We start from the raw sequence: 126,824 nt of genomic DNA on the forward strand, positions 1-126,824 counted from the left end.
CTACAAAAAAACAAACAACCCAATCAAAAAGTGGGTAGAGGAAATGAACAGACATTTTTTCCAAGAAAGATACACAAATGGCAAACAGACACATGAAAAGATGCTCAACATCACTAATTATTAGGGAAATGCAAATCAAAACTACAATGAGATGTCACCTTACACTGGTCAGAATGGCTATAATTACCAAGAAAAAAACAATAAATGTTGGAAAGGATGTGGAGAAAAGGGAACGCTCATACACTGCTTATGGGAATGCAAAGTGGTGCAGCCGCTATGGACAACAGTAATGAAATTTCTGAAAAAATTAAAAATAGAAATAGCATATGATCCAGCTATCCCACTACTCAGTATTTATCCAGGGAACTTGAAATCAATGATCCAAAGAGATTTATGCACCTCTGTGTTCATTGCAGCATTATTCACAATAGCCATGATGTGGAAACAACCCAGGTGCCCTTCTACAGATGAATTGATAAAGAAGGTGTTATATATATATATATATATATATATATATATATATATATGCCATGGAATACTACTCAGCCATAAAAAAGGACAAAATTATCCCATTTGCAAAAACATGGATGGAACTCGAGGGTGTAATGTTAAGAGAAATAAGCCAGGGAGAGAAAGACAAATACTGCGTGATTTCATTCATATGTGGAAGATAACAAACACATGGATAAAGAGAACGGATTAGGAGTTACCAGAGGGGAAGTGGGTTGGGGGTGGTTGAAAGTGATGAAGGGGCACATATATATGATGATGGATGAAAATTAGACTACTGAGGGTGAGCACAGTGAAGCGTATTCAGGATTGATAAACAATGATGTACACCTGAAATTACACAATGTTATAAACCATTATAATCCCAACAAAATTACTTTAAAAAAAGATATCCTGCATTCACTTACTTTCATTTTGAATTTCCAGACCGTGTTTGTTTTGATCAAGATTTGTTTGTTTTATACAATAATGTCACCAGTTTTCAGGTTATATATTGTATTTCTAATTTTAGGTTATTCTCATTGTTAGTATAGATATTTACATTTATAATTTTGAACATTTTCTAAATTCTTCCTCTCCTTTAAATAAGAAAAAGACATTTCACAATAGCTAAACTTTTTTCTTTTTAATATTCAGCTTAAACTCCACCTTCTTTTCTTTTTTTAAAAAAGATTGACACCTGAGCTAACATCTGTTGCCAATTTTTCTTTTTCCTTTCTTCTTCTTCTTCTTCCCCAAATCCCCCAGTACATAGTTGCATATTCTAGTTGTGAGTGCCTCTGGTTGTGCTATGTGGGATGCTGCCTCAGCGTGGCCTGATGAGTGGTGCTATGTCCTCACCCTGGACCCGAACTGGTAAAACCCTGGGCTGCCGAAGTGGAGTGCACGGACTTAACCACTCAGCCACGGAGCCAGCTCCTAGCTAAACAATTAGTACTTATTTTCTTGCAGGATCTCTCCCTCTCTGTCTCTCTCTCTCTCTCTCTCACACACACACACCCTACAAATATTTTGTTTCAGCTTCCTTAAATTAAAATGTATATGTGCATGTATATCCAAATATAGTTTTCCAAACGTTTATTTGTTTGGCCATATTTTTTTCTCACTTTTGCCTCTCACTTTCTCTATTTCATGTCTCTAGTTCTTTTGGCTTAATTACATACATTAGTTTTGCTTTAGTGAGCATGTAAACAATAAAATGTCTAAAACCTTGTATATCTTTAAATGGCTTATTTTCATTCTTTATTTTTCTAAAGATCCTGGAAAACATTATCTTAAGTAAAGGAGATGATCGAACTGTGAGGAGGGAAAAATATATCTGATGGTTAAGGATCATCTATCGCAAACACCCTCCTCATCCCTCATAAAGTTGAAGCCTGACTTGATGGGTTTAACGTGTGAGACATGAGTCCAAGCAGCCAGACATGCCCCACGTCTCCTTGTACTTAGGTATTTTTCCCCAGCTGACCCTTTAGCCCCTTAATAGTAATTTGGGTGAGTAGAATTATTCATTTTCAATTAATTCCTTGAATGTATTTTTCCCACATCTTTTGCTATTTTTTGAAATGTCTTCTTCCATTAAAATTCCTTCAATTTGCCATGATATATCAAAACTCAAATGTCATTGATATATTCGTGCACCCCAGCACTTACATGTTCTTCCTGCATCTCTGTAAAATGCCCACCATTTGCCTCTAGGACTGCTGCAGACGTCATTCTCACTGCTTTCCCCTGAAACTCACAGCATACGTGTCCTTCTCTTTCTAGTCCCCATGCATTTTAATTTTATAATTCCAGTTTCTCTGTATTGCATCCTACAAAATTTCCCTCAATATTGTACTCTAGTCTCATAAGCGGATCTTCAGTTGTACTGTCTCCTTGATGGAAAGAATATTTTGAGTGTGATAAATGAAAGTATTAATTTTTACCTCTAAGTATTTGCCAAATTCATTTCTAAAATCTATATTATTCTATAACACACCTTCTGTTGTTTTTCAAGAATTCAATTTCCTACTTTATTTTTTCAGATAATTAAACACAGTTATATAAAATGAGTTTCCTATATTGCAGTATTCTATTTCTTTGGATAAGATAGCCACCATTACTGACTCTGTATATTGTCTTTCATAGCATTAATCGTTATTAGGATTTGTCTTTGATGTCCATTCTTGTTGGATGCTCACCTCTCATACACCTGATTTCCCACAAAGAGTTTCTCCCAGGACTATCCTGACTTTCCTGGCTGAAAGGGGTAGACTGGTGCAGCTACCCTGCCCCATGGCAGCCTCTCTCCTAAACTTGGCATCTGACTAGGGATGTGCCCAGCGGGGATGGTTCCACCATGAGCCCCACACTCACACATGGTCATATATCCATGTGAAACTATAGTGAATTAAATCTGTTTCACACACATGGGACATACCTCAGTTCTGACCATGGTCCTGGGTCAGTGGTCAGAGATAACACAGCACCTGCCTTCAAATATGTGGGAGTAGCATTCAGCTTCCAACTTTTACCTTGAGCTCTGCTCCCCTTTCTGCCTGTGAGGACCTGAAGTGCTTCTCCTGTCGACACAGAAGTGGAACCTTCACTCTAATGGCCGCTTGCTGGTCTCAGGCACCTGTGGAGCCTCAGCTTTGGCCTCTTTGTTTGTCGCAGTCCCCTCTCTATTTTGGAGCAGTCATATCTCTTTTTCTACAGTTCACTGTGGCTACATATTTCAGAAATTATGTGAACAGCGTTTCTCAGTGTTAGGAGCAGATGGAGGCTCTTCATTTGGCATATCAATCATCCACCCTGACTGTGGAGTCCAACACCTTGTTTGTCTCACGTCTCAAACTCCACATGTCTTTTGTTTTTATTGCAGTAACATTGGATTATAACATTACATAGCTTTCAGATGTACATCATAATCTATTTCGAATTCTGTGTATATTACATCATGTTCACCATCCAAAAACTAATTATCGTCCATCACCACACATGTGCCTAATCACCTCTTTTGCCCTGCCCCCTCTCTCCTTCCCCTATGGTAACCACCAATCCAGTCGCTGTTGCTATGTGTGTGTTCATCGTTGTTTTTATCTTCTACTTGTGACTGAGATCATATGGTATGTGGTTTTCTCCCTCTGACTTATTTCACTCAGCATAATACCCTCAAGGTCCATCCACGTTGTCACGAATGGCCAGATTTCCTCATTTCTTACTGCTGAGTAGTATTCCATTATGTATATATACCACATCTTCTTTATCCATTTGTTACTTGATGGGCACCTAGGTTGCTTCCAAGTCTCATCTATTGTGAATAATGCTGCAGTGATCATAGGGGTGCCTGTATCTTTATGCATTAGTGTTTTCAAGTTTTTTGGATAAATACCCATCAATGGAATAGCTGGATCATATGGTAGATCTATCCCTAATCAAGTCACATACATCTTAATCAGGTCCAGAAGTTAACAATGATTAATCCCTCCCATGTCCCAGATCAGTGACCCCACAGCAACTCTGAGGAGTGGAATGCATGACTAAATGCTGCAGACAAGGAAACTGAGGGTCAGAGATTGGATGTTAATGATCAAGGTCACATGGGCAATGGATGTTGAAGGAATATTTAAATAAGAATCATCTTGTCCTCCAAATCAGAACACTTTCCACTTATTGAACCCTAAAGCTAAAGACAGAACCCCCAGATGAGGAGAAGACCTCTGCCCAAGGGAGCAAATGGCACTGAGGAGGCAAGAATGACTCAGAGATTTGTTCCCTGAGAGATGGGGAGGGGGGATGCCCTTGCAATAATAAAGAGAAGCCCAAGAAAGGGGTGGGATAGAAAGAAAGCCCACACTCCGGGTCCAGGAGAGGAGTGATGTTTCCTTCCCTATTTCACTTCATTTCTCCTTTGTGCTTAGTGTCACAATGACCTAGACCTGAACTGTACAGTTAGATGTTGAGCGTGTGTCTCTGCTGATCTGAGCTCTGCAGGCAGCAGGAAACTGTGTCTTCCCTGAAGCATCTCCAGGGCCTGCATGACCACTGTCCATGGTGAGGGCCCCACAGGGATGTGTTGATGGATGTGCTGAGGATGAAGGAGACCTCATGGGGGAGGCTCTGAGATAGAAGGACATACCCTGGGTCACCCTCACCTGGAAGAGGTGTCTTTGCCTCTGTTTGCTGCTCCAAACTGTAAATGAAAGCCAGGCTTCTGGGAAGGGCAGTTCCCCTTCTTGTGGGGCTGCTGACATGACAACCCGGTGCTGGGGAGGACCAGCCTTCTAGTGACCACACCTTGTGCCTCTGTCTGTCTGTGGTCTCCTTGATCTACACAGCTGGGGCCACAGGGAAGAGAGGCCATGACTCCCACCCTCACAGCCCTGCTCTACCTCGGTGAGATTGAGGAGTGTGAGGGGAAGCCATAGTCTGGGAGGGGCCCCACCCCACAGCCAGGCCCTGGTCTGTCAGGAGACCCCAGGACTCAGGAGGCTCATGGGGAGGAGGGTCCTGTTCAGCTTCAGGGGCAAATCTCTTACAGGGAACTCTCTTCCAGGGCTGAGCATGGGCCCAAGGATCCCAGTTCAGGCAGGTGAGTCTGTCCCTAGGTGTCCCACATCCAAACTCCTCAATGGGGACAAGGAGCCACCTCAGAGAGCTGGGGATGGAGGACAGCAGTTCTGGGCTGAGGGATGAGGGTGTCTGGGAGGGTCCTGGTCCCGATACCTGTGGAAATTGGGGTGGGGAATGTCTTGAGACACAGCCTCTGATTCCCTTCCAGGGACCCTCCTCAAACCCACCATCTGGGCTGAGCCAGGCTCTGTGGTCCCCTTCGGGATGCCTGTGACCATGTGGTGTCAGGGGACCCTGGAGGCCCTGGAGTACCGTCTGGATAAAGAGGGAAGCCCGGAGCCCTGGGACCGAGTGAGCCCTCTGGGCCCCAGGGACAAGGCCAAGTTCTCCATCTTATACATGACAGATCAATATGCAGGGCGATATTGCTGTTACTATCTCAGCCCCATTGGCTGGTCAGAGCACAGTGACCCCCTGGAGCTGGTGGTGACAGGTGAGAGCACACTCTTGGGTCCCAGCCTCAGGCTCTAGCTTTAGGAAGGGCATCTGCTCTCAGGGGTGTGGCCCCTCTCACAGACTAGCCCTGGAGAATATGAGGGAGATGTGACCCCATTTAACACACTGCCTCCTCCTCTCCTAGGAATCTACAGCAAACCTACCCTCTCAGCCCTGCCGAGCCCTGTGGTGACCTCAGGAGGGAACATGACCCTCCAGTGTGACTCATGGCAGGGATTTGATGGGTTCATTCTGACTAAGGAAGGAGAACACAAGCCCTCCTGGATCCTGGACTCACAGAGACACCCCAATGGAAAGTTCCAGGCCTTGTTCCCTGTGGGTCCCATGATCCCCTTCCACAGGTGGACATTCAGATGCAATGGCTATTACAGGAAATACCCCCAGGTGTGGTCACACCCCAGTGACCCCCTGGAGCTCCTGGTCTCAGGTGAAGCTCCTCATCCCTGTGCCCTCTGTTCCTATGATCTATTTGGGGTCCTATCCTCAAGATGTGTGTGGGCTGGGATGGATGTGACGGGTCTCTGAGGGAAGGTCACCCAGAGGGGATCTGCCCCTCAGAGGACCTCCAACCCCTGCCCACCCCGTTCCCTCTCACCTGGGGTCTAAAAGGTGCCAGGTTGGCAGAAGAGGGCTCTTGGTGTTGGCACAGGACAGATATAGGAGAAGAGTAAGAGTCAGGTAGGGACTCCAGGGTCAGCCCCAGCCCTTCACTCCCTTCCTGTCTCATTCTAGGACCCAATGTGGAACCCAGACGCCCACCGACAGGTCCCATCTCCACAACCGGTGAGTCACTGAATCCCCTTTTCTCAGAGGGAGCACAGACCACCCAGGGCAGTTCTGAGAGTCTCTCTGAGGATCTAATGCCCCTCAGATATTCATGGACAGGTTTGTGTCCCAGGGGAGCTGGGGCATCTTTTGTACATCTCTTGAATTTTTTCTCTTTAATTTTAACCATGGTGAGATACATGTGAAAGACTTCTTAGTGTCAACATTTGGATATTAACTCCACTGAATCACATCTATTATTAATTCACACTTTCTGACTTGTATAAGCCTATTTAGAAATTTTACATTTGTATGTATAATTAGAATTGATCTATATTTTTTCTTTTTTTATGTTAAAACTGGTTAAAATAGATTTGCAGGGTTACTTATTTTTGTGCTCACTCCATTTTGTAATATCACTGATTTTCATGTTCCCTTAGGCTTTGAAGACCACAAATGTGGACTTTCTTGGTTTTGGACATTTGAAATGGGCAGGGTAGAAGTTATATTTTCTTTTTCTTTCGTTTAGTGTTTATTGAGTGCCATTAAATATTACATGATTTTAATATCAAAGAAGCTGAGAAATTCACACATTCTTACAACTCACTTACCCAGCATTGTAGCATGAAAAAGTTCAAATATAAAATTGAATGACTAGTCTTCTCTCCTTGAAAAATGTCCAAGTCTGATAAGTTTCCAGAGTTCTTTCAAACAGGGAGAGAAAGAGAGAGAGATGATGATGGTGGTGGTGGTGATGATGATGGTTATGGAAACTCGCTCATCTCTCCTGTCATTTCCAGCCTGTCTTGAATGTACCAAGCCCCCAAATCTCAGCTTTCCTTTCTCCTTTGGACCCTCCCTATTTCCTACAGACATGACTGTATTCCTTATTGAAGAACAGACTGAGATCTTTCTAGGGACCTGATCTTTCTGTGGCCTGTGATGAACCTAGTCTGGGTCTTCACATGGCTCTTCTCAGGCTCCTTCTATTCAGGAATCAGCTTCAAAGTCATCTCCATGTGTGACCCTCACTGAGATACTGTGTATAAAAGACCTGCGTCCTTATTAAATAATTTACTTCTTGTAATTAACCCAACCTACTCTGTATGGGTTGAATTTTCTCTCTTCTCTCATATGTATATGACCAACCTCTCAACCATGGATCCTGGGTCCTCAGTTGATGAATAAATGGAAGCTCTCATATCTGGAAAAGTTAGCTTACATTGTCCATATCCCAGAATGAACAGAGAGCATACAAGAAGTCCATTATTTCTGTATTGGGAGACCACTTTTCTCAACAATCCTGAGCAATTTGGACACATTCAAACTCTGTTACAAAGTGCCTCAGAAGCAAAATCTAAATTCAAAACACAAAGGGAGACTGAAAGAATCCAATGAGAACAGAGGGAATCCTTTTACAGCAGAGGAGGGGTTCATTAAGGGACTACTCAACAGTTGTCATGAGAAACAGAGGGAATTATAAGATCTCAGAGCTCATGGGAAAGCCTTGAGTTGCATCAACTCTTCATCCATGCCCACTTTTTTTTTTTTGGTTCTCAGAAATGCCTGACACCATCAGCCTATCACAAAACAAGTCAGACTCCAAGAGTGGTGAGTAGGAGAAATTCTCAGTTATGGGGCTGCTGCAGTGGGTAATGTACTGTCAAGGGGTGGCAGGTGCCTGGGTGGACATCCAGGGATCCTCAGGTGATTTTGGTCTGCCCTGATCTCTGCGGCCTCTCTGCACACAACTCCTAGATTCATATCCCAGAGACTACACAGTGGAGAATCTCATCCGGATGGGCACGGCTGGCTTGATCCTTGTGGTCCTCGGGATTCTGATATTTCAGGCTCAACACAGCCCAAGAAGACCCCAAGACGCAGCCAAGAGATAACCATAAGAGAGAACAATGTGCTGTTTAGAGTGGTAGAGACTTGGAAAGAAATCTTGTATTCCCAGGAGGATCTGGAAGAACATTTGGGGCATATGTTGTGTAAAATGTCTGCAGGCCATTGGTAGGTGGAGGAATTCATGTACAGGGACATGTCTGGTCTCTTCTTCCATTAAACTATGGAACATTCCTTCCCAACCACTGTTGAGTTATCTTGATGAGTTCATGACTTTCCTCCTTTCTGTGAAATTAGCATATGTTCCACATGGCAGATTTGAGTCCACACTTCCTTACCCTCTCATGCAGTGGTACATTTTCATGTAACACATATTTTTTAAATTTCTAATTGCCACATACCTTGATGTGTATTAAGGAGTCTCCACCTCTTCATTCAGAGTATGCAATATGTTTTGATAAATCAATAAATGTCTTTAACAAGGATTCAGCCTGAAAGAGAGAAATAAAAATTATGTCCTAACATCCACTCTGGATGCCACATGCCCTTCAAATTTCATCAGATTCTACCTGTGTAGTTTCTTCATAAATATCATTGGGAATCAAGACATTACTATCTGAAATGACAGCAGGGTTCTTACTGCTCTTAAAAAAACAGGGTTAAAAACACTAATTCAAGGCTTTCTTCAGTTTCTCTTCTGTATGTAGTCCCTTCATGGCCAACTTTAGTGTGCCAAAGTGAGGTCTCAGATGCAGAGTGATGCACAGAATTGATTTTACAAAACAGTCCAAGCCAGTATGACACCTTGAATTCCACCTTGCTGACCCCAAAGTGCACCTGTGTTTCCTTGCATTTTATGTATAATGATCATTCCTACTTCAATGTTGTGGCACAGTCTCAGAGAAATCACAAGGCCAAAATGTCAGCACATTCAGGAGAGGTACAAAGAGAAAAATGGTAAATATCTGTTGTGGGAGACAATGGTGAGCATATGGTATCCTGATTCTTTACTTGTAGGAGTGCGAAGTACATCCATCAATTTGGAGAGTAGATGATATTTATCTAGTTAAATTAAGAGACACACAGCTATGATCTTTAAGTATATACCTTAGAGAAAATGTGTACATATGCACCAGGATCCATTCACAAGGACACTGAAAAGAGAGTTATTCACATCAGTCAAAATCATTTTAAGACTGCATGCACCAGAAAAGAGAGAATTTGGGGTCCTACATAGAAAAATCAAATATCACATGTCAGTGAGAATGAATAAACTAAAATTCAAGTGGTCCTTTGTATCCATCTTCAAACACAATAGTGAATAAATGTAAGAAGATTACAAAAACCACGTCTTTAGGATTATCCCATTTACCTAATGTTAAGAGGGAAACCTCATGTATTAATTAGGGCTGTATACTTAAGGTAAACTCTATGAATAAAGGAGAGAAAAGAATTCCATCAAATCCATGATGGTGGTTACAAATAAAGTGAGATTACATCGTCTTGTTCAAGACTGAAACCATAGAATTTTCTGGAATACTGGCAATGTTCTTTTTGACTTTTGTTTGATGACTGGGAAGTCTACTTGTCATTACTGGTAGACAGTGCGTTTCTTTTTTTCTTTTTTTTTAAAAGATTGGCACCTGGGCTAACAACTGTTGTCAATCTCTTTTTTTTCTGCTTTATCTCCCCCAACCCCCCCGTACACAGTTGTGTATCTTAGTTGCATGTCCTTCTAGTTGTGGGATACAGCGCGTTTCTATTCTATAAACTCTCTTTACTTTCCATACAATTTATTAAGTTGGGTTGAAATAGGATGGTGAAAGCCGCGTCCTACACTAGTGACTAATTCCTAACAAAGTGGCCGTTGGTTTGTTATAGCACATACTTCCCACGTTAACATTGAGTTTTCCTCAAAACATGACCTCCACCTGTCTGATCACCCTCACCTGAATCTAGTCAGACAATGAGCTGCTTTTCAGGTGAGAAACTGGGTCTCTGAAAAACCAGTCTGGCAAATCCTAGACCATATACAATTAAGAATTTAAAGAGGGTTCATGAGAATTCCAGAACCCATAATGGCCCAAGTACCTAAACTGGTATGAATATACCCAGTATGGACTTGGGGGTGATTTCAGAGATGTGGTTTAATCCAGTCAGGTAGTGGTTTTGGATCATATCCCTGGGCTTGGTTCCAGACTGAACTACACTCAGAATGTACGCTTTTTTATTAGACTTCAATGAGGGGGAATCATATAGAGCTCCTGGGAGGGAAGCTCTTCCCATTTCCTACAGAAAACCTATGTCAGAGATTCTCATGTGCTGTGTTCCATGAATCTGTTCTGTGTGATTCTGTCCAGTCCCTTCATCTGCACTGAACCAGACAATATGGACTGGGGCAATGCCTGGGTCCTCACGTGCCCACTCTGTGTTTCCTGGAATGGAAGAGGTGTGAACTGCAGGGAAATCAGCCCATCCCAGATTCTAGGGCAAAATTGTCGCCATGGAGCTCAGTAGCCATGACCCCACTCAAATGGGGACCTGTATCTTCCTTCTTTTTCAAGGAATTTTCAACTTCCCTGGCCAGTTTACCTAAGACTCCTCCACATCTCAGAGCTCTTTCCTCTCATTTCACCTCCTCAAGGTTGACCATCCATGATGCTCAGACTAGTTAGGATCCTCTACTATCCAATCTCCAATCTCCAATGATTTATTCCACATAATACGTGTCATACTTCATGGTTACATATATTTTGTAATTAATTACTTGAAGTCCATCACATCCCCAAGAATAGTAGGGATAAGGAACTGGATCCATGTCAGTTAAGCACATATTTTAGTTTTCATGCTTGGTACGTTGTGTGAAGATAGTTGATATTTGTAGATAAACTCTGTCTGATTGGATAGGTGAATGGGTTTACTGAAAATGGAAAAAAATAAGTAAAAGAGTTCATTTCACACACACACTGCGATCTGAAATAATCAAGCCTGCATCCTCCCCTGCTGCCTTCCTCTTTAATTTGTGTAAATTTGGTCCCTCTTTCATCACCCAGACCCAAGGATTCCTCATTTTCCACTCCACTTAGCTGAGAATAAGGAAAAGCTGACAAACCCAAATGAGCCAATCAATACAAAAAGAAAATGATGGAAGTGATAATGGTTACATAACTTGTGGCGCCCAGTGTAAAATGAAGATGCAGGGCCTCATGCACAAATTTCAAGAGGGTGACAGAAAAACGTCAACCCGGTTTCAAGACCTGTCTGATTCACTGCTCACCACCCGTGAAAGCTGCCCTGCCTAGAGCAATGGGTAATCCAATTATTGCACACTGTGGTATGGACCAACATTTTCTGAGTGCTTCCTGGGTGGCAGGACCTGGGCTGGGTACTGCACACGGCCCATAGCTAAGTCTTCACCACACAGCTATTAGGTGGAGCGCATCTCCTCCTTCCTAAAGGTGATTTCAGGATATGAATTAGTTATCCTAAAACACACTGGTTTAGGACTACTGTTGATTTACAAATAGGTTTTCTCCTATCTCCTGTCCATTCCAGCTCACTGCCTTCCAACTCAGTCCTACCCACGCATTGTCCTGAGGACCTGGCTGGACCCTCACTCCCATCTTCCTTGTCCTGGTCTCTGTCTCACACTCAGTCTCTGTAACTTCAAGGAAGTCACTGTGTGCAGGGAGTGCCAAACTCTGGGGTCACAGTGATCTGGATTCCTTTCCCAGATGGAAACTTACTGGAGATTTGACCTTGAAGAACAGACACAATATCCCTTAGCCTTCGTGTTGCTGTCTTTAAAGTGCGGATGATATTTAAGTGTTAGAAAGGATCTCAACAGAAGAAAACCTCCACTGACAGGCCTGAAATAACTGATTCCCCACAAATAGTAGTTCTTTCTCTTACATTTGCCTTCTGGAAAAGACAAAAAATGGGATCCCTTGAAGAGAGGTTCCCATTTCCTCCAGGGCTCTCCCTGCACCAAGATCCCAGATTTTCCAGGCTTGTTTCCACAACAATGAGCATGTGACCATCTATGCCTAGAGAAAAGGGATGCTCTGAGCACCAGGATAACCAGGCACAATGAGATCCCAGAACAAGACAGCAGTCCCCAGTCACTGCATGTGTACAATCACTGCAGGCTTTTTAAAAGCCCCCAACAGATAGTGCCCCTGGAGGTTGTGGTGACAGGTCAGGGGCCTCCGTAGCCTGCCCCTCCACCCTCTGCTTCTGTCCTCATGCTGGACATGGTTGTGCATCCCCATATGGATCCCATCTCTACCTGGCTCCCTCACAGTACTGTAGGCACAGACATGAATCATGGTGCTGCAGAGTCTCATGGTGTGCCCAGAGAAATATCTCTATAATGATGGTCAGTAGCCTTCAAATAACAAGGTGGCATGTAGTTTTGTGAAGTTTTCAATGTAATAAATAATTTGGTCTTCACATAAACCTCACAAGGAAATTAATAATCTTGTTTACATTTACATGATGAGAAAGTCAAGGTTCAGAGATCCTGCAGCATGTTCAGAGTCACAGAGCCAAAGAGTGGAAGACCCAGGAATATGCCAGGCTGCCAGATACCAGAGCTCAGTTTTGCAAACACTACGCATTTGCACCTTTTATTAGTTTCCTAGGGCTATCATAACATTACCACAAACGAGTTGGATTAAAACAAATTAACTCTCTTACAATCCTGGAGACTATAATCTCACAATGAAGATATCAGCAAGTCCATGCTCACTATGCAAGCTTTAGGGGAAAATCCTTCCTTGCCTCTTCTCAGCTCTTGTTGATCACAGGCACTCCTAGACTTGTGGTAGCATGACTCCAATCTCTACCTCCATCTTCACATGGCTGCCATCTCCTCATGTGTCCTGTCTTCACATGACTTATTCCTTTTGTGCCTATTCTCTGCTTCTTATAATGACAACAGAAATCCTGGGTTAGGGCCCATCCTAATTCCTTAGGGTCTTACCTTAACTTGATCACATCTGAAAAGGCCCTATTTCCAAAAAGGTCACATTTACACGTATTACCATAGGGGCTTCAATGTATCATTTTAGGTAACACGATTCAATTCATATGAGTATCCAAAATAAAACATACATAGGAATTAATTTATCAAAGGAAGAGCAACACTTATACACTGTAGATTTGTTTTCTTTTGTTTTGATCTGCTGAATGAAATCTGAAAAGACCTAAATCAATGCAAAGACACTCCAGGATCATGGCTTGGAGGATTTAACGTTGTAAAGGGGACAATACTCTCCAAGGCAACCTACCAAATCAATTCAATCCCTTTCAAAATCACAAAGCCCATTTCAGCAGAAATGACAAAGCCGTTGCTCTAATTCAAGGTTGTTCCAAAAGACCCACAATAGCCAAAAAATCTTAAAAAAGAAGAACAAAGTTGGAGAACACACACTTCCTGGTTTCAAACTTAATACAAATCCCCAGTAATCAAAATAGTGTGGTGTTGGCATCAGTACAGACATATAACTGCATGGAATAACATTGAAGGACGGGCTATAAACCTGTACATATGTGCTGTTGACTTTTGAGAAATGTTCCAAGACCAGCTAATGGGGAAAGAATGGTCTTTTCAATAAATTGTGTGGGGAAAACTGGATATACACTGGCAAAAGAAAAAAGCTGGACACATCTCAAATCATCTCAAAATGGATTAATATAAGGATTAAAATTATAAAACTCTTAGAGAAAAACAGAGAGTCAATCTTCATAACCTTGGACTTGACAATAGTTTTTTAGTTATGACAATGAAGGACAAGTAGCAAAGAAAAAATAGACTATACCAACGTCAACAAATTTTAAAATATATATCAAGAGTATAATAGACAACCTAAAAAATTGCAAAAGACATTTTCAAATCATATATATAATAAAGGTCTAGTATGCACAGTATATAAAGAATACCTTTGACACAACAACCCAAAAAATGACTCAATTAAAAAACGGCCCAAAGGCATTGAAAGAATAAACATAGTTAATTTGTCCATACTACCTAAAGCAATCTACAGATTCACTGCAATCCCAATCAGAATCCTAATGATGGTCTTCACAGGAATAGAACAAAGAATCTTAAAATTCATATGGGGCAAGAAAAGACCCTGAATAGCCAAAGCAATCCTGAGAAACAAGAACAAAGCTGGTGACATTGCAATCCCTGACGTCAAAATATATTACAAAGCCATAGTAATCAAAATAGCATGGTACTGGTACAAACACAGGCACAAAGATCAATGGAACAGAACTGAAAGCCCAGAAATAAAACCACACATCTACGGACAACTGATCTTCAGCAAAGGAGCCAAGAACATACGCTGGAGAAAGGAAAGCCCCTTCAATAAATGGTGCTGAGAAAACTGGACAGCCACATGCAAAAGAATGAAAGTAGACCATTATCTTACTCTACACACAAAAAGATACTCAAAATGGACCAAAGACTTGAAGGTAAGGCCTGAGACCATAAAACTTCTGGAAGAAAATACAGGCAGTATACTCTTTGACATCAGACTGAAAAGGATCTTGTTGAATACCATGGCTACTCAGACAAGGGAAACAAAAAAATAAATAAACAAGTGGGACTTCATCAGACTAAAGAGCTGCTGGAAGGCAAAGGAAACCAAGATCAAAATGAAAAAACAACCCAACAAGTGGGAGAAAATATTTGCAAATTTTATATTCAGTAAGAGGTTAATCTCCATAATATATAAAGAACTCACACAACAGAACTACAAAAGAACAAACAACCCAACCAAAAAGTGGGAAGAGAATATGAAGAGACATTTTTCCAAAAAATATATACAGATAGCCAATAGGCACATGAAAAGATGCTCAACATTACTAATCATCAGGGAAATGCAAATCAAAATTACACTTAGATATCACCTCATGTGCATTAGACTGGCTATAATCACCAAGACGAAAAACAACAAATGTTGGAGAGGTTGTGGTGAAAAGGGAACCCTCATCCACTGCTGATGGGAATGCAAACTGGTGCAGACACTATGGAAAACAGTATGGAGATTTCTCAAAAAATTAAAAATAGAAATACTATATGATCCAGCTATCCCACTACTGAGTATTTATCCAAAGAACTCAAAATCAACAATACAAAGAAATTTATGCACCCCATGTTCATTTCAGCATTATTCACAATAACCAAGACGTGGAAGCAACCCAAGTGCCCCTCAGTTGATGACTGAATACAGAAGATATGGTATACATATACAATGGAATATTACTCAGCCATAAAAAAGACAAAACCGTCCCATTCATAACCATATGGATGGATCTTCAGGGTATTATGTTAAGTGAAATAAGCCAGACAAAAAAAGACAAACACCATATGATTCTACTCGTATGTGGAATATAAACAAACTTATGGAGAGAGAGAACATTTTGGTGGTTAGCAGGGGGAAGCAGAGTGGAGGGTGTGCACAAGGGGTGAAGGGGAAAATTTATATGGTGTCTGACAAATATTAACGTACAACTTAAATTTCACAATGTTATAAACTATTATGACCACAATAAAAAAATAAAAATAAAAAAATGGTCCAGTGGCTTGAATACACATTACTATAGGGAACATGTACAAATGCACAGCAAGCATGTGAAAGATGGTCAACTCATTAGCAATTAGAGTAATGCAAATAAAACCACTATGAGGTGTCACTTCACACCCACTAGATTGAACATAATTTGAAAAAAAATAAATGTTGGTGAGAATGTAGAAAAATCTGAATCCACATACATTGTTGATGGGAATGTGAAATGATTCAGCCACTATGGAAAGTAGTTTGTGAGTTCCTAAAAAGTTAATCCAGAATTGCCATATGACCCAGAAACTCCCCTTGTAGGTGTAAGTTTCAGTAATGCAAGGTTAATAAGCTCTAGAGATCTGACATACAACTGCTTGTCTATAGTTAACAATACTGTACTGTGCATAAAAATTGTAAGGAAGGTAGAGATCATGTTAAATTCTCTTACAACAATAAAGAAAAGAAAAAAGAATTTCAAACAGGTATTTGAACAAACACTTTTGCAGGTGTGTTCATAGAAAAACTATTCACAATAGACAAAAAGTGACAACAGCCCAAATGTCCATCAACGAATGAAAAAACAACCAAAAAAGCCTGTGAATTGCCTCCAACCAGTGCTTTTGCTGAAAGCATGAAAATGGAATTCACAATATCAGATGAAGAGTTATTGTCTGGGGGACAAGAGGTGTGAGCAGGCAGAAATGACTCAGAGGTTCTGATGGAGACTGATGAAGAGAAGGTGCTGCTGTTTACAGAAACAAGGAAGTCAGAGAGAGGAAGTGTTTACAAGACACAAAACCACAGACCCAGACCCAGGAAAGAGGCAGTGGTTCCCTCTGTGAGTCAGCTGACAGTATTATAAACATCTCCCCAGGCCTCCTTATCCTCTTGGGGTCATCCATCCTGTGATAGCGCCATTGTCTTCTCTAATGAAGCAAGGCAGAGAGTGGAAAAGCCCTCAATTCTTCACTCTATTCCATCTCACGTACATTTAACAAATCCACTCACCTTGTTAGAGTGGAAAACATTTGAGATTTTAGCGATTTGTCCACTAATGCCCTCTTATTCCTCATAGACATGCAGCTGGACATGGTGGGTTTAACATGTGAGACACAAGTCCCAAAATGTCCGATATTCCTCCAGTTTCTTTGTGTTTACGGATGGATCTGCTGATGAGAGTTCAGCTTTGCCCAGTAATAACAATTATGCTCAGTATAGAACGCTTTGCTCACAATTAATACCATAAAGGTATTTCTCCAGTATTTTCTGTCGCCTGTTTTTGCTCTTCATAAGTCCAGTCCCAATGAACTTCTCATTCGTTTGAGGGTCACTGGAAATTTCTCCAGTAGTTTTAGGATTATTTTTTAATTTATTCTCAATGTTCTTTAGCAAAGTCAAGATATGATTTCATTTTTGAATTCGTGAACTTTAAACCCATGCTGTTTCTTCATTTCTGTAAAAATTTCAACCATTCTCTCCTCAAGTTTGCTGAACATCATTCTCACTTCTTTCATCCTGAAACTGTGATAGATGTTTATTTACTCTTCTCATTCTTTTTCCTCTGTATATTCAGTATTTTTTTCTGTTTCTCCATTTTTGATCTGACTGTGATGCATTCTAGAAAGTCTAATCAATATTTTTTTCTGGTGACATCAGCAAAATGACAGAATGGGAAGTTGCAGCCCTCCTTCCCCCACAGAAACACTGATAAAACAATGATATTTGGGCCAAAATACCTTTATGTGAACTCCAGAATCCACTTAATAATTTGCAACACCTAAGACAAGCATAAAACCAAGACAAAATGCTTTGAACTGGATCAAAAGAGCAGTTCCACTTTTCCCATGTCCCTCCTCCCCCAAGCCACTGAGAGACCAGGTTAGCCCAGGATTTCTCCCTTGGATAAAAGAGTGGGTGAAGCTACATCTGAGGGTGCTGTCCCAGAGACCTACTGGTGTCTCACATCACTCAGAGTGTGAGGTGGCAGGTGCACCTGGGGCAGCCAAGGACAGAGGAAAGGGGCTCCGAGCACTGACACAGCCCTGGGACTGCTCCCCCAGGATGGAAGGAGAGGAGTGGAGCTTGCACCCAATGTCCTGGCATTTCAGAGCACTGCCCTATAGAAAAGGGGTAGGGAAGTTATGGTGGCCCACACAGTTCTGCAAGAGAAGAACTTCTCTTGGGAGAAGGTGCCCAGCCCTGAGACATCTCCCCCAGGAGGGAGTGAGAGAAGTGGAGCTTGCACATCCACAGAAAACATATGAGAGATTCCCAGAAGCTCCAACTGGGCTGATTGGTGATCTTTCCCTGCCAGAACAAGACCATAAGGCCTGGAAGAGATGCCTGCTTCTTCCAGTGGGCAGACAAAAAGCAAAGCCATGAGAAACATGATGAGTCAGGGAAATATGATATGATCAAAAGAAAAAAATAAATCTCCATTAACTGACTATTAAAAATAAAGATCGAAGAGTTGCCTGACAAATTTTTAAAAATAATTATCTTAATTACTTTAAGTGAACTAATCTTCAACGAGGATGCCAAGAACACACAATTAGGAAAGCATAGTCTCTTCAATAAATGGTGTTGGGAAAACTAAAAAACCACATGCAGAGGAATGAAATTGGACCCTAAGCACACAGCATATACAAAAATCAACACAAAATGAATTAAAGATTTAAATCTAAGATCCAAAACCATAAAACTGCTAGAGGAAAACATAGGTGAAAAGGTTCATACGTCAGTTTGGGCAATGAGTTATTTTTGGTTATCACACCAGAAGTGAGGGCAACAAAAGCCAAAATAGACAAGTAGATTGCATCAAACTAAAAAGCTTCTGCACAGCACAGGAAACAATCAAAAGAGTGAAAAGTCAACTTAAAGAGTGGGATAAAATATTTGCAAATCATATATCTGATAAGGAGTTAATTTTCAGAATATATAAGGAACTCATACAAGTCAATACAAAAATAATAATAACCCAATTAAAAACGGCAAAGGACCTGAATAGGTATTTCTCAAAGGAAGACATCCAAATGGCCATTAAGTATATGTGAGGGTGCTCAACCTCACTAATCAGCAGGAAAATGCAAATCAAAACCACAATGAGATACCACCTCACGTCTATTAGAATAGCTACTATAGAAAAAGCAAAATGTAAAGAGTGTAGGTGAAGACGTGGAGAAAAGAGAACCCTTGTGCATTGTTGACGAGAATGTAAATTGGTGCAGTCATTTTGGAAAACAGGTGGAGGTTCTTCAAAAAAATTAAAAATAGAACTACCATGTGATCCAGCAATTCCACTTCTAGGTATACATGCAGAGGAGACAAAATCAGGATCTCAGACAGATATCTGCATTCCTATGCTCATTTCAGCATTATTCATAGTAGCCAAGATATGGAAACAACTTAAATATCCATCAACAGATGAATACATAGAGAAAATGTGGTGCATACATATACAAAGGAATATTATTCATACTTTAAAAATAAAGTAATTCTGCCATTTGTGACAACATGGATGACGCTGGAGGACACTATGCTAAGTGAAATAAGCAAGGCAAAGACGAATACAACATAATTTCACTTACATGTGAAGTGTAAAATAGTAAACTCATAGAAACAGAGTAGAAAGGGGTTTCCAGGAGCTGGAGAGAGAGGGAAGTTGGGAGATGTTGGTCAAGGGATACAAAGATACAGTAATGCAGAAGAAGTTCTGGAGAACTAACATACAGTCATGTGACTATGGTTAAGAAAACTCCATTGTAGATCAAAACAGCAATCAAAAACCTCCCAAAAAATAAAAGTCCAGGACCTGATGGCTTCCCTGGTGAATTCTACCAAACATTCAAAGAAGACTTAATACCTATTCTTCTCAAACTCTTCCAAAAATTGAAGAGGAAGGGAGGCTTCCTAACTCATTCTATGAAGCCAACAATATCCTGATACCAAAACCAGACAAGGACAACACAAAAAAAGAAAATTACAGGCCAATATCACTGATGAACATTGATGCAAAAATCTTCAACAAAATATTAGCAAATCCAATGCAATTATACATTAAAAAGATCGTACATCACGATCAAGTGGGTTTCATTCCGGGGATGCAGGGATAGTTCAACATCCACAAATCTATCAACGTGATACACCACATTAACCAAATGAAGAATAAAAATCACATGATCATCTCAATAGATGCACAGAAAGCATTTGATAAGATAAAGCATCTATTTATGATAAAAACTCTAAATTAAATGGGTATCGAAGGAAAACACCTCAACATAATAAAGGTCATATATGACAAACCCACAGCAAATATCATTCTCAATGGAGAAAAACTGAAAGCTATCCCTCTAAGAACAGGAACCAGACAAGGATGCCCACTGTCACCACTCTTATTTAACATAGTATTGGAAGTGCTAGCCAGAACAATCAGTCAAGAAAAAGAAATAAAAGGGAGCTATATTGGAAAAGAAGAAGTGAAACTGTCACTCTTTGCAAATGGCATGATCATATATATATAGAAAACCCTAAAGAATCCACTAAAAAACTTTGAAAAACAATAAATGAATACAGTCAAGTCACGGGATACAAAATCAACGTACAAAAATCGGTTGTGTTTCTATACACTAACAATGAAGTAGCAGAAAGAGAAATTAAAAATACAATCCCATTTACAATGGCAACAAAAAGAATAAAAGACCTATGAATAAACTTAACCAAAGAGGTGAAAGATCTGTACACTGAAAACTATAAAACATTGTTGAAAGAAATAGAAGAAGACACAAAGAAATGGAAAGATATTCTGTGCTCTTGGATTGGAAGAATTAACACCATTAAAATGTCCATACTTCCTAAAGCAATCTATAGATTCAACGCAATCCTTATTAAAGTTCCAACAGCATTTTTCCCAGAAATAGAAAAAAAGAATCTTAAAATCTATATGGAACAACAAAAGACCCCGAATAGCCAAAGGATTCCTGATAAAAAAAAAAAGAACAAAGCTGGAGGTATCACACTCCCTTATCTCAAAATATACTACAAAGCCACAGTAACCAAAACAGCATGGTACTGGCATAAAAACAAACACAGAGATCAATGGAACAGAATCGAGAGCCCAGAAGTAAACCCACACGTTTATGGACAGCTAATATTCTACAAGGGAGCCAAGAGCATACAATGGAGAAAGGAGAGTCTCTTCAACAAATGTTGCTGGGAAAACTGGACAGCCACATGCAAAAGAATGAAAGTAGACCATTACCTAACACCATGCACAAAAATCCACTAAAGATGGATTAAAGACTAATGTAAGTCCCTAAACCATGAAACTTCTAAAAGAAAACATAGGCAGTACGCTCTTTAACATTGATCTTAGCAGCATATTTTCAAGTACCATGTCTGACCGGGCAAAGGAAACAAAAGAAAAAATAAACAAATGGGACTACATAAAACTAAACGGCTTCTGTACAGCAAAGGAAACCATCAACAAAATGAAATACAAACTAACATTTGGGAGAAGTCATTTGCAAACCGTATATCAGATAAGGGGTTAATATGCAAAATATACAAAGAACTCATATTTTTCAACAACAAAACCAACAACCCAATTAAAAAATGGGCAAAAGATCTGAACAGACATTTCTCAAAAGAAGATATATAGATGGCCAACAGGTACATGAAAACATGTTCCACATCATTAACTATCAGGGAAATGCAAATCATAATTACAATGAGGTATCATCTCACTCCAATCAGAATGTCTATAATTAACAAGACAGGAAACGAGTGTTGGAGAGGATGTCTAAGGAAGGGAACCTTGAACACTGCTGGTGGGAGTGCAAGCTGGTGAAGCCACTATGGAAAACAGCATGGAGTTTCTTCAGGAAATTAAGAATAGATTTACTATATGATCTAGCTATTCCACTACAAAGAACTTGAGAACAAAAATTCATAAAGAGACATGCACCCTTACGTTCATTGCAGCATTCCTCACAATAGGCAAGACTTGGAAGAAACCTAGGCGCCCATCAAGTAACAAATGCATAAAGAAGATGTGGTATATATACACAGTGGAATACTACTCAGCCATAAGAAATGATGAAATCTTGCCATTTGTGACAAATGGATGGACCTTGAGGATATTATGATAAGTGAAATAAGTCAGAGGGAGAAAGTCAAATACCGTATGATCTCATTCACAAGTAGAAGATAAAAACAACTACAAACAAACACATAGCCACAGAATTGGACTGGTGGTTACCAGAGGAGAAAGGGGAAGGGAGGAGGGTGAAAGGAGTGATTAGGTACATGTGTGTGGTGATGGACTGTAATTAGGCTTCGGGTGGTGAACATAATGTAATATACACAGAATTCGAAATATATTATGATGTACACCTGAAAATTAGATGTTATAATCCAATGTTACTGAAAAAAAGCATAAAAACAATAGTGTATCTCTGTGTAAACCATTTAAATACATCAGTAGCATTGTTTTGACCAACATTTTTAGTATATAATTACTATTTTTTAATTCAGCACATTTTTATGCTAATATTTTTCTAATTGTTTAATTTTATCTTGGTTTCTATAACATGTTTTGGGTCTGAATAACTATCCCCTTCATTTAATTTTTTCCCTTGGAGATGTACAAGTTTGTAACACCTTGTAAATCTCTTTTTAAATTGATAAAATGAAAAATAAACAAATTAACATTTGTTTAAAAAATTTCTTTTTGATGTCCATTTTTGTTTGATCCTCACTTCCCACGCACCTGATTTTCTGAACACAGATTCTCCCAGGACCATCCTGACCTTCAGGGCTGAAAGGGGTGGACTGTTGCAGCTGCCCTGCCCCTTTGCATTCACTTTTCCAGCATCACATCTCATTAAGGATGTGCCCAGCAGGGATGTCTCCACCATGAGCCTCACACTCACACATGGACAGATGACCTTGCAGGGATGTACTTGATTTAATCTATTTCAGCACCACATGGGAGGTGGCTCATTGCTGACCATGGTTCTGGGTCAGTGGACAGAAATATCCCGGTGACAGTCTTCAAATATGAGGGAGAGGAAACAGGCTTCCATATTTCACTTTGAGCCCTGCTCCCCTCCCTGCCTGTGAGGACCTGGCATCCCTCTCCTGTCCATACAGAGGTGGAAACCTCCACTCTCATGATCCCTTGATTGTTCCAGACACCTGTGGCCACTCCACCTTGTCCTCTTTTGTCTGTTGTGGTTCCCTCTCAGTTTCAGAAATTTTTGTTTCTCTTTTCCTGCAATCGACTGTGGCTACATATTTCAGAAATATTATAACTAGAATTTCTCATTACGGAGCAGATGGGGTCTCTTAAGTGGGTACATCAATCATCCACTCGGGCTGTGGAGTCCGATACCTTGATCATCTCATGTCTCAAACCCCATATGTCTTAATCAGCTCTGGAAATCAACAATAATTGATTTCTTCCGTGTCCCTGGCACCACTGACCCCAAAACCACTCTGAGTAGGTTCTTTACAACATGCGGCAGAGGAGGAACACAAGGCTCAGAGATTGGACGTTGATGCTAGAGGTCACATGAGTAGCGGATGATGGAGGAATATTTCAATAAGAATAAGTTTTGTCCTGCAAATCAGAGCACTAACCCACTCACTGACCCCTAAAGCTCAAGACAGCTCCAGGATGAGGAGAGCTCCACCTGAGAACAAGAGGCACTGAGGAGGCAGGAAGGACTCAGAAGTTTGTTCCCTGAGAGATGGAGGTGGATGCTGTTGCAAGAAAAAAGAGAAGTTGGTGAAGGGGGCTTATATAAAGAAAGCCCACACTCCAGGGCCAGGAGAGGAGAGGTATTTCTTTCCCTTATTTCACTATATTTCTCCATAGTACTCATTACCACAATAACCTCAACCTAAACTGTACAGTCAGATGTTGAGCGTGTGTCTCTGCTGATCTGAGCTCTGCAGTACAGCAGGAACCTACATCTTCCCTGACGCATCTCCAGGGCCTGTATGACCACTGTCCATGGTGAGGGCCCTACAAGGATGCTCTGGTGGATGGGCTGAGGATGAAGGATGATGGAGGCTCTGTGAGGGAAGGGCATACCCTGAATATCCCACACCTGGAAGGGGCATCTCTAGGTCTCTTTGCTCCTCTATCCTGAGAACAAGAGCCAGGCTCTTGAGAAGAGGCAGTTCCCCTTCCTGTGGGGTTGCTGATGTGACAGTCCCATGATGAGGAGGACCAGTCTCTGAGTGTCTACACTTAGTGCATCTGTCTCTCCTGCTGGGAACTGTGGTTTCCTCCATCTGCACAACTTGGTCCAGAAAGAGGAGATGCCATGACTCCCACCCTCACAGCCCTGCTCTACCTCGGTGAGATTTGAGGAGGGGGAGGGGAAGCCCTAGTCTGGGAGGGACCCCACCCCACAGCCAGGCTCTGGTCTGTCAGGAGACCCCAGACTCAGGAGGCTCATGAGGAGGAGGGGTTCTGTTCAGGCTTCAGGGGCAAATCTCTCACAGGGAACTCTCTTCCAGGGCTGAATATGGGCCTGAGGGCACCAGTGCAGGCAGGCGAGTCTGTCCCCAGGTGTCCCAGTTCCTTCCTCCTCACTGGGAACAAGGGAACCCTCTCTCCGAGAGAGCTGGGGATGGGCAACAGCAGTTCTGGGCTGAGGGATGAGGCATCTAGGAGGGTCCTGGGGCTGAGAGCTGAGGAAATTGGGATGGGGAATGTCTTGTGACTCAGCCTCTGATTTCCTGCCAGGGACTCTCTCCAAACCCACCATATGGGCTGAGCCAGGTTCTGTGATCCCCAGGGATAGGCCCATGATCATCTAGTGTCAGGGGACCCTGGAGGCCCAGGAGTACCATCTGGATAAAGAGGGAAACCCAAAGCCGTGGAGCAGACACAGCCCACTGAAGCCCGAGGACAAGGCCAAGTTCTCCATCTTACACATGGCAGAGCAATATGCAGGGAGATATCACTGTTACTATCTCAGCCCCACTGGCTGGTCAGAGCACAGCAAGCCCCTAGAGCCAGTGGTGACAGGTGAGAGCACACTCTAGGGTCCAAGCCTCAGGCTCTGCCCTCAGGATGGGGATCGAGTCTCAGGAGGTTCTCCCCTCTCACAGCCCAGACCTGGAGGATATGAGGGAGCTGTGACCCCATTTAACACAGTGCCTCCTCCTCTCCTAGGAATCTACAGCAAACCCTCCTTCTCAGCCCTGCCGAGCCCTGTGGTGACCTCAGGAGGGAATGTGACCCTCCAGTGTGGTTCACAACTGGGATTTGACAGGTTTGTTATAACTAAGGAAGGAGAACACAAGCCGTCCTGGACCCTGGACTCACAGCGACACTCCAATGGGCAGTTCCAGGCCCTGTTCCCTGTGGGTCCTGTGAATCATAGCCACAGATGGACGTTCGGATGCTATAGCTGTTACAGGAACGCCACCCAGCTGTGGTCACACGCCAGTGACACCCTGGAGCTTCTGGTCACAGGTAAGGAATGCCCATCCTGGCCCCATTCCTGTTGTGGGGCACAAGACAAGTTATTGGATTTTTTGCTCCCAGGGGAGCCCCTCATGAGAGGGTGGGGTGAGGGGATTAGGGGGATCCTGGTCCAGAGACAGAGGGTGAGAGACAGTGAGACGTGGGGGCCAAGATGGAGAAGGGGATTTATGGGAGGACTTAGTCCCTGCAATCCACAGGTGGTCTTTTTCCCAGGTCTGTCTAGGAAGCCCTCCCTCCTGACCCAATAGGGCCCTGTCCTGGCCTCCAGACAGATCCTGACCCTCCAGTGTCTCTCTGATTTTGGCTACAAAAGATTCCCTCTGCCCAAGGAAGAGGATGTGATCTCATTCAGTGCCTTGGCCAGGAGCCCCAGGCTGGACTTTCTCAGGCCAACTTCCTCCTGGACCCTGAAAACAGGTCCCACAGAGGCCAGTACAGATGCTGTGGTAGACACAATCTCTCCTCCAAGCTGTCAGCCCACAGTGACCCCCTGGAAATCCTAGTGGCTGCTGAGGAGCCAGTGGGTCAGAAAGGGACCCAGACTCTGCACAGGCCCTGCTGGAGGAGCCTCAGGTAGTAATGCCAAGATGAGATGTGTGGGGTTCTCAGGGAGGGAGAGAGACAGGGAGACAGGCGATGGGTAGGGAGACCTCAGAAGAAACAGGAGAGACAGAGACGAGGGTCTTCAGAGAGAGGCCTGGGGACTCTCCGTTCAGAAAAAAAGTGGGTGAGCAGCCCCTCACCCACTCCTCCTCTCTCTAGGACAGCTCCCTCACACACCCTACCTCTCGGTGCAACTGGGCCCCAAGTTGACCCCAGCAGAGAAGTTGAGGCTGCTGTGTCAGTCATGGGGCTCAAGGGGCACCTTGCTTCTATCCAAGAAGTGGGCAGGTGATCCCCCTCTGAGTCTTAGATCAAAGTACCAAGCTCAGGAGAAGCAGGCCTAATTCTCCATGAGTTCTGTGAAAGCCCACAGGGGCACCTACTGGTGCTACAGCTCAGACAGGACCACTCCTTACCTGCTGTCACATCCCAGTGACACCCTAGAGCTTGTGGTCTCAGGTAAGGGGCCCCTGACTCTGCCCTTTCTGAATCAGTCAGCTCAGGGCTCTGTCCTCAGGAAATCAGAGAGTGTAATAAATGAAGGGGCACAGGGTGAGGGCCCACAGAGCAGGGTTCATCTCATGAGAGGGTGGAAAAATGACACAGTCCTCCTGCCCCTGGGGCACCCCAACCTTGAAGTCTCAGCAGAAATATAGAGTATGGAGGGCTGAACGAGACATGGGTGAACCCAGGAGGAAGTGACTAGACTGAGGGTGGAAGACAAGCCCCCACCACTCACGTCCTGATGTCTCCATCTCAGAATCTGAGCCTCTGGTGTCCCAGGTCCCCCTGGACACTCTCCTATAGAAAGAAGCTTCTCCGCCCACAGGTACCGCTCTGCATGGCCCTCCTGTTCTCGCCTGGAGGCCTCATGCCACTCAGCGCACACCTGAGACTGAGAAAGGACTGTGCATCGCTCGCTGGGGTCAGTTAGGGGATTACTGCACAGCACGTCTGTGTGTAGCTCACGTCTACTTTGCATCTTCTGTGCACACTTCTCTATTATGCTCTTTTTCTGAGAACTATTTAAGCCATATTTTGATGTATAAACTTATGTATTTAAATAACATAATACCGATTTACGATTCAAAAATAAGTAATTCTACTATTGTTATTTGGATTAGATTAAATTCATATATTCATTATGGAGAACAACTTTTTGCTAATATCAAGTCTTCTTATCACACAAATTTTCAAAAGAAGTTTATTAATGAACTTCAGAAGCATTTTCAATTTTATTCACAAAAATTGTACCACTTCATAGCTTATTTTAAGAATAGCTCCACTGCTTTTCTAATTTATAAGTAAGGTGTTTGTTTCCTTTATATTTTCTAAGTAACAGCTAAGTACACATGAAGAAGCCCTTGGTTGGGGCATATGTCCTATTCACTTACTAAAGATTCTTTCCCTTCAATTATTTTTCAATTGATCTCTTCTGATATACCACTAAAAATTTCAGTGTCCACAAGTAAAAGGAAATTTCACTTCTTTATCATACCTATTTTTATTGCTCCAAATCCTCTACGATGACACAGTAAAATGTTCTTGAGCTTCACATCTGGAAAACAGCTTAACTTAGGCCCAACATTAGTTTAAGGCAAACTCATTAAAAATCTATGTTTTCTGTCTATAGTAGTATGTGCGTGTTCCATCCAATTCATTTTCCTGTTTCACTGGGGTTTTATTAAAAACGCTTTCTTTTCCAGACAGTTGTACATCTCCTGCACAATTATCTTTTCTCTCAGATTGATCACCATGTGAGACACATTACAAAGGCTTCAAACTTGGTGAGAGATTAACATGTTTTTCTTTTTTTATCCTCAGTCAATGCTATAATTCCACTGGTTTTTCCCTGTTCCTTGAGATTCAAAAACCAGAACTGTGGACTTCTTTGGTTCTAGACTTTTAACAAAGAAAGGTAGAGGTTGTCTTTTCTTTTTAATTAAATTATTTATTTATTTTCGGGTTACATCATATTTTGAATTCTGTGTAGATTACGTCATGTTCACCACCCGAAAACTAATTATAGTCCATTCCCTCACATGTGAGCCTAATCACCCCTTTTCCTCCCCCCTCTCCCCTTCCACTAAGTGCCCAGAAGAGGGAAGCTCCATCTTCGTGTCTCTCTTTTTGGGCAAACTCTAGATAGTCTGATGAATTATCAAGTAGAATTGGCTAATCAATTGATTTTTGTCAACCTCTAAGAGGTTGTGTCAGTGTTTACACTTTGATTCACTCTCCAAGTAAGGAAAAATAGTGTTTTATAACTCAATGACTAAACATTACCTTTAGAAAATACATACGTGCTTGTTGTGTGTATGTATCTATATATCTACCATTGTAGATATTACTAACTATGAAGAACGAATTAATGAAAGAATAAATGGATGGAAGACTCCAGGTGACGGTTAAAATGCACATCCCAGAGGGGAGGGAACTGGACGAGGTGGGGTGAAAGGGCCTCAGCCTCAGATTTTCACTCCTTTGTGCTCCTGACATTCAGGAGTCCCTGACACCAGCCCCTCATCCCTGAAACCTGGAGCCCCAGCTGTTGAATAAGAGGAAACTCTCAGCTGTAGGGAACAAGCTTATGGCATCTTGAGTCCCAGACTGAACACAGAACATACAAGGACTCAACTGTCTCTGTACTGGGACACCATTTTTCTCTCCCAACCTGAGCTCTTGGGGCACATCCAACCTCTGTTCCACTGTGACTAACAGGTTCTGAATTCAAAGAAAAAAAGGAGCCCAAGTGAATCCAATGAGGAGACCAGAGAGAATCCTGCTATAGCAGAGAAAAGGTTAATTAGGAAACTATAAATTATGTCATGATAAATGGGGTAATATAAAACACAGTCCCCAGAGGAAAGGCTTCAGTTGTATCTCTTCAATCCCTCACCCATCTACTATTTTGTTTTCCTCAGGAGCAGCTGATATCCTCAAGCCATCACAAAACAAGTCAGACTCCAACAGTGGTGAGCAGGAGAAAGTCCCAGTTCTGAGGCTGGGCTCAGAGGGTCATGTCTAACCAAGGGGAAGCAGGTGCCCTGGGTGGACATCTAGGGATCCTGGAGTGATTTTTGTCTGTCGTGACCTCTGTGATCTCTTTGTCCAAAATTCCTAGACTCACACCCCCAAGACTACACAGTGGAGAATCTCATCCGGATGGGAATGTCTGGGTTGATGCTGGTAGCCCTTGGGGCACTGCTGATTCAGGCTCAACACAGCCAGAGAAAGACCCAAGATGCAGCCAGGAGATAAACACAAGAGGGATCGCTACATCTTCGGAGTAGTGGAGCATTAGAACAAATCTGATGATCCCAGAAGGTTGAAAGAAAATCTGGACCATAAGTTTGGGGATCTGTCTGCTGAGAATGTTGAGGAAAGTAAATCTGGTTTAGAGTCAGGAAAATGTCTTGAGTGCTCCCTGTACAGGACTCTTCAGCCATTAAATGTGTATTTTCTCTCTCTACCATTGTCGACTTTCTTTGACTGTTTCCCCCTTTTTCTTGCCCCTATGACATGAGGTTACATCCCAAGTGTCTGGTTTGGGTCCATATGTAAATCCTCATGTTCTCACCCACTTTTATGTACTGCAATTTTCTTTACTGGTAAGAACCACATTACCGGATGTACATTGTTGAGTCTCCCTCTCTTCAGTTCACAGGACTTCACCTGGTTTCAATAGCTGAATAAATGGGAAAATATCAGATTATAGTCTGGAAAAGATAAATCCAAATTTATACCTATTACCCTCTCTGGACCCCACAATCCTTTCTCTCTTCATCAGATGCCATCCATGTCATTTTTCCAGAAATGTCATCACTTGGAATCAACACATTTGCATTTGAAGGGACAGTCTATTGTTGTGCTGCCTCTGTAAAATTTATTTTTTAAATCTCTGATTTGTGCATTTGCCAATTTCTGTGGTGTAAATCCTCTCTTCAAGGCCAACACCAAGGCACAAATGTGACTTCCCTGAATGCGGAGTTGAGAGGAGATGAACCAAGTCATCAACACGAATGTGTAGGAGCCATCTGCAGCACCCCTCCCTATCAGCTCCATGCAGACCTGCTTTTCATTATTTTTAGAGATTACTATAATTTCTACTGCTGTTGTCACCCAGTTTCAATGGAATTATGACACCATAATCTTAGCACATCCACATGAGAGGCAAAAGAAAAAAAATCCAATGTGGGAGATAATATGGGTCACTTAGAATTCCAATGTATTAGCTATGGGAGTAAAGATTACTTCAACCAATTTGGGAAACATATTGGAATTATCTAGTTAAAAGGAACAGACACAGAACAAGGACCATAAAGTATACAGCCTAGAGGGAAATGTGTATGTAAGCACAAGGTACACTCACAAGAACATTGGTAGGAGAGTCTCTTAGTATATAGAAAACAGCCATAAAGTACAAAAGAAATCCATAAGTTAAAAAAACAAAGATGGATGGTATATGTCCACCATCGAACATCATATGGCACTGCAAACGCACAGATTAAATCTACAAAGAGCAATGTATGTCAACCTTCAAACATGATGATGAGTAAATGAAAGATTGTCTTAGGAGGCATGCAGGGCCATTTCATTACATAAAGTTCAGAAAGAGACATCATTTGTCATTTAGGTAAGCATACCTAGACAAATCCAATATATAAGAGAAGAGAAAGAACCTCATGTAATCCATTTAGTGGTTAAAGAGTCGAAAGTTCAAAATGGAAAACACAGGCACTGCTGGAAAGCAGACGATGTTCTTTGTGACCCTCATCTGGTGACTCATAAGACTGGTTGTCATCCTGGTAAACAGTGCATTTCTATTATGTAACGTATCTTTATTTTCCGTACAATGTAGTGAGCTGGAATTGAAATAGGTGAAATCCACAGCCTGAACTATGTATTGAACTTCCAACAAAGTGGCTGTTGATGTATTAGATGGCAAATAGGTCACATCTTGGCATTGCAGTTGCCTCAAAACATGATCACCACCTGGCTGATTATCCTCACAAAGTCCAGTCAAACAATGGGTCCCTGCCTAGGGAGAAACTGGGCCTCAGAGGAGAAAACACCTTGCCCAGGATTGCTTTACATGCAAGAGAAAACATTTAAATTGCTATTAGAATTTCTGATTCCATTTTGTTCAATCAATCTGAATTGGTATGGAGGACACCAATATGGACTTGGGAGTTATTTCAGAGATGGGAACAACCATGTCATGTCATTGTTTAGGGATCACAGAGAGATTGGTTCCAGATTGAACAATACTCAGGCAGCCTGATCTCTTCTTGAACCCCAGTGAGAAGGGATCAGGGAAAGGCAGCTGGGTGCAGAGGGTGCCAGATTTTTGGGTCAGGCTTGTTTTGATTCCATTCCCAGATGGAGACTCACCGGATGCTTGACCTTGGAAAACAGACACAGTATCACTAAGATTTTGTGTGTCTTACAAATGGTGTTGGATAACCAAATGCAAAAAGAAAGCATGCAGAAGAATGAAGTTGACCCTCACCACACACCACACACTGAAATGACCTCAAAATGGATCAGTATAACAGCTAATATTATAAAACTCAGAAGAAAATATAGGGACAAATCTCCATAACCTACATCAAAAGCACAATAAAACAAAAAAAGAAAAAAAAGAAATAGATACATAGGACTTCATCAAACTTAAAAATGTGTGTGAATCAAAGGACACTATTAATAAAGTGGAAACACAACCTGCAGAATTTGCATTTTATATATCTGATAATGGTCTGGTCCAGAATATATAAAGAAAACATACAACTCAACTACCAAAAAAAAAAAGTCCAATTTAAAAAATTGGTCAAAGGACTTGAGTAGCAATTTCTACAGAAAAAAATATTCTTCAAAGAAGACTTATTTCTGGAAATAGACCACGAGCACAGGAAGGTACTCATCATCATTAGTCATTAGAAAAATGCAAAATAAAATAACAATGATGGACATCATCAAGACGGTGTGATAGAAAGACTCGGTACTCATTGCCCACAGAAACAACAATTTAACCACCATCCACAGACATAAATATCTTTATGAATGCTCTGGAGTGCAGGTGTGAGGTCTCAGCACACCAGTGGAGCTCAATATCTGAGAACAACCACATTGAAAAGGATAGAGAGAACAGGTTCACTTCCCCTGAATCACCTTCCCATGAGCTGGCTCAGCTCAGCACAGAGAGAGACCCCTCCACCTGCGATTACTCCCAGTGGGAAGAGAGCAATGTGATTGTCTCTTTTGCAGCCTTTCCAGGTGCTGCATGAAAGCTCCCTTCTATCTTGCTGAGGGAATCAGCATGGCTGGATCCTCTAGAGGCAGCAAAGAGCAAAGAAATGTGGAGGAGTTCACAGTAGACAATGCGAGATCTCAAGGAACCCACAGAATCTGCCAGCAGCCCACCCATGGACCCTGCAGCTGGTATGGAGATTCCTCAGAAAACTGAAAATATAGCTACCACATGATCCAGCAATGCCACTCTGGGGATATAGCCAGAGGAAATCAAATCAGGCTCTTAAAGTGATATCTGCACCCCATGTTCATTGCAGCATTATTCACAGTAGCCAAAATATGAGAGCAACCTGAGTGCCCATCAATGGATGTGTGGATTAGAAACCTTGCTGTATATATTTGCAGTGGGATATTATTCAGCCTTGAGGATGTAATGCTAAGTGGAATAAGCCAGACATAGGAAGACACAGATTGCATGATTTCACGTATATATAGAAGAAAAAGAGGGGGGAAAAGCTGAATTCATAGTAACACAGAGTAGAATGGCGGTTACCAGAGGTTTGGGAAAAAGAAGACATATTGATCAAACATTACAAACCATCAGTTACAAGATGAATAAGTTCTGGAGACCTAATGTACAGTGTTGTGACTATAGTTAATAATAATATATTATATACTTGAAATTTGCTGAGAGAATTCAAGTGTTCTCACCACATACACACACACACACACACGTACATGGTAACTGTGTGAGGGGATGGATGTGTTACTTAGCTTGAGCACGATGATCCTTTCAAAATGTACCTATATATCACAACATCAAGATGTACACCTAAAATATATACAATTTCTATTTGTCAGTTGTACCTTAATAAAGCTGGGAGGGTGGAAGAAACAAAGTTTCTAGTTAACTGCTTGTTGTTTTACAGAAGTAAGGAATTTGCAGCTAGTACAAGGCCTAAAAAATATTAGTGGGAGACACATTGACTATTCCATCTGCAGAGTTTTATAACGTTAATATTTATATATCATCTTGAGAAGAGAAGATTCCTTGTTATAAGTTGAATAATAATTATGACTTACAAAATGCAGGAATGGCTGCTAAAATCTTTACATGATTGTAGATTTTAGGAAAACTAAATGTGTTGTTTAGACACGAGGTTTGTTCAGTGACATGGCTCAGTTCAGACCCTCAGGACATGTCACCCTTAGGGTGAGAAAATCTGGTCATCTTCCATGTGGACTATACAACATATGATGTGGGGACGCTGCCCACCACATCCTGTGAATTTGTCAGCTTTGCTCAGCTCCTGCCTCCTGTCTAACAGAAGCAGCACCATGTTGCCCAAATTATTTAGCTTCCTGGGTGTTGGTGAGTCCTGTAAGGGAAAGGAGAAGAGGGTCATGGTGGAAATCTGGCCTTCTTCATGGCATATGACCAAGTTCCATGGATGGAGCTGCATCAAGCCTGGGATCCATTGGAGATGAATCCTCTCTGGTGTGGTTTCCTTCCAGGATCTGTCTGAGCCAGAGGATCTGGACTCACGTGGGTGAGTCCTCCACATTCCCTCATTACTGTGTGGATCAAAAACAGCAGGTTTTACCCATACCTGTTGGAGGAGCAGAGGAGTTGATACTGATGAGGACGACACTGGGGGACCCATGCTGAGACTTCTAGAAATACAAGGAGAGCAGCATGCCCTGTGGATCCTAGGGTCTTATTTTGTCCTGGAAACTCTACCTACTCATAAGAGGATAAATCAGCTCAGTATTCACCTGAAGGAGGGTGTGAATTTCTGAAACTTGGGTCGGGGTAGATGACTGTCATCTCCATAATGAGAGAGGGACAAAATACTGGACCCACAGAGCCCTCCTAGAACCAGGACTCTACACTCCTTCCAACCTGTCCTTGAAATTAGGATCTGCGGGGCCTCCCACTAGACCTACTTCGGGGGAAGGGAGTGGTCAGCAGGCAGGGCCACCTGGACCTAGAGGCACACTCTAATATAGGAGAACTTAACAGAATATCAGAGTTCATATTTCACCTCATTTTCATCAAGTAGAACTTGCTCCTTTCTCCCACGTATAAGTGTTATTATTTAAGATTGTGTTTTCAGAGAAACTTTGTTCAAGATTTTATTAACACTCTTGCACAAGCAACAAAATCAAGAATACACCAGTGGAGGATGTCAGCAACATGGTGGAGTCAGCTGCTCCCTTCGCCTCTCCCCGTTTTGAACCACAACTAAATGGACATTCACTGACCAATGGAGGAAGCCCACACTGCACAACAGGATGCCTGAGAGACACACGCATCTATACAGCTGAGAGTGGATGGACTGGCTCCCTGGGAAGCTGCAGAGATAGATGAGCATGCCCTGATCTCCCCAGTAACCCTGTGCACACATGAATGCTTTCCAACCTGGTGCAAGCACACAGAAAGTGGGAACACATACAGGAGTGACCTTAGGAAGAGGCAGCAGTAACCCTTCGACCACACTGGTGTTCACTTTCCTGGCATGGAGGGAGGGTCCACCACATCCCTGTGCTGTCAAGAAGAAGTTGTAACTCATCCCAGAGAGGAAGCCCCACTCACCAAGCACAGTGGCCCTGCAGACCACCATCCACTATAAACACAGAGCTTGGCAGATCTATGCACTGAGCCAAATGCTTCCCAGGCAGATGTGTGAGCACTTCCAGAGAAGCTGAGCCTCCAGAGAGGGAACGTATCCCAGAAGGCTGAGAGAATAGGTGCAGTAGATCTGAGCCCACTGATGATCACATTCTTGTGGGGCAGGGGAGCTCAGAGTGCCCCTGAGGTGCCAAAGAGTGGTGCTAGCCCAATGAGGAAGCCCTGCCTGACAAGGACAATCCACACAAGTTTCTGAACTGAGACAAGCACGCATAATACCCCCAGAGCTTATAGCAGACCGGGTGGGGCCAGAAACGCTGCTCTTGCTTCCCTCTAGTGGTTACAGGGGGAATCTGTGTCCTAAGAATACCACAAATGACCTGACAAAATGTTAGTTCATCAAGCACCATGAGAAACTGCAGCAACAATTCAGACCAAAAAGAAAATGACAATTCTCAAGAAACCAACACTGAAGACACAGAAATATGCAACCTAAATGATAGAGAATTCAAAATACCCATCAATAAAGGAGCTCAATGACTTACAAGAAAACGTGGAAAGAAAATTCAAGGAGCTCAACAATAAAATGATTCTCTTCACCAAAGAGATTGAAACTATAAAAAAAATCAAACAGAAATTCTGGATATGAAAAACACAATTAATGAAATAAAAAGTGATCTAGAATCATTGAGAAATAGAACTGATCTTATGGAGGAAGAAAATAGTCTTCTTGAGGATAAAAATGTAGAAATTTTACAGGTGGAGGAGGAGACAGAACTAAGATTTTTTTTTAAATGAAAGAATTCTTCAAGAAATACTCTACTCAATTTGGAAAAGCAACATAAGGATTATAGGTATTCCAGAGGGAGAAGAGAGGCAGAAAGGAGCAGAGAGCTTGTTCAAAGAAATAATTTCTGAGAACTTTCCAAAGTTCTCATCCCCAAAAGGGGATGATTTCAGATCTACAGATAAGTGAAACTAATCAAACACCCAACTTCAGCAATGCTAAAAGACCCTCTCCAAGGTGTATAATAGTAAAAATGGCAGAAGTTTGTGATAAAGAAAAAATATTAGGAGCAGCATGGCAGAAGACAGTAATGTACAAGGGAAATCCTATCAGGTTTTCAGTGGATTTCTTAGCAGAAACCCTACAGGCTAGGAGAGAATGGAATGGTATATTCAAAATACTGAAAGACAAAATCTTTCAGCAAAGAATACTCTATCCAGAGAAACTTTCCTTCAGATATGATGAAGAAGTAAAAGCTTTCTCAGATAAACAAAAGCTGAAGGAGTTCATTGCCACTAGACCTCCCCTACAAGAAATAACTAAAGATGACCTCACAGCGGCAACAAAAAGGCAAAGGTCTGCAAAGGTGTGAGCAAGGAGATAAACAGACAGACATGATCAGATACCTATAGCTCTCTACCAGAACAGGGAGACAAAGACTCAATTACAACTTAAAAGAAAAAGGGAAAGAAAGCATCAAAATTAATGATAAAGCTATTTTGGGAGGCGGGACCAAGATGGCAGAGTGAGTGATCTTCTTTGTCTCTCCCCCATCGAATCTACAACTAATTGGACATCCACCAATTAACAAAGGATATCCAGATAGCATCTCAAGACGCCTAAGAGACTCGCACTGCTATACATCGGAAGGCAGAAGGACTTCTTCCTGGGAGGAGGTGGAAAACTCTCCTACCCCCAATACCCGACCCCTGGACAGACTAGTTCCTGCAAGAGGCTCTCTTCCAGCAGACTCCCCCATAGCATCGCCACGCACCAAGAGCGGGAGTGTGCACTCACCAGCGGAGCAACTGTGGAAACAGGTGACAACAGCCCTACCTAAGCCCCCTGCAACTACACCTAAGCCCGGGGGAATCACCAGGGTCCTGCACCCACCGACAGGGAAGGCCTCTGCTCGCCATTAGCAGGGAGGCGCCGCCCAGAAACCAGAACAAAGGAAAGCTCCCGGCAGGAGGATTCCCCAGCACGGCAACAGACCACCAGCTGCTGCTGGGCCCACAGTCTCTGGCACACAGGTCGGTGCAGAGGGCACCTGGACTTCCCATGGACATGCTTGGGGACAGGGTTGGAGCTCCAGCACCTGGTTCTGCGGCCCAGGGGGAAGCTCCAGGTTCCCGCACCCCTCCCCCCCCCACAGGGAAAGCCTCTGCTCGCCATTAGCAGGGAGGCCCCACCCAGAAACCAGAACAAAGGGAAGCTCCCAGCAGGCAGATTCCCTGGCATGGCACCAGACCACCAGCTGCTGCTCGGCCCACGGTCTCCGACCCTGCACGGGTTGGTGCAGGGGGTGCCTGGACTTCCCGTGGATGTGCTTAGGGAATGGGTGGGGCTCCAGTGCCCAGCTCTGTGGCCCAGGGCGAGGCTCCAGGGTCCTGCACCCCCCTGGCAGGGAGAGCCCCTGCTTGCCATTGGCAGGGAGGCCCCACCCAGCATTTGGAACACCAGGAAGCACCCTAGAGTAGAATTCCCTGCAAGGCAGCAGCTTACCAGCCACCGCCAGGCCCACAGACTCTGACCATGTCCCAGATGAAGCAAGGGGCTCCCAGAGATCCCGTGGACTGGTGTGGAGCAGAGTGGAGCTCCAGTGAAATGGCTACATGGCCCAGGGGGGAACTCCAGGTTCCTACAGAAGCCTCGGCAAAAGCCTCTGCACAGCACTAGTGGAGAGGTCCTGACCGGCAATCGCAAGGTGGGAAGGCCCTGGGGCAAAAGTAGCACAGCTAGGTGAGCTAACAACAGACTGCAGAAGATACCCATAGCTCTGCTGGGACCTATAGTGGACAAGTGTGATCTTGTGGGCTCTGTCAGTGACAAAGCTGCGATTATAGGTGATCCTGCTCCCGGCTGCTGGGAAAGCCCATAACACCACTGCAGACCACGAGGAGGGAGTGTGTCTAAGTGGGCTGCAACAGTAGGCACCAGCAGCCTGAGGCCCCCTTGAGATTGCCCCCACAACCAACGAGGGACCCCACAGGACCACTGTGACTATGAGGAGGGGTCCAGCTCCAGTCAGTAACAGCTGACAGGGTTCCTGGTTGGTGCAGTCTAAACAGCTTCCCCCCCCGCCATAACATTCGCAACAAGTGGAAGCAGCAACTAAACTCTATCTCTATGCGGAGGCACAAATCCACGCCATCAAGCAGTATGAAAAAATATATTAAATCTCCAGAACAGAAGGAAAATGATAAGCACCCAGAAAACAATCCCAAAGACATTGAAATCTATAACCTAAATGATGATGATTTCAAAACTGCCATTATTAAAAAACTCAATGAGTTAAAAGAGAATTCAGATAGACAACTCAATGAGTTCAGGAGCTATGTCACAAAAGAGCTGAACACTATAAAGAAGAACCAATTAGAAATACTGGAGATGAAGAACACAATGGAGGAGATCAAGAAAAATCTGGACTCTCTGAACAGTAGGGTCAATAATATGGAGGACAGAATTAGCAATTTGGAGGATAGGAATATAGAAATGCTGCAGACAGAGGAGGAGAGAGAACTAAGACTAAAAAGAAATGAAGAAACTCTCCGAGAATTATCTGACTCAATTAGGAGATGCAACATAAGGATTATAGGTATACCAGAGGGAGAAGAGAAGGAGAAGGGGGCAGAAGGCCTGTTCAAAGAAATAATAGCTGAGAACTTTCCAAACTTTGGAAGAGAGATGGAACTTCTTGTGACAGAAGCCAATAGATCTCCAAACTTTACTAAGGCAAGAAGACCAACCCCAAGGCATACAGTAGTGAAACTAGCAAAAGTCAACAACAAAGAGAAAATACTAAGGGCAGCCAGGCAGAAGAAAATAAATTACAAAGGAAACCCCATAAGGCTATCAGCAGATTTCTCAGGAGATACCTTACAGGCTAGAAGAGATTGGAATGAAATATTCAAAACTCTGAAGGACAAAAACCTGCAGCCAAGAATACTCTACCCAGCGAAAAGATCCTTCAAATACGATGGAGAAATAAAAACTTTCCCAGATAAACAAAAGTTACAGGAGTTCATTGCCACAAAACCTCCTCTTCAAGAAATGCTCAGGAAGAACCTCATTCCTGAAAAATCAAAACAAGGAAAGGGGTTACAAAATCCAGAACAAAGGAGATAAGCAGAAGGACAATAATACAAAGTAACAGGTCTCCATCAGGACAAAATGCAAAAGAACCAGAAAACAAGTGATAAAATGGCAACAGTATGCCCCCACGTTTCAATAATCACTCTAAATGTGAATGGATTGAACTCTCCAATCAAAAGGCACAGAGTGGCAGGATGGATCAAAGAACAAGATCCAATAATATTCTGCCTCCAGGAAACGCACCTCAGCCCCAAAGACAAACACAGACTCAAAGTGAAGGGATGGAAGACAATACTCCAAGCTAATAATGAACAAAAGAAAGCAGGTCTTGCCATACTTATATCAGACAAAGTAGACTTCAAAGCAAAACAGATAAAGAAAGACAAAGAGGGGCAGTATATAATGATAAAAGGGACGCTCCACCAAGATGACATAACACTTATAAATATATACGCACCTAACACAGGAGCACCAAAATTCATAAAGAAACTATTAACAAAACTAAAAGGAGACATCAACAGCAATACAATAATAGTAGGGGGCCTCAACACCCCATTAACACCAACGGACAGATCATCCAGACAGAAAATCAACAAGGAAATTATAGAATTAAATGAAAAATTAGATCAGATGGACCTAATAGATATATATAGGACACTTCATCCAAAAACAGCAGGTTACACATTCTTCTCAAGTGCGCATGGAACATTCTCAAGGATAGACCATATTTTGGGAAACAAAGCAAGCATCAATAAGTTCAAGAGGGTTGAAATAATATCAAGCATCTTTTCTGATCATAATGCTATGAAACTAGAAATCAACTACAAGAATAAAGCTGGGAAAGAGCCAAAAATGTGGAGACTAAACAACATGCTACTGAGCAAACAATGGATTATTGAAGAAATTAAAGAAGAAATCAAATATTATCTCGAGACAAATGAAAATGAAAACACACTGTACCAAATTATTTGGGACGCAGCAAAGGCAGTCCTAAGAGGGAAATTCATTGCAATAGAGGCTCACCTCAATAAACAAGAAAAATCTTACATAAACAACCTCAAAGGACACCTAGCGGAATTAGAAAAAGAAGAACAAACAAAGCCCAAAGTCAGTAGAAGGAGGGAAATAATAAAAATTAGAGCAGAAATAAATGATATTGAAACAAAAAAGACAATAGAAAGGATCAATGAAACAAAGAGTTGGTTCTTCAAAAAAATTAACAAAATCGACAGACCCTTAGCCAGATTCACTAAAAAAAAAAGAGAGAGAGGTCTCAAATAAATAAAATTAGAAACGAGGGAGGAGAAATCACAACAGATACTGAAGAAATACAAAGGATCATAAGAGAATACTATGACAAACTATATGCCAACAAATTGAACAGCCTAGAAGAAATGGATAAATTCCTAAACTCATACAACCTCCCCAAACTGAATCAAGAAGTAGAGAATCTGAATAGACCAATCACAAGTAAAGAAATAGAAACAGTAATCAAAAACCTCCCCAAAAATAAGAGTCCAGGACCAGACGGCTTCTCTGGAGAATTCTACCAAACATTCAAAGAAGATTTAATACCTATCCTTCTCAAACTATTCCAGAAAATTGAGGAAGATGGAACACTCCCTAATACATTCTATGAAGCCAACATCACCCTGATCCCCAAACCTGACAAGGACAACGCAAAGAAGGAAAACTACAGGCCAATATCACTGATGAACATAGATGCAAAAATCCTCAACAAAATTTTGGCAAACCGAATACAGCAATACATCAAAAAGATTATACACCATGACCAAGTGGGATTTATACCAGGGACACAAGGATGGTTCAACATCCGCAAGTCAATCAACGTAATTCACTACATTAACAAAGTGAGAAACAAAAGCCACATGATCATCTCAATAGATGCAGAGAAAGCATTCGACAAGATGCAACACCCATTTATGATAAAAACCCTCAATAAAATAGGTATGGAAGGAAAGTACCTCAACATAATAAAGACCATATATGACAAACCTACAGCCAACATCATACTCAACGGACAAAAACTGAAACCCATCCCTCTCAGAACAGGAACAAGACAAGGGTGCCCACTTTCACCACTCTTATTCAACATAGTACTGGAGGTTTTCGCCAGAGCAATTCGGCAGGAAAAGGAAATAAAAGGAATCCAAATAGTCAAGAAAGAAGTAAAACTCTCTCTGTTTGCAGACGACATGATCTTATATATAGAAAACCCCAAAGAATCCATAGAAAAACTATTAGAAACAATCAACAGCTACAGCAAAGTTGCAGGGTATAAAGTCAACATACATAAATCAGTAGCATTTCTATATGCTAACAATGAACTAACAGAAAAAGATCTCAAGAACTTAATCCCATTCACGATCGCAACAAAAAGAATAAAATACCTTGGGATAAATTTAACCAAGGAAGTGAAAGATCTATACAAGGAAAACTACAAGACCTTCTTGAAAGAAATCGACGACGACATAAAGAGATGGAAAGACATTCCATGCACTTGGATTGGAAGAATAAACATAGTTAAAATGTCCATACTACCTAAAGCAATCTACAGATTCAACACTATCCCAATCAGAATTCCAATGTCATTCTTTACAGAAATTGAACAAAGAATCCTAAAATTTATATGGGACAACAAAAGATCCCAAATTGCTAAAGCAATCCTGAGAAAGAAGAACAAAGCTGGAGGCATCACAATCCCTGACTTCAAAACATACTACAAAGCTACAGTAATCAAAACAGCATGGTACTGGTACAAAAACAGGTGCACAGATCAATGGAACAGAATTGAAAGCCCAGAAATAAAACCACACATCTATGGACAGCTAATCTTTGACAAAGGAGCTGAGGGCCTACAATGGAGGAAAGAAAGTCTCTTCACCAAATGGTGCTGGGAAAACTGGACAGCCACATGTAAAAGAATGAAAATCAACCATTCTTTTTCACCGTTTGCTAAAATAAACTCAAAATGGATCAAAGACCTAAAGGTTAGGCCTGAAACAATAAGTCTTCTAGAAGAGAATATCGGCAGTACACTCTTTGACATCAGCTTCAAAAGAATCTTTTCGTACACCATAACCCCTCACATGAGGGAAACGATAGAAAGAATAAACAAATGGGACTTCATCAGACTAAAGAGCTTTTTCAAGGCAAGGGAAAACAGGATTGAAACAAAAAAAAAGCCCACTAATTGGGAAAAAATATTTACAAGTTATTTATCCAACAAAGGGTTAATCTCCATAATATACGAAGAACTCACGCAACTCAACAATAAAAAATCAAACAACCCAATTACAAAAAGGGCAGGGGACATGAACAGACATTTCTCCAAAGAAGATATACGGATGGCCAATAGACACATGAAAAGATGCTCATTATCACTAATCATCAGGGAAATGCAAATCAAAACTACACTAAGATATCACCTTAGACCTGTTAGAATGGCAAAAATATCCAAAACCAAGAGTGACAAATGTTGGAGAGGCTGTGGAGAAAAAGGAACCCTCATACACTGTTGGTGGGAATGCAAACTGGTGCAGCCACTGTGGAAAACAGTATAGAGATTCCTCAAAAAGTTAAGAATAGAAATACCTTATGACCCAGCCATCTCACTACTGGGTATCTATCCTAAGAACCTGAAATCAGGTTCCAAATTCCAAAAGTCCCATGCACCCCTATGTTCATCACAGCATTATTCACCATAGCCAAGTCATGGAACCAACCTAAGTGCCCAGCAACTGATGACTGGATAAAGAAGCTGTGGTATATATATATATATACAATGGAATACTACTCAGCCATAAAAAAGGACAAAGTCGTCCCATTCACAACAACATGGATAGACCTTGAGGGTATTATGTTGAGTGAAATAAGTCAAACAGAGAAAGATGAACTCGATATGACACTACTCATAGGTGGTAGTTAACATATGGACAAAGAGAACTGATTGGTGGTTACCAGGGGAAAGGGGGGTGGAGGGAGGGCACTAGGGGTGAAGTGGTGTACCTACAACATGACTAATAATGATGTACAACTGTAATTTCACAAGGTTGTTAACTATCATAACCTTAATAAAAAAAAATTCTTTCCAAAAAAACAATTAATGATAAATACTCCAACTTAGCCACAAACTCACAAATTTAAAAACAGAACAATTTGTAACAGCAATTACTCAGAAGGAAAAGGAAGGAACTTCCTTAGGTTAATGGAGATAAAAGGCTACAAGAAAATGGACTATTTCTTCTCCAATATCTTTCATACAATACTCACAGTAACCACTAAAAAAAATCAAAGCAGAGCCACAGTTCACAAAAAGAGAGAAAACTGGGAAATCCCCCTCAGAAAACCAACAAAATGAAATGGCAGACAGAAATACAAAGGAAGAGAAACAGTGGATGACTGTCTTTTGCAAGTGAATATGATGCCACTGCAGCACACCTCACTAATGGCCCTGATGTGCACATATGTTTCCTTCTACATTAAAGGTCATGACAATTTCCACCTCAATGTTATGCTACATTTTCAGTGATATTATTCTGACCAAACCCTAGTGCATCCACAAGAGAGGCAAAAGAGAAAACAATGGCAAAGTGAAATGTGGGAGAAAAATAATGGTTAACACAATAGAAATATGTTTCTTGTAAGAGTACGAATTGCTTCAGCTAATTGAGAAGTAAATAACAGCTACTAGTTAAAAGGAAAAGACACATAATATTTTCATTGACTTTCCTTGGTTGACACATAAGGTCACTTATTTTTATTGGTAAGTAACACATTTCTAATCATAACCTCTGTTTATTTTTCTTTCAATTTTGTGAGACAGGAATGAAGCAGGATGGAGAAAGCCATAGCCTTCACTAGACTCTGAATGTCCATCAAAATTGCTCTTGATCTGTTACAGTAAATACTTCATATGTTTGCATTGAGGTTTCCTCAAAATAAGATTACTCTCTGTATGTTCGGCCTCAACTGAGTCAACCAAACAATAAGCCATTTCCCAATGAGAAACTGAGTCTCTGAACAAACACTTTGCCCAATATCACAAGATATGTAATGAATAATTTAAAATGGATTCATGTGAGTTTCATGTCCCATGAATGTGAAGTGAGATGGAGGTCATCAATACAGACTTGGGGTTATTTCAGAGTTGGTGTTCACCCATGTGTGTTTTTGTTTGTCAAAATCATTGTTCTGTAGGGGCATGATGGTAGGAACTCTTAGTCTGCCATCCTGCTGAGAGTTCTCTGCATGTCTGCATTTTTTTATTCTGACATTCTCCAATTTTTGATATGATGTAATTTCATCATGCCCTTTTTTTGGTATTTATTTCAAATTTTTATTCCATGTTACTGTACTGGTGGGGTTTTTTCAATTATTTTATTGGGATCATAATGTTTTATAACGTGTGATTTTGGGTGTACACTATTATTTATAAATTTCTGTATGGACTTCATTGTGCTCAACATCAGTAGTCTAATTTTTGTCCATCGCCATACAAATGTGCCCCTTTACCCTTTTTGCCCACCCCCAGCTGCCTTCCCCTCTGGTAACCACTTATCTGTTATCTTTATTCATATGTTTGTTTATCTTCTACATGGGAGAGAAATCATATTTTAAACAAATATTTCATGTTTTAGTATTTTACTAATTTCATGAAGTATTGAATGTTTTTATATCTTCTCATTGTTTATTGCTAATTAAATTGCAGCACTCTCAGGGACGATACTACATAGGCTAGAAATACAAAAATAATTGTAGGGAGTGATGTCAGCATCAAAGCAGAGTGAGTTGTTCCTTTTGTCTTTCTCCTGTAAGTTACAACAATCAGACATCCATTTACCTAAGGAGGAGTCCCTACACAGCACAACAGGATGCCTAAGAGATCCATGCATCTATACATCTGGAGGTTGGTGTACTGAACCGCTAGGAGGAAATGAAACTAGAGGAACAGCTCTCTCTGCCTCACCTAGCAGCAGGTATGCAGGGTGCAGATCTCCCATCAGTGTGCATGCTTGGATGCAAACACTATGAAAGCAGAAACAATGGCACAGCTTGGTACCTGTCCATCCCCAAGCAGACTCAGTGCACCCACTATTTGAGACTGTGGGAGCCAAATAGAGATGGTGGGAGCCAAAACCATAGGAGTGGATTCGTCCCTACACCACTCCCAGTGTATCTAGCATGGACAACTGCAAGTGGATGCTGCAGGAGAAAAAAAATTGGTGCAGCTTGGTCCCTGCCCCTCTCCCAGAGGATCCAGAGTGCACACCCTCATTCTCTCTCACAACAGTGTCTCAGTCTTTCCAAAAATGAGGACAGTTTACAAAATTCATATTTTTCTGGCTGCTGTGGTGCATCCAGATGTGAGTTTTCCAAACATGCCTCCTAGTGCCAGAGACCAGAGTCTGCATGAGTGAGCAGTAGCAGCAACCTCTCCCTGCTTAGCCTCTGCTCCCCCAAAGTAGTAGGAGGTAGAACTTATGACCAGAAGCTTCAGGAACCCAGACCCCAGGGGCACACTCCCAACACTGACTCCAACAGCTGTGGGGGCTGCATAAAATTCCCTGGATCCCTGGCACCCCAGCAGCAAAATTGAAACCTGTGAACCCAGCCTCCCTGACAGCAATGCAGCCAGCACCCCCAGCCAGCCTCAGAGCAGCAACAAAGGAGGTGCCTGGGGTAGCAACATCTAAGACCATGGAGAGCCCATAGAGAGCTGGAGGAACATGAGATCCAGGCAACGCTGGAAGCAGCAGAAATGCTCACAGCCAGGTGACCCTAGTGGTGACACCTGAAACTGGAACAACATCATAAGCACTAAGGTTCAAGCAACCTCAGAGCCACAAGATGCACGAGGAGGGCACTAGTGATGCCTCTAGCAGAGGCAGTGGAGGGTGGAAAGGGTAGGCTCTCACATACAACTAAAAACAGCTCAAAATCAAAGCAACAAAAGATGTACCCAAATAAGAAATGTGGTTACCACCACAAATGCACCACCAGAGGATGAATTCACCAACCCATGAAAAAATACACTAACACATCAGACCAGGAGAATGACACCTCTCCAGAAACCTGAAGTCATAGAAGATTACAATTTAAGTGATAGAGAATTCAGAATAGCTGTCAAAAGAAACTCAATGAGTTATAAGAAAACTCAGAAAGACAGATTAATGAGCTCAGGAAAATATTTATTAACAGAAGGAGTACTTCATTGAAGAGATTGAAAATCAAAAAAAAAAAGCAGAAATGCTGCAGATGAAGAACACAATTAATGAGATGAAAAATAAAGTAGAAAACATGTAAAAAGAGAGCAGACATATATAAGAGAGAATTAGTGAGCTCCACAATAGAAATCTACCAATGATTCAGGTGAACAAGGAGAAAGAACTAAGATTTTTGAAAAATAAAGAAATTCTACTTGAAATATATGATTAAAATAGGAAAATTAAAATTAGAATAATAGGTATCCCAGAAGGAGAAGAGAAAGACAAAGAAGGAGAGAGCTTACTCAAAGAAACAATAGGTGATAACCTCCCAAAGCCAGGGAAATAACTGGACATACAAATACATGAAACTAATAGAATTCCTAATTACCACAATGCAAAAAGACCTTCTCCAAGGCATGTAATATTAAAACTATCAAAAGTCAATGACAAAGAAAGAATACGAAGGGCAGCCATAGAGAAGAAAATAACCTATAAAGGAACCCCCAGACTTTCAGCAGATTTCTAAGCAGAAACCCTACAGTCTAGGAGAGACTAGAATGACATATTCAAAATACTGCGAGATAAAAACTATCACCCAAGAATACTCTATCCAGATAAATTATCTTTCTGATATGACAGAGAAAGAAAAGCTTTCCCAAAGAAAAGCTGAGAGGGTTTGTTGCAACTAGATCTGCCTTTAAAAAAATGTTGAAAGGAGACCTCCTGCCTGAAACAAAAAGGCAGATGGCTACAAAGCTTTGAGCAAGGGAATAAAAAGACAGACATAATCAGAAAATTGCAGCTCTATATTGAAATAGCTTAGTAAGCACTTAATTATAACATAAAGGATAAAAGGAAAGGCTGTATCAAAAATAACTACAGCCACTTCAATTTGGTCACAAACTCACAACACAAAAAAGATTAATTTGGGACAAGAAAAATATATAGGGGAAAGAAGAAAATGATGGACCCTGAATAGGCAAACAGAGATAAGAGGCTATCAGTAAAAGGACTATGTCATCTATGAAGCCTTCTATACAAACCTCATCGTACAGTCACAAATCATAAATAACGGAAAATCCATCACAGAAAACCACCAAACTGAAATAGCAGTCAGAAATACAAGTAAAAAGAAACAGTGGAAATATAGAACAGCCAGAAAATGATAGATAAAATGGCAGTATTAAGCCCTCACATATCAATAATCACTCTAAGTGAAAATGGACTGAACTCATCCATCAAAGAAACAGAGTGGCTGGATGGATTAAAAAACGATATGCAACAACATGCTGCCTCCAGGAAACATATCTCAGCTCTAAAGGAAACATAGGCTCAGAATGAAGGGGTGGAAGATGATGCTCCAAGCAAACAGCAACTGAAATAAAGCAAGTAGAGTCCTACTTATACCAGACAAAACAGACTTCAAGATAAAAAAGATAACAAGAGACCAAGATGAACATTAAATAATGATAAAAGGGACATTCCATCAAGAAGACATAACACTTATTAATATATATGCACCTAACACAGAACCACCAAAGTATATAAAATAATGACTAACAGACCTAAAGGGAAAAATTTACAGCACCACAATAATATTACAGACTTCAACACATCACTTTCCCTAATGGATAGATCACCTAGACAAAAAGTCAACAAAGAAACAGTCATTTTAAATGAAACACTAGACCAGATGGATTTAATAGACATATATAGAACATTCCAACCAAAACAGCAGAATACACATTCTTCCCAGGTTTACACGGAACATTCTTAAAGATAAACCATATGTTGGGAAACAAAGCAAGCCTCAATAAATTTAAGAAAATTTAAATCATGTCAAGCATCTTTTCTGACAACAATGATATTAAACTAGAAATCAACTACAAGGAAAAAGCCGGGAAAGTCACAAATTTTTGGAGACTAAAAACATGCTACTGAATAACTATTGGATCAATAAAGAAATCAAAGGAGAAATCAAAAAATACCTGGAAAAAAATGAAAATGAAAACACTACATACTGAAACTTAGAGGATGCTGCAAAAGTGGTACTAAGAGGGAAGTTTATAGCAATGTAGACCTACCTCAAGAAACAAACAAACAAACAAAAACAAATAAACAGGGTCCAGCCAGTGGCTCCAGGTTCACCAGTTCGGATCCCGGGTGCAGACCTAAGCACTGCTTGTTGAGCCATGCTGTGGCAGGCGTCCCACATATAAAAAAGTAGAGGAAGGTGGGCACAGATGTTAGTTCAAAGCCAGTCTTCCTCAGCAAAAAGAGGGGGATAGGTGGCAGATGTTAGCTCAGGGTTAATCTTCCTCAAAAAAAAAAAAAAAAAATCTTACACTACACCTAAAGGAAATAGAGAAAAGAAGAACAGACAAAGCTCAAATTCAGCAGAAGGAAGTAAAATATGAAAATCAGAGCAGAAATAAATGAAATACAGAATAAAAAAATAGAAAGGATCAATGAAACTAAGAGCTGGTTTTTGAAAAGATAAACAAAAGTTTACAAACCCTTAGCCAGACTCACTATGAAAAAAAGAAAGACTCAAATAAATAATATTTTAAATAGGAGAAAAATTACAATGGACTCCAGAGAAATACAAAGGATTATAAGATGATACTATGAAAACCTATACACCAACAAATTGGATAAGTTAGAGGAAATGGATAATTCTTTGAATCATACAATCTCCAAAACCTGAATCAAGAAGAAATAGAGAATCTAAATAGAACAATCACAATTAAAGGGAATGAAACAATAATCAAAAACCACTGGAACAAACAAAAGTCCAGGACCAGATGGCTTCTCTGGTGAATTCTACCTAACATTCAAAGAAGATTTAATACTTATCCTTCTCAAACTCTTCCAAAAAATTGAGGAGGATGGAACCCTTCCTAACTCATTCTACAAGGCCGACTTTACCCTGATACAAAAACTGGACCAGGACAACACAAAAAAAGAAAAATTATAGGCCAATATCTCTGATGAACATCGATGAGTAAATCCCCAACAAAATATTGGCAAACCGAATACAACAATACATTAAAAGGACCATACACCACGATCGAGTGGGATTTATTCCAGGGAAGCACAGATGGTTCAACACCCACAAATCACATCAACGTGATACACAACATTAACAAATGAAGAATAAAAACCTCATATTCATCTCAACAGATATAGAGAAAGCATTTGACAAAATCCAACATCCATTTATCATAAAAACCTTGAATAAAATGGGTATAGAAGGAAAGTACCTCAACATAATAAAGGCCATATATGACAAACCCACAGCGAACATCGTAATTAAAGGTGAAAAACTGAAAGTTATTCCTCTGAAAACAGGAACAAGAAAGGATGCCTACTCTTGCCAGCAATTAAGCAAAAAAAGAAATAAATTATATCTAAACAGGAAAGGAAGAAGTAACTGTCACTATTTGTGGATGACATGATCCCAAATATAGAAAACCCTAAAAATCCACCAAAAAACTACTAGTAATAACCAAAGAATACAGTCAATATGCAGAGTACAAAGTCAACATAGAAAAATGAGCTGCATTTCTACACACTATCAATGAACTAGCAGAAAGAGAAATCAATAACACAATCCCACTTACAACTGCAACAAAAAAGAAGAGAAATTGCTGCTGCTTATGGGGGGAAAGGAAGTCAGAGAGAGGAAGTGTTTGGGAGAAACAAAAGCACACACCCAGGCCAGGAGGGAAGTGGCTCTTCTCCCTGTGAGTTAGTTGACAGTATTATAAACATCTCCCCAAACCTACTTTTCCTCTTGGGGTCATCTATCCTGTGATATCCCCATTGGCCCCTCTAGTCAACCAAGGTGGAGAGTGGAAGAGTCCTCAATTCTTCACTCTCTTCCACTTCACATATGATGAACAAATTCACAGTTCTGCCGCTGATCCCTTCTTTCCACAACCCCAGTCCATCACCACAGAGAAGTCCAGTTGAAGACTCAAGACATCTTGATGGTGCCATACCATAACCTCCTTCCTGATCACTACCCCAGATCCTCATTCCTTGATGAAGTGTTTTATTCTCATGGCCCCAAATTTATCTGTTACTGACTCTCCCCTGCACAAAACCCTCCCACAGTTTTACCCTTTCCTTCGAGTAAATTCCAACTATCTCCACATGACAATCCATGACGTTGATGATTCAACTGGGCTAATCTCTCCAGCCCCAGCAAAGCCAGCTCCTCCCTACAAACCACTCATCCCAGTTGACCACCTCCCCTCCCCAGACACACACACAACCTGAGTAATTACCACATTTGTACCTTCTCGTGGGAAGCTCCCTGAGCCAATTTGAACATGGCAGACTCCTTTCCAAACCTCCTAGACCACGATAATGACAAAGAACTCTTCCTGCCTCATCCCGCACAACCATGAATGTATTTTTGTGGTGGGATTTGTGTAAGGGTTACATGAGGAATCCCCATAAACCACTTAGATTACTGATTAAGTGTGCACCCTGTGTGGCCAGGGTGCAGCATTACCTGCTTACTTACAGTTCTTAGATTAGTTCTCCTTCTTCCGGGTCAAGGATGCCAGCCCCTCCCCAGACACATGCTAACTCTACCTTGTCTTGGTCTCTCCTTCTCTAGAAAGCCCCCACACTCCCATCACTAAGGTTGCTAGACATCCACCTGTTATTGAGTCTCTCTGTTCTCTATTTTCCTTTTTCTACAACTTACCCAAACAATAGCCAAATTGTCCATCATCTAATATCTGTATTGTCTGTTGTTACTAATTAAAGTTCCATGAGTCCAGGGAAGGAACTTATCAACTTCACCACTGAATCTCACGTCTGGACAGGGTAACTACTTAATAAACACTAGTTGATGCCTGAATGGTGGAGGAAGGAAAACAGTTTGCATTTACAGGCTCCTAGGTCCTGCCCTGCCTCCTCTACCCTCATGCTCTGAGACAAGTGTCGCTGTCTGGATTTGAGTTTGACACAAAGTGAAGACAGAGCATATTGGATCTGGTGAGTTTCAGATCTGGTCCAAAAGATCCCCCAAACCTGCTGCTTTCTCAGCACCATCCTTCAGAGAGAGAAGAGTAAGGCTCTGTGAGGGGTTGTTCCCTTTTTCATGAAGCCACAGATGAGGAACTCGTGACATGTCACCTGGAGCATGGACCTTTTAGTACCCTGTCTGTCTTGCCAAGTTCTTTGATTTTATAAATTGACTGTACTTTTTATTCATTTAAAATACTCTAATGATTTCGTGTTGGATGAAAGTTTATTGTTAGTATAAATCTGCCTTTTCCTGGGGGATGTGCTTTGAGTTAACACTAGAGTAAATCCATTAATCTTTGAATGTTTGGTAATAAATGAGTATTTTGAAGTATTGCCACCACTTTATTTAAGTGCTGCTTCTTTATGGATTAAGATATGCTATGTTCCCCTACTTACCTTTCGAATTTCCAGACCACTTTTGGTTTGATTAAGAGTTATTTGCTTTGTATAATTACTTCAACCAGTTTCGAGGTTATACCTTGCACTTTAATTTTAGGTAGTTGCCCACATTGTTAATATTGGTATTTAAGTTTATAATTTTGAATCATTTTTTGATTCCTCCCTTCCTTTAGATAAGCAAAGAACATTTCACGTAAGCTGAACTCTCAGTACTTACATTCTTTCAAAAACTCGCTCTTTCTCTCCCTCTCTGTTTATAACATACACACACAAACACACACTCACACACTCCTAGCATTTTGACTCAGCTTTCTTAAATATAAATATATATGTGCATATCTGTATAAATATGGTTTCAAATATTTGTTTTGCCATTATTTTTCTCACTTTTGAATCTTACTTTCTCTACTTTTTGTATATTGTTCCTCTGGTTCAAGTACATATTTTAGTATTACTTTTAGTGGGTGTCTATAAAATAAAATGTCTAAGATCTTGTATATCTTGAAGTATCTTATTTTTACTCTCTATTTTTGTTAAGATACTTGAAAATGCTTTACTATTTCAAATAAAATATACCATCCAACTATGAGGTGGGGAGAGCATATATAATGATTAGGGATCTACCATCAAACACCCTCCTCATCCTTCATGAAGATGAAGCCTCATATGGTGGGTTTAACATGTAAGACAGAAATCTAAACAGGTCAGTTGTGCCCCAGGTCTCCTTGCACTTAATGGATTTCTCCCCTGCTGACCTTTCACCTTTGCCCCTTAATAGTAATTTGGTGGAATGTAGAATTCTTCACACATAATTAATTCCTTGGATTTACTTTTCCTGTATTTTTTTTCTGTTTGAAAGTTCTTTCTCATTAATTTCATTCACTTTGCCATGAAATGTTAAGACTCAGATTTCACTGATATATCCATGCACCCAAGCACTTACATGTTCTTTCTACATCTCTGTAAAATGCCCACCATTTGCCTCTAGGACTGCTGCAGACATCATTCTCTCTTCCTTCCTCCTGAAACTCACAACATACATTGTTCTTCTCTTTCTATTCCTCATGTATCTTAATTTTCTCATTCCAATTTCTCTGCACTGCATTCTACAAAAGATCCTCAATATTGTATTTGATTGTCATAATTGGATATTCAATTTTGTCATCTCCTTGATGAAAAGATCATTCTGACTCCGTTAAATGAAAGCATTATTTTTGCCTCTAAGATATTTGTCTAATTCATTTTTAAATTCTATGTTCTTCTATAATATAACCCCTGTTGTTCCAAGAATTCAATTTCCTCTTTTATTTTTTTTTGATGTTTAGAAATGCTTAAATTAAAATGAATTTCATATACTTAGTATTTTATTTCCTCCTATATGAAAACCCCTATTAGTTACTCTATAGATTGTCTTTCATAACAATATTTATCATTTTTAGGGTGGCTCTTTGATGTCCATTCTTGTTGGATGCTCACTTCCTACACCTGATTTTCCATAGAGAGTTTCTCCCAGGGCTGTCCTGACCTTCAGGGCTGAAAGGGGTGGATTGTTGCAGCTTCCCTGCCCCATGGCATCCTCTCTCCAAGCTTAACATTTGACTAGGCATGTGCTTAGCAGGAATGGCTCCACTGTAAGCCTCACACTCACACGTGGGTAGACACCCATGATGGACTATGCTTAATTAAATCTGTTTCTCACACACACAGGACATGCCTCATTGCTGACCTCTGGGCTGGATCTATGGACAGAGATATCACAGTGCCCATCCACAAACATAAGAGAGGGCAAACTCAGCTTCCAACTTTCACCTTGAGCCTTATTCCCAACCTAGGGTCCCTCTCCTGTCCACACAGAGGTGAAAACTTCCCCTCTAATGACACCTTGCTGGCCCCAGACATCTGTGGCTGCTCAGCCTTGGGAATTTTTTGTTGTGGTTTCCCCTCTATTTTGGAAACTTTCATTTCTCTTTTCCTACAATAGTCGGTGGCTGCATATTTCAGATACACTTAATAAACAACATTTCTCAGAGTTAGGAGCAGATGGGGGCTCTTGAGTGAGCCCACCAATCACCCACTTTGACTGTGGAGTCTGACACCTCGATCCTCTCATGTTTCTAGCCCCACACATTTTAACCAGGTCTGGAAATTAACAATGATTGATGGTTCCCATGAACCCAGCACCACTGATCCCACAATCACTCCAAGTGGGGTTCCAGACAACAATCTGCAGAGGAAGAAACTGAGGCTCGGAGATAGGGCATTAATTCCCAAGGTTACATGAGCAGTGGATGATGGATCCATATTTAGATAAAAATCAGCCTTATCCCTGAAATCAGAGCATTAATCCACTCACTGACCCCTAAATCTCAAGACTGGACCTCAGGATGAGGGAGAGACCTCTGCCTAAGGGAACAAGGGGTATGAGGAGGCAGAAATGACTCAGAGGTTTGTTCCAAGAGAGACAGGAGTGGATGCTATTGCAAGAAAAAAGAGAAGTCCATGAAGGGGGCTAAAGGAGAAAGAAAGCCCATACTCAGAGGCCAGGAGAGGAGGGATGTTGTCTTCCCTTATTTCATTGTATTTCTTCTTTTTACTCATCATCACAATAACCTTGACCTGAAATGTACAGCTAGATGTTGAACGTGTGTCTCTGCTGATCTGAGCTCTGCAGTGCAACACAAGCATGCATCAGCCTTGAATCATCTTCAGGGCCTGAGATGACCACCATCCATGATGAGGACTTCAGAGGGATGTAATGACGGATGGCCTGAGGATAAAGGAGATCCTAGTTGAAGAGGCTCTGAGAGGGAAGAACATGCCCTGGGTCCCCCCACCTGTAAGAAGTGTCTCAGGAAAACACCACACCTGTTTGTTGCTCCAACCTGGAAACAAGAGCTAGGCTCCTGGGGATGGGTGCTTCTGTTCCTGTGAGACTGCTGACATGGCAACCCCTTGAAGGGACAACCATTCTCCAAGTGGCCACACACTGTGTATCTATCTGTCCTTCCAGGCACTGTGATGTCCTCCATCTGTACAACCAGGGCAAGTGGGAGGAGACACCACGATCCCCACCCTCACAGTCCTGCTCTGCCTCAGTGAGATTTGAGGAGGCAGACAGGAAGCCCTAGTCAGGGAGGGACACTGCCCCACAGCCAGACCCTGGTCTGTCAGGAGACCACAGGACTCAGGAGACTCATGGGGAGGATAAGTTCTGCTCGGTATTCATGGGAAAATCTCACAGGGAACTCTCTCCCATCGGTGAGTGCGGGCCTAAGGACACAAGTGCAAGCGAGTCCATCCTCATGTGTGCTAGGTCCAACCACCTTTTGGGGACAATGGGCCACCCTTGGGCAGTGGGGATGGAAAACAGCATTGTTGGGCCAAGAGATGGAGGAAGTCTTGGAGGGTCTGGGGGCTGAGAGCTGGGGAACTGGGGGTAGAGAATGTCTTGTGACCCGATGCTTAATTTCATTCCAGGTACCCTCCTCAAATCTACCGTCTATGTTGTGCATGTTCTGTGATCCCCTGAGGTAGGCCCGTGACCATCTGGTGTCAGAGGACTCTGGAGGCACAGGAGTACCATCAGGATAAAGAGGGAAGCACAGAGTTCTGAGATACACAGAACTCACTGGAGCCCAGGTACAAGGCCAAGTACTCTGTCTCACACATGACAGATCTATACGCAGGGAGCTATTGCTCTTATTATCTCAGCCACACTGACTGGTCAGAGCGCAGTGACCCCCCTGGAGCTGGTGGTGACAGGTGAAAGGACAGACTTGGGTCCCAGCCCAAGGCTCTGTCCTCAGGAAGGGAGCCTGCTCTGAGAGGTGTGTCCCCTCTCACTTCCTAGCCCTGAGGGATATGATGGAGTTGTGAACCTCATTCTCCTTCTCTCCTAGGAACCTACAGCAAAGCCACCCTTTCAGCCCTGCCAAGACCTATGGTGACCTCAGGAGGATACCTGATCCTCCAGTGTGGGTCATAGGAGGATCTTACAGGTTCATTCTGACTAAGAAAGTAGAACACAAGCCCTCCTGGATGCTGGACTCACAGCTACATCCCAATGGGTAGTTCCAGGCCCTGTCTCTGTGGGCCCCATATCCCTGAGCCACAGGTGGATGTTTAGATGCTCTGACTGTTACAGAAACAAACCCCAGGTGTGGTCACATCTCAGTGACCCCTGGAGCTCCTGGTGCCAAGTGAGGAAATCACTTTCTTGGCCATGAATGACTCAGGGCCTGAGACTGGTCCCTAGGGGGATGATGAGGTGACAGGATCGCAAGGACTATGTATGAGTCCAGAGACACACAGAGAGTGAGATGCAGTGAGAGCTTGAGACACAGGAAGAGAGAAAGGTCTTCAGTGGCTCCTCTGAGGCCCCTTCTCCCCTGTCAGGAATCAGCTTAAATGTGACCTCCAAGGGTGATCTTCACTGATGACACTGCTCAGAACAGTCCTGCCTTCTCCTTACCTATTAAATATTCCTTCTCTATATATGTATGTGCACATGCACATATCTCCAGTTACCTTACATATATCTAGAATTTTACTGATATATCATATATTTACATAAAGATGTGTACACATATATTATAAGTATAAACATAAATATATATAATCCTCAGTTTAAGATATTTATCCATCCAACTAATGTATTTCACCTGGTATGGGTTTATGTGTTTGCTATTGGTCTACTCAACTTCACTCACACTCCAGAAAATCTGAAACACTGTGCTAATGAATCACTGACTTAACATTGCCATTTGGAAAAAATATGCACATATATGAATGTGTTTATATGTATAAATGTATATATGTTTGCATGTGTATATATGTAAAATATATACAAATATAATAAATGCACACTCACACACACATATATACCACATTGTAGATATCCCCAAGCACTTGAGGAATTATTAACGAGAGATTAAATTGATGATGAAACACCCAGGGATCTGGTTGAGCTAGAGTGAAAAGGGGGGCAGCCCCAGACTTTCACCCCTTTATGCCCCTGACATCAAGAGCCCATGACAACCAACCCCTCATCCTTGGATCCTGGATCTTCAGATTTGAATAAGTAGAGACTCATCTCCAAGGGATTCAGCTTATATGGTCCTGTATCCCAGATTGAACAGAGAACGCACAAGAGCTCCATTAATTCTGAATCGGAGAGAAAATTGTTCTGACCTCTTGGGGCACCACCAAAGTGTGTTCCACTGAGATGAGACTCAGAAAGGAGACCTGAATTCACATAACACAGGGAGCCTGGGGAATCCAATGAGCCCAGAGGAAACCTGGCTTCAGCTGAGAAAGGGTTAATTAAGGGAACACATAAAACTTATGTTGTGATAAGGTCAGAACCAAGAACACACAGAAAGGCTGGACTTGGGACTCCTCACTCAGCCCCTCATTTTATGAATCTCAGAAGCAGCTGACACCACAAGCCCATCACAAAACAAGTCAGACCCCAAGAGTGGTGAGCAAGAGTAATTCTCAGTTATGGGGTTGGTGCAGAGGGTCATGACCTGTCAAGGGGAGGTAGGTGCCCTGGGTGGACATCCAAGGATCCTGGGGTGATTTTGATCTGCCCTGACCTCCGTGATCTCTTGTCCAAAATTTCTAGCCTCGCATCCTCAAGACTACATAGTGGAATATCTCATCCAGGTGGGAATGACTTGCTTCATCTTGGTGGTCCTCGGGATTCTGCTATTTCAGGCTCTGCACAGCCAGAGAAGGAACTAAGATGCAGCCAGGAGGTAAACACAAGAGAACAAACCCACAACTCAGTGAGGTAGAAACTTGAAAATTAATCTTATGGACCCAAGATGTTCTGAAAGGAAATATGCAGCATATATTGGTTGAATTCTCTGCTGAGAATATCGAGGAGGTAAACATGGTTTGGGTGCAGGAAAATGTCTGGGTGTCTCCAGTCAGGATTCTTCCTCTATTAAACCATGGTGCTTTCCCTCCCTGCCACTGCTGACTCTCCTCGATTGCCTTCTTTCTTTTCTCACCCCTATAACATGAAGGTACATACAACATGGCAGGTTTGGATCCACGCCTATACACACTTTCTTGCTCTGGACTGCCTTTTATAAACAAAATCTGCTATCTCCATCACGTTGAACTTTTATTCAGCCATAAAAGGAACGAAGTACGGATACACACAACAGTGTGAATGAACATCAAAAATATGAATCTAAGTGAAAGAAGCCAGACACCAGAGATCACATTTTGTAGGATTTCATTTATATAAAACAGAGAGAAGAAGAAAACCCATGGAGACAGAAATCAGATGTGTGTCTGTCAGAGCCTGAACTGGAGGAGGGAGTGGAGACAAGCTTCATGTTTCTTTTGGGGTGATGAAAATCTCTTGGAACTAGAGGAAAGCGGTGGTTGCAACATTGTGAATTTACTAAATTTCGGTGAATTATGTGCTTTACTAAGGACAATACTGTGTTATGTGGATTTTACATCAATAAAAAGAAAAGTAAGTAAAAAGGACCTGGTTCCCTATAAATCTCTTGTACTTTAAGAAATTGCCCCATGTTCCTGTGGAGTTTTATCTGTGGTAAAATCCTCACCAGCACAGAGATGCTCCAAGTACCATAGAGCTTAGGAACGAATCCACTGATGAAATTTTCGCCTTCACTCTTGATTTGGTAGAGTATAGAATCCAGGATGAGCACCATCATTCTTGCATCCTTTAAGTCTTTGGTTATCTGCAATTCGACCATGGATGTGATGTGGCTTCTCATTTATATTGTTACTTGGCTAGGAGGGCAGATTTGGACACTTCCAAGTATCCCTTCCTACCATATGTCTCTTACAGCACATGTCTTAATCATGTCATAGAAAAGACATCAGATCAAGACCCTTCCATGTCTCAGACACTACTGACCCTACAACAACCCTGAGAGCTGAGGTTGTGATCATTTTTTCCCGCAAAAAGGAAAACAGGAGAGGGCATGTTACTTGCACAAAGTACACTGTCAATAAATGTCCCCTCTTGTCTTAAAATCTGTGAATTGTCTTTAACTAGTACATTTGCCCAAAGCATGGAGACAGAATCCACAGTATCAGATGAAGAGTCAGGGTCTGGGGGACAAGAGGTGGTGAGGAGGCAGAAATGACTCAGAAGTTTGATGGAGAGTGATGCGGAGAAGGAGCTGCTGCTTATGAAAACAAAGAAGTCAGAGAAAGGAAGTGCTTGGGAGAAACAAAACCACAGACCCAGGACAGGAGGGAGGTCGTGGTTCCCTCTGTGAGTCAGTTGACAGTATTATAAACATCTTCTCAAGCCTCCCTTCTCCCTTCTCCCCATAGGCTCCACTAGTCTAGCAAGGAAGAGAGTGGAAGAGCCCTCAATTCCTCATTCTCTTCCACTTCGTATACAATGAACAAATTCACAGTTATGCCCCTTCTTTCTGTGACCCTGGTCCATCATGACAGTGAAGTTCAGTTGAAGACTCAAGATGACTAGTTGATGCCAACCCATCGTTGTCCTTCCTTCCTCATACCCCAGGCCCTCACTCTCTGATGAAGTATTTTATTCTTATGGCCCCAAATTTATCTGTCACTGACCCAACCCTGCACAAAGCCCTTCCTCATGTATCCACCCTCCTTCATGTGAATTATAACTGTCTCCACCTGACCATCCATAACGTTGATGATCCCACTGGGCTAATCTCTCCAGCCCCAGCAAAGCCAGCTCTTCCCTGAAAACCAAAATCATCCCAGTTGACCACATCCCCTCACCAGACCCACACAGAATCTGAGTAACTACCACACTTGTGCCTTCTCATGGGCAGCTCCCTGAGCTAACTAGAACATAGCAGACTCCTTTTAAACCTCCTAGACCATGATAATGACGAAGACTTCTTTCTGCCTCATCCCACTCAACTGTGAATGTGTTTTTGTTGTAGGATTTGTGTAAGGGTTACATGAGAATTCCTCATAAACCACTTAGATTACTGATTGTCTCATCATCTAGGGGTTGGATTAATGACGGAGTTTTATCAGTGTTTATATCAATACTTCCCTACAGAATAGCCCATACAGAGTGGTTCTCTTCTCAAAACAGCAATAGGTTCTTACATTCTTTTACTGAAAATTTCCCCATTGCCTGAAAGATAAAATCCAAGAATACTCACAGGGTGCACAAGAGCCTCTGTGAAGAGGGTGCAGCATTACCTGATTACTCAGTTCTTAGACTAGTTTACCCTCTTCCTGATCAAGGATGCTGGCCTCTCACCACACTTGTGCTAACCATACCTTGTCCTGCTCTCTCCTTCTCCAGAAGGTCCCCACACTCCATCACCAAGGTTGCTAGACGTCCACCAGTTACTGAGTCTCTCTGCTATCAGTTTTTCTTTTTCTCTACAACTTACCAAAACTATAGCCAAATTATCCATTATCTAAATATCTGTATTTTCTGTTGTCCCTAATCAGAGCTCCATGAGCCCAGGGAGTGAATCTGTCAGCTTCACCAACAAATCTCATGCCTGGGCATGGTAACTGCTCGATAAACCCTGGTTGATGCCGGGATGGTGGAAGGAACCAAGAAAATTTGTAGGATGTAGAGGGAGAGCATGTGGGGCCTGGAGAGCCTCAGACCTGGTCTGGAAGGTTCCCAAAGCCTGTTGTTTTCTCAGCTCCATTTTTCATGGAGAAGAGAGCAAGGACTTGGGAGGGGCTGTTCCCTTTCCTCTGAGGCTGCTGTTGAAGAACCTGTGACGTGTCACATGAAGCCAGGATCTTGTCACTCCCTGTGTGTCTGTCTGTCCTCCTTGGCTCTGTGGACTTTTAAAGTTGTCTGTACAGCTGGGAGCATGGGAGGCAAAGCCAGGACACCTACCCTCACTGTCCTTCTCTGCCTTGGTAAGTTTTTTGGAAAAGAAGAGGGATAGGGTTGCCTCTACTCCCAGGACTTGGTCTTGAGACCCCAGGACTCAGGAGGCTCAGTGGAGGAGGCAACTTCTTGGTGGAGGGAGACTCTACTCAGCCACAGATCTGACCCCCAAACTCAAGGGCCTCCACCAGGGTTAGAGCTTCTATGAGTGGGTGAGTGGATACACTCTCACAGGAAAATCTCTTCCAGGGCTGTGTTGGAGCCCATGGAACCAGGTACAGACAGGTGAGTCCTCCCCCAAACCCTCTGCTGCAGCCCATTGACCCCCCAGGAAGCTTGAGTGAGGTCAGAGGGTCTAGGCTGAAGTGACCAGTCTGGGAAGGGCCTTGAGTGATGGCTGGGGAAACTGAAGAGAGAAAGGCTCCCCTGACACTTCAGGTCTGATTCCTTTGCAGGAGCACCCCCCAAACCCTCCATTTGGGCTGACCCAGGACCCATGCTCACCAGGGAAAGCCCAGTGACCATCTGGTGTCAGGGGTCTCTGCAGGCTGTTTTCTACCATCTGTATAAAGGTGGAGTCTCTAAACCCTTGGTTACAGAGACCCCACAGGACTCCAGCAACAAGGCCAGATTCTCCATTGAATCTATGAGCTCACAGACTGCAGGGCTGTATCAGTGTGCATACAACACCAGCAGGAATGGCTGGTCAGAGCGCAGTGACCCCCTGCCCCTGGTGGTGACAGGTAAGGGGGAGGAGCTGGGTCCCCTCTCACTGTGGGCTCCTCCTCACAGGCAGAAGGGAATGAAGTGTGGAATCCAGGGACCTCAGCCCTCACAGTCCACACCTGGGGTATGTGGGCTGACGGTCCCCCCTTTAACACAGCTCCCTCCTTCTCCCTCAGGAGTGTACAGTGCACCCTCCCTCTCAGCCCACCCAGGCCCTGTGGTGGCAAAAGGAGGGAACGTGTTCTTAACCTGTAGCTCAGAGTCCACACTGGGCATTTTCCATCTGCTGAAGGAGGGAGCAGCTGACCTGCCACAACACATGGAATCAAGGACTTATCGTGGGAGGTGGCAGGCCCTCTTCCCTGTGGGCCCCGTGAACACCTCCCATGGAGGAACTTACAAATGCTATGGTTCCTCCAAAGCCTACCCCTATGTGTGGTCACTCGCCAGCAATCTTCTACATCTTGAGGTCACAGGTGAGGGCCCCCACAACCTATCTCTTTCCTGGGACTCCAAAATGACTGACCTAAGATGTGTGCCCAGTAAAGCCCTATGGGGGATGGGGTTCAGTGACATGGCCTTCTGGGACCTGAACCACAGAGCACAATGTTTTGGGGGGTAGACCAGTGAGAAATATCACTGAAGGCCCCAGTAGGCAATGTTGGGTATGTGTCCCCTATGATGCTTCTCTCTAGGTGTGTACAGGGAGCCCTCCCTCTCAGCCCAGCCTGGCTCGCTGGTGCTCTCTGGAGACAACCTGACCCTCCAGTGTCACTCAGAGGCCGGCTTTGATAGTTTCGCTCTGACCAAGGATGAGGGGCTCACACCCCCCCAGCATCTTTGCGGGCAGCACAGCCCCAGCTTCCCCCTGGGCCATGTGAACCACACCCATGGGGGCCAGTACAGATGCTACAGTGGATACAACCTCTCCTATGTGTGGTCAGCCCCCAGTGCACCCCTGGACATCATGATCACAGGTGAGGAGCCCCATGTCCTGATTGTCAGCTCAGGGTGTTGGGCCCAGGGTCTCCCCTGGTGGTGATGGGGTCCAGAGAGAGGGTCCTGGAGCAGGGACTGAGAAAGGGCAGTGGTCTAGGGAGAGTGAGTAAGAAAGGGGGAGTGAGGGGCAAGGAGATAAAAGAGATCCATCCAGAGGGACTGAGAGGAGCTGAGAGGGAGTCACTGACAGAGTCCCTGGAGAAAGGACAGTGGTCCCTGAGCTCAGGGTCAAGGGTATAAGGGAGACAAGGCTCTCTACACATCACAACTCTCCTCTCCCCAGGAATGTATGAGAAGCCCTCCCTCTCCACCCAGCCGGGGCCCTCAGTGTCCTGGGGAGAGAAGGTGACCCTGCAGTGTCGCTCTGAGATCTGGTTGGATACTTTTCATCTGTCCAAGGAAGGGTCACTTGCTCCTCATCAGCACCTTCGTCTGGAGGACACCAATGAACCCTTTCAGGCCAACTTCACCATCAACCCTGTGACCTCAGACCATGAGGGGACCTACAGGTGCTACAGTTCAGACAGCACCTCCCCCTACCTGTTGTCGCTCCCCAGTGACCCCCTGGAGCTCCTAGTATCAGGTGAGGAGCCCCAGCCTTGTCCCTTCTGTCCCCATGTTCTATTTGGGGCCCTGTCTTGGAGATATTCTGGGCTAGGATGAGAGTGAAGGTCATCTCTGGATCTTCCCCTCAGAGGCCCTCCCAACCCTGCCCACCCCCTTCCTCCTCACCTGTATCTAGAAGGTGCAAGGTGGACAGTGGGACAGTCTTGAGAGGGGAGCATGGGGCAGATGCAAAGGAAGAGTTTGAGTAAGGTGGGGACTTCGGGGTCGGTCCCAGCCCCTTATTCCCTTCCTGTCTTCAATCTCAGGACCTTCTGGGGACCCCAGTCCCCCACGCACAGGACCCATCTCAACAACTGGTGAGTCACTGAAGACCCTTTGCTCAGAGGGAGCACAGATTATGCAGGGCAGTTCTGAGAGTTTCTCAGAGGGTGTGATACCCCTTCAGATGCTCAATGACAGGCTTGTCTCCCAGGGGAGCTAGGAGGTGGACAGAAATGCCAGGGGACCACAGGGCTACAGGGGCTGTAAGGCTGACAGATGATGCATGGACAGTCATGGTAGAGGGAGATGCTGGGCATCCACCCTGTGGGAGGGGCAACTGGACTGAAGAGGGAAAATGGCAGCCCCCCTTCACCTGCCTCCTCTTTGGTTTATGATACATGAGTGAGATCCACTGGGGGAGTCTCAGTGACTCTTCAGATGGTGATTTTGGACAGGTCCCTGGGGCCTGAGCTCCTGGTCTGTGGTGGGGAACCCCTGACCATGTCCACTCTGAGCTCAGAAGCTCTTCTCTGGGTCCTATCCAGAGGAAAGTCTGAGACATGGTGGAAATAATTGAAGCACAGGGGACGTTTCATAGATGAGGGTCCAGCCCATGAGAGGGGGATATAGGTGGGAAGCTGCCACCTCTGGGACACCCCATCCCTGCAGTCTCAGATGTGGCTGAGGAAGGGAGAGGGGTGGAATGAGACTCAGTGAAATGAGGAAGATTTGAAGTTTCTCATTTCTCATTTATTGGAGGAAATGAGATTAGACTGAGGTTTCAAAACAAAGGTCCCCACCCACTGACTTCCTTGTATCATAATCACAGCATCACTAAACATCAGGAGACAGGAGCATGGGGAGAACCCACAGAGGCACCTTTGAGATGGGACTGAGTCTGTGTTGGCTCAGCTCTCCTGGGAGGTTGAACATATGAGAAAGTCTTTCCCCATCTGAGTAAGTGGGGTGGCCTGGCCATGACATCCAGAGGACCCTTCATTTTCAACCTTCTGGAGTATCTGGAAAGTGGCTCATCATAGACTTGCTTCTGGTCCACCCCTCTCTGTGCCTGTCCTGCTTCTCCCAGTAACTCTGACCTTGTCAGGATTAAAAAGCTGAGGGAGACAGGAATCAAGTTCATGTGATTTTTATCCATCAGGCCTAGAATCTCACCTTAGCGAGAAGACATAGTGTTGTGGAGACTGCAAAGATTTGGAATACCCATTGATTGAGCATCTCAACCCAGTTTTGACCAGTTTTGGAAAATGTGTGGAGTAGAAGGAGAGGGGAAGGTTTGCAGCATTTGGTGTCCAGGACTGACTTGGAATCCAGGGAAGATGCTGGACTGATGGAGGTGGGCAGGCTGGGGGAGTTGCAGAAGGGATAGAAGGGTGCTCCCTTGGCAGCTCCTATTTCTTATTCCTAAGAGACCCTTAGATGAAACTCCTCATCCTCATCTATGAGGCGTCCCTGAGCCCTCTCAGACCAGGAGAGAAGACTGTTCAGGCAAGGTGGGATCTGTTTTGGGTGCCAGTGGAGCCTGCACTAGACACTCTCCTATAGAGGGAAACATGCCCGCCTGTGGGTACCAATCTGCATGACCCTCCTGTGCTCACCTGGAGGCCTCCATGCCACTCAGTGCACACCTGAGAGTAAGGAGGGACCATGCATGGTTCACTGCAGTCACTTGGATTACTGTATACCATGTCTGTGTTCAGTTCCTGTCTACTCTGCATTTTCTGTGCACATTCCTCTATTATTGCTCTCTCCTTCTCTGAGAATTTTTACAGCAATGCTTGCCTATATAAATTTACAAATTTAAGTTAAAAATTTTCATGACTTAAAAACAGGCAGTTCTACTACTATTTTCATTGGGTTTAGATTAAATTTATACAGTCATTCTGGAGAACAATTTCTTATTAATATGAAGTTTTCTTATAAAAGATGTTTAAAAGGACTTTTATTAATGACCTCAGATGCATTTTGAAGTTTTATTCATAAAATTGTCTACACTCACAGTGGAAGAATTATTCATAGACTTTATTAAATTATGAAGAAACTCTTTGATTTCTTTATAATTTCTAAATAATAGTTAATACAGATAACAATGATATTGGTTTGGTTACATTAATTTTATATCCTATTAACTTACTACAGTTTATCCGACTTTGAATTATTTTTCAATTGATCTCTGATTTACTGATAATAAGTATATCAACCTCAAGATAATTGAAATTTCACTTCTTTATTTCCACATTGTGTACCAATTTTATTTGCATGAAATGCCATATGATAACGATGACAAAGCAAACTGTTACAATGTACTTGTGTCACTTTAAGAAAACATCGTCATTTTTAGCCAAAATTATTTTAATTCAACCACATCAAAAATCTATTTTTGACCTATCCATGTTCAGTCCATTTTTCTGTTACATTCAAATTTTATTAGAAAAAAATACCCTTATCTTCATAAAAATAAGGAAGGTTTTTTCTGGACTTTGGTACATCTCTGGAATTGTTTTCTCTTTAATTTTAACCATGGTGAGATATATTTAAAAGACTTCTTAGGAGAAGTTCGGTCAAGGTGGTGGCATAGACGGACTCTGAACTCCCCACCTCCCACAAGCACAACAAATTTACAACTACTCTTGGAACAATTGCCCCTGAGAGAGAACTGAAAATTGGATAAAAAGAACTCCCACAACAAGGGACAGTGCTGACTGAAGTGAAAGAAGCCAAAAATCCTTTCTGGAGAGAAAAAAATCCCACCTTCATGAGCCATGGAGATTCACAGTCGGCCTGGAGCAATCCTAAGTTACCCAGCCTTCCCTGAAGGAGAGGGGATCTGAGTGGGGGAGTGTTGCAGCTACAGTTAGGAGCAAGCAGCTTTTGGACTCAGCACAACCAAGATGAGTGCCGTAATATCCAGCTTTACTGGCTATTAACTGCAAAGGGGAATATCCCTAGAAATGCTATCAGATATAAGCAGAGGAAAGCAAGCTCTTAAAGGGCCCATGCATAAATTCACCTGTTTCAGAAAGCAACCTAAAATCACCAGAAAGAATGGTGCACAGTCCTTTTGTGAAAAGAGACTCACCTGATAGGCTCTGGGTGCATATCACTGAGAGGTGCGACCTCTCCAGGGACTGAGACATTGGCAGCAACCATATTGAGACCTAGTACAGGCGTGCTGACACAGACACTGGCAGACATCATTGGAGTTCTTCTCCTGGCCTGTTAGTCTAGGGTCTGCCCCACCCACTAGAGCACTGATTTAATCTAGCTCAGCCAGGAAAGGCAGCCTGCCCTAGGGACTTGCCCCACCCAAGATCAAACACTTGGGCAACTTTGGGGCCTGCATAGGCAAGGTGCCTGGAACCTCTTCAGCCTCGTTAGTGGGTCTGACTTGTGGGGCAGGGCATGCATGAGGAGTGGGTGGAGTGTGTGGGGGCATTGGTGGTGTGGGAGGTCTTTTCAGTGGAATGACTGGGTCAGCTTCAGTGGGTCAGGGTACACACATGGAGCAGGACTGTGTTGATGGGGTGTGTGGCCTAGTGTGCAGTGGGGCTTGTCAGCTGCAACAGACTTGTGCTTCTCAAACAACCACATAGGGGATCAGCCCCACCTTCCAAAGCTTGAAAAAACTGGGTACTCCCATGCCTGTGGTCAGCTCCACTCAGCAGCAATCCTGAGACAGCTGACAATAACCTTGCAGGCTGGAGGCCTACAGCAATTGTAAGACCCTGAGGCTATCAGCCAACCATGCTGGGAGCCTACTCACTTAACAGAAAAACTGAAACAGGAATGTGCTATTAGACCTTGCAGCCAACTGCACTGAGGCTCCCTAAACTTGATAAAGCAACTGAAGCCTCCATAGCAGCCAAACAGAGTTAAGCATTACAATCCAAAAGACAGGGGGACAGCCTAGCCTCCCTGGGCACCTTCAGCAAGAGCAACCCTGCCACAACAGAAGGACACATGTAGCCCACACAGGTGGTACTCCTGGAACAACCGGAACCAGTGAAGAGAAGGAAGCATACAGCTGGGCCTCATAAGGCATCTCTTACATAAGGCCACCTCTCCAAGATCAGGAGATGTAGCTAACCTACCTAATACATAGATATAAGCACAGAAAAGGGACAAAATGAGGAGAGAAATGCATTCATTCCAAGTAAGGAAACAGGACAAAACTCCAGAAAAAGAACTAAACCAAACAGAAATAAACAATCTACCTGACAAAGAGTTCAAACAAAAGCAATAATGATGCTTACTGATCTTGGGAGAAGAAGGGATGAACTCAATGAGAACATCAACAAAGATCAGAAAATATAAAAAATAACCAGAAGAATACAACAGTGGAAACGAAAAATTCACTAGAGGGACTCAAGAGCAGAGTAAATTATACAGAAGAATGGATCAGTGAGCTGGATGAAAGACTAGAGAAAACCATCCAAGCTGATCAGATTAAAAAAAAAGAATTTAAAAGAGTGAGGACAATCTCAGGGACCTCAGGAACAACATTAAGCACACTAACATCTGCATTATAGGTGTCCCAGAAGGAGAAGAGAGAGGCAAACAGACAGAGAATCTATTTAAAGAAATAATAGCTGAAAACTTTCCTAACCTAAGGAAGGAAACAGACATCCAGGTACACGAAACACAGAGCACAAAACAGAATAAACCCAAAGAGACCCACACCAGGACACATTATAATTAAAATGTCAAGAATTAAAGATAAAGAGAGAAGCCTAAAAGCCACAAGAGAAAGGCCACAAGTTACATACAAAGGAAACCACATCAGTGGACTTCTCAGCAGAAACGTTACAGGCTAGAAGAGAGTGGCATAAGATATTTAAAGTCCTGAAAGGAAAACACGTACATTCAAGAATACTCTACCCAGCAAGGTTATTATTCAGAATAGAAGGAGAGATGAAGAGTTTCCCATATATGCAAAAAGTAAGGGACTTATAACCAAGAAACTGGCCTTACAAGAAATGCTACAGGGACCCATTTAAGTGGGAAAGAGAAGACCACAAATAGGAATAATAAAATTATCCCCAAAAAAGCAACAAGAGGGGCTGGCCCCGTGGCTGAGTGGTTGGGTTCGCGGGCTCCGCTGCAGGCGGCCCAGTGTTTCGTTGGTTCGAATCCTGGGCGTGGACATGGCACTGCTCATCAGACCACGCTGAGGCAGCGTCCCACATGCCACAACTAGAAGGACCCACAACGAAGAATGTACAGCTGTGTACCGGGGGGCTTTGGGGAGAAAAAGGAAAAAAAAATAAAAACAAACAAAAAGAAAACAACATTTATAAAAAAAAAAAAGCAACAAGATCACTGGTAAAGGCAAATATACAATAAACGTAGCAGATCCAACACCTATGAAGGTCAAAAGACAAAAGTACTAAAGTTACCTACTTCCCAGGTAAAAGAGTAACTGTTAAAAAACACACCAAAAACAGAAGTTAGATATGATATCAAAAATACAAAATGTGGATGTAGGGGAGCAAAAGAGTAGAGCTTTCAGCAATGAGTCAAGCTAAAGAGATTGTCAACTTAATATAGATTGCTATATGTGGGTTATAACATATGAACCTCATGGTAATCAGAAACCAGAAACCTATAATAAATACATAAAAAAAAATAAGAGAAAGAACCCAAACATAATACTAAAGAAAGCCAGCAAACGACAATAGAAGAGAGCAAGAGAAGAAGAAAGGAAGAGAGAAGAACTACTAAAACACCCAGAAAAAAGTAACAAAATGGCAATAAGTACAGATTTATCAATAGCTACTGTAAATGTCGATAGACTAAATGCTCCAATCAAAAAGAAAAAGGTGGCCAACTGGATAAAAAATGAGATATAGATATATGCTGGATACAAAAGACACACTTCAGACCTAAAGACACTCACAAACAGAAAGTGAAGAGATGGAAACAGATACTCCATGAAAATGACAATGAAAGGAAATCTGGGATAGCAATACTTATATCACACAAAATAGACTTAAAACAAAAACTGTAACAAGAGACAAAGAAGGGCACTATATAACAAAGGACATGACATGGGAACAATCCAACAAGGGGATATAACACTTGTAAAGACCTATGCACCCAACATAGGAGCACCTAAATATATAAAGCAATTATTAACAGACATAAAAGGAGAAATAGACAGTAATGCAATAATACTAGGGGACTTTAACACTCCACTTACACCAATGGATAGAGCATCAAAACAGAAGATCAATAAGGAAACACTGGCCATAAATGACACATTAGACTAGAGGAACTTAGATACATACAGAACATTCCATCCAAAACCCACAGAATACACATTCTTTTCAAGTGCACATGGAACATTCTCCAGGATAGATCAAATATTAGGTCACAAAGAAAGTCTCAATAAATGAAAGAAGATTGAAATAATACCAAGTATCTTTTCTGACCACAACGGTATGAAACTAGAAATCAACTACAGGAAGAAAATCAGAAAAGCCACAAATATGTGGAGATTAAACAAAATGCCACTGGAAAACAATTAGATCAATGAAGAACTCAAAGGAGACATCAAAACATACATGGAGACTAAAGAAAATGGGAATATTTATGGGATACAGCAAAAGCAGTTCTAAGAGGGAAGTTTATAGCAATACAGGCCTACCTCAACAAACAAGAAAAATCCCAAACAAATAATCTAACAGTGCACCTAAGGGAACTGGAAAAAGAAGAACAAACAAAGCGCAAAATCAGTAGAAGGAAGGAAATAACAAAAATCAGAACAGAAATAAACGAAATAGTGACTTTAAAAATTAGAAAAAAATCAATGGAATGAAGAGCTGGTTCTTTAAAACGATAACCCAAATTGACAAACTTTTAGTTGGACTCACCAATAAAAAAGAGAGGAGGTTCAAACAAATAAAATCAGAAATGAAAGAGGAGAAATTACAACAGACATATCAGAAATACAAAAGATTGTAAGAGAATACTACAAAAAACTATACACTGAAAAATGGGAAAATCTAGAAGAAATGGATAAATTCTTAGAATCATACAACCTTCTAAAATTGAATCCAGAAGAAATAGAGAATTTGAATAGAAAAATCACCAGTAAGGAGATTGAAACAATAATCAAACCCCCCCCCCCCCAAAAAAAATAAAAGTCCAGAACCTGATGGCTTCCATGGTGAATTCTACCAAACACTGAAAGAAGACCTAATACCTATCCTTCTCAAACTCTTCTAAAAAATTGAAGAGGAGAGGAAGCTTCCTAACTCATTCTACGAAACCAAGATTATCCTAATACTAAAATGAGATAAGGACAACACAAAAAAAGAAAATTACGGGCCAATATCACTGACGAACATCCATGCAAAGATCCTTTAAAAAATACTAGCAAATCAAATACAACAACACGTTAAAAAGATTATATACTATGATCAAGTGGGATTTATTTCAGGGATGCAGGGATCATTCAGCATCTGCAAATCAATCAACGTGATACACCACATTAACAAAATGAAGAATAAAAATCACATGATCATCTCAATAGATGCAGAGAAAGCATTTGACAAGATACAGCATCCATTTGTGATAAAAACTCTGAATAAAATTGGTATAGAAGGAAAGTACCTCAGCATAATAAAGACCATATATGACAAAACCACAGCTAAAAACATTCTGAATGGAGAAAAACTGAAAGCTATCCCTCTAAGAACAGGAATCAGACAAGGACGCCCACTTTCTCCATTCTTACTTATAGTATTGAGAGTCTTAGCCAGAAAAAATCAGGCAAGAAAAAGAAATAAAAGGGATCCAAATTGGAAAGGAAGAAGTAAAAGTGTCACTATTTGCAGATGACATGATTTTATATATAGAAAATGGTAAAGAATCCAGCCAGAAACATTTAGAAATAATAAATGAATATGGTCAAGTTGCAGGACACAAAATAAACATATAAAAATCAGTTGCGTTTCTATACACTAACAATGAAGTAGAAGAAAGTGAAATTAAGAATACAATCTCATTTACAATTGCAACAAAAAGAATAATATACCTGAGAATAAACTTTACCAAAGAGGTGAAAGATCTGTACACTGAAAACTATAAAACATTGTTGAGGGGCCAGCCCCATGGCCGAGTGGTTAGGTTCACACTCTCTGCTTTGGCAGCCCAGGGTTTTGACAGTTTGGATCCTGGGCATGGACATGGCACTGCCTATCAGGCCATGCTGAGGCAGCGTCCCACATAACACAATCAGAGGCACTTACAACTAGAATATACAACTATGTACTGGAGCACTTTGGGGAGAAGAAGAAGGGAAAAAAAAGATTGGCAACAGTTGTTAGCTCAGGTGCCAATCTTTAAAAAAAAATCGTTGAAAGAAACTGAAGAAGACAAAGAAATGGAAAGATATTTTGTGCTCTTGGATTGGAAGAATTAACATATTAAAATGTCCATACTTCCTAAAGCAATCTATAGATTCAATGCAGTCCCTATCAAAGTTCCAATACAATTTTTCACGGAAATAGAATAAAGAATCCTAAAATTTATATGGAACAACAAAAGAACCCAAATAGCCAAAGCAATCCTGAGATAAAAGAACAAAGCTGGAGGTATCAAACTCCCTGATTTCAAGATATACTACAAAGATACATCAACCAAAACAGCAAGATACTGGCACAACAACAGACACACAGATCAATGGAACAGAATTGAGAGCCCAGAAAAAAACCCACTCATCCATGGACAGCTAATTTTCAACAAAGGAGCCAAGAACATACAATGGGGAAAAAAATCTCTTCAATAAATGGTATTGGGAAAACTGGACAGCCACATGAAAAAGAATGAAAGTAGACTATCATCTTACACCATACACAAAAATTAACTCAAAATGGATAAAAAGACTTTAATGCAAGACCTGGAATCATTAAACTTCTAGAAAAAAACATGCGCAGTATGCTGTTTGACATCGGTCTTAGCAGCATATTTTCAAGTACCATGTCTGACCGGGCAAGAGGAAAAATAAGCAAATGGGGCTACATCAAACTAAACAGCTTCTGCACAGCAGAAGAAACCATCAACAAAGTGATAAGACAATCTAACAATTGGGATAAGATATTTGCAAACCATAATATCTGATAAGGGGTTAATATTGAAAATATGTAAAGAACATATGCATCTCAACAACAAAAAAACTAGCAACCCAATTTTAAAAATGGGCAAAAGATCTGAACAGACATTTCTCCAAAGAATACATAGAGATGGCCAGCAGGCACATGAAAAGATGTCCAACATCACCAACGATGAGGGAAATACAGATCAAAACTACAATGAGACGTCTCCTCACTCCCATCAGAATGGCTACAATTAACAAGACAGGAAATAATGTGTTGTCTCAGAAAAGAGAACTCTCATACACCATGGGTGGAAATGCAAACTGGTGCAGCCACTATGGGAAACAGTAAGGAGATTCCTCAAAATGTTAAGAATAGAACCACCATATAATCCAGCTATTCCACTGCTGCGCATTTAAACAAAGAAGAGGAAAACGCAAATGCATAAAGATACAAGCACCCCTGTGTTCATTGCATTATTATTAACAATAGCCAAGACTTGGAAGCAACCTAGGTGCCCAACAAAGGATGAATGCATAAAGAAGGTGTTATATATATACACAATGGAATACTACTTAGCCATAAATAATGCTGAAATCTCGCCATTTGTGTCAACATGGATGGACCTTGAGGATATTATGCTAAGCAGAGTAAGTCAGAGGGAGAAAGTCAAATACAGTATGATCTCACTCATAAATAGAAGGCAAAAACAACAACAAACAATCACATAGAGACAGAGATTGGATTGGTGGTTACCAGAGTGGAAGGGGGGAGGAAGGAGGGCAAAAAGAATGATTAGGCACATGGTGATGGATTGTAATTAGTCTCTGGGTGGTGAACATGCTGTAATCTAAAAAGAAATCGAAATATAATGATGTACACCTGAAATTTATACAATGTTATAAACCAATGTTACCTTAATAAAAAATAAAGACTTCTGGGGCCGGCTGGGTGGTGCAGTGGTTAAGTGGTTCAGTTCTCACATTCCACTTCTCTGCGGCCCGCGGTTTGCCGGTTCCGATCTCGGGTGCAGACATGGCACCGCTTGGCACGCCATGCTGTGGTAGGTGGCCCACATATAAATGAGTGGAAGATGGTCATGGGTGTTAGCTCAGGGGCAGTCTTCCTCAGCAAAAAAGAGGAAGATTGGCAGTAGTTAGCTCAGGGCTAATCTTCCTCAAAAAAATAAAGACTTCTTAGTATCAAAAACTTGGATATTAACCCCACTGAATGACTTTTATTGTTGTTTCATACATTCTGACTTGCATAAGCTTCATTAGAACTTTTGCATGGAGATGTATAATTATACTTGATCTACAATTTGTTTCCTTTTTCTTTTTTTTTTTTGTTAAAACTGGTTAAAATAGATTTGCAGAATTACCTAGTTTTTGTGCTCGTCCAATTTTATAATACCACTCATTTTTTCTGTTCCTTTAAGGCTTTGAAAACCCGAACTGTGGACTTCCTTGGTTCTGGATATAGGATATGGAGAGTGTAGATGTTATCTCTTCTATTCATTCATTTACTGTTTATTGAATGCCATTAACCATCACATGATTTCAATTTCTAAGAAGCTGGGAAATTCACACATTCTTGCAACCCACTGTCTTACTCAGCATTTTATCATGAAATATTTCAAACATAAATTTGAATGATTTGTCTTCTCTCCTTGAAATCTTATAGTGGTTTACAGAATTCTTCCAAAGAGAGAGAGAGAGAACGAGAAGGAGGAGGAGGAGGTAGAGGAGGATGGTGATGATGACGGTGATGGGGCCTCTCTCATCTGTCCTGTCATTTCTGGTCTGTCTTGAGTGCACTAAGACCCTGAATCTCAGCTCTTCTTTCTCTTCTGGACTCTGTCTACATCCCGCAGACATGACTTTATTCCTTATTTAAGAACAGACTGAGATCTTTCTGGGTACCAGCTCTTCCTGCAGCCTGTGGTGTGCCTCCTCTGGGTCTTCACATGACTCCCCTCAGGCTCCTTCTCCTATCCAAGCATCAACTTAAATATCATCTCCAAGCATGACCGTCACTGTGATACTGTTCAAAACAGACCTACCTCCCTCTTACCCAATTTATTTCATGTGTTTAACACAACTTATGCTGTATGAATTAAATTACCTCTCTTTCTCACATATATGAATGACCAACCCTTCATCTGTTGATCCTGGGTCCTCAGTCGGTGAATAAATAGAAGCTCTCATACCTAGAAGAGTTAGCTTACATGATCCACATCCCAGAATGAAAAGAGAGCATACAAGAACTCCATTATTTCTGTACTGGGTGATCATTTTTCTCATCAATTCTGAGTTCTTGGGGCACATCAAAACTCTGGTCCAAAGAGACTCAGAAGCAAAGTCTAAATTCAAAAACAAAGGGAGGTTGAAAGAATCCAATGAGAACAGAGGGAATTCTTCCACAGCAGAGAAAGGGTTATGAAGGGACTGCATAAGTTATGTCATGAGAAACAGAGAGAATTTTAAGACTCCAGCTCACAGGGGAAAGGCTTGAGACTCATCAACACCTCATCCATCCCCACTTTTTTTTGTTTTTTGTTTTTTGGTTCTCAGAAGGATCTGACACCATCTGCACATCACAAAACAAGTCAGACTCAAAGAATGGTGAGTAGGGGAAATTTTCAGTTATGGAGGTGGCACAGAGGGTCATGTCCTCTCAAGGGGAGGCAGGTGCCCTGGGTGGACAATCAAGGATCTTGGGGCGATTTTGCTCTTCCCTGACCTCTGTGAACTTTCTGTCCACAATTTCTAGCCTCACATCCCCAAGATTACACAGTGGAGAACCTCATCCGGATGGGCATGGCTGGTTTGGTCCTGGTTGTCCTTGGGATTCTTCTATTTCAAGCTTGTCACAGACCACGAAGACCCTAAGATGCAGCCAGGAGAGAACAATGCATTGTTCAGATTGGTAGAGCCTTGGAAATAAATTTTTTGTTCCCAGAAGTTTCTGGAAGGCCATCTGGGGCATATGCTGAGTGAACTGTCTGCAGGTCATTGCGAGGTGGAGGAATCATTGTTCCTGTGCAGGGACAATGTCTAGACTCTTCTTCCATTAAATTGTGGAACTTTTCTTCCTGACCACTGTTGAGTTATCTGTTTTTCCTTTCAGAACATGCAATCTGTTTTAATAAATCAATAAATTGTAATAACAAAGATCCAGCCTGAAAGAGGTCAATCCAAAATGGTGCCCTAACGCCCTCTCTGGACTCCACAAGCACTTCACTTTTGATCAGATGCTACCTGTGTAGTTTCTTTGGAAATATCATGACTTGGAATAAAGACTTGCTGTTTGAAGTGATAGCACATTTCTTACTGCTCCTGAGAAACCCACCGTGAAAAACACTGATTCAAGGCATTTTCCAGTTTCTAGGGTGCATATTCTCCCTTCATGGCCAACTTCAAGGTGGCAATATGAGAAAAACATAGAGTAAATCTTCATAAACTCAGACTTGACAATAGTTTTTAGATATGACACTAAAAGGACAAGATGCAAATGAAAAAATACACGAAAATTTAAAATGTGTGTGCATTAAAAAATATGATTAAGAGTGTAAAAGACAACTCACAAAATTGGAAAAAATATTTGCAAATCATATATCTAATAAGGATCTACTATCCACAATATATAAAGAATACTTTTATCTCAACAACCAAAAACAATCCAATTAAATAATCCAATTAAAAAATAGTCCAATGGCTTGAATAGATATTTCTACAAAAAAGAAATACAAGGGGGCAGCAAACTTATGAAAGATGGTCAACTCATTAGTCATTAGGGATATTCAAATAAAACCACAATGAGATACTACTTCACACCCACTGGTTTGGCCATAATTTGAAAAAAAAAAAAAGAAGTGTTGGTGAGTATGTGGAGAAATCTGAATTTGCATACACTGCTGGTGAGTATGTGAAATGGTTCATCTACTCAGAAAAGCAGTTTGGCCATTCCTCAAAAAATTAGACCCAGAATTAGCATATGGTCTAAAAATTCTCCTTGCAGGTGTAAGTTTCAGTTATGCAAAACTGATAAATTATAGAGATCTGCCATACAACTATGTTCCTATAGTTAATAATTCCATACTGTACACTAAACTTTGTAAAGAGGTAAATCTCATGTTAAATGCTCTTACTACAACAAAGAGAAGGAAAATGATTGCAAACAGATATTCTAATAAACACTTATGCAACTGTGTTCATAGAAGAACTGTTTACAATGGACAAAAAGTGACAACAGCCCAAATGTCCATCAACTGAAGAATAGAAAAACACCATAAACAAACCTGTGAATTGTCTCTGGCTAGTGCATTTCCCAAAGCATGGAAACAGAATCCACAGTATCAGATGAAGAGTTATTTTCTGGAGGACAACAGCTAGGGAGGAGGCAGGAATGACTCAGAGGTTTTGAAGGAGAGTGATGGAGAGAAGGTGCTGCTGCTTATACAAACAAGAAAGTCAGAGAGAAGTGCTTGGGATAAAAAAAAACCACAGACCCAGGACAGGAGGGAGGTGATAGTTCCCTCTGTAATTCAGTTAACAGTATTGTAAACATCTCCCCAAGCCTCCTTCTCCTCTTAGGGTCATCCATCCTGTTAAAGCCCCATTGGCTCCTCCAGTCAAGTAAGACATAGAAGAGCCCTCAATTCTTCACTCTCTCCCACCTCACACACTATGAGTAAATTCAGCAGTTCTGCCCCTGAGCCCTTCTTTCCATGACCCTGGTCCATCACGGCAGTCAAGTTCAGTTAAAGACTCAAGACGCCTTGTTAGTGCCACATCATCAGCCTCCTTCCTGCCCTCTGCCTCTGGCCCTCACTCCCTGATGATGTGTTTTACTCTCATGGCCTCAAGCTTATCTGTCACTGACCCTCCCCTGCACAAAACCCTTCCACAGGTCTCCTCATTCCTTCAAGAAAATTCCAACTATCTCCACCTGACAATTCTTGAGGTTGATGATCCAACTGGGCTAAACTCTCCAGCCCCAGCAAAGCCAGCTCCTCCCTACAAACCAAACTCATCCCAGTTGACCACCTCCCCTCACCAGACACTCACACAACCTGAGTAATTACCACATTTGTGCCTTCTCATGGGCAGCTCCCTGAGCCAATTTGAACACAGAGACTCCTTTCCAAACCTCCTAGACCATGATAATGATGAAAACTTCTTCCTGCCTCATCCCACTCAACTATGAATGTATTTTTCTTGTAGGGTTTGAGTAAGGGTTACATGAGAAATCCTTGTAACACTCTTAGAATACTGATTGACACATCACTAGATTAATGATAAAGTTTTATCACTGTTTAGGATCATTACAGTCCTCCTACAGAACAATCCCTACAGAATGATGCTCTTCTGAAAACAGCAAGCAGTTCATATGTTCCTTTACTGAAAATTTTCCTGGTACCTGAAAGAAAAAATCCAAGAATACTTTCGGGGTACAGAAGATCTGTGTGACCCGGATGCAGTGTTACCTGATTACTCAGTTCTTAGACTAGTTGTCCCTCTTCCTGGTCAAGCATGTCAATCCCTCATCTCACTTGCGCTAACTCTCTCTTGCCTTCATCTCTCCTTCTCCAGAAGCTCCCCACACTCCCATCACTAAGATTGCTAGACATCCACCTATTGCTGAGTCTCTGCTTTCAGTTTTTCTTTTTCTCTACAACTTACCAAAACGATAGCCAAATTATCCATTGTCTAAATATCTGTATTGCCTCTTGTCACTAACCATAGCTCCATGAGTCCACGGAAGGAATTAGTGAGCTTCACCCACATATCTCATGCATAAACATGGCAACTACTCAGTAAACACTCATTGATGCCTGGATGGTGAAGTGAAGGAAGAAATTTTGCATGTTTGGAGTCTCAGGAAAGAGAAGTGATTTACCTCAGGTCACAGAGCTTCTATAAAAGGCAGAGTGAGAAGTTGAACTGAAATTGGCTGGCTCCTAGATCCTGCCTTGCACCCTCTTACCCTCATGTTCTAGGATAAGTGTCACTCTCTGGATTTGGTTTGGCACAAAGTGGAGACAGAGTGTGTGGGGTCTAGTGAAATTAAGACGGTCTGGATGGCCCAGAGACTCTGCTGTGTCTTTGGCTCCATCTTTCAGGGAGACCAGATCAAGTTCCTGGGAGGGGCTGTTCCTCTTCCCAGGAAGCCACCGATGAGGAAACCATGACATGTCACATGCAGCCTAGACCTTTTCACTCCCTGTGCATCTGTCTGCCTGCAGGCTCTGTGCTCTTTATAAGTCATATGCAACAGTGGTGACCACTGAAGCCAGTACGGAGATCCCCAGCAGTCATTGCCCTTCTCTGCCTCTGTGAGTTTTTTGGAAAAGCAGGGGATGAGGTCTCCTCCTCTCCCAGATCCTGATTACTGTCACCCCAGGACTCAGAAGGATCAGTTGTGGCAGAAATTCTTTGGGCAGGAGAGATGTGCTCAGCCTGAGATCTGACCCCAGCACTAAGGACCCCAGACCAGGCTTGAAGTTTCTATGTGTAGGTGAGTGGATGTACTCACAGGATGTACTCTCACAGGAAACTCACTTCCAGGGCTGTGGTGCGGCCCATGGGACCGGGTACAGGCAGTGAGTCCCCAACCTCACCTCCTGCTTTAGACCAATGAAGCCCCTGGGCTTCTGATAGGAGGACAGAGGGTCTGATTTGTTGGTGACCAGTCTGTGAAGGGCCTTTGAGTAACTGCTGGGGAGCTGAGGTTGTGAAGGGCTCCCCTGACACTTCAGGTCTGATTCCTTTCCAGGAGTTCCCCCCACAATCCTCCATCTGGGTTGATCCAGGTCCTATGGTCTCCATGGGGAGCCCTGTGAGCATCTGGAATGGGAGATCTCTGCAGGCCAATGTCTACCATCCTATATAAAGACAGGGCCTCTGAACACTGGGACACAGAGGCCCCACAGGACTCCAGCAAAAGGACTGATTTCTTCATTGAATCTATGAACTCCCATGCTGCAGGGCTATTTCGATGTGCATAGCATATCAGCAGGAATGGCCGGTGAAAGCAGAATGACCCTCTGCCCCTGGTGGTGACAGATAAGGGGAAAGCCGGGTCCCCTGCCACTGTGGGCTCCTCCTCACAGGCAGAAGGGAATGTACTGTGGTCTCAAGGGATGTCAGCCCTCGCAGACCACACCTGGGATATGTGGGCTGATGATCCTCCTTTAACAAGATCCTTCCTTCTTTCTCAGGATTGTAGGGCACACTCTCCCACTCAGCCCAGCCAGGTCCTGTGGTGGCATCAAGGGGGAAAGCACGTGGTCAGTATGTGAGGAAATGCATGAAAGAGAAGACCCTCAGCTGAGGTGAGGAGCAAAGAGAATCTTTGTCCATGGTGCTGATTTCTAGAGGTCAATGAGAGTCACCATGGAACCTTTGGTAGAGTAAAGATAATCTTTCAATTTCAGGTAAAGGAGGTTGGAGGATTCACTGGAAGTCATAAGCTGAAGTTGAGTTGGCTCAGGCACTCTTGGTTGAGACATTGACAAAATTCTATCCATATCTGAAACTTTATTTTATCATCTCTCCAAAGTAGAATCTATCCTGGATTTCAAAAGGCTGAATTAGTGCTGAATTTTTCTGCCAGTGAATTTCTGTGGAAGAATGTGCATAAATCCTTTTCTGGGGACTTATATCCACTATGAACATGTCCTGTCTCCACTAGGGACCACAGTCACTATGCAGAGGAAAGAAGAAAGAAGGATTTATTCCCAATTTCCATGAGCACCAGGTTGTCAGCCAGATCAGGTCATCCTCCAAAACATCTCTCATAAGAACTCAAGTTTAGTATTCCCTTCCTCTCTCCCAGTGTTACCTGGTATTACTAGGTATTGCTTAGGTCAAATTATCAAAGCCTATTTTATATTTATGTGTCCATGTATCCATCTAAATATTTTCTATCATTTATCTTTTTTGCTTCTTTCTTGTCAACCTTCCTACCTAGCCTATAATCTGGAAGAATAATTAGAAGTTATGTTAAGGATCTCGTGGAGTGCATGGATGAGACACTAATGCTCCAGTTTCCAAACGCCATCACACTTCACAGATGGAGATCCACAAGGAGTTATCTTGCTCAGAGAAGGCCTCCTGGTGAGAACTGCAGAAGCCCACCCAAACCTCTGCACTAAGAGACCACCAAACCCTAGCATGACGTTTAGCAGCTTAAGGCTGTGTCCCTCAGAAGACCCCAGCCCCCCATCAAAATGTCTCCCTGAAGAGAAGATCCAAGATGGCAGCATGAGTAGTCTTCTTTGTCTCTCCCCCTTCGAGTCTACAACTAATTGGACATTCATTGCTTAACAAAGGATATCCATATAGCATCTCAGGACGCCTGAGAGACCCAAGCTGCTATACATTGGAAGGTGGATGGACTTCCCTCTGGGAGGAGGTGGAGATAGGTGAAAACTCTCCGACCCCGACCCCCAAACAGCCTAGTACCTGCAGGCGGCTTTCTTCCAGCGACGCCCCCAGAACATCACCACACACCAAGGGCAGGAGGGAGCGCACACCTGAGGAGTGACAGTGGAAACAGGTGACCAGTGCCCTACCTAAGCCCCCTGCAATTACACCTAAGCCCAGAGGGAAGCTCCAGAGTTACACACCGGAGGCAGCGGGGAAAACCCCTACCTGCCATTAGTGGAGAGGCCCCGTCCAGCATCCACAACGCCGGGAGGCTCCTGGAGAGAATCCCAAATGGGGCAGCAGCCCACCAGCTGCTGCCGCTGGCCCCACTGATCGGGCTTTCACCTCGGCAGAGCTCGGGGCTACCAGAGATCTCCTGGGAGAGGACTGGGGCTGGGTGGAGCTCCAGCGGCAGGCTCCGTGGCCCAGGGGGAAACTCTGGAGTTCCATCCAGGCAGCAGGCAAAGTCTCTACCTGCCATTAGCAGAGAGGCCCCACCCAGCATCCACAACCCCAGGAGGGTCCCGAAGAGGAGAATCCCAGGTAGAGCAGCAGCCGGCCAGCTGCCACTGAACTCAAGGTCTCCGGCTATCCCCCAGACAGGGCAAGGAGCTCCCCAAGGTCCTAGGGGAGAGGACTGGGGCTGGGTGGAGTTCCAGTGACCTGGCTCCGTGGCCCAGGGGGAAACTCTACAGTCTCACAGCAGCCTCAGCGATAGCCTCTGCACAGCACTAGTAGAGAGCACCCACCCAGCAACCACAAGGCTGGAAGACCCTGGGACAAAAGAAGCATAGCTAGGTGAGCTAACCACAGACTGCAGAAGATGCCCATAGCTCTGCTGTGACCCATAGTGGACAAGTGAGATTCTGTGGGCGCTGACAGTGACAGAGCTGGAAATATAAGTGATCCTGCCCCTGGCCGCTGGGAAAGTCCATAACACAGCTGCAGACCCTAAGGAGGGAGCACGTCTAGGTGGTCTGCAACAGTAGGCACCAGCAGCCTGAAGCCGCCTTGTGACAGCCCCCACAGCTGAAGAGGGAACCCACCGGACCACTGTGACTATGAGGAGGGGCCCAGGCCCAGTTAGCAACAGCTGATAGGGTTCCTGATTGGTGCAGTATAAACAGTTGTCCCCCTACCACACCAGTAGAAACAAGTGGAAGCAGTAACTAAACTCTATCTCTATGCGGAGGCACAAATCTACACCACCAAGCAATATGAAAAAATATACAGAAGGAACAGAAGGAAAATGACAAATACACAGAAAACAATCCCAAAGACAATGAAATATACAACCTAAATGATGATGACTTCAAAACAGCCATCACTAAAAAACTCAATGAGTTAAAAGAGAATTCAGATAGACAACTCAACGAGTTCAGGAGCTATGTCACAAAAGAGTTCGATACTATAAAGAAGAACCAAACAGAAATACTGGAAATGAAGAACACAATAGAGGAGATTAAGAAGAATCTAGATGCACTGAACAGTAGGGCTGATAATATGGAGGAAAGAATTAGCAATTTGGAAGATAGGAATATAGAAATGCTGCAGGCAGAGGAGGAGAGAGAACTAAGACTAAAAAGAAATGAAGAAACTCTCCGAGAATTATCTGACATAGTTAGGAGATGCAATATAAGGATTATAGGTATATCAGAGGGAGAAGGGAGGGAGAAGGGGGCAGAAAGCCTATTCAAAGAAATAATGGCTGAGAACTTCCCAAACCTGGGGAGAGAGATGGATCTTCAGGTGACAGAAGCCAATAGATCTCCAAACTTTATGAATGCAAGGAGACCAACCCTGAGGCATATAGTAGTGAAACTAGCAAAAGTCAACAACAAAGAGAAAATACTAAGGGCAGCCAGGCAGTAGAAATTAACCTACAAAGGAACCCCCATCAGGCTATCAGCAGATTTCTCAGCAGAAACTTTACAGGCTAGAAGAGAGTGGAATGATATATTCAAAAATCTGAAGAACAAAAACCTGCAGCCAAGAATTCTCTACCCAGCGAAAATATCCTTCCAATACGATGGAGAAATAAAAACTTTTCCAGATAAACAAAAATTCAGGGAATTCATTGCCAGAAAACCTCCTCTTCGAGAAATGCTCAGGAAAACCCTCATTCCTGAAAAATCAAAAAAAGGAAAGGGGCTACAAAACCAAGAGCAAAGGAGATAAGTAGAAGGACAACCACAGAGAGTAGCAGCTCTCCATCAGAACAGATTAAACCATGGGATGAGAAACAAAGGAAATTGAAGAGAACCGGAAAACAAGAAATAAAATGGCAGCGGTAGGCCCCCACATTTCAATAATCACTCTAAATGTAAATGGATTGAACTCTCCAGTCAAAAGACACAGAGTGGCAGGATGGATCAAAGAACAAGACCCAACAATATGCTACCTCCAGGAAACACACCTCAGCCCCAAAGACAAACACAGACTCAGAGTGAAGGGATGGAAGACAATACTCCAAGCTAATAATGAACAAAAGAAAGCAGGTGTTGCTATACTACTATCAGACAAAGTAGACTTTAAAGCAAAACAGATAAAGAAAGACAAAGAGGGTCAGTATATAATGATAAAAGGGACTCTCCACCAAGAAGACATAGCACTTATAAATATATACGCACCCAACACAGGAGCACCAAAATTTGTAAAGCAACTCTTAACAGAACTAAAAGAAGACATCAACAACAATACAGTAATAGTAGGGGACCTCAACACCCCATTAACACCAATGGATAGAACATCCAGACAAAATCAACAAGGAAATTATAGAATTAAATGAGAAAGACCAGATGGACTTAATAGATATATATAGAACACTTCATCCAAAAACAGCAGGTTACACATTCTTCTCAAGTGCGCATGGAACATTCTCAAGGATAGACCATATTTTGGGAAACAAAGCAAGCATCAATAAATATAAGAGAGTTGAAATAATATCAAGCATCTTTTCTGATCACAATGCTATGAAACTAGAAATCAACTATAAGAATAAAGCAGAGAAAGGTGCAAAAATGTGGAGACTAAACAACACGCTACTGAAAAACAATGGATTATTGAAGAAATTAAAGAAGAAATCAAATATTATCTGGAGACAAATGAAAATGAGAACATGTCATACCAAATCATTTGAGATGCAGCAAAGGCAATCCTAAGAGGGAAATTCATTGCAATACAGGCTCAGCTCACTAAACAAGAAAAAGCTCACCTAAGCAATCTCAAATGACACCTAATAGAATTAGAAAAAGAAGAACAAACAAAGCCCAGAGTCAGTAGAAGGAGGGAAATAATAAAAATAAGAGCAGAAATAAACGATATTGAAACAAAAAAGACCATAGAAAGGATCAATGAAACAAAGAGTTGGTTCTTTGAAAAAATTAACAAAATCGACAAACCCTTAGCCAGACTCACCAAAAAAAAGAAGAGAGAAATCTCAAATAAATAAAATTAGGAATGAGAGAGGAGAAATCACAACAGATATCAAAGAAATACAAGGGATCATAAGAGAATACTATGAAAAACTATATGCCAACAAATTGAACAGCCTAGAAGAAACGGACAAATTCCTAGACTCTTACAACCTCCCCAAACTGAACCAGGAAGAAATGGAGAATCCGAATAGGCCAATCACAAGTAAAGAAATAGAAACAGTAATCAAAAACCTCCCCAAAAATAAGAGTCCAGGACCAGAAGGCTTCTCTGGAGAATTCTACCAAACATTCAAAGAAGATTTAATACCTATCCTTCTCAAACTATTCCAGAAAATTGAGGAAGATGGAGTACTCCCTAACACATTCTATGAAGCCAACATCACTCTGATCCCCAAACCCGACAAGGACAACACAAAGAAGGAGAACTACAGGCCGATATCACTGATGAACATAGATGCAAAAATCCTCAACAAAATTCTGGCAAACCGAATACAGCAATACATCAAAAAGATTATACACCATGACCAAGTGGGATTTATACCAGGGACACAGGGATGGTTCAACATCCGCAAGTCAATCAACGTGATACACTACATTAACAAAATGAGAAACAAAAACCACATGATCATCTCAATAGATGCAGAGAAAGCATTCGACAAGATCCAACACCCATTTATGATAAAAACTCTCAATAAAATAGGTATAGAAGGAAAGTACCTCAACATAATAAAGGCCATATATGACAAACCTACAGCCAACATCATACTCAACGGACAAAAACTGAAAGCCATCCCTCTGAGGACAGGAATAAGACAAGGGTGCCCACTTTCACCACTCCTATTCAACATAGTACTGGAGGTTTTGGCCAGAGCAATTCGGCAGGAAAAAGAAATAAAAGGAATCCAAATAGGCAATGAAGAAGCAAAACTCTCGCTGTTTGCAGACAACATGATCTTATATATAGAAAACCCCAAAGAATCCTTAGGAAAACTATTAGAAACAATCAACAGCTACAGCAAAGTTGCAGGGTATAAAATCAACATACATAAATCAGTAGCATTTCTATACACTAACAATGAACTAACAGAAAAAGAACTCAAGAACTCAATCCCATTCACAATCGCAATGAAAAGAATAAAATATCTTGGGATAAATTTAACCAAGGAAGAGAAAGATTTGTGCATTGAAAACTACAAGACTTTCTTGAAAGAAATTGACGACGACATAAAGAGATGGAAAGACATTCCATGCACATGGATTGGAAGAATAAACATAGTTAAAATGTCCATACTACCTAAAGCAATCTACAGATTCAACGCTATCCCAATCAGAATCCCAAGGACATTCTTTACAGAAATTAAACAAAGAATACTAAAATTCGTATGGGGCAACAAAAGACCGCGAATTGCTAAAGTAATCCTGAGTAAGAAAAACAAAGCCGGAGGCATCACAATCCCCAATTTCAAAACATACTACAAAGCTACAGTGATCAAAACAGCATGGTACTGGGGGGCTGGCCCCATGGCCGAGTGGTTAAGTTCGCGCACTCCGCTGCAGGCGGCCCGGTGTTTCGTTGGTTCGAATCCTGGGCGCGGACATGGCACTGCTCATCAAACCACGCTGAGGCAGCGTCCCACATGACACAACTAGAAGGACACACAACAAAGAATATACAACTATGTACTGGGGGGCTTTGGGGAGAAAAAGGAAAAAATAAAATCTTTAAAAAAAAAAAAAACAGCATGGTACTGGTACAAAAACAGGTGCACAGATCAATGGAACAGAATTGAAAGCCCAGAGATAAAACCACACATCTATGGACAGATAATCTTTGACGAAGGAGCTGAAGGCCTACAATGGAGAAGAGAAAGTCTCTTCAACAAATGGTGGTGGGAAAACTGGACAGCCACATGTAAAAGAATGAAAATTGACCATTCTTTTTCACCATTCACAAAAATAAACTCAAAATGGATCAAAGACCTAAAGATTAGGCCTGAAACAATAAGTCTTCTAGAAGCGAATATTGGCAGTACACTCTTTGACATCAGTTTCAAAAGAATCTTTTTGGACACTATAACTCCTCAGATGAGGGAAACAATAGAAAGAATAAACAAATGGGACTTCATCAGACTAAAGAGTTTCTTCAAGGCAAGGGAAAACAGGATTGAACCAAAAAGCAGCCCACTAATTGGGAAAAAATATTTACAAGCTACTTATCTGACAAAGGATTAATCTCCATAATATACAAAGAACTCACACAGCTTAACAACAAAAAAACAAACAACACGATCAAAAAATGGGCAGAGGACCTGAACAGACATTTCTCCAAAGAAGATATACGGATGGCCAATAGACACATGAAAAGTTGTTCATCATCACTAATCATCAGGGAAATGCAAATCAAAACTACACTAAGATATCACCTTACACCCATTAGATTGGCAAAAATCTCCAAAACCAAGAGTGACAAATGTTGGAGAGGTTGTGGAGAAAAAGGAACCCTCATACACTGTTGGTGGGAATGCAAACCACTATGGAAAACAGTATAGAGATTTTTCAAAAAGTTAAAAATAGAAATACCCTATGACCCAGCCATCCCACTACTGGGTATCTATCCTAAGAACCTGAAATCAGCAATCCCAAGAGTCCTATTCACCCTTATGTTCATCGCAGCATTATTTACAATAGCCAAGACGTGGAACCAACCTAAATGCCCAGAAACTGATGACTGGATAAAGAAGATATGGTATATATACACAATGGAATACCACTCAGCCATAAAAAAGGACCAAATTGTTCCATTTGCATCAACATGGATGGACCTTGAGGGTATTATGTTAAGCGAAATAAGCCAGACAGAGAAAGACGAACTCTATATGACTCCACTCATAGGTGGAAGTTAACATATAGACAAGGAGAACTGATCGGTGGTTACCAGGGAAAAGGGGGGGTGGGGGGAGGGCACAAAGGGTGAAGTGGTGTACCCACAACATGACTAACAATAATATACAACTGAAATCTCACAAGGTTGTAATCTATCATAATCTTAATTTAAAAAAAAGAAGTTATGTTAAGTGTGGTTATCCTTGATTCAAGAAAAATTGTCTGATGTGTTTAGATATTCCATCATTTATTTTCTAAAAGAATATGCTGGTGGATAAAAGTAAAGAAAATGATGTGAAATATGTAATCCTGAGCTAGAGAGACAAAGAGCTGGCTAAAATGGAGGCATTCCTGATTCTCACTTCAAAATGAAGCCCCTAATGTTCGTCTTTGTATCCTAATTAGACGGAAGATGAGACAGTGGGGATGCTCCCTTCAAAAGATTGAGATTGACGTTAGCCAGTTTTTGAGTTTCATTGTAGACCAGAAAAGAAGTAACCTAAGCTTGCCTAAGTCTCCTCACGCAGACTCTCTATTTTTGGCTCTCAAGAGTAGCAGATACTCGCAGACCATCACAAAACAAGTCAGACTCCAAAAGGGATGAGTAAGGATAAACTCTCACTATGGGGCTGGGTACAGAGGGCAGGTGCCATGGATGGATGTACAGGGATTCTGGGGTGATTTCAGTCTACCCTGATGACTATTACCTCTTTGTCCTCAATCTCTAGGTTCAAACAACCAAAATTACACAGTGGAGAATCTCATCGGGATGGGAGTGTCTGCCTTGACCATGCTGGTTCTCAGGGTGCTGCTGTTTCAAACCCAGCACAGTCGGACAAGGACCCAAGTTGCAGCCAGGAGATAAACACAAGAGAAAACAAACCCACTATTAATGAGGTAGAACTTCTGAAATAAATATAACGATACTAAGAGGTTCTGAAAGAAAATCTGGGGCACAAAATTGGGGGAACTGTCTGCTTAGAATACTGAGAATGTAAACATGGTTCAGGTGCAGGAAAATGTCTTGGTTGTTCCTGTAGAGGATTTTCTGTAAGGAAACTGTGGCAATTTCCCCCCATACCACGATTGTTTGTCCTTTTCTCACCCCTGTGACATGAGGCTACCTCCACAAGGCAAGTTTAGGTCCACACCTGTATTCACCTTCATGCTCTTGTCCACTTTCATGTAATACATTTTCCTCTTTTTTTATTTACCACATTACCTGATGTTTGCAATTCTTCAGCTCAGAACACAGAATCTGTTTTAAATAACTGAATAAGCAGGTGAAAATTGGTTCCAGATTAGAACAGATAAATCCACAATAATTCTCTAAAACCCGCTCTGGAACCTTTAAACCCCGCTTTCCTCATCTGAAGATACCTGGTATAGTTTCTCCAGAAATACCAACAGTTTGAATGAGCACACTGGTGTTTCAAGTGAAAATCAGGTGGTGTACTGGTAAACCAGCTCTCTGAAAAAATAATTATTAAAAATGGTGGAATACTACAAAGATATCTTGGACCGTTTTGTTCAAGATGGAAACCACAAGGTCTTGTGGAACACAGACAATGCTCTTCTTGACTTTCTTTTGTTAACTTATAAGCTTATTTGTTGTTATTGGTAAATAACCCAGTTCTGTCCATAACTTACGTTTCTATTCCATACCACTTAGTGAGGTGGGATTGAAGCAGGATAGAGAAAGTCATAGCCTTCACTAGACACTGAATATCTACCAAAGTTGCTCTTTATCTGTTACAGCAAATCTTTCATACGATGGCTTTGAGTTTCCCTCAAAACGTGATCACCCTTTACCTGTTCAGCCTTGCTTGAGTCTAATCAGGCAATGAGCCACTTTCCCAGGTGAGAAAATGGATTTCTGAACACTTTGCCCAATATGACAAGAAATGTAATTAGGAATTAATATGAGTTCATATAAGTTTCTGAGCCCATCATGCCCCATGAATGTGAATTGAGGTGGAGGTCATCAATATGAACTTGGGGGTTATTTCAGAGATACGGTTCACCCGTCTTTGCTTTTTGTTGTTAAAATCATTGTTCTCTGAGGGAAAGATGGTAGGAGCTCTTATTCTGCCATCCTGTTGACGTCTCTCTGTATGTCTGCTTTTTTCATTCTGACAGTCTCCAAGTTTTAATATGATGTAATTTCACGATTGTTTTCTCACAATATTTTAGATATTTAAACAAATAGTTCATGTTTTCACAGTTTACTAATTTCATGAAGTATTGGATGTTTTAATAATAGCTTCTTATTGTTAATTGCTATTTATATTGCAGCATGCTCAAGGATCAGAATGTATACTCTAGAAACTTGAAAACAATCAGAGATGATTTTTTTTCCTAGTAAGAGCTTAACATTTTGGGTACAATATGATCCTTAAATATGCATATTTCCTCCTTATTGCTGTATGCACAACACCATATTATTTATTTACTTATTTTTGTACGTCTATATATCACAAATTATTTCATGCATATTTATATAACATAAATAAGGCAAAGCTTTCTAATATTTGTACAGATTAGATCAACCATTTAAGTGTGTCATTTACTCTTATAAAACATTTTTTTCACCCACTTTATCTTATAAGTGTTTCTTTGAATCTCCAATTATGTATTTACTTATGCTTTATGTATTTCATGAACAGTGATTAGATGAAGGTTGTTTATGAGCGCTATATCTTGAAGGTGAATGTACTATTTTAAAAGATAAAATATTTGAAAAGATAAAATAATTAGTCTTTGGGTGGTGAATGTGATGTAATCTACACAAGAATTGAAATACAATGACGTACACCTGAAATTTATATAATGTTATAAACCAATGTAACCACAAGAAAAAAAGAGAGAGATGAAGGCACAAAAAAAAGTATAAAAAAGATCTTTTCATAGGAAAAAAAGAAGTTAAAATGATAAAATAATTTTTCCTTATAAAACCATTTTTCTCTTACATTCAATTTTGTTGACTATATCTATCAGCTAACTTTATTCAATAATAGTAATACATCTTTTATTGATTTAAAATACTGTTTAATAATTTTGTTTCAGATAAGATTTTATTGTTGCACATATCTGGTTTTTCAGGGGCACATACTTTGATCTAACCCTTGAGTCAGCCAATTAATCTTTTAATATTTGGTAAGAAATGAACAATTTTAAATTATTACCACCATCTTATGTAAGCATGGGTTCATTATGGATTATGATATCCTGCTTTCTGCTGCTTTCATTTCGAATTTCCAGACCATTTTTGGCTGGATCAAGATTCATTTGTTTTATATAATTACATCCAGCCAGTTTGGAGGTTATGCATTGTGTTTCTAATATTAGGTAATTATTCCCATTGTTAATATTAGTATTTACATTTATAATTTTGAGCAGTTTTTTATTCACCCTCTCCTCTAGATGAGAAAAGGACATTACACAATAGCTGAACTCTTAATACTTACATTCTTTCAAAATCTCTCTCTCTCTCACACACACACACACACACACACACACACACACACAAACACTCCAAATATTTTGTTTCAGCTTCTGTAAATAAAAATGTACATATGCATGTAAATACAAATATAGTTTTCCAATGTTTATTTGTCTTGCCATCTTTTCCTCACTTTTGCATCTCCTATTCTTTTGGCTTACTTACATACTTTAGGTTTGCTTCAGTGCCCAGGTAAACAGTAAAATATCTAAAACTTTGTATATGTTGAAATGCTTTATTTTCAGTCTTTATTTTTATGAAGATATTTGAAAACATTATCTTATTTCAAATAAAGTATAAGAACTAATTACTAGGAGGGGAAAATGCATCTGATGGTTAAGGATCTACCCCAAAACCCCCATCTCTCACAAAGATGAAGACTGACATGGCGGGTTTAACATGAGAGACATGAGTCCAAACAGACCAAATATGCCCCAGGTCTCCTTGCACTTACGAATTTCTCCCCTGCTGATCCTTTCACCTTTGCCCCTTAATAGTAATTTGGGTGAGCATAGAATTTTTCTATACACACAGTTAATTCCATGAATTTACTTTTCCCATATACTTTGCCATGTTTTGAAATGTCTTTTCTCCAACAATTTCCCTCATTTTGCCATGAAATGTCAAAATACAGATTTCATTGATATATCCACGCACCCCAGCACTTAGATGTTCCTTCTACATCTCTGTACAATGCCCACCATTTACCTCTAGGACTGCCGCAGACATCATTCTCACTGATTTCCCCCAGAAACTCACAACATACATTGTCCTTCTCTTTCTATTCTCCATGCATCTTAATTTTATAATTCCAGTCTCTGTGCATTGCACCCTACGAATTTCCCTCAATATTGTATTTCACTTTCATAATTGGATCTTCAGCTGTACCATCTACTTGACGAAAAGAATATTTTGAGTGTGTTAAATGAAAGTATTATTTTTTTGCCTTTATTTGCCAAATTCATTTCTAAAATATTCTTCTATAGTATAACCTCTGTTTTTCTTTCAAAAATTCCTTTTCCTTCCTTGTTTTTTCAGATATTTAGATATCTGGTTAAAGAGAGAAATTCATTCACCTGGAGCAGACAGAACACACTGGAGCCTGGGGACAAGGCTGAGTTCTCCAACCCACGCTTGACAGAGAATTATGTAGAGAGCTATCACTGTTACTATCTTAGCCACACTGTCTGGAAAGAGCACAGTGACACCTGGAGCTGGTGGTGACAGGTGAGAGGACACTCAGGGGTCCCAGTCTCAGGCTTTACCCTCAGGAAGGGGGTCTGCTCTCAGTTGTGCCTCCCCACTCGCAGCCCAGCCCTGGGGGATATGTGGGAGCTGTGAGCCCCACTTAACACGCTGGCTCCTGCTGTCCTAGGATTGTACAGCAAACCCTCTCTCTCAGCCCTGCCGACACCTGTGGTGACCTCAGGTGGGAACCCTCACAGCTGGGATTTGACAGGTTCATTCTAAGGAAGGAGAACACAAGTACTCCTGGGCCCTAGATTCACAGCAACACCCCAATAGACATTTCCAGGCTTGTTGTCTATGCACCCTGTGGCCTCCAGTCACAGGTGGATCTTCAGATGCTGTGGTTGTTACAGGAACAAACACCAGGTGTGGTCACATCCCAGTAACCCAGTGAAATACCTGGTGCCAGGTGAGAAATTTCCATCCTGCCCCACTCATATTTTGTGGCACCAGACAGCTTACTGGGGTCTTTGCTCCCAGGGGAGCCCCAGATGAGAGTGTAGATTGAGGGGAGCATGGGCTCCTGAGCCAGAGACACAGAGGGTGAGAGAGAGTGATACCTGGGGGGCAGGACTAGAGAAGGGGGTTTATGGGAAGAATCAACCCCTGCAATCCACAGGTGGCCTTTCTCCCACATGAGTCTGGGAAGCCCTCCATCCTGACCCAGCAGGGCTCTGTCATGGCCTCTGGACAGAGCCTGACCCTCCAGTGTCTCTCTGATGTTGGCTATGGCAGATTCGCTCTGTAGAACAAGGGGGCACATGACCTCCCCCAGAGTCTTGGTCCTCAGACTCAGGCTGGACTCTCTCAGGCCAATGTCCCCCTTCTCCCTGTGAAGAGGTACCACTGGGGCCTGTACAGATGCTATGATGGACACAACCACTCTCCCGAGTAGTCAGCCCCCAGCGATCCCTTGGACATCCTGGTGGCAGATGAGGAGCCAGTGGATTCACCCAGAATCTGTACAGGCTCTGTTGGGGAAGCTCCAGGTAGTGCTGCCAGGAAGATAGACATGGGATCTCCAGGGAGGGAGAGATATTAAGAGAGACAGAAGATAGGTGGAAAGAGGGAGAGACTCAGAGAAAACAAGACAGACAGAGATGAGGGTCCTCAGAGAGAGATCTGGGGACTCTCAGTTTAGAACAAGGTGGGCAGGCAGCCCCTCACCCACCCTTCCTCTCTCTAGGGCTGCTCCCTGGCACACCCTCCCTCTCAGTGCAGCCGCATCCCACAGTGGCCTCAGGAGAGAATGTGACCCTGCTGTGTCAGACATGGAGCTCAAGGGATGCTTTCCTTCTGTCCAAGGAGGGGACAGCTGATCCCCTACTGTGTCTTCTATCAAAGTACAGAGCTCAGCAGAACCAGGTCCAATTCCCCACGAGTCCTGTGACCTCAGCCTGCGGGGTTACCTACAGGTGTTGCAGCTCATACAGCACCAGCCCCTACCTGTTATCACACCCCAGGGACACCCTGGAGCTCATGGTCTCAGGTGAGCAGCCCTGACCTTGTCCTTTCTCAGCTCAATCGGCTCAGGGCTCTATCCTCAAGAAATCTGAGACAGTAATAAATGAGGGGCACAGGGTGAGACCCCACAGAGGAGAGTCCAGCTCATGAGAGGGTGGAAAGAGACAGGGTCCTCTCACCCCTGGAGCACCATATCCCTGAAGTCTCAGCAGAGATAAAGAATACGGAGGGTAGAGTAAGACATGAGTGAACCCAGGAGGAATGTGACTGGACTGAGGGTAGAAGACAGGCCCCACCACTCACCTCCTGATGTCCCCATCTCAGAATCTGAACCTCTGGTGTCCCAGGTCCCCCTGGACACTCTCCAATAAAGAGAAGCATCCTTGCCTGTGGGTACCACCCTGCACAGCCCTCACGTGCTCACCTGGAGGTCTCCAGCCACTCAGTGCACACCTGAGACTGAGGGATGGCGCACAGCTCACCAGGATCACTTAGGAGATTACTGCACAGCACGTCTGTGTGCAGCTCATGTCTACTCTGCACTTTCTGTGCACACTTCTCTATCATTGCTCTTTTTTTGATAACTATTTAAGCAATGGTTTAATGTATAAACTTACAAATTTAATTTATATAATACAGATTTCTGATTCAAAAATAAGTAATTCTACTATTAGGATTAGGTTAAATTCTTACCTTCATTATGGAGAATAACTTTTTGTTAATATCAAGGCTTCTTATTACACAAAATTTCAAATGAGGTTTATTGTCAAACTTCAGAAGCATTTTCAATTTTACTTACAGAAATTGTGTCAATTCATAGCCCATTTTAAGAATTGCTCCACTGCTTTACTAATTTATGAGCAAGATGTTTGATTCCCTTATATTTTCTAAATATGAGTTAAGAATATGAGAAAGCTCTTGGTTCAAGCATATTAATTTTATGTCCTGTTCACTTACTATAGATTCTCTCCCTTTGAGTTGTTTTCAACTGATCTCTTCTGATATATGAATAAAAAATTTAATAGCCACAAGCAAAAGGAAATTTCACTTCTTTATTCTAAATTGCATACCTATTTCCTCACTCCAAATACCATATGATAACGATGACAGAGTAGAATGTTCCTGAACTTCACCTCAGGAAAACCGCTTAACTCATACACAACATTATTTAAAGGCAAACCCATTAAAAATCTGTATTTTATCTATAGCACTATGCACCTGTCCTTTTCAATTTGTTTTCTTGTTTCATTAGGGTTTTATTAGAAATGCTTTCTTTTCTTGACAGCTGTACATCTCCTGCACAATTATCTCTTCTCTTTGATTTATAACATTACGAAGGCTTCTTGGTTTCCAACATTTGGATATTAACCCAACTGAATAATGTTTATCATTCATTCACATTTTCTGAATTTTGTAAGTTAATATTTATTTAGAATTTTTGCATGGATGTTTACAATTAGGATTGGTCTCTAATGTGTTTCTTTCCTTTTTTTCTTCCCTTCTCTTTTTCTACCATCTTGGTTTTCATACCAAAACTGGGTAAGAGAGTCACATGATTTCCTGTTTTTGTGCTCATTCAATATTATAGTTCCACTGATTTTCTCTGTTCCTTGAGATTTGAAAACCAGAACTGTGGACTCCCTTGGTTCTGGATCTTTGATAAAGAAGGGGTAGATGTTGTCTTTTAAGATAAAAATCAAATGATTAGCCACCTCTACTTGATACTTTATCAGGCTTTCTAGAGTTCGTCCAAAAAGAGAGAGATGATGATGGAGCCTCCCTCTTCTGGGCACTTGTACCTGACCTGTCCCCACTTTACCAAGCCCCTAAGTCTAAGTTCCTCCTTCTCCTCTGCCCTCCTCCAACATCCTAGAGACAAGATTTTATTTCTTATTGAAGAGCAGACTGAGACCTTACTTCTCTCTCTTTCTCTCTCTCTCTCTCTCTCTGTATATATATATATATATATATATAATTATGTATATATGTAGTTATATGTATATCAGCTATCATATAAACATATATGTATGTGTTTATGTATATTTATATATATATTTATACATACACATCTATGAATATATACTATATATTCATATATATCTACAGATACTTATCCTTATGACAATACTTTTCATCAGGTATGTTTTCACACATTTGTTATTAGTCTTTCCACTTTGATTCACACTCCAAGCATGGACCATAAGTTTGGGTATCTGTCTGCTGAGAATGTCAAGGGAAGTAAACCTGGCTGGATACAGAAAATGTCTGGAGTACTCCCTGTAAAGGACTCTTCAGCCATTAAATTCATATTTTCTCTCTCTGCCATTGTTGACCTTCTTTGACTCACTCCCTCTTTTTTCTCACCCCTATGACATGAGGGTACATCCCACATGACCAGTTTGGGTCCACATGTAAAACCTTGTGTTCTCATCCACTTTTATGTAATATAATTTTCTTTATTTCTAATATCCACATTACCAGATATACATTGTGGAGTATCCAACTCTTCAGTTCACAGGACTTGACTTGATTTCAATAACTGAATAAATGGGCAAAAATCAAATTGAAGTCTGGAAAATATAAATCAGAAGTGATGCTTACCACCATCTCTGGACCCCACAATCCTTTCTTTCTTCATCATATGCTGCCTGTGTCATTTTCCCAGAAATGTCATCATTCGGAATCAACACACTAGTGTTTGAAGGGAGAGCCCAGTGTTGCGCTGCCTCTGAAAAAAAGGCTTTTTAAAAAATCCCTGATTTGTAGCATTTGCCAGTTTTGGTGGAGTAAATCCTTCTCTAAGGCCAACACCAAGGTGCCCATGTGACTTCACTGAATGCAGAGTTGGGAGGAGATGAGCAGAATCATCCTCACAAATGAGTAAGAGCCATCTGCAGCACACTTCCCTATGAGCACCATGTAGACCTGTATTGCATTTTCTTCCAGGGAAAATGATAATTTCTACTGCCATGCTATGGCACAGTTTCAATGAAATTATGACACTACTGTGTTAGCACATCCACATGAGAAGTGAAAGAAAAAAATCTAATATAGTAGACAATAGGGTTCACTTAGAATTCCAATACATTAATGGTGGGACTAAAAATTAGTTCAACCAATTTGGGGAATATATTGGAATTATCTAGTTAAAAAGAAGAGACACAAAGCTATCACCATAAAGTTTATACCCTATAGGGAAATGTGTATGTAAGCACAAGGTTACATTCACAAGAATGTTGACAGGAGAAGCTCTTATTTAGAAAACATCCATAAAACAAAAAAAAAACTACATAAATTAAAAAAAGAAAGATGAGTGGCATATTTCTACCATGAACCTGTGAACCCATGCCACCAAAGTAGAGCATGGGAACCCAATCACTATAACACCACGCTGGCCCCATTTTTAATTTTAATGAAGTCCAATGTATGTATTTAATTTTTTAGTTTATTGTGCTTTCAATGTTCTTTCTAAGAAAATATTGGAAGCCCAAGGTCATGATTTACCCCTATATTTTCTTCTGAGCTTTATAATATTAGCTGTTATACTGATCCATTTTGAGGTCATTTTGGTGTATGGTGTGTGGTAAGTGTCAAACTTTATTCTTTTGTATATTTTCTTTTTGCATTCATTTATCCAACAACATTGTCAAAGTATCCAGTGAGTTTCCATCTGGGAATGGAATCAAAACAAGCCTGACCCCAACATCTGGCTCCCTCTGCACACAGCTGCCTTTCCTTGATTCTCCCTCATTGGGGTTCAAGAAGAGACCAGACTACCTGAATATTGTTCAGTCTGGGACCAATCCCTGTGTGATCCCTAAACCATGACATGATGGGTTTGTCCCCATCTCTTAAATAACCCCCAAGTCCATGTTGGTGGCCTCTACCTCAATTTGAATTGTTTGAACAAAGAGGAACCAGAAATGTTAATGTCCATTTAAATTTTTCATTTGCATGTCAAATGATACTGGGCAAGGCGTTTTCTCTTCAGAGGCCCAGTTTCTCCCCCAGGCAGGGACCATTGTTTAACTGGACTTTGTGAAGCTAATCAGGCAGGTGGTGGTCATGTTTTGAGGCAACCAGATTGCCAAGATGTGACATATTAGTTATCTAACACATCAACAGCCACTTTGTTGAAAGTTCAATGCCTAGTTCAAGCTGTGGATTTCACCCCTTACTGCAATCCCAGCTTGCTAAATCGTATGAAAAATAAAAGTAGGTTACAAAATAGAAATGCACTGTTTACCAGTATGACAATTGGACCACTGGGAGGCAGAGAAACTAGGGGAGAAGGCCACTGTCCCCCAGCAGCAGCAATCCAGGGCAGCTAGCACCAGATATAAAAGAGTGCACAGCAAACAGCAAAAACAACCTCTCTCTCGTTAGCCCCTGCTCCCCGCTAGTGGTAAAAGGTGGAATCTGCCACCAGAGGCTTCAGAAATCACAGCAGAACTGGGGACCCAGCTCTTAGTGGAGCATCCCCAACACCAGCACCACCTGCAGCAGGGACTGCATGCAAGTCCCTGGGTCCCTGGGCCCCAGGCAGTGGCAGCAGCACTCATGAACCCAGTACTGCTGACAGCAGGGCAAGCAGCACGCCCAAACAACTTAGGAGCAGTAGACACAGGTGGTGCATGGGGCAACAGCATCTGAGCCTATGGAGAGCCAGTGGAGAAACACAAGTTGCTGGTGACCCTGGAAACAGCAGAAGTGCTGGAAGCATGTTGACCCCAGTGGTGACAACTGAGACTGCAGTGACATCATAAGCAGCAAGTCACCAACAACCTCAGAGGCATGGGAAGAGCATTGATGACAACTCCGGCAGAGGCAGTAGAGTGTGGACAGTGCAGGCTCTTAAATGCAATAAGAAGCATCCCAGAACCAAAGTTGTACCCAAATAAGAACAGTGGTTACTACCATAAATGTGCCAGCAGAGGATGAATTCATCACATGCCATGAAGAACTACAGTAACACAGCAGAACAGAAGGAGAATGACAACTTTCCAGAAACCAAACTTCAAGTCACAGAAGATGACATTCTAACTGAGAAAGAATTCAAAATAGCTGTCCTAAAGAAACTCAATGAACTACAAGAAAACTCAAAAAGACAGTTCAACGTGCTCATGAATAAAATTAATGAATAGAAGGAGTACTTCACCAATGAGATTGAAAATCTAAAAGAAAACAAACAGAAATTCTGGAGATGAAGAACACAATTACTGAGATGAAAAATAATGTAGAAAGCACTTAAAAATAGAGCAGATCATATGGAAGAGAAAATTAGTGAGCTCAAAGATAGAAACGATTCAGGTGGAGGAGGAGGGAGAACTGAGATTTTTTTAAAAGGAAGAAATTCTACAACAAATATCTGACTCAACTAGAAAAAGTAACAAAAGGATTATAGGTATCCCAGAAGAAGAGAGGAAGAAAGGGACAAAGAGCTTATTCAAAGAAATAGTTGATGAGAACTTTCAAAGCCTAGGGAAGGAAGTGGACATGCAAGTACATAAAGCTAAAAGAACTCCCAATTACATCAATGCAAAAAGACCTTCTCCAGGGCATATAATATTAAAACTGCCAAAAGTCAATGACAAAGAAAAAATATACAGAACAAGACAGAAGAAAATAACCTACAAAGGAACCCCCATGAGGCTTTCAGGAGATTTCTCAGCAGAAAACCCACAGGAAAGGAGAGACCAGAATGATATACTCAAAATAGTGTAATACAAAAACGATCAGTCAAGAAGACTCTATCCAGCAAAATTATCCTTCAGCTATGACAAAGAAGTAAAAACTTTCCCAGACAAACAAAAGCTGAGGGAGTTCATCACCACTAGACCTGCCTTAGAAGAAACGTTGAAAGGAGCCCTCCTACCTGAAATAAAAAGGCAAAGTTTTACCTTTGAGCAAGGAAATAAATAGATGAATCAAAATATTGCAGCTCTATATCAGAATAGTTAGTAAGCACTTAATCATAACATAAAGAACAAAGGGAAAGAAAGTATCAAATGATAGCTATAACCAGGGGCTGACTCTGTGGCTGAGTGGTTAAAGTTCCATGCACTCCACTTCAGGAGCCCAGGTTTGTGGGTTCGGATCCTGGGCACAGACCTACACCACTTGTCAAGCCATGCAGTGGCAGTGAATCACATGCAAAATAGAGGAAGACTGGCACAGATGTTAGCTCAGGGCTAACCTTCCTCAAGCAAAAAAAGAGGAGGATTGGCAAAAGACATTATTAGCTCAGGGCTAATCTTCCTTTAAAAAAATAAATAAATAAAATAACTATAGCCATATCAATCTGATGACAAACTCACAACATAAAGAAGAATAATTTGTGACAACAAAAACAAAGAAAGAGAAGAGGAAACAGATGGAACTTGCTCAAGCTAATGGGGATAAGAGGCTATCAGAAAATGGACTATCTCATCTATGAGATCTTTTATATAAACTTTATGGTAACCACAATACAAAAAATCAGAGCAGAGTTATAAATCATAAATAAAGAGAAAATTGAGGAAACCACCAAACTGAAGTGGCAGCCAGAACTACAGGGAATGAAAATATAGAACAACCAGAAAACAAAGATAAAATGGAAATATTAAGCCCTCATATGTCAGTCATCAATCTAAATGTAAATGGATGGAATACTCCAATCAAAAGACACAGAATAGCTAGATGGATCAGAAAAAAATGGCCCAACAATATGCTGCCCCCAGGAAACACACATCAGCACTACAAACAAACATAGGCCCAGAGTGAAGTGAAGGAAGATAATATTACAAGCAAATGGCAAGCAAAATAAAGAAAGTGTAGCCATAATTATATCATACAAAGGAAATTTCAAGATGAAAAAGGTAACGAAAGATAAATATGGTCATTATTTATGAATAAAAGGGACATTACACCAAGAAGGCATAAAACTTATATATACACCTAAGACAAGAACACCAAAGTATATATAGAAACTATCAACAGAACTAAAAAGAGAAAGTAACAACAACACAATAATAGTAGGGGACATCAAAACCCCAATTACATCAATGGATAGATCATCCAGACAGAAAATCAACAAGAAAACAGTGGTCTTAAGTTAAACACTAGACCAGATGGACTTATTGGATATATACAGAATGTTCCACCCAAACAGAGCAAAATATACATTCTTCTCAAGTGCACAGGGAGTATTCTCAAAGATAGACAATATACTGGGAAAGAAAGCAGGCCTCAATAAATTTAAGAAGATTGAAATCATATCAAGCTTCTCTTCTAACCACAAGATATGAAATGAGAAATCAACTACAAGAAAAAGGCTGGAGAAGTAACACATATGTGGAGAGTAAACAACATGCTACTGAACAACCGTTGGATCAATGAAGAAATCAAAGGAGAAATTAAAAAATACCTGGAGACTAGGGGCCAGTCCCATGGCTGAGTGGTGAAGTTCACAGGCTCCACTTTGGCGGCCCAGGGCTTCGCTGGTTCAAATCCTGGGCACAGACATGGCACCACTCATCAAGCCATGCTGAGGCAGCATCCCACATGCTACAACTGGAAGGACACACAACTGGAAAATACACAACTATGTACCAGGGGGCTTTGGGAGAAAAAGGAAAAATAAAATCTTTTAAAAAAAATACCAGGAGACAAATGAAAATGAAAACACAACATACCAAAAATTATGAGATGCAGCAAAAGTGGTACTAAGAAGGAAGTTTATAGCAATGTAGGCCTACCTCAAGAAACAAGAAAAATTTCAAATAAACAAGCTTACACTATACCTACAAGAACAAGAAAAAGAAGAACAAAGTGCAAAGTCCATAGAAGGAAGGAAATGAAAAATAGAGCAGAAATAAACAAAATAGAGACTAAAAAAAATACAATAGAAAGGATCAATGAAACTAAGAGCTTGTTCTTTGGGAAGATAAACAAAACTGACAAACCCAGCCAGATTCATTAAGAAAAAAAGAGAGAACACCCAAATAAATAAAATTAGAAATGAAACAGGAGAAATTACAATGGACACCACAGAAATCCAAAAGATTATAGGAAAATGCAATGAAAATTTATATGCCAATGAATTAGGTAATATATTAGATAACGTAGAAGAAATGGATACATTCTTAGAATCATTCAGAGTCCCAAAACTTAATCAAGAAGAAATAGAGAATCTGAAAAGACCAGTCACAAGTAAAGAGATGGAAACAGTAATCAAAAACTCTCCAAAAAACCAAGAGTCCAGCACCAGATGGCTTCTCTGGTGAATTCTGCTAAACATTCAAAGAAAATTTAATATCTATCCTTCTAAAACATTTCTGAAAAATTTAAAAGGAGGGGATGCTTCCTAATTCATTCTACAAGGCCAAAATTAGCCTGACACCAAAACCAGACAATGACAAAAAAAACAAGGAAAATTACAGGCCAATGTTGTTGATGAACACAGATGCAAAAATCTTCAAAATAATTTTAGCAAATTGAACACAATAATATATTAAAAGGATCATACACTACAATCAAGTGGGATTTATTCCAAGGGTGCAGGGCTGGTTCAAAATCTGCAAATCAATTAATCAATATTTGCAGATGACATGATTCTGTATATAGAAAACCATGAGGAATCCACCAGATAAATATTAGAGACAATCAACAAATACAGTAAAGTTGCAGGGAACAAAATCAACACAAAAAAATCAGTGGAACTTCAATAAATAATGAACTAGCAGAAAGAGAAATCAAGAATACAATCAACTTTACAATCACAACCAAAAGAAGAAAATACTTAGGAATAAATTTAACCAAGGAAGTGAAAACCTACACACTGAAAACTATAAGATATTATTGAAAGAAATTGAAGACATAAAGAAATGAAAATATATTCCATGCTCATGAATTGAAAGAGTAAACTAGTTAAAATGTCCATATTACCTAAAGCAATCTACAGATTCAAGGCAATCACAATCACAATCCCAATGACTTTCCTCATGGAAATAGAACAAGGAATCCTAAAATTTATATGGAACAAGCAAAAAACTGGAATAGACAAAACAATCCTGAGAAAAAAGAGCAAAGTTGGAAGCATCACAATCCCTGACTTCAAAATATACTATAAAGCTATAGTAATCAAAACAACATGGTACTGGCAGAAAAAACAGGCACATAGATCAATGTAATAGTATTGAAAGCCCAGAAATAAAACCACACTTCTATGGACAGCTAATCTTCAACAAAGGAGCAAAGAGCATCCAATGGAGAAAGGAAAGTTTCTTCAATAAATGGTGTTGGAAAAACTAGACAGCCACATGCAAAAGAATGAAAGTAGACCATTATCTTACACCACGCACAAAAATTAACTCAAAGTGGATTAAAGACTTGAATGTAAGACCTGAAACCACAAAACTCCTAGAAGAAAATCCAAGCAGTGCACTCTTTGACATTAGTCTTAGCAGTATATTTTCAAATACTGTGTATACTCAAGAAAGGGAAACAAAAGAAAAAATAGACAAAAGAAACTACATCAGACTAAAAAGCTTCTGTATGGCAAAGGCAACCATGAACAAAATGAAAAGGGAACCCCTAAGTGGGGGTTGGGGGGGGGAATCATATATCTGAAAAGGGTTAATTTCCTAAATATACAAAGAGCTCATACTCTTACCAGACAAAACGTGGGTCCTTTCTTGGGAGTTAAATCAAACAGCACCAGAAGTAGTTGTTTCACAAAGTAGAATTTTTGTTTGCAACATGCAGCAAAGAAAAATGGAGATGATAAGGAATAATTTCACAAAGCTATGGCTCCCCACACATCGGGATGTGGCTACCTTTATTTGGTGTAGGAAATGAATGTTCAAAAGGGAAATTTCATCATCTCATGTAGAGATGGGCAAAAGCTTGCACATGCCTCATTTGAAATCAGGCTTCTACATACATCACATGACCTAAAAGTGGCTGTTTTGCCCCTCCAAAAGGAGGGGAATTCACAATGTTATTGAGGGCAGGTTATCTTAGTACAACTCTCTGCCTATCTTTGCAGGGGTCAGTCTTTTGGCTGCAGCCTGGGTCAGTCTGGTCCAGTTAATAGTAGCTGGGTCCAGGGTGGTTGTCACTTAGAGCTTCTTCTTGGAACATAGCTGAGAAGTGCATGAGCTCAAGGCCCCAAAGTGTTAGATAAAGGAATACCAGCACCTTTCAAGAAGACAAGAGACTTAGGTCAAACACAAAGGTCAGAGTTTAGGCAGGACTAAAGTGGGTTAGGGTCCATGTCTGGTGACAAAATAATTCAACAACAAAAAACCAAACAACCTGATCAAAAAATGGGCAGAGCCAATCCCAATCAGAATCCGAATGACATTCTTTACAGAAATAGAACAAAGAATCCTAAAATTCATATGGGGCAACAAAAGACCCCGAATTTCTAAAGCAATCCTGAGAAAAAAGAACAAAGCTGGAGGAATCACAATTCCTGACTTCAAAACATACTACAAAGCTACAGTAATTAAAAAAGCATGGTACTGGTACAAAAACAGGTGCACAGATCAATGGAACAAAATTGAAAGCCCAGAAATAAAACCACACATCTATGGACAGCTAATCTTTGACAAAGGAGCTGAGGGCATACAATAGAGAAAAGAAAGTCTTTTCAACAAATGGTGCTGGGAAAACTGGACAGCCACATGTAAAAGAATGAAGATCAACCATCCTTTCTCACCATTCAGCAAAATAAACTCAAAATGGATCAAAGACCTAAAGCTGAGACCTGAAACCATAAGGCTTCTAGAAGAAAATGTAGGCAGTCCACTCTTTGACATCAGTATTAAAAGGATCTTTTCGGACACCATGCCTTCTCAGAGAAGGGAAACAATAGAAAGAATAAACAAATGGGACTTCATCAGACTAAAGAGCTTCTTCAAGGCAAAGGGAAAGAGGATTGAAACAAAAAAACAACCCACTAACTGGGAAAAAATATTTGCAAGTCATACATCCAATAAAGGCTTAATATCCATAATATATAAAGAACTCACACAACTCAACAACAAAAAATTGAACAACCTGATCAAAAAATGGGCAGGAGACATGAACAGACATTTCTCCAAACAAGATATACGGATGGCCAATAGACACATGAAAAGATGTTCATCATCACTGATCATCAGGGAAATGCAAATCAAAACTACACTAAGATATCACCTTACACCCGTTAGAATGACAACAATAACTAAAACAAACAGTAACAAATGTTGGAGAGGTTGTGGAGAAAACGGAACCCTCATACACTGCTGGTGGGAATGCAAACTGGTGCAGCCACTATGGAAAACAATATGGAGATTCCTCAAAAAATTAAAAATAGAACTACCATAAGATCCAGCTATCCCACTACTGGGTATCTATCCAAAAAGCTTGAAGTCAGCAATTCCAAAAGTCCCATGCACCCCTATGTTTATTGCAGCATTATGTACAATAGCCAAGATGTGGAAGCAACCTAAGTGCCCAGCAACTGATGATTGGATAAAGAAGATGTGGTATAAATATACAATGGAATACTACTCAGCTGTAAAAAAGAACAAAATTGTCCCATTTGCAACAACATGGATGGACCTTGAAGGGAATTATGTTAAGTGAAACAAGCCAGATAGAGAAGGACAATCTCTGTATGACTCCACTCATATGAGGAATTTAAAAATGCAGACAAAGAGAACAGATTAGTGGCTACCAGGGGAAAGGTGGGGTGGGGGGTGGGCACAAAGGTTGAAGGGGTGCACCTACAACACGACTGACAAACAATGTACAGCTGAGATTTCACAAGATTTTAACCTATCATTAACTCACTAAAAATTAAATTAAAAAAATGAGCAGAGCCATTTTCACCACTCTTACTTAACATAGTATTGGAAGTCTTAGCCAGAGCAATAAGGCAAGAAAAAGAAATAAAAGGGATCCAAATTGGAAAGGAAGAAGTGAAATTGTCACTATTTTCAGATGACATAATTTTATATATAGAAAACACTAAAGAATCCACTGAAAACTTAGAAATAATAAATAAATACAGTCAAGTTTCAGGGTACAAAATTAACACACAAAAATCAGTTGTGCTTCTATACACTAACAAGGAAGTAGCAGAAAGAGAAATTAGGAATACAATCTCATTTACAACTGCAACAAAAAGAATAAAATATCTAGGAATAAACTTAACCAAAGAGGTGAGAGGTCTGTACACTGAAAACTATAAAATATTTTTGAAAGAAATTGAAGAAGATGCCAAGAAATAGAAATATATTGATTCTCTTGGATTGGAAGAATTAACATAGTTAAAATGTCCACACTTCCTAAAGCAATCTACAGATTCAATGCAATCCTTATCAAAGTTCCAACAACATTTTTCACAGAAATAGAACAAAGAATCATAAAATTTATATGGGACAAAAAAAAAACCAAATAGCCAAAGCAATCCTGAGAAAAAAGAACAAAGCTGGAGGTATCACACTCCCTGATTTCAAAATATACTAAAAAGCTATAGTAACCAAAACATCATGGTACTGGCACAAAAACAGACACACAGATCAATGGAACAGAATTGAGAGCCCAGAAATAAACCCACAGGGACAGCTAATTTTCAACAAGAGAGACAAGAACATACAACAGAGAAATGAAAGTCTCCAAGTCTTCAATAAACGGTGTTGGGAAAACTGGGCAGCAACATGCAAAAGAATGAAAGTAGACCACTATCCACTATCTTACACCATACACAAAAATTAACTCAAAATGGATTAAAGACTTGAATGCAAGACCTGGAACTTTTATAAGAAATCATAGGCAGTACTCTCTTCAACGTCTGTCTTAGTAACATATTTCAAGTACCACGTCTGACAGGGCAAGGGAAACAATAGAAAAAAATAAACAAATGGGATTACATCAAACTAAAAAGCTTCTGTACAGCAAAGGAAACTATCAACAAAATGAAAAGACAACCTAACAGTTGGGAGATGTTTGTAAACCATATATCAGATAAGGGGTTGATATCCAAGATATACAAAGAACTCATACATCTCAACAACAAAAAAAAAACTAACAACCCAATTAAAAAGTAGGCAAAAGATTGAAACAGAGATTTCTCCAAAGAAGATACACAGATGGCCAAGGTGAATGTGAAAACTGCACATGAAAAGATGTTCAATATCACTAATTATTAGGGAAATGCAAATTGAAACTACGAGATATCACCTCACATCCATCAGAATGGCTATAATTAACAAGACAAGAAGTAACATGTATTGGAGAGGGTGTGGAGAAAAGGGAACACTCACGCACAGCTGGTGGGAGTGCAAACTGGTGCAGCCACTATGGAAAAAAGTGTGGAGACTTCTCAAAAAATTAAAAATAGAAATACCATGTGATCCAGCGATCCACTACTGAGGGTTTATCCAAAGAACATGAAATAAATAGTTCAAAAAGTTTTATGCAATCCTATGTTCATCGCACAATATTTACAACAGCCAAGATGTGGAAGCAACCTAAGTTCCCATCAAAGGATGAATGGATAAAGAAGATGTGATATATATACACAACGGAATGCTACCCAGCCATAAAAAAAAAGACAAAATCGTGCCATTTGTGACAATATGAAGGGACGCTGAGGATATTATGCTAAGCGAAATAAGTCAGAGAAAGACAAATACCATATGATTTCACTCGTATGTAGAAGATAAACAAACAAACACCTAATAAGGAGAACAGATTAGTGGTTACCAGAGGGGAAGGGGGTGGAGAGATGGTGAGAGGAGTAAAGGGGCACATAGGTATGGTGATGGATAAACACTAGGCTATTGGTGGTGAACATGATGCAGTCTACACAGAAACCGAAATATAATAATGCACACTTGAAAATTAACACAATGTTCTAAGACAACATGACCTCAATAAAACAATTTTTTTAAAAAGTCCAGATTACACTTTAAATATACACATTTCCTATTTGTCAATTATACCCTAATAAGACTGAGGGTAAAAGAAACAAAATTTCCAGTTTACCATCTTTTGAACTTAAACTGTTATGAACCCTAAAAATTATTGGTGGGAAACACATTGGATATTCCTTCTGCAAAGAGTTTAATAATGTTAATATTTATATATTAGGTTGAGAAGGGAATATTGCTCATTAAAATTGAATAATAGCTATGACTTACAAAATCCAGCAAGAGATGCTAAAATCTTTACATGATTGTAAGTTTAGGGGAACTAACTATGATACTTAGACATAGGGCATGCTCAGTGATGTGACTCAATTCAGATCCTCAACACCATCCTTAGGGTGAGAAGAAGCTGGTCACCTTCCTGTGTGACAGGCACCTTGTGGACTGTACAAACTGTGGTGTGGGGACCCTGCCCAGCACATCCTGTGAACTTGTCAGCTTTGCTCAGCTCCTGCCTCTTGTCTGACAGAAGCGGCACCATGTCCCCCAAATTCCTCAGTCTCCTGGGTCTTGGTGAGTCCTATAAGGGAAGGGAGGAGAAGCTCATGGTGGAAATCTGGACTTCTCCATGGAATATGACCAGGTTCCATGGATGGTGGTGCATGGGAGCCAGGGATCCACAGGGGATGAATCATCTCTGATGTGGTTTCCTTCCAGGATTCTGTCTGAGCCAGAAGATCCTGACATACATGGGTGAGTCCTCCCTGTTCTGTCATTACTGTGTGGACCAAACACAATGTGTTTTACCCAGAGCTGTGGGGGAAGCAGAGGAATTGGAACTAATGAGGATGACACTGGGGACCTGTGGTGAGACTTCTGGAAATACAAGGAGTGCAACATACCCTGTGGATTCTAGGTTCTTATTTTATCCTGAAGACTCTTCCTAGACACTCTTCCCAGGCTCAGTCCAATTCTCTATCTTGTGAAGGAGGCTGTGAAATTCTGAAGCTGTGACCTAGGGCAGATGGCATCATCTCTATAATGAGAGGGGAAAGGAAATGCTGGACCCTGCAGAACCTTTCTAAGACCAGGTGGCTCATGCTTCCTCCAACCTGCCCTTGACAACAGGATCTACAGGGCCTCCCATTAAACCTACCTCAGGGTAAGGGACTGATCAGCAGGCAGGGCCACCTGGACACCACGATGCACTCTGATGTAGAAGTTAACAAGAGATCAAGGTTCTTATTTCACCTCATTTTTCAAGTAGAACTCATTCCACTCCCCCATGTATAATTTTGTTGTTATAGAAAATTGTGTTTTAAGGGAACCTTAGTCAACATTTTATCAACACTCTAATAAAAAATCTTGTTCTGGGATCACCTGTCATGTTCATGTGGGGTAGGCTGTTTTCCTGGCCCTCCACCAGGTCTCCCTGGGCATCAGGAATTCCAGTTTGGAGGGGAAGCCTTGGAAGAATGTAATGGAGGAAAAGCCCCCTGAGGGCAGTGAGGGGAGGGGGAGGCTCCCCATTTTCCTCTCTAAGGCTGTGCCTCCTTCTCTCCCAGGTGGACAGGACAAGCCCTCCCTGTCAGCCTGGCCGAGCCCTGTGGTTCCCCTAGGAGGGAATGTGACTCTTCAGTGTCATTTCCATCTTCCATTTGTCATATTCAAAATATTCAAAATAGGAGTGACTCATGTCACTGAGCTCCAGGGAGGTTTTTTCAAGAACAACTTCACCATGAGCCCTGTGACCACAGCACATGCTGGGTCCTACTGATGTTCTGGATTTTACAACCACAGACCTGTGTGGTCACACAGCGACCCCCTAAGGATCATAGTCACAGGTAGGAGAAGTGCAGCCCAGCTCAGTGTGCAGAAGGTCCAACTCAGTTATGAGTTGTAGCCCAAGAGTTATCACAGGATCCCTAGTCATGACCTCACCACGGAAGGAGAACCTGCTCTGACAATGCAAAGACTGGGTGTTTAACATAGGGAATGGGGTGCCCAGGTGAAGAAGGAGGAGCCAATAAGCATGAAAGCCAACCTAGGGATTAGCAAGAACTGAGTGCTTCTACCGCCTGCCAGTAGGGCAGACCCAGGGAGGAGTGATGTCACCTGATCCCAGCATCAGCATCCCACTAGGGAAGTTGTAGCCCTGTCTTGCGGGAGCAGGAGCCTCAGGTAAGACACAGTCCCCTCAGAAGAGGTCTCCAAAGGCACAGGTTGGGCACAGACTGGGAAATATCCCCTTCCATCTCCTCCTCCTTCTCCAATCTGCAAACAGCCATCCCCTTTGTTCTAGGAGTTGTAAGGACTCTGAAAGGGACCTGGTAATGCATCCTGTAGGGTCACCCCCACCCCACCACAAGATAGATCAGGGGGGAAATAGAGTGAGAGTGGATCTAAATGTCACAGAGCTTAGAACCAATGCAGAGGAGGTTAGGGGTCCTTTGCCAAAAGAGATAGAAGAGCACATGGAGGTGAGACAGTGAGATCCAGGCTATAAGAGTCATGAGCCAGAGGATGGAGAATGAGGCTCAGAGCAAATGCAGTAAGAAAGGCATAGGAAGGAACTGAGACAGGTTTGGGCTTGAGGGAAGTAGAAATGACTCTGAAAATATCAGGAGAAGTGGGAAGAGGGTGCACCTGGAAACTCACACGCTCGCTCTTCCCAGGCGTGTTTACAAAGCCCTCCATCTCGGCCCACCCAGGCTCCCTTGTGCGTGCAGGAGGGACTGTGACCCTGCACTGTCACTCAGAACTAGTGTATGACACTTTTATCCTTCTCAAGGAGGGGGACACAAAGCATTCTCAGCAATTTGTAGAGGAGCTTCCTGACAGGCACACCCAAGCTCATTTCTCCATGGGCCCTATGACATCTGCCCATACAGGGACCTACAAATGCTACGGCTCTGTCAGTCACTCCCCCAATGAGTGGTCAGTGCCCAGTGATCCTCTGGACATGGCAATTACAAGTGAGTATGCCTGGCACAGCCCGTGTTCTCTTTGTGCCCTGAAGTCTTAGAGGGTGACGTGGGATTGAGTACAATGTACTCAAGGGGAGAAAGACAGACATATAGAGGTACTGACAAACTCAGGAGAGAGAGAAAGAACATAGAAGAGTAAAGAGAAGAATACAGTACTTCCTATAAGCTAAGGAAAAAACATAGTCTGTGACAAACGAAAGAGAAAGAATATGAAAGTAGAATGCAGAGGGACTCCCCAGCACAGAGATGAAGGGTGTCTCCAGCTCAAGCACGAAGGGACAGTTCAGAGCTGGTTCCTACTTTAACTCCACAGCCCCTCCCTCTGCCATGAGAACGACACACCAGATAGCCCTGCAGCCAGACGGGTGAAAGATCTGAGCAGATATAAGTACACTGATCAGCAATGTGGTTTAACACGTCCTTTTGCACAAAGACAGAGAAGAGATCACTTCCAACCATCACCACTCAGTGGTCCCTTCCAACACCTTGGGACACAGGGACACACTGGCCAGTATCAGCCTGTGAGGTTCTTGCAGTTCCTATGGAGATTTGGGCACATTCTGCTGCAAGGAATTTGGAAATAGTGAGACCCACACTCTCTTAGTTCCTGCCAAGCATCATGTTTTCTGAGCATTTCCAACATGACTACTTATGTCCATGTTGCAGGAGGACCCCACATCTCCTACAGCTTTAAGGACAAGTGCACCATGAAGGCACAGGCAGGATGTAAGAGGATCGAGGCAGTGCAGAGGCCAGAAGGACACACACACACTGACTCACTGGGTCAGAGGCACAAAGACAAAATAGAGAAGCAGAGAGCCATGGGAAGAGAGGCAGGGGTGATTCACTACGATGAAAAAAGATCTTCCATTCATGCCCAAAGATAATTGAGTAAGGTGTATGCTCTAAAGTTAAGGTCACTTTTTCTACCAGGTCTGTACAAGAAACCTTTTCTCTGACTCCCCCTCCCACTCGCAGATGCTGTTACTGTGGTACAGACTACAGCCTAAAGCCATATCTGAAAGTAATAGAATATGATGATGGGGGAGGCCAGGGATTCTGGAGAGAGAGACAAAGACTGAGAAGTGGTGTCATAAAAAGTGTACGCTGGGGCCAGCCCTGTGGCTGAGTGGTTAAGTTCCCGCGCTGCACTTCAGCAGCCCAGGGTTTCGGCTGTTCAGATCCTGGGCGCAGACATGGCACCACTCATCAGGCTATGCTGAGGCAGCATCCCACATGCCACAACTAGAAGGATGCACAACTGAAAATATACAACTGTGTACCAGGGTGTTTTGGGGAGAAGAAGGGAAAGTAAAATCTTTAAAAAAAAAAAAAAGTGAACACATTGGGGCCAGCCCAGTGGAGTAGTGGTTAAGATGGTGCACTCTGCTTCAGCAGCCCAGGGTTTGCAGGTTAGGATCCCAGGCACTGACCTAGCATCACTCATCAAGCCACACTATGGCGCCATTCCACATAAAATAGAGGAAGATTGGCAACAGATGTTAGCTTAGGGCCAATCCTCCTCACACACACAAAAAAAAATGAATGCATGTAACACTCTAGGATGCCCTAGCTTCTCTCATGGATGGAGGCAGAGAGGATCCCTACAAAATCCTTCTCCATATCTTGTTTGAGGTCCTCCTTGGGGTCTTATGTATTCAGGCAGATTGAAAAGGGAGTCAGGACAGAACAAGGAAAAGGAGAGGCTAGACCTTGCTTGGGGAAATCAGAAGTTACATCAGATTCTCACCATTATCCATTTCCTGGAATCTGCTCATGACCTCACCTGGGTTATTTCCAGGAGGCGAAAAGACAGAGATAGTGTTTCTTGAATATGGAACTCTTTGCTCACCAGACATCTCCTAGTCCCTTCTATGCTTCTCATTTCAGGGAGGGAGTTGTCCCCCAAGGGATGATGGGAAAGGGGTCCCAGGATCCCCATCAGTCCTTAGGAGGATGGCAGTGAGGGGTAGGCAGAGAATCAACCTTACAGAGGAATGGTCCTACTTCCTTGGGCAAGGAAGGACACTGGCTCAACCTTCTCTGTCCTATTGCCTAGGATCTCCTGAAAGTAATTTCCCATTACCCGCAGGAAAAAGCACCACAAAAGGTGAGCAAGGAGGCCTCAATTTAATCCATTATCCCTGGGGAGAGAGAGGCCTTCTGTGTGAGTGTATGTTCTGCCACCTCTCAGCTCTGACCTTGGGCTAGTCACCCTCCCTCTCTGACCCCCATATTCTCCATCAGTGCTTGAGACTGTGGTCAGCATGGGAATCAGAGGGGACATTTAGCCTCTCATGTTCTGGGACTGAGACCCCTTCCAAAAATGAGGTATGGATCAGAGTGAACCTGACCCCCTGCCCAGGAGTGATGCTTATCCTCCTTCAATCATGGTCTGTGGGGATGGTGATGACAGGGGATGAGAAGGATGGAAAGATGCACTGTAACTATTTATTGTCCACCAGTAAAGTTCTACAAGTTAAATATACAACAGCTAAGAAGGCAGAGACCCCTCTCCTCATGATGATCATTTTTCAGTGTTGGGTGAAGGAATGGGAGACGGTAAAATAAATACCTAACACATAATTAAAATTTTCTTCATAAAACTACAGAAGCATTACTTGATAGAGAATTAAAATAGGCTCACATTATAGAGAAAACTTAAGTAGATAAATTAGAGTGGAGGAGTTCCTAAAATGTAAGGAGCTATGTTAATGACAGAGTTGGTCTTAACAAGATTGGTTGAGAGAGAGTATCAACAACTATATCCATGAGCACCGTGAATCCAACCCAACCAGTGTGGCTGACGTGTGGTGGGGGAGGTGGAGTTGAGAGAGGTGGACAGGATCCAAATTTGTGAATGCTCATAAGCAATGGAAAGAGCTTGGATTTTATTCTGACTAAGATGCAAATCCACTCACAATTTTTTATCATAAATGTGTCATGATCTGGATTCTACTTTAGAAATGACACATTGGCATAATTGAAAAGAATTGATTTAGGGGGAATGAGAGGAAGCCACGGACATGGTGAAAGGCTATGACAGTTCTTCTGGGGAAAACTCATGGAGGTTTAGACATAAAGGAGGTAGAGAAAGAACTGAGAAGGTAGATTCAGGATACACTCAGAGGTAGACTCATTAGGAGGGAAATTTAAGGACCTACTTGTAGTAATTTCCAGCTGTGTGATCTTGAACATACTCATTTCCCTCTGAGCCTCTGTTTCACCAAGTGGAAAGTCATACTTGGGGCATTATAGGTATCTTCCATCCCTATGTCTCCCTTACTCCCTCGCTACAACTTTAGTCCTGGGTAGGCTGCTATCTTTCAGAGAATTGTCATAAAGGAGATTACAGTACAGTCTGTCTGTGTACATGTCACTGGCTTAAGAGCCCTGAGTTGCTGAAGTGATGACCAGGTGTCCTATCCAGGTGACAGTCAACAAAGTGACTGTTTTCCTGACTCCCAGGAAATAGGGGGATCCCACATCATCACCTGACCATATGCTCATAGCTCCTGAGTAACTTGGGACGCTATCCTCAGGTGATACAGGTGAGCTGAGAGCAAGGAACAATGTGAGAGCTCACAACATGATTCCTGAGTTTGAGGAATGATGTACAATCTCTCAGCCTGCTGTGTGGCAACGCAGCCACACTCACGAGAAAATAAATTTCAGTGACATCACCTCTTCAAGGCAGACTCAAATTCTGATTATTTGGAACAAGGAAAATAAGCAAGAGGTTTCATGGAGCAAAGCTCAGGAAGAAGAGCTGGGCCGTGACTACTACTGGATCCCATCTCCTCACCCTTTCTGTGTTTCTAGTTCCAGGCACTCCTGGGAGCACCATCTCTGCAGTTAGCAAGCCAGACTCCAAGACTAGTAAGACAGCAACACCCCCAGGTCATGGGGAGTGGGAACACTTGGTTTAGGAACTCATAAGGAGGAGCAGGAAACAATACAGCACCTCAGGTTTCCATGGGTGGGATTTTACTTCTCTTCCTATGTGAGACTCCTTCTTTCCATCATTAGTGAGACGGTCCAAATTTCGTTCATTTGAAAGTCACAAGATAGGGAAAATTCCGGAGCTTTTGGGCTATCCAAACACCTTAACAACTCTGGAGGATGGATTTGCTTTCAGCTCATTTTTGGGGGGTAACAGAGAAAGGAGTCCTAAACAGTAACAAGGGAAATGGACTAAGTTTGAGTATCATGGTCCCAATGTATCTCCACGACCCTATAGAGGGACGTGGACTATTGCAGTCCATGTAATGAATGAAAAAGAAGGGTGCCGTGAGCAGGAAATACAAGTGAAAAGTCACATCTCAGACATTCTGAATTTTTCCTCCTCACCTACTTCTAAGGCAACAACAAGTGGGCTCAATCTCCAGGGTGTCAGAAAGGAGCATACACTTGGCTGTGTGGGTGAACTAGGTGTATGGGGAAGGATGAGGGTCCCTGAACATTTTGGCATTTGTAGATATATCAAAGGATGCTTCTTAGCAAAGTATCAGGAAGATTCAAAGATAATTTTCTATGATAACCCAGGAGTAAAGGACAAAGTCCCTCAACAGTGGATCTGCTTAAGGTGTGCATGATGATCTAAGGACAATGAAAGGGGATCTGGACAGAAAGAATTTGGGCAAGAAGGGAAGGGAGATGGGCTCTATTTCAGAGCTCCTGGGGAGGGATGGGCCTGGCTCGCGTGTAAGGATCTCTGATTCTCCCCAGCCCCTATTCTCCAGGATTATACTGTGGGAAATTCCATCAGGATGGCTGTGGAAGGGCTGGTCTTCCTGGCCCTGTTGGCAACACTGGCCAAGGCCTGGTGAAGTCATGAGGAGCCACAGTTGGAAAGTAAGAACTTGATAGAACCTGGCTGAGTGAATGGAGGGATCTGACAGAATGGACCTTGTGGAAACGGATCAGTGACAAGCTGGTTTCCATTGATGGATGACACATGACATTATTTTCAGTTCCCTATTGAACCTTGGACTTTTTATCTCCTCCCTTCTTCTAATTATGTGCTACATTTCTCCAAATGTGTATGACTTCTCCTTTTTCTTCCTTCCCTCCTCCTCCTCCTCTACCTCTTCCTCTTATTCTATCTCCTTCTTCTTCTTCCCCTGGCCTTTCTCCTCACATTTTCCATATAGGGCTCTTTGTGGTCTACTTTCTACTTACATGGATCCAAGTGTTCAAAATCATACAAATTTAAATTTTTGCTTCCTGCAACATCAAATCTTTTGAAACCTAGGTCTTTGACGTAAAAGTTCCACAACTGCAATAAATAATTTTGAAACACGCAGATATTAAAATATCACTAATTTTATCAATGAATTGGTGGATAGATTGTTGAATTCTTATATATTTATCATCATAACTTCCTCTTAGGCCATTATTAAAATAGTCACTTTTCTCTTATTTTTAGGCTGCAGCCACCTTTTTATTTTTTTGGTCTGTTACTTCTTAACATCGCCAATCAAATCATGATTTTTGGACTTAAACTTAAGGTAGTTCAACGTTGTCAAAAAACAGAAAGAGAGAACTCTCTTTTGACTCATGAAGGGAATTCAGATAAAATTTCACAACCAGAAATTTCATATATTGGTATTCCTAATCATGGATACACACATAGATAGATACATAGATATAGATGTAGATACCTCATATGATAAGATATTAAAATATTTATGTATGTATAATAAAGTTAAAAGATTTTTGAAGCCTGTGTTCTCCTGATGAGCACTATTTACAAAGTCATTTTTCCAGATGCAATGAATAGTTATCTACACTATTAGAATTCCAGAAGATTAGAAAGACTAATTTATGAAATTTCTGGCCTTGGAAATTTTAGCTGAAATTCCTTTGTTAATCAAAAGAGAGCTCTCTGACAAGATTTGGCATGCATTTATGATAAAAACTCTCAATAACATGGGTATAGAAGGAAAGTACTTCAAAATAATAAGTGCCATATATGACATATCCACAGCCATCATCATACTCAATGGTGAAAAACTGAAAGCTATCCCTTTAAGAACAGGAACAAGACAAGGATGCCCACTCTCACCACTCTTATTCAACATAGTATTGGAAGTCCTAGCCAGAGCAATTAGGCAAGAAAAAGAAATAAAAGATATCTAAATTGAAAATGAAGACGTAAAACTGCCATTATTTGCAGATGACATGATTTTATATACAGAAAATTCTAAGGAATCCATCAAAAAAGCTATTAGAAATAATTAACAAATACAGTAAAGTTGCACCGTACAAAATCAACATACAAAAATCAGTTGCATTTTTACACACTAACAAAGAACTAGAAGAAAGAGAAATCAAGAATAAAAATCTCATTTACAATCACAATAAAAAGAATAAAATACCTAGGAATGCCAGGAGCCATGGCTATATTATTTGGTCAGCTGTTTGACAGGGTCCAGCCAATTAATGCCGGTGAAGAATAACCAGCCAGCCCCTCACATAGTTCTGAAACCTGTACTGCTTCTAATTGCCCTTCATTCCTTTTCCTTTCTTAACCTCCAGTTTTCACTCCTTTGGATGGCTGCTTGGGAGGCACTACCTCCCGGGAGAATTAAATATAGTAAGAGAATGTGACCACCTGCAGGTAACTTTCAAGATATTTTTCAGTTAATTAATGGAGGAGCACACAGTCCCTGTTGAGGCAAGCAGAAAGGAATCCTGCCCAGATAAGATGTCGAATTAGGTTTATGGCCTCCATCTGGTTAATCTTTCCTTTTTCCTCCAGTTCTTTGTCTAAATATATATGCATCGTCCTTCCAAGTTTGCTGGTTAATTGGATGATCAAGAAGTATCTATATATTATTCTTGACCTTCTGCTTTCTGTTAAAATGTTACAGAGGTTTTCTCCTAAAAGCAATAAATAATAAATAATTGATGAGTAGAAGGGCCGAGGGATGCCTCTCGGTGAAGAATGGCCGGCCGACACTCCTGATATTTTCTGAGTTATATGCATGCTTTCTATTAAGGTATTCTCTATACTTATTTCTGTTTTTTATTCTTGAAGATATATAGTTTAGCTTAGCTTTTCAGCCCTTTACTTTACTAACAAAATGATATCTTCTCTGGGCAGTGTGCTTAAGGGACTCTTATCTCTGCAACCTAAAAGACAAAGGAATGCTTTTACCCCCTAAAGGACGAGGGAATGTAAAGATGTTTAACTGCCCTCTGAGAATGCAAATAGCCCTGGGGATAAGATACCCTGGAGTTGCCTTTTGTTCCCATTAACCCTCTACACTAATGGTGTAAATGATTGAGGGAGGCAGGGGTGGCTCCCCCAGGATGTAAACAGACGGAATGCTGTCCTGTCTGGAGGCCTGGACCTTCTTTCTTTGATTTAACTTTACCGTGAATTACAACAGATGTCTAGGTACCTATCTCTTTTAGCTTAGAGACAACAAACACTAGTTAATTGCGGAGAAGACTACCATTAACCTTATGCTCTATAGAATAGAATGCTAATAAATATTCTTGTGCTCGTTTTTCTACTTCCTTATCTCTCTGAGAATATTTGTAGAGCTATTTCTGTACTAATCCTGAAAAATATAAAAATGACACTTGTGCACAGTAAAGTTGGACTTGCTAACACCAACCCAAGTCTCACGTCCCCTTTATTTTCCCCTCATTGCGCCGACGCCGTCCATCCCTCAGGAACCTGGACTCAGCCGGGGCGGGACTCTGGCATAGGAACAAACTTAACCAAGGAGGTGAAAGCCTTAAACACTGAAAACTATCAGAAATCGTTGAAAGGAGTCGAAGAAGACACAAGGAAATGAAAAGATATTCCATGTCCATGGCTTGGAAGATTTAACATAGCTAAAATATCCATAGTACCTAAAGCAATCTACAGATTCAATGCAATCTCAATCAGAATCCCCATGACAGTTTTCATGGAAATAGAACAAAGAATCCTAACATTTATATGGAGCAAGAAAGGATCCCCAAAGAGCCAAAGCAATCTTGAGAAAAAAGAACAAAGCTGGAGTTTATCATACTCCCTGATTTCAAAATATACTACAAAGCCATAGTAATCAAAACAGCCTGGTACTAGCACAGAAATAGACACACAGATCAATAGAACAGAACTGAGAGCCCAGAAATAAACCTACACATTTATGAATAGTTAATCTTTAACAAAGGAACCAAGAACATATTATGGAGAAAGAAAACTCTCTTCAATAAGAGGAAAACTGAACAGCCACATGCAAAGAATGACAGTAGATCATTATCTTACACCATACACAAAAGTTAACTCAAAATGGATTAAAGAATTGAATGTAAGATCTGAAACCATAAAACTCCTGGAAAAAAAGCATTGGCAGTACACTCTTTAACATCAGTATCTTTTTGTACACCGTGTCTCTGCAGGCATGGGAAACAGAAGGACAATAAACAAATGAGACTACATCAAATGAAAAAGCTTCTACACTGCCAAGGAAACCATCAACAAAATGAAAAGACAACATATCAATTGAGAGAAGATACTTGCAAATATTATCTCCAATAGGGATTTAATATCCAAAACATATAAGAACTCATACAACTCAACAACAAAAAAAAAAACCTGATTAAAAACTGGGAAGAGGATCTGAACAGACGTTTTTCCAAAGAAGATATACAGCTGGCCAATGGGCATGAAAAGATGTTCAACATCTTTTATTAGGGATATTAATAAAATTAACACTAATTAATTAATAGCACTAATTATTAGGGAAATTCAAATGAAAACTACAATGAGATACCACTCATCAGAATGGCTGTTATTAAAAAGACAAGAAATAACAAGTGTTGGAGATGTGGAGAAAAGGGAATCATTGTACACTGCTGGTGGGAAGATAAATTGGTGCAGCCACTACGGTAAACAGTATGGAGATTTCACAAAAAATTAAAAATAGGAATACCATATGATCCAACTATTCTACTTCAGGGTCTTTATCTGAAGAACATTAAATCAATAATTCAAAAATATATATGCACCCCTATGTTCATTGCAGCATTATTCACAATAGCCAAGACTTGGAAACAACACAGGTGCCCATCAATGGATGAAAGGATTAAGATGTGTATATAAATACAATGGGATGCTACTCAACAGTCCAAAAAGATGAAATCTTGCCATTTTCAACAACATGCATAGACCTTCAGGGTATTATGCTGAGCAAAATAAGCCAAACAGAGAAAGACATATACTATATGAATTTACTCATATGTGGAAGATAGACAAACAAACACATAGATAGGGAGAACAGATTAGTGGTTACCAGAGGGAAAGGAGGGGGGAGAGGGAGAAAGGGGTAAGGGGGCACATGAAACTAGACTTCTGGTGGTGAACATGATGTAGTCTATACAGAAGTTGAAATATAATGATGTACACGTAAACTTTATGTAATCTTATAAACCAATGTTACCTCAATAAAAAAAAGAAAAAATAGAAAATAATTTATTAGAGTAATTTTGCATATTGTAAATGGAGCATACAGCTCATAAAGGGCTGTACAACACATTAAACAGATGGCTTGAGTAAATGAAAATGGCGAATCTGGGGATAGTCCCTCAAGGGAATCATAATCAGGAATCCTACATGGAATCCAACACAAAGTACTTTTAACCTGTGCTTAGAATGCTTTCGGTTTCCATTAAGGATGAATCCATATAATTAATTAAGCTAAGTAAAAGCTTAAGTATCATTTTCTTTAATCTATCATGTTTAATTAGTTTAATCAACTAATTCCATGAAGATATCTAGAAGGGGAGCTGAAAGTTATGGAGCAGATACAAAGTGTGTTAAGTCGTTGGAAAAATTAATTTGGACTTTACTCTCACTCCTCAGCCTGAGATTCTGTGAAGCATCTGATGATGTTGACCCTCCAGTCTGTCTGAACTTAGCTCTTTTCCTATTATCTGGGCCATGAGTTTTAGACATTTTTGAGCCTGTTTCTCCTTCTTCTTCTAATCCTATCTCAGAATTTCTTCCAAAATTTTGCAATTACCGTTCTTATTTTCCTTCTGCTTATAATCCCCCTTGAAGGTATTGTTACCTCCTGAGTTTCACTACTGAAACATTTATCATAAAAACCTCTGGCATAAAAATTTCCAGTGTGAGTTGAGCACTTTGCCTGACTGATGAACATCACCAACATGACACTGCAAAGAAATTTCAAAATTTCCACCTAGAATTCAGAAATCAGGACAGTTCACTACATGCAAGAAAGGTAGGCTGACCCAGATCTTGTCCAGCCTTTAACCAGAGACTTTCATTTGTATCTAGAATGTTTTCCTTAAGACCAGGAACCAGCACCATCTTCCTACCCTACCTCTGACTTTGTCCGGAAATCATAAGAGAGTGTGGTCGAACTCAGCACTGGGTCTTGGACAGTTCCACCAGGGGTACCTAGATATGAATCACATCCAGTGGCCCTAGAATTTCATATAAAAGAGAATATATAGATATATGTGTGTGTGATCATATGATTTATATATGTTCTTGTATAGATTTTATATGTACATATTTTCATAAATTGCTTGCCTGCCACACAACTACATGTTTAGTGTATAAAGACATCTTGGTTGTTGAACAACAAGAACAAGTTCTTAGGGTGAAAACTGGGTCTTGTTTCAAAATAAATTACGGGAACCTACAGTTCTTTTGAGATCCAAGGAAAGACTCTCTGTGAAGTAGGAAAGAAATCAAGCTGAAGACAAGATTTTCTATCAATGGGCCTTGTCAAGGAGTTGCAATTTCTCTATTTTGATGTTGTTTTTGCTGTCTGTTTATTTAACCATGATCCTGTTGGCCTGTGTTTGCTTCAGCTGAGCATTTATGGTTAATCTTGACATTTGAGCACCAAGAGTCACGCTTTCTGTGATTCCAGGCACTTCCTTCTTGACACATTAGATCACAACAATATTACCCGATGAAGATCAGGGCCACTTATCACCTCCTTTCTTTGGTTGCCATCTAAAGAGCACAAGGAGATGGAAATGATCAGGAGGCACCCATAGATTCAAGCTCATTGTAACCGTTATTGTTTCCCATGGTTGAAGTGATCCTCCTCCTGAGAAACAGAATATCTGGACCCAGGAAACCTATAGCTGTGGGATATAAAGCACATAATTCCCAAGTGTGTCACTGCAAGTGATGATGAAAGGAGTCACTCTTAGCTAAATCCTAGGTTCCCAGAACAATAGATGTTACACAACATCTGTATACAGAACATCATGCAATTGCTACTGGACATAGAAATATCCAAAGCACCTCAACATAAAGGACAGTGCTCTACCCACTGAAGGACATCATCTCCATGCTAGCATCTTACCTGTACTACTAAGAGGCCATTATACTTTCTATCAGGCTGGCATTTCTTAGGAAATCCAGTATATAATAAGACTGGTGAATTCCTTGGCAATATAAGCATTTACCCACTTCCTTTGCTGTAGTGTGAGGCCGTGAAAACAAGAAACACAAACACATACCTGGATCATGCATCAATCTTGATCAAAATAAATCACTGCCCAATCATGAAATGGGTCTGATAGCATGAATTTTTAACCAGTAGCTGGTTTGTCTCCTTGAGGGCTAGCACTATATCAAGGACTTTGAACCACTCTGCTGTTATTTAATTTGGACATTCAACAGCAGCGAAAGTTAGGGCATCCTTGGTGAGAAGACATTCATGCTGTTTGGTTCCCTGCAGAGACTCATTTTTCATCATGGCTGCTCCACAATGAGCCCCTTGTATGTTTATTAGCTTTTAGCTGAAGACATAATCTGGCTGACATCAACAGATAAATATAAGTTATCAATATTTCTCTGTGCATAATTTACTGTCTCCAAGACCCAAATAAGCCTTCTAATACAGCATTCTACCTTTTATTTTGTGGTAGATGCAAGGATTAAAATTTTTTTCCGTTACCTGGTAGAGGATACTTCCATGAATCAGAAAAGAGCCCCATAAGTTTCATTGACATTGTAGGTTACAAAATATTTATAGTTATGTCAAAATTCTATAATCTGCAGCACATTGTCTCATCACAGGATTCAGAGAACTTGTTACTTCCTGTTCCTCAAGTCCAATTAAAATCATGTTATCGGTAGAGCACACCAGAGTAATGGTCTATAGATACCAAGATGATTATGGTCCCTTCAGACTATACTGTAACAGAAGACTCTGGGTGAGCAAAGCTCTGGGCATGATGGTGCATGCGTACTGTTGTCTTTATCAAGTGAATGTATATATTTCTGATCACTCTTTCTGATGTATTTTGGAAATAACATTCACCAAATCAATGACTAAATAAAAATTATGTTGTAATAAATAGATACAACAAATATATCTATTAAATATATCCACCCATAATAATAGCCACATTTGGAAATATGATTAAGTTTGTGGTGGTCCAGCATCACCTGCCACAATCCATCTTGATTTTTTGGATGCCATACAACTGAATTAAATGGAGGTCTGATGGTGCCAACATGATTAGCTGTCGCTATGTAGGACTTAAAATTTCATCCCCTGCCAAGATCCTTTTCTCACATGCTAGTAAAAGCCTCAATCCACTGGGGGAGGTTCAGCAAAAACTGTCGACCTCAGATCCCAAGTAATGACCCATTGTGGCTGGAAGAAGGGTAAACTTTTAGGAACCCTCTTCCCCTAGGGGGAGTGTAGGACACATGATTTGCAACTCCTAACTGAGGAATAGGGATTTCCACAAGTTTAGGAAAACACACAAGTTTGAGTCTGGCTGCCATGGGGAAGAGGGACAGAAACACTGAGCGAGCCCCACCCTCAAGGCCCAGGCACATAGATACTGCCTAAAATTGATGCTGGATGAGGACAAGAGAAACCTCTACTTTCCACCATGAGCCTGTCCCTGTGGCACTGAATTTTGGATGTAGGACAACTGCCAGGACATGAGTATGATACCAAGATAATGAAGACAAGTGAACTGAGTACAGGTTACCTGCTTGGATGCAGTTCTAGACTACAGTGTAGGAGGAGAATCTCAAACAAGATATCGTGGTCTCCTGTATAGAGGAGATGGAGTTCAGAGCACAGGACAGCTGAAGAATATAGAATTTTATAACCAATAGAACTGGAGGAGGAGCTTCCAGATGTCTGCATAAGGGATCAATTGAGTTTGTTGACCAGTAAAAGCCACACAAGCATAGAGCGAAACTCTACATTTCTGGTAAAAGAATATTTGGGAATTGGAAATCTGAAGACTTCCAAGAACAGAAGCTGCTCTGCCGGGTATCTGACTGCATGCCAAAAGGACGTAACACTCTTTAGAAGAAGACACCAAAATCCAGTACTCAACAAATAACATTCATAATGTTCTCATTCCAATCAAAAATTGCTAGACGTTCAAGGAACTGGGAAATGTGTAAATATGCAGGAGAAAGATGATACAATATAAGGAAATCCATAAATTTAAAAAATCATGAAACTGGCAATTTCAATAGAGAAATTTTATTATGGATATTATAAATATGTTTCAGCATTAAAGAGAAAATACAATATAATGTTTCAAAATAAACTTTTAAATATAATAAAGAAGCAATTAGGAAATTCTATGCAAAGGATATCAAAAGTGAAAAAACAAAATAATTCAGTGCATCACATTAATAGCAGATTAGACATTACAGGGTAAATGTTTAGTAAAATTGAAAATATAGCAATAGGAACTCTCCGAAATGAAAGACAAATAGAAAAAAGTATTAGAACAAATGAACAGAGCCGCAGTGACCCATGGCTATAAGTATATGGTGTTACATATGTGTAATTGGATTGGTGTTGCATATGTGTACAAAGATAGGAGGAGAAGACAGAAAAATATCTGAAGATATAATGGCCCAAATTTGTTCATATTTGATAACAAATATAAACTAACTTACCCAGTTTTGTGATGACTCTGAAGAAGTAAAAACATAAAGAACACTGCTCAAAATAAATCTCATTCAAATGGTTGAAGAACACAGAAATCTTAAAAGCAGCCAGAGGTGAGGGGAAATCACATTGTATATAAAGTAAGAAATTAAGAATGATAGCATGTTTTTCATTGGAAACTATGGATGTGGGAAGTCAACAGATCAACATTTTTAAAGTACTGAAAGAAAATATTTCATCCAAGAGTTCTATAACCCAAAAAAGAGTTTTTAGCAATAAAGATGAAATTAAATATTTCTCAGTCAACTAAAGATTAAGAAAATTGTTCCCAGAAACTTCGTTCTACAATAAATATTAAATTAAGTTATTGAGGCAAAAGATTGATCACACTAGTTGGAAACTTGAATTTCAAAAAAAAAAAAAAAAGACTACTAGAAGGAGTATATTTGTGTGGAATTGTGAAATATTTCTTACCAAAACCCAATCATGTGCTGTCTGCATGAAGTCTACTTCAATTAAGACGACATTGATAAGTAGAGCGTAAAAGAATGACATTAGTTGTACTGGTATGATGTACAACTCTAAACATAGTACTAATAGTCAGTGAACTGTGTTTGTAAAACAGGTTAATTTTATGATATGTAAAGGATACCTCAAGAAAACTTTTAAAACTAAAATAATGGAAGATTTTATCCACACAAACTCTAAAACTGGGAAAGATGGAGATAGAAAAATAGTGCTTCATAATGATAGAGCAGGTTCAAAAAAGGATGTAACCATTCCAAATGCATATGCACCTAAATTTGGAAACTCAAAATACATTAAAACAAAGACAGAATGGAGAGCAGAATTGATCACATCCAAATTATAGCTAGAGATATCAGCACTCCCCTCTAGGAAGGTGAGAGACCAAGTAGACAGAAAATCAGAAAGGATATAAAAGACGTGAAAAGCAGTTCAACCCTTTTTACCTAAATGATATTTAGAAAACCTTCCACCCTAAAATGTCCTAATCCACAGTCCTGTCTAGTGCCCTTGGAACATTCAGCAAGATCAATTTTAAAATAATGAATCATAGAGAATATGATTTACAGCAACAGCTGAATTAAAATAGAAATATTTGATCAAGAACTAGCTGACAAATCATCAGATATTTGGAAATTAGTGAACACACATCTAAATTACCAATGGGTCAGAGAAAAACATTGCAAAGGAAAGCATAAAATATTTAATACTTAATGGATAAGGAAGACGCTGTATATATACACAATAGAATATTAGCCATAAGAAAGGATGAAATCCAGCCATTTGTGACAACATACTTGGACCTTGAGGGCATTATGCTAAGTGAAATAAGTCAGGGGAGAAAGTCAGATACCATATGATCTCACTCATAAGTAGAAGACAAAAACAACGACAAACTAACACCCAGAAACAGAGACTGAATTGGTGGTTACCAGAGGGGAGGAGGAAGGAAGGAGGGCAAAAGGGGTGATTAGGCACATGTGTGTGGTGATAGATTGTAACTAGTCTTTGGGTGGTGAATATGTTGTAATCTATACATAAATTGCAATATATAATGAAGTACACATGAAATTTACATAACGTTATAAACCAATATTATCACAATAAAAAAAGGAATAAAGAATCAAAAAAGAAAAAGAAAATATGTCATACTTAGTGAAAATGAGCACTTGCCATATCAAATGATGAGTGATCCAGATAAAACAGTGCTGTAAGGGACTTTAAGCTTCAAATGACTGTGTTGAGAAGAAAGGTTTAGATAAAGATCTGAAGCTCACTTTAAGACATTTTTCAAAAGAGTAAATGAATTCAAAAGTAAGTTGAAGCAAAGAAGTGAATGATAATAAACAAAAATACATACATGCATGTACATATGTGTGCATACATACATACATGACAGAGAAAAACATATGAAACCAAAAGATTGTTCCCTGCAAAAAGGAATAAAATTCATAAACATTCTTCCTCTGGTGATTTTTTTGCTCATATTGGAAGTATTTTGCACTATCTATTAAAGTTGAACATCAACTTGTTCCAAAACCCAATAATTTCACTTCTAGCTAGATATGCCACTTAATCCTGTATATGCATGCAAGGGATTAAATACAGAAGTAATCAGAAAGACATGAGTCATAACAGGGAAACACTGAAATTACAAAATTGCCTATAAAAAGAAGAATGGATAAGTCTATGTTGATATAGTCATGCAAGGAATAGTATACAGAAATCCAAAAGAATGAAATGGAGCTATAAAAATCAGTATATGTGTCAGCAATATAAATGTGAGAACAAAATAGTAAGATTCAAAGTTTATATTTTTTTCATTTGTAACGACTACGAATGTGGGTGCATAGGTGTGTGCGTGTATAAACACACACATACAACTTATAAAAATTACAAGTTTTACAAGCATGAATGATATAGAACTCTATTTATGATACATAATGGAAACATTTATGCAAATTTCAGAAGCTGTAAGGGTCAAACAAGGAACAGAATGAAGGCAAAAACACATGGGTAAATTTGATTGGTTATTGCAATGGTTTTCAAGTTGGTATATATTATCAAGTTTTTTCTAACATTCATAATTGGCTGTTGGAAAGTTTATTTTCTATACTACTGTGTTAATGAATATTTATATATTCTTATATAATTTAAAGTTAGAGAAAAAGAGAGAGAGAGAGAGCAATGAGTTTGGATTCTTGGGACACAAGATGAATTCCAGATAAAACTGCAATATCCAAAATTTACATTTTGTTTATTGGAAACAAAGTGGAACTATGCGATTCCAGATAAGTGCATAAACCTTCGACTGAGAAATTCAATCATTTTTAACTGGCACTGCTTCAATACTAGAAATATCAGTGTGGAAATAAATTTTGATTTGTATGTTACAATTGGTATAATATTAATAATATCTATTAGATATGTTAGATATCTAACACACATGAAGAGTTTGAAGTTCA

General features: G+C 41.2%; 3 protein-coding genes and 3 pseudogenes across 7 annotated transcripts; all 6 read left to right on the plus strand.

Annotated features, from left to right (window-relative positions):
• Positions 1–4,393: 4,393 nt before the first annotated feature.
• LOC138915766 (leukocyte immunoglobulin-like receptor subfamily A member 5) lies at positions 4,394–8,438 on the plus strand. Of its 4 annotated transcripts, none has more exons than XM_070223364.1 (7): positions 4,394–4,548; positions 5,051–5,086; positions 5,276–5,560; positions 5,708–6,010; positions 6,316–6,366; positions 7,909–7,959; positions 8,107–8,438. In XM_070223364.1, exons 1-7 carry the CDS (start codon positions 4,533–4,535, stop codon positions 8,241–8,243), a joined length of 879 nt encoding a protein of 292 aa, XP_070079465.1. In that variant the 5' UTR covers positions 4,394–4,532; the 3' UTR covers positions 8,244–8,438. The 4 variants fall into 4 exon arrangements, with proteins under 4 accessions (XP_070079465.1, XP_070079464.1, XP_070079463.1 ...); XM_070223363.1 differs by having other exon boundaries at positions 4,414–4,548; positions 5,036–5,086; XM_070223362.1 differs by having other exon boundaries at positions 4,445–4,890.
• A 15,629-nt stretch (positions 8,439–24,067) lies between these two features.
• On the plus strand, positions 24,068–29,264 carry LOC100054737 (leukocyte immunoglobulin-like receptor subfamily A member 6; annotated as a pseudogene).
• Positions 29,265–32,191: 2,927 nt separating this feature from the next.
• LOC106781954 (leukocyte immunoglobulin-like receptor subfamily A member 5) lies at positions 32,192–57,277 on the plus strand (annotated as a pseudogene).
• Positions 57,278–60,283: 3,006 nt separating this feature from the next.
• LOC100054783 (leukocyte immunoglobulin-like receptor subfamily A member 6) lies at positions 60,284–75,230 on the plus strand. Of its 2 annotated transcripts, XM_070223358.1 has the most exons (9): positions 60,284–60,415; positions 60,636–60,671; positions 60,842–61,129; positions 61,289–61,588; positions 61,808–62,089; positions 62,395–62,694; positions 62,984–63,034; positions 74,629–74,679; positions 74,828–75,230. In XM_070223358.1, exons 1-9 carry the CDS (start codon positions 60,367–60,369, stop codon positions 74,944–74,946), a joined length of 1,476 nt encoding a protein of 491 aa, XP_070079459.1. In that variant the 5' UTR covers positions 60,284–60,366; the 3' UTR covers positions 74,947–75,230. The 2 variants fall into 2 exon arrangements, with proteins under 2 accessions (XP_070079459.1, XP_070079460.1); XM_070223359.1 differs by lacking the exon at positions 60,842–61,129.
• A 10,550-nt stretch (positions 75,231–85,780) lies between these two features.
• Positions 85,781–93,060, plus strand: LOC100054826 (leukocyte immunoglobulin-like receptor subfamily A member 6; annotated as a pseudogene).
• A 14,401-nt stretch (positions 93,061–107,461) lies between these two features.
• LOC138915668 (putative killer cell immunoglobulin-like receptor-like protein KIR3DX1) lies at positions 107,462–109,947 on the plus strand. The gene is given in 4 exon segments (XM_070222792.1): positions 107,462–107,495; positions 107,640–107,675; positions 108,488–108,766; positions 109,598–109,947. Coding segments are annotated over 4 exon segments (699 nt in total).
• The last annotated feature ends 16,877 nt before the right edge of the window (positions 109,948–126,824 follow it).

Source organism: Equus caballus, chromosome 10, assembly GCF_041296265.1.
Source record: "Equus caballus isolate H_3958 breed thoroughbred chromosome 10, TB-T2T, whole genome shotgun sequence".
NCBI lineage: Eukaryota > Metazoa > Chordata > Mammalia > Perissodactyla > Equidae > Equus > Equus caballus.

What these genes read in the sequence shown, in the direction of transcription:
- LOC138915766 (XM_070223360.1), top strand. Translation starts at nt 4,857, where the DNA reads ATGACTCCCACCCTCACAGCCCTGCTCTACCTCG. An exon ending in AAGGATCCCAGTTCAGGCAG is followed by an intron (nt 5,087 to 5,275) that starts GTGAGTCTGTCC and finishes ATTCCCTTCCAG; the next exon opens with GGACCCTCCTCAAACCCACC. An exon ending in CAAGTCAGACTCCAAGAGTG is followed by an intron (nt 7,960 to 8,106) that starts GTGAGTAGGAGA and finishes CACAACTCCTAG; the next exon opens with ATTCATATCCCAGAGACTAC.
- LOC100054783 (XM_070223358.1), top strand. Translation starts at nt 60,367, where the DNA reads ATGGGAGGCAAAGCCAGGACACCTACCCTCACTGTCCTTCTCTGCCTT. An exon ending in TCTACATCTTGAGGTCACAG is followed by an intron (nt 61,589 to 61,807) that starts GTGAGGGCCCCC and finishes GCTTCTCTCTAG; the next exon opens with GTGTGTACAGGGAGCCCTCC. An exon ending in CCTGGACATCATGATCACAG is followed by an intron (nt 62,090 to 62,394) that starts GTGAGGAGCCCC and finishes TCCTCTCCCCAG; the next exon opens with GAATGTATGAGAAGCCCTCC.